At 42.4% G+C, this 119,812-nt stretch overlaps 1 protein-coding gene and 1 long non-coding RNA gene across 2 annotated transcripts; both read right to left on the bottom strand.

Annotated features, from left to right (window-relative positions):
* Nucleotides 1-16,710: 16,710 nt before the first annotated feature.
* LOC130345067 (uncharacterized) lies at nucleotides 16,711-18,339 on the bottom strand. Its single transcript, XR_008883843.1, has 3 exons — nucleotides 18,077-18,339; nucleotides 17,696-17,979; nucleotides 16,711-16,998 (listed from the first exon to the last, which is right to left on the bottom strand). It is a non-coding gene; the product is annotated as an uncharacterized LOC130345067 (long non-coding RNA).
* A 28-nt stretch (nucleotides 18,340-18,367) lies between these two features.
* LOC130345068 (IgGFc-binding protein-like) lies at nucleotides 18,368-64,477 on the bottom strand (the record flags this gene model as incomplete). The annotated part of the gene is made up of 18 exons (XM_056554477.1): nucleotides 18,368-18,448; nucleotides 19,802-20,001; nucleotides 20,114-20,687; nucleotides 20,762-21,357; nucleotides 21,440-22,007; nucleotides 23,109-23,710; nucleotides 25,245-25,821; nucleotides 33,910-34,238; nucleotides 42,119-42,260; nucleotides 42,924-43,123; nucleotides 44,894-45,473; nucleotides 45,559-46,154; nucleotides 46,253-46,820; nucleotides 48,897-49,495; nucleotides 49,858-50,431; nucleotides 50,519-50,859; nucleotides 50,980-52,209; nucleotides 64,424-64,477. Coding segments are annotated over 18 exons (8,411 nt in total), but the record flags the coding sequence as incomplete, so codon positions are not given.
* Nucleotides 64,478-119,812: the final 55,335 nt, after the last annotated feature.

Genomic DNA, 119,812 nt, shown 5'->3' with positions numbered 1-119,812 from the left:
AATACACCCCCCCCCGACATTTAATAATACATCCCCCCGACATTTAATAATACACCCCCCCGACATTTAATAATACACCCCCCCGACATTTAATAATACACATCCCCCGACATTTAATAATACACCCCCCCGACATTTAATAATACACATCCCCCGACATTTAATAATACACATCCCCCGACATTTAATAATACACATCCCCCGACATTTAATAATACACCCCCCCCCGACATTTAATAATACACATCCCCCCGACATTTAATAATACACCCCCCCGACATTTAATAATACACATCCCCCCGACATTTAATAATACACATCCCCCGACATTTAATAATACACCCCCCCCCACATTTAATAATACACCCCCCCCCGACATTTAATAATACACATCCCCCCGACATTTAATAATACACATCCCCCGACATTTAATAATACACATCCCCCCGACATTTAATAATACACACGCCCCGTGAACATTCAATACACAAACCTCTCAGACATTTAATATGCACACCCCCAGATACTATATTTGAGGAATACTATATAACGGTATGTAAGAAGCCCCCCCATTACAAAGGTTACTATTCTTTTCGAGTGACCACAGGTTCTGCCAAATATCCCTGACAAGACTTGACTTTCCAGGGACGTTGGTCAGTCCTGTTATCCAGCCTGGATTGTTATGGGATAAGAGTCAGCAATGGTAGTGGGGCCTTTCATCCCCCCTCATGGACCAGTTCAGCCTTTTCCAGTTCAGCACAAAAGACAGATCTTTAGGTAAAAGTCAGACTGCGAGTGAGAACCTCTGATGAGAGTTGTAGTCCTGAGATTTGAGTTACAGTAGCACATTTGGTAAGTGTTGGGTGGCTGGTAGTAAGCCACCTGTATAGACAGGGGGGAGATCTGTATAGTCAGTGCTGGATTTATTTAGTTAGTGGAAGGGATGGATTTGTTTTGTTCACGACAAATAAAGTCAGGATAAGACTTGCATGACTTCCGTGTCCCTGTCTCTGCTGTTTTTGCCGCTGTTTGCCTGGGGTTATAGAACTAATCTATAAATACACTGTATATAATAACATTACACTTTCTACAACCCCCACAGCTGCTCCGCGGGATCCTAAAAACCACCTTGGGATCCCCATATCTCTGGTGCCCCCATAATGGATGACGTCACCTAGACCCAATAATATGGTGTATGACGTACCGTGGGGTCCCCAGTCTGTCTGTCCAGCCGAAGGGTAAATCAGGAATATTGGGGCAGAAAGTGCGCAGCTTGTCAGAGGGTGAGAAGTCAGTGCTGACCCTTCATCTGGACCCTGTGACTGATTAACCAGCCGCTGCGCAGTGTCCGTCCTGACTCATCCAGGGTCGTGTCCCGTATGGAGACTTCAAAGAGACGCGTTGGGTTCCTCTGTGGGACGTGACATGTCGCTCTGATCAGTCACTCTAATATCTTCTACGGGAAACACTTCATCAGGTGACCTTGTCCATGTAGTCTATACAGTGGGAGATGATGGTTTTTATTACCATTCATCACCTGGGATTCTCTGCAGCGCCCCCACAGGAGAGATTAAGAATTACACAGATCCTATTGACCTCTATGGGTTGTGTGTGATGCCGGACGAAACGGGTCCTCCAGACAGAGAGACGCTCTTTATAACAATCAAATGCAGGGAACAGAATCCCCTTAAAGGGTGGAGGGGCAAGCTGTGCATAACTAGCTTGCCCCCTGACTGGTGAGCAGTTAAGGGGTTAAGAAATATACAGGCAAGGTTTTTAGCCCCCTCCCCCGCCTGTAAAAGCTTGTTGGTAATTATAGTGGTATGTCCCATGGGTGGGGGGGAAGGAGTGCACCAATCAGGGGTTTAATAGTTTCCCGGGCTTTCAGGGGTCCTCCCCTGGGTATTTATAGCTGTGGTGCCTCCCTTCCCCCCTCAATCTGCCCCGGACCCGGAGTTTTGACTGCTGGTTGGTAGGTGTCTTCCCCTTATCTGTGGCCTGGATGGAGCAGGAGGGTGAGGGCTCCCTTATGGCTGAGCTGGCCTCCCCTCCTGTTGCACCCGAGGCGGGTTCGGGAGGCTGGCGGACCTTTCACAGTCCCGCTCTCCTTTCCCACTATAGTCCCTGTCCCGCCCATTCCTTTTGCCCCCCTCCCTGCCCGTGGCCAAAGCCCTCTCCCCTGCCTGTGCCTGTATCCCTCCCCCAGGCGTGCTCCTTATGAGCATGCTCTGCTGTTTTCCTTGTCCCCCCCCCCTTGTCCCCCTCCTTGTCCCCTCCGTTTCTTTTTCCTCTTTGCGGTCCCCTCCTCCCCCCCCCCCCCTGTTCCCCTCCATCTCTTCCCCCCCCCCCCCTGTCCCCCCCCCCTGGCTTTGGAGGGCTGCTGCTGTTTTAACTCCCTATGCGCAAATGGACGCTTATTACGTCCATTTGCGCTCCTTCAGATATAATGCACAAGGTGAGCACGCATTATATCCGTGGGATCCCGGTTGCTCTTAGCAACCAGGACCTATGCTACGCCGGACATCGCCGATCGGGCAGATGTCCGGCATTACATCTTTAGACGCGGCGATGAAGGTGTGATTTCGAGCATCCCGGCTGCTTAGTCGGGCTGATCGGGACAATCGCGATCTAATCGCGTTGTCCCGGTCAGCTGGGACGCAGCAGGAGGGTCACTTACCTGCCTCCTGCGCGTCCGCTCGCTGATTGATTGCTCCAAGCCTGAAATTCAGCCTTGAGCAATCAATCGTTGATGGCACCGATCATTGCCATGTTAATACATGGCAAGTGATCAGTGTTAGGAGCAGTGTGTGCAGGGTTATGGCTCCTATGGAGCTATAACATTGCAAAAAAAATAAAAATTAAGTTAAGTCGATAAAGGTCATTTAACCCTTCAATATTAAGTTTGGTTTGCCCCCTTTTTCCCCATCCCAAAAAAAAAAAAAAAAAAAAATATATATATATATAGCAAACAAAATGTAGAGCAGCGCCCAAGTGGATAGTAGATGGTGCAGGCAGCGATGAAAAGGTCCTAGGTCAAGGTAGGTTACACATCCAAGAAGAGGCTGCAGCACTCAAGGTTATGAGTGTAAAAAAGGTGTTTATTCCATATCAATACAAAAAGTGCAACGTTTCTGCTGCCAATGCAGCCTTTTTCAAGCAACAAACAGTGATCACATGGGTGCTATATATATGTAAATGCACAAACAAATCAATAAAGAAACTAATCAAAAAATTAAGAGGTATATACCATGTAAAGTGCAATAAGATATAGGGTAAAAGCTACCACTATAATGATAAAGTGCATAGTGGACCATGTATGTTAAAAACACAATGAAACTTTACAAAGGCCACGTTATACAGACAAAAATGTCATAATACAGTAATTGCATCATTAAGTTCAAACATGTGTTACATAATTAATGACAATACGGGAGGCGGGATGGTTCAGTTGCACTCACCCTATATGTTATATTCGGATCATGCATCCAGTGTAACCAGCGATGCAGCATGGGCGTCCGCGCGCGCGGCCACGTGACACGCCAAGTCACATGATCATCCTCCACCGCGTCACGTGTCCGCGTGCACTTCCGGTCATGCGCACCGACATGTAAACAATGAACGGCTACATTGGAACAAATGCGCGTGTGCGCATGTCCAACAATGTGACTCTAGGTGCGGTTCGCAACGGCCGCAAAAAAGGTCAGAATAGAGTCTGAGAAGTAACAAGTATAAGAAAAATTGGAATAAGATAAATACAACAGAAAAAATGTGTGGAGTAATAGGGTAAAGTATAAGTGAAATAGAGAAAAATAAAGAAGTATAAATAAAATAAAATAAAATGAAAATAAAGAATAACTAGATGAATAAATAATACAAGTAGAATAAGGAAAATTAAATAAATATAAAGGTAGAATAAAAGAAAATAAAGCTAAATAAATATAGAAAAAAATAAAAATTAATAAAAATTGATAGAAAAATATATATAAAAAAATATATAAAAAAAAAAAATATATATATATATATAAAAATAATAATAAATAAAATAAAAATAATAATATAAAAATAAAATAAAATAAAAATATTATAAAATAAATAGAAATGGACAAAGATGCACATTGCTGTCTGTAACCCAGGCATGTATATCAATCACTCAGGGCCCAAATTTTTTTTATATATATAGTAGTACCTCTGTGCCTATTATAGGGCCACCCAGGAAGGTGGTGTATCCTCACCCAGGTGAGCCCTACCACAGGAGACGTGAAGGCGTAATTAAACGCCATCTCGCCAACTATGGAAGGCCAAATCATGAGGTTGGGTCACCCCCTTTAGTGGCCACTGCATCCATAAAGACATCCGTACTTTGTCAGACTAGTGCTCAATGTGTCCAAAAGAAAATGAATAAAATAAAATAAAAGAAAGTAAAATAAAATAAAATGAAAAAGAATAAATGAAAAAAATGAAAAAAATGAAAAAAAATTTTTTTTGAAAAAATGAAAAAAATGGAAAAAATGAAAAAAATATGAAAAAAAATAAGAATAAAGAATAAAAGATAATAATAAAAATAATAGAGGTAATGAAAAAAGGGGATAAGTAAAACAAAATGAGTCAGAGAGGAAGAATAAAATGAAAAGATCATTTATTGAAAGAAAGAGTCACCATAATAATAGCATAGTAGAGTTAAATATAGGTCACACTGAGCTAAATAATAATGTGTCAAGATAACAAAATTTATAGGGTGGCTGCCACATTCTCCTCTCGCCAACCTGAAAAACATAACAAAAAAATAAGATCAATACAAAGTATTGTAATGTTTGGTAAGTGATCACATTTCTTATACGTTCGTGATGCTTAGGTCCTCAGTGAAGTGGGGTTTATGCACTATATATTTGGGGTGTTAAAGTAAAATCCACATTGAGGCCCTTTGGGCGAAGTGACTGTAGTTCAAAGATCCATTTCAGTTCTAATTTTTTCAATTTGCTGATCCGATCACCTCCCCTCTTTTGTTGGGGTACGTGGTCGATCAGAGTGAAATGCAAACCCCGTTCGGTATGACCATGTTCAGTGTAATGTTTTGCCACTGGCAGGTCTAGCCGTTTTTTCCTAACCGTATACCGGTGGTGATTAAACCGAGTTTTAAAATCCCATGTGGTCTCACCTACATAGATGAGACCACATGGGCAAACCAAGGCATACACAACAAATGTGGAAGTACAGGTCAAGTAGTACTTGAGGTCATACACCTTGCCGCTAGTAGGGTGCGTAAACTGTGGACCCTTGACCATCTGGGAACAGTTAACGCACCGGCAGCAAGGGTATGAACCCTTGTTTTGTACTGTAAGGTAACGCTGAGTAGAGGTCTGGCGAGACACATCAGCTTTGATCAATCTATCCTTGAGGTTGCGAGGTCGCCGATAAGATTCCTCAACAGGCCAAACTACCATTCAAGAAGAAGTAGACACAAGAGCCACGGTAAATATTTCATCCGTTCCCTTGACATCTGATCAATTGAAATTATTGTCCAAAGGACTTAACTATTGCCCCTCCCATTATACTGACTGGTTCCAACTAGAGCTAGATTGTTTACAGTTTTTCAGGAAAATTAAGTTAAAAATTTGGTTTTCACAACATCCAGTTACTAATGATGTGTTTGTACCCTCTAATCAATCTCAGACACAAGGCTTTGCCTTTTCTGATTTTGATTTACATATTCCTAGTCGTTTTCAGCCTGCCATTGACTCTTGTGGATTTGAAACTTTTTGCCAATTTGTTAAACGTGATATTGAGAAACTAAGAATTGCACCTACAGAGCCATCACATTTCAATCTCACCAGAGTTGAAATGCAGTCCCTCAATGACTTGATCCATAACCACAATCTGGTAATGAAGCCTGCAGACAAGGGCGGAGCCATTGTGGTTATGGATCGAAGTAAGTACATTGAAGAGGGAAATCGACAATTAAGTGACCAAGATACATACCGCACTCTGTCCCGTGATCCTACTAAGGAAATCTCCACAAGAGTCATGGATTTGCTTGATACCGCTTTGGAGAAGGGCTTAATAGATAGGACATTGTATAATTTTTTGCATGTTGAACATCCTGTAACTCCTGTTTTATACCTGCTACCAAAAATACACAAGTCTCTGCAGAACCCCCCTGGAAGACCTATAGTCTCCGGGAGGGGTTCTATCACAAGTGGCTTGTCTATTTTTACAGATCAGATCTTGCGCCCATATGCCATGCGCGCAAGATCTTACCTGAGAGACACATCGGATTTTCTTAAAAAAATATCGGATATGTATATCCCTGACGATACCATTGTGGCTACTCTGGACGTGACTAGCCTGTACACCTCCATCCCACACGATGGGGGTGTGCAGGCTGTCAGGTCCATGATTGAACGTGATTACTCACCAGAACAAACCGAATTTGTGATTAATTTATTGTACACAATTTTACAAAACAATTATTTTCTCTTTAATGATGTTTTTTACCTCCAGACCACCGGCACCGCCATGGGCACGAACGTTGCGCCTACGTATGCCAACGTGTACATGGCGGTGCTGGAGGAGACATCTATCTATGTGTCCCACCACTCTGACAATCTGTTGGGGTGGTGGAGATACATAGACGATGTCTTCTTGGTCTGGAAGGGTACGTTAGATTCACTTTATGATTTTCATCACTTTTTGAATTCTATTAATACACACATTAAATTTACTTTAACAGCATCACATAAATCGGTTAATTTCCTGGATACTATTGTCTCTATTAATGAACATCGTTTAGTTACAAGTCTGTATACAAAACCTACAGACTGTAACTCTATGTTACATTATAGAAGTAACCATCCTCGCCCGATGGTCCGATCTTTGCCCACAAGTCAAATGATGAGGGCAAGACGGATCATCGAGAGAGAGGATGAATTGGAACCAGCCCTGGACAAAATGATTAGAAATTTTTCTCAACGTGGCTACCCCTCCAAACTTTTGGAGGAGAGCAAACAGCATGTCATGCAGATGGACAGAACAAAACTGATTCATGAATCTAGAACTAAGTCTTCTGTGCCCCGTGTCCCTTTTGTATCCACATTTGGTGATCACTCAGGATTAATTTCCAGAGTGGTCAACAAACATTGGAGATTACTGGGTGAATCTTTTCCGCAAATCCCTGAGTTTGCGAGTCCGCCCCTTATGTCTTATCGGCGACCTCGCAACCTCAAGGATAAATTGATCAAAGCTGATGTGTCTCGCCAGACCTCTACTCAGCGTTACCTTACAGTACAAAACAAGGGTTCATACCCTTGCTGCCGGTGCGTTAACTGTTCCCAGATGGTCAAGGGTCCACAGTTTACGCACCCTACTAGCGGCAAGGTGTATGACCTCAAGTACTACTTGACCTGTACTTCCACATTTGTTGTGTATGCCTTGGTTTGCCCATGTGGTCTCATCTATGTAGGTGAGACCACATGGGATTTTAAAACTCGGTTTAATCACCACCGGTATACGGTTAGGAAAAAACGGCTAGACCTGCCAGTGGCAAAACATTACACTGAACATGGTCATACCGAACGGGGTTTGCATTTCACTCTGATCGACCACGTACCCCAACAAAAGAGGGGAGGTGATCGGATCAGCAAATTGAAAAAATTAGAACTGAAATGGATCTTTGAACTACAGTCACTTCGCCCAAAGGGCCTCAATGTGGATTTTACTTTAACACCCCAAATATATAGTGCATAAACCCCACTTCACTGAGGACCTAAGCATCACGAACGTATAAGAAATGTGATCACTTACCAAACATTACAATACTTTGTATTGATCTTATTTTTTTGTTATGTTTTTCAGGTTGGCGAGAGGAGAATGTGGCAGCCACCCTATAAATTTTGTTATCTTGACACATTATTATTTAGCTCAGTGTGACCTATATTTAACTCTACTATGCTATTATTATGGTGACTCTTTCTTTCAATAAATGATCTTTTCATTTTATTCTTCCTCTCTGACTCATTTTGTTTTACATATCCCCTTTTTTCATTACCTCTATTATTTTTATTATTATCTTTTATTCTTTATTCTTATTTTTTTTCATATTTTTTTCATTTTTTTCATTTTTTTCATTTTTTTCATTTTTTTCATTTTATTTCATTTTATTTTATTTTACTTTATTTTATTTTATTTTATTCATTTTCTTTTGGACACATTGAGCACTAGTCTGACAAAGTACGGATGTCTTTATGGATGCAGTGGCCACTAAAGGGGGTGACCCAACCTCATGATTTGGCCTTCCATAGTTGGCGAGATGGCGTTTAATTACGCCTTCACGTCTCCTGTGGTAGGGCTCACCTGGGTGAGGATACACCACCTTCCTGGGTGGCCCTATAATAGGCACAGAGGTACTACTATATATATAAAAAAAATTTGGGCCCTGAGTGATTGATATACATGCCTGGTTTACAGACAGCAATGTGCATCTTTGTCCATTTCTATTTATTTTATAATATTTTTATTTTATTTTATTTTATTTTTATATTATTATTTTTATTTTATTTATTATTATTTTTTTTATATATATATATATATTTTTTTTTATATATTTTTTTATATATATTTTTCTATCAATTTTTATTAATTTTTATTTTTTTCTATATTTATTTAGCTTTATTTTCTTTTATTCTACCTTTATATTTATTTAATTTTCCTTATTCTACTTGTATTATTTATTCATCTAGTTATTCTTTATTTTCATTTTATTTTATTTATACTTCTTTATTTTTCTCTATTTCACTTATACTTTACCCTATTACTCCACACATTTTTTCTGTTGTATTTATCTTATTCCAATTTTTCTTATACTTGTTACTTCTCAGACTCTATTCTGACCTTTTTTGCGGCCGTTGCGAACCGCACCTAGAGTCACATTGTTGGACATGCGCACACGCGCATTTGTTCCAATGTAGCCGTTCATTGTTTACATGTCGGTGCGCATGACCGGAAGTGCACGCGGACACGTGACGCGGTGGAGGATGATCATGTGACTTGGCGTGTCACGTGGCCGCGCGCGCGGACGCCCATGCTGCATCGCTGGTTACACTGGATGCATGATCCGAATATAACATATAGGGTGAGTGCAACTGAACCATCCCGCCTCCCGTATTGTCATTAATTATGTAACACATGTTTGAACTTAATGATGCAATTACTGTATTATGACATTTTTGTCTGTAAAATGTGGCCTTTGTAAAGTTTCATTGTGTTTTTAACATACATCGGTCCACTATGCACTTTATCATTATAGTGGTAGCTTTTACCCTATATCTTATTGCACTTTACATGGTATATACCTCTTAATTTTTTGATTAGTTTCTTTATTGATTTGTTTGTGCATTTACATATATATAGCACCCATGTGATCACTGTTTGTTGCTTGAAAAAGGCTGCATTGGCAGCAGAAACGTTGCACTTTTTGTATTGATATGGAATAAACACCTTTTTTACACTCATAACCTTGAGTGCTGCAGCCTCTTCTTGGATATATATATAAATAAGCTGCCCGCTTCTCTCCCCCTGCCTTTCCTGGGGTCTAGAGTCCTGCTGCCGGCCCTTCTCACCCCCTGGCTATCGGCGCCGCTGCATGTTCTGTCCCCCTGACTATCGGTGCCGGCGTCCCATTGCCGGTGCCGATAGCCAGGGGGAGAGAAGCGGTGCCGACAGCTAGGGGGAGAGAAGGGGCAGCGGCACCCATTGCCGGCGCCGCTGCCCCGTTGCCTCCCCCCATCCCCGGTGGCATAATTACCTGTTGCCGGGGTCGGGTCCACGCTGCTGCAGGCCTCGTGCGTGCGTCCCCTGCGTCGTTGCTATGCGCTGCACGGCGCGGCGCATGACATCAGTGCACCGCTCTGTGCATAGAAACGACGCAGGGGATGCATGCCGGAGGCCTGCAGCAGCGCGGACCCGACCCCAGCAACAGGTAATTATGCCACCGGGGATGGGGGGAGGCAACGGGCCAGCGGCGCCGGCAATGGGTGCCGCTGCCCCTTCTCTCCCCCTGGCTGTCGGCGCCGCTTCTCTCCCCCTGGCTATCGGCGCTGGCAATGGGGCGCCGGCACGATAGTCAGGGGGACAGAACGGGCAGCGGCGCCGATAGCCAGGGGGTGAGAAGGGCCGGCAGCAGGGCTCTAGACCCCAGGAAAGGCAGGGGGAGAGAAGCGGGCAGCGACGGCCTCTCTCCCCCTGCCTTTCCTGGGGGTGTATCGGGGTATACACGCGCACACACGCACCTTCATTTTACCATGGATATTTGGGTAAAAAACTTTTTTTTACCCAAATATCCTTGGTAAAATGAGGGTGCGTGTTATAGGCCGGTGCGTGGTATACCCCGATAAATACGGTATATATAAATAAATGAATAAAAAAAAAATACATAAATAAATAAAAGTGTGTATATGTGTATGTATGTATATATATGTATAACTAAAAAAATATATATATAAAAAAAAATAAAAAAATTCTGTGTGTTGCAGACATGCCCGTATGTGGTATCTCCGCATGCGTGCATGTCTGGGGTATAACAATATGTCGTCGTTTGAAGTGTTCCGTCCATGGCGTGCAGGCAAATATAAATAAATGAATAAATCAAATAAAATAATTTGAAATCAAAAGAAATAAATAAATATTATATTTCATTATACACGTGAAATACATAATAAATAATATTGGTAATTCAATACACATATGACATTTCTGTTTAGCATATTCGATCAATTTTTCTACCGTATGTATTAATAAACGGCGTTCACAAAAAATAAAAATAAAAAAAAATAAAAACAATCCGAGAAAATGGCGAGGGTACTGCGGGCTCTTTCGGATTACGGCGCAAACTATTTGAGCTCTCATATCGTCCCCTCTCATTTACCCAGCTTCTCACCCCGCCCACGCTGGCACCTTTCCCCTTACCCCACCCCCCTGCCCACTGCGTCTGCCCCCCCCCCATCACCTCTCCGCCCCGTGTTCCCGAACCCCACCCCCCTGCTGCCGCTGCTGTCCTTCTTCCTCCTGCCTCTCCAATGTCCCCCGTGGAGGGGTAGTGAGTGTGGTGGCGGAGTGCCCGCGACCCGGTGGTCTCCGGCGTGCCTTGTCCCACGCCAGCGGCGGTGGTGAAGTGGTTCTTCCAGCTGTTGGCTTCTCCATCTTCTGGAATTGGTGAGTGTTCTGATGTGGGGCTTGGCCCCTTCCCCGGTTAGTGTACTTATGGCTGCATTCTGTGCAGTGTTCGTCCTTTTGTTTCTGTGTGTATGTTGAGTTTGGTCTCTGGTTGGGAGTTGGGTACGTCTCTTCTTGGCAGGGTGCTTTGGTAGGGTATCGTTTTTGGTGCGGTGCGTGCTTGGGTGAGTTCTCTTTTGGCCTTACGCTCTGGGTGGCCGGGTTTGGCGGACTTGGCTCCTGAGGCTTGTTCCTTCTCCTGATTCGGTGGGTGCCGCCCAGTTACGGTTTTGTTTCTTTTGGTTTTCTCCCCCTTTGTTTGGTTTATCTCTCCGTATTTTCCCAATCTCTGGTAGGCATGGGACTTCTGTATGTCGTTTTGGGTGCTTTAGCTGATGTGTTTGGTGGGTAGGTTTCGCTTGAGTCTCCTGGGGCAGGTTCGCTTGAGTCTCTGTTTGCCTTGCCTTGTGAGTTCTTCTGTTCGTGGTGGTATTCCGGAGGGTGATTCTCCTGTGCTCTGCGCTTGTGGGGGTGTGGTTTGTTGTTGCAAGGCTGACACGCAAATTGTGAAGCGTTCCATATTTGGTGCTCGCTTCGGCAGCACATATGTTAAAATTGGAACAATACTGAGTAGATTACCATGGGTTCCGCATGCCGCGTTGGCGTTGGTCTGCTGCTTTCCTGTGGTCAGGGTGTGATTGCGTTTTCTCTGTTTTGGTTTCTTCTGGGTTCGCTAGGTGCCCTGGTTACGGTCCTTGCTGGTTTCCTGATTGTTCCACGTGGAATATGGTTCCGGGCGGAGTTTTTTCCTCCAGGTTGTCTCTGGCCGCCGAGGGTGTGTGGTATCGGTGCCCCCGCATATGTGCCCCGGGTGCGCTAAGGGCTGCCGTTTCGGCTGGTTGGGGTTTTTCATGTGTCGTGCAGTGGACAGGCCTCCTTTCTGTCCCCCGTTGCAGCTCACAGGAATCTCGCTCTGTTTCCGGATGTGGCCGGTTTGGTTGGTTGTTGGTGTGGTTTGGTTTCCCAGTGGTGCTGCTGGGTGGTTTAGCCCTGGGTCTTGGGTTTTGTTTGCGCTTTTGCCTTGGTATTGGTTGTGGGACTTTGGGTGCTTGCTGCGGCAGCTCATGTTCTGGACTTGTAACGATACTGTGTGGGTTGGCTTGGCCCCTGCGCTTGGTAGCGCTCTAATTTGGTGTTACTTTTCTTCTTTTCTGGGGTGCTTTGAGTGATCGTGGCGTGTTGTCGGTCTGACATTCGGGGAGTTGTCACTGATATTACTCTTGCGGATTTCTTCCTGTGTTTGGCTTGTTGCGCCTAGTGCTTCGCTGTTTGGAGTTACGATTTATTTTGGGGCTGTGCTCCCTGGGGTCGGTATTGAGTGTTGACGCTTTGTCCCATTTTTCTCTGGCAGTGGTTCCGGAGGTTGCTCCCTCGGGCGGAAGGTTGGAAGGTTGGCCTGTGTGGCTGGCCCGTGGGTCATCGTGGAGTGTGGTGTGTATTTCTTGGTCCGCTTTGGTGGCTCCTGCGACTTGGTCACACTCACGGTAAGGCATTTGCGAGTGGTTGGTGGTGTGGAGGCCGGGATGTCTACAGTGGAGGGGGGTCCTGGAGGTTCCAAATGTGTCTGTGGATAGAGGATTTGTTTTTCGTACCTGGAATGCCCTTTGTAGTAACCTTCCGGGCTCTGATGTTTCTTCCTATTTCGTTTTCATAGGATGTGATGACGGAAGTTGACTGCTGTGTCACCTCTCCAAGGAGGTTCGAGATTTGGGCTGTGTTCTCTGGGCATCCATATAACATTCTTAGTACATGACGCAGGGTATCTTCACCTGTTCATGTTAATCACCTTCTATTCAAAAAAAAAAAAAAGGAGAAAACAGGTGGGTGGCTTTCCCACTGTGCGGCGATCCAGTGGGGTGCGGTTGGCGCATGGCGGGGGGGGTAATTTTTTCTTTTCTACTTTGCGGTTGGTGGGATGTTGGTGTGTACCTAGGGGCTGGGCCCACGAGTGGGTGGCCTTGCTGTCGGCGACCGGTTTTTCCTATCAGTTTTGGGTCACTTGGTGGCAGCTGCGGGTCGGATTTTTGGTTGTCGCTTTTGTGTCGTTTTGCTCATCCGAGGTTTGCGCTGGCTTTTTTTCGGGGCTATGTGGATGGGGCACTTCCTTTCTCCTCATCTGGGACTGGGGTGTCTGTTTTTTGGGTGCCTATTTTATGCAATTCGCGAAACAGTAAAAAAAAAAAAAAATTAAAAATTAAAGGCCCCCTTTTTTGTCCGAGACTGCTTCGGCGATCCAGGTAGCGCAGCTTGTGCTGCATGGGGGTCAGCGAATGACTGTTTTTTCGGGTTGCCGTCCTATTGCTTGACGGGGCGGCTGTGGGGCGCCCCCCCCCCCTTTTTTCTTTTTTGCTCCCCGCCCCTGATTATTCAGTTTCGAGTTTTTTGTCTGTTTTGGGTTTTGCTTTTCTTTGATAGGATGGGGTGTTGTGAGTTTGAGATTGGCCCTCTTTTGTATCGTGGCCGGTGGAGATGGCTTGGTTCCCGGAGAGGGTAGCGCAGCGCGTGGGGCGCTGGCGATCTGCATGTTGCGTTGCTATTTTCGCCCAGTTTGATGTTTCCCATATGTGTTATGTTTTGCGAGCGGTTTTCCGCAAGGTGGTGCGAGTGCTGCGGCTCTCTTCATTGTATGGGCGAGTCTGAGAGATGTGTTCGCACAAGAGTTATTAAAAAAAAAAAAGATTAATAAATAAAATGAATGAATACAAATTAATATAAGAAATAGGTCCTGGCAGCAGGTACCTCGGTTTTCCTGGTGGGCGGATTTCCTGGAGAGGAAAAGTGTTGAACGGATTTCCTGGAGAGGACATGTGTTGAGCGGATTTCCTGGAGAGGAAATGTGTTGGGCGGATTTCCTGGAGAGGACATGTGTTGAGCGGATTTCCTGGAGAGGAAATGTGTTGGGCGGATTTCCTGGAGAGGCAATGTGTTGAGCGGATTTCCTGGAGATGAAATGTGTTGGGCGGATTTCCTGGAGAGGCAATGTGTTGGGTGTGTCCGGGGGGCTGAGGTGGCCCCAGGTGTTGGCTATCCAGTATCTCTTGGGTGGGGGTCGGAGCCAAGTGTAGGGCTAATTGGCCTCCTCCGTGGCGGTAAGAAGACAGTGAAAGCGGGGTCAACCCGGGGTACACCTCCACACAGGACAGTGTGGCAGCACCTCTCGGGTTGGCAAGAAGCCAATCGGTGTCTTTGTTACAGTTAAATTGTTATTTATATAACTAATTTTATAAATAAAGCTGTGGCCGATCCCCCCCCCATAAAAAAGTTGAATTGTTGTTGTGTCAGTTATTATTTAGTTAATTATTGTAATAAGGGGGAGGGGTAGTTATAGACTGCTAGGAGCTAATTGGGTCTCAACAGTCTGGAGGGGCAAGCTGTGCATAACTAGCTTGCCCCCTGACTGGTGAGCAGTTAAGGGGTTAAGAAATATACCGGCAAGGTTTTTAGCCCCCTCCCCCGCCTGTAAAAACTTGTTGGTAACTATAGTGGTATGTCCCATGGGTGGGAAGGAAGGAGTGCACCAATCAGGGGTTTAATAGTTTCCCAGGCTTTCAGGGGCCCTCCCCTGGGTATTTATATCTGTGGTGCCTCCCTTCCCCCCTCAATCTGCCCAGGACCCGGAGTTTTGCCCTCCCTCCCTCCCTTTTTTGTATCTCTGTTTATTGTAAGTCACAGCTTGGCGGTAAGATGGTGAAAGCGGGGTCAACCCGGGGTAGACCTCCCCACAGGACAGTGTGGCAGCACCTCTCGGGTTGGCAAGAAGCCAATCGGTGTCTTTGTTACAGTTAAATTGTTATTTATATAAGTAATTTTATAAATAAAGCTGTGGCCGATCCCCACCCATAAAAAAGTTGAATTGTTGTTGTGTCAGTTATTATTTAATTAATTATTGTAATAAGGGGGAGGGGTAGTTATAGCCTGCTAGGAGCTATTTGGGTCTCAACAGTCTTCTACAGCAAGACAAAAAAAAAATGACACCACCCCTGTCCTCAGGCCGTGTGCGGCATTACAGCTCAGTTCCATTGCAGTGATCAGAGCCAAGTTGTAGTACCAGGGATACAGATGTGGAGGAAGCGAATCCTGGCAAGGGTTCCCTGATTCTTCCAGTAGAAAACCAACTTTTGCACTAAGAGCGCTACACCGGCGGCATGATGACACGGGAGTCGGGGGTAGCTTGATATCAAACTTTTTTTTGAGATCATAGAAAGTAGTAAATACATAAGGACTACGTGTTTCGGAGGGGCTCCCTCCTTCCTCAGGTCCAAGTCGAACTTTGATCTGAGGAAGGAGGGAGACCCTCCAAAACGCGTAGTCCTTATGTATTTACCACTTTTTATGATCTTAATAAAAAGTTTGATACAAAGCTACCCCCGACTCCCCTGTCATAACGCCGCCGGTGTAGTGCTCTTAGTGCCAAAGTCGGTTTTCTACAGAAAGAATCAGGGAACCCTTGCCAGGATTCGCTTCCTCCACATCTGTATCCCTGCATTATCCACCGTCCTCGACGGGACTGACTGCCAGCTGCTCCCTACGCACCAGCCCAAAGAACCTGCTCAAAACGCTTAACAGTGATGCGCCTGCTGCATTCAGCACAACCTGCAAAGGTGAGCATTCTTTCTACCTAATAACCTATACTCCCGCTAATCGCGGAGAATCGGCACTATATAGCGCCATCTCTGTCTCCCCCCTTTTTCTCCTTATATCCAAGTTGTAATACCACACATGGTAATATCACAGCCTGGGGGGGGGGGGGGGGGTGCAGGTTTTGATAGACATTAGCACTGTTTTGCTGTTCCTGAATTACCCCTTTAACCCCTTAATGTCTGGTCATATTAACCTTCATGATGCTGACTGACAGCCACGCTCCAGCGCTAATGGCCAGGACGGGAAGAACAATGACTGTTTAACCCTTTCTATACCGTGAGCAGTGCAGAATGAATGCAGGATGGGAGTGCATTGTGATGGTTTATTGTCAGTTGTGGGTCTGGTGTAAGCCCCTCAGATGAAGCCCCCACAGGCCACAGCTCTATATAGGAAGACATTATCTTACAGGTTATAGATGTAAAAATAATGACGTAATAATCACGGTAATCTATGTTATTAACGTCATCCGTGTCCTCCGTGTCACCCGTGTCCTCCGTGTCCTCTGTGTCATCCGTGTCCTCTGTGTCCTCTGTGTCGTCCGTATCCTCTGTGTCCTCTGTGTCGTCCGTATCCTCTGTGTCATCCGTGTCCTCTGTGTCCTCTGTGTCGTCCGTGTCCTCCATGTCATCCGTGTCCTCTGTGTCCTCCGTGTCATCGCTCCTGTCACTTCTTATGTTTTTATTACCCCTAAACCATGTGACCTCTGGATTGGTTGCTATGAGCCGCTGTACTTTTTTACTGGCTCATTCATTACTTCTATAAAAACTGTTATAAGAAACTAGGAAGGACAGCAGTATAAAGCATCACATAAAATTTTATTGACCCCATAAACCATTGGAATTGCATCTGTGTTAGAGTGGACAATTCAGAATATTCCACTAATTCACCAAATCTAAGCATCTCTATTCTGTGCGTCTTCTAGTCCTGATATATGGACGACGTTTTCTGCAGTTTTTCTTGTTGTGTCCTGTAATTCCATTGGACAGTCCTTAAGAAGTAATGCAGCAATTGTGGCTTTTATGAGGGGCGACGATCTATACAATCTTTAGGTCGGTTTCTGGAAACTTCTAGTTTTTTTCTGTTCTTTATGCATTACTAAAAAAAAGAGAAGGACAATAAGGTAAAATACCTGATTACTATGTAAAGATGACATAAAAATGTCTTGATATAAATGGATTTTGGGTCAGCTGGTTGACAACCTTTTTATACAGCAGCCATAGTGGCTGTCCCTTCCCACAAACTAATACCGTAGAACTTAGAAATGGATACAGGGATTTTCTCTTGACATTTTCTATTGCTAAGAGTCTTCTGCCCAATGCTTCAGGTCTCCTGGCGTTAGAAATCACAATCAATGGAGTTGGCCTTCTCTATCTCCAGCAGTGCCCTATGGTACCCCGAGTACCTTCAGTTTATACCCCTTGGCACCACAGTTATCTATTGAAGCCCTTTCTATAGTTGTTCTTAGTTCACACCAGGCTCCCTCTGTATGTGGTTTACATGGATTTTTTCTGTGCTTAAAAACATATTATACCGGATGGACAAACCTCCCCTTAGTAAAGACATCCCAGAGATGATCCGGTCACCAGCGCTACAACATCATGTGATCACTGACACTCTGGAAGGCCGTACATTTTCTAATATTACACACATCTTCTATATGACGGTGTACTGGAGCTGGGGCCATGCTCTACCCCACCCATGACATCGGAGTGTTAAGTACAGGAAGACTCTTATGTTATGTTCAGACATAGAATGAAGCCTCGCGGTGAATAATAACATTAAATCCACTCACCAGCTGGTTAGGTCTCGCGCTTTCCAAGATGTTATGAGCTGTAAAACATCGGTGACGGCCTTTCCTGTTGGAGCCTGGAGGTCATCAGAAGTGTCTCCATTAAAGTTTCCACATGCTCCACAAACCGCTTTGGACAATTTTTCGGAGATGCGGAGAACAAGATTCCCACTATTGTTCAACTCAATTCTCAAGTCAACGCCAAGCTGGATAATAACAGAGGTCTCCGCAACATTGGCCGACAAAATACCAGACCCAATGGGGAAACGGCCCAAACGCCCATTCACCTACACAAATCACATCATTGATTTCACATTATTAATCATTTTCCTTACTCAATTGGAAAAATATAGTTCCCATAATTTTCTCAGACAATTGACTTACCCATACTTCCTTGTCTTTAGAGATGGTCACCAGAGCGCCATCGAGGAAGACATGAACTCTTGCCACTGATGCTGCCGTCTTTCCACAACTCTGGATATCAGCGATGACTCTGAACCAACTGGTAGACTTGTCACTGCACAGAGACGCCACCTCTACTGGGCCATTTCCGATAGGTCCTCCGGTCAGACCATCAAATGTCACCAATTTCTGAGAATTCAGGGAACATTCGCCTTCTATCTTGTAGCAACCGCGGACTCCATTCACCAGACCGCACCGTTCCTTATCCCCACATCTTACAGCGGTGCAGGTTACTCCTCCAGCCTGGCATTTACATTGTCCGGTACAGTCTCCTGTGATGAAGGATTCACCCTCCTAAATTAAAGAAATAAAAAAATTACCAACTTGCAAGACATTTAAGCAAAAGTAGTAGTGCAGATGGTAGTAATGCAGATGGTAGTAGTGCAGATGGTAGTAGTGCGGAGGGTAGTAGTGCGGAGGGTAGTAGTGCAGATGGTAGTAGTGCGGATGTTAGTAGTGCAGATGGTAGCAGTGCGGATGGTAGTAGTGTGGATGGTAGTAGTGTGGATGGTAGTAGTGCAGATGGTAGTAGTGTGGAGGGTAGTAGTGCGGAGGGTAATAGTGCAGATGGTAGTAGTGCGGATGTTAGTAGTGCAGATGGTAGTAGTGCAGATGGTAGTAGTGCGGAGGGTAGTAGTGCAGATGGTAGTAGTGCGGAGGGTAGTAATGCAGATGGTAGTAGTGCGGAGGGTAGTAGTGCGGAGGGTAGTAGTGCGGAGAGTAGTAGTGCATAGGGTAGTAGTGCAGATGGTAGTAGTGCGGAGGGTAGTAGTGCGTAGGGTAGTAGTGGTGCGGATGGTAGTAGTTGTAGTACCATCCCAGGTGTGTAAGTATACATGGTACTGTGGAACAATTGCTGCTTGTCTCGTGGACAGCGGGTGAACAAGTAATTTCTTTGTTTTACTCATTTTGAACCTTTGTTACCTTTAATATTATAGATTTCGGAGAGTTCTCTCTTAAGGAACCAGCAAGGGCCCGGCTTCTCCAACCATCATCAATCCGCTCTTCTCCCTGAGGAGGCCATATCTATAACTCTGCCCCTAGACATCTTATCCCTAACTAAAGAATCTCCCTGCTGCACCCGGCGTTCGTTTAGAGTGTCAGGTGCAGCACCAGAGGCTCATGACCTCACAGCCGCGCTCCCCGTTCGTGACATCACGGTCACGTCCCCTCAATGCAAGTCTCCTGTAGACTTGCATTGAGGGGGCATGGCCGTAAGGTCACAAGCAGGATGTGACCGTGATGTAACGAACCTCCGCCCTGCATCGCCAGTCATCCGGCATGAAGCAAAGTTCCGCTCCATGCACTGAATGTCTAGGGTGCTGCAGCCGAGATTGCGGGGATAGGGGATAAGATGTCTAGGGGCGGAGTACCCCTTTAAGGTCAAATGAATAGTTGTCCCTCTAATGTATGGACTGTTTGGGTACTGTAAGAGCAGCTCTTAAGGGCAGCATGCCCAGAAGGGTTTAGGAAGGTGACCCTAATTTATGATGTCAAGAACTTGATAACACCCTTTTAGAGCTAAATTGTAACACAAAGATCTGTAGATATTCTAGAAAACCCCAAAGATGCCCCTTATGTCTAGAGATTGATGCCGGCTCCTGATCAAGGACCTTCCTGACACTTCCTTCACCATCTATGACTCACACTCAAGTACTTTCCACCGAATACACATCCACATTTGTCAAGTGTGACACATCGATCTCCATCCAGCACGTATCCCGCGTTACATTCACAGCCTTCGAAGCAGCGGTCTGTACATCTCATTGGTGCGGTGAGTCCAGAGCAGGTTTGCTCACAAGTTCTGGTGCACAGTTCATAGTGACTATTTGCCGGGCAGGACAAGGCTAGGAGGAAAAGAACATCGCTTAGGCCATAAATCACAGAAAATGAGAGAAAACTCCAAATGATGGACATGAAAACAGGACATAGTTCTCATATCTTTCATGTTCTACTTACGGCAGAATGTGGGTGTCCTCCAAGATCCAATAGTCACCCCGAGTGTATGACAGGCCGCGGCATAGGCCTGGAGGCTCTTGCACAGAATGTCGCCTTTTCCGTTGACAGCGCATGAGTCGTAGATGCAGTGGTTGAAATAATCGACTGGGTTGACCTTTGAGTGACACGACTTGAAAGGTCCGGATGGGTTTGTGATCATACCGCAAGAAGATGTAGCCTTGAATGGCTGAAGCTTGGCCTCCTCACATACCGGGCACTCTCCTGCATTACAACCATCGCTGCATTTAGCTCCGGCAATGTCCACCTTCCAGGAGAAACCAAAATCATTCACATTCTTGGTGACCTGCTTGTTGGGAAGCTGGAAGTCATCATTTTGGTCCCCATTGAAGTTGCCACAGAGTCCACCCATCTTACGGCGATAAGTACTTGGAATACTGAGGACCACATGGTAAATGGTGTCATAAAGAATCTTCAGCCCAAAGTCTGTCTGCAAGACAACATTGTTTCCTTCTTGGTTCACCACGATATCACCATCGCCAATCACCAGTGGTAGTTTGTTGAATTCTCCGTCAACCTAAAACGTAAAGGAAGAAGAATGTAAGAGAAGAACGAGAAGATGAAGAGATTTCTGTAGATGATGATACCTACCTTCACTCTCGATCTGGTGTCTCTCTCAATGGCGACAGTGTAACCGTATACAGACACCACCACAAGCCTTGTCACTGCAACGTTGCCATCTCCGTAGCTTTCATTTTCAACAGTGATAGAGAACTTCACCAAATTAGGATCCTCGTCCACAACCTTCGCGAAAGTGTAAGTGCAGGTACCCTGGAAGTCAAATCTGAGGCCATCGAAGGAGATGTAGTGTGGATCCCCAGAGGCAACACATTGGCCGTACTCTTTTGCCTGACATCCCCAAACTCCATTGACTAATTTGCATTCTTCTTCGGGGCCACATGCTTCGGATTTACACCTGACGATGCCGTCTACACCGCACTGGCACTTCTCACTGCACTGACCCTTGGGATAGAAGATTTCATTCTTCTGGTAATATTTATCTTGATATACACAACCGCAGTCGGCAATAGGGACACATTTGTGGCCGCTCAGGACGTATCCGTTGTCACAGTAACAGGCTTCATTACATGGCGAGTTACAACCCGTTGGTGAGGATAACCCATGGCAGGTGACAGGACAGGAGTTTCCACACAATTCATAGTGACTGTTCGGTGGGCAGGATAGGCCTAGAAGGAAGTGGAAGTCAATATGATCACAAAGTACAACAAAAAGAACAAAACCAATGACTGATAAGAGTGAAGAACTTACTGCAGAAAGATGGTGATCTCCACTCCATTACGGTGACTCCAGCTGCTTGGCAAGCTGCCACGTAGATACCAATGGCATTACAGAAGGATGATGGGTGCCCTTTGTATTGGCAGGCATCAAAAATACAATCATTAAAGTATGGGGTTGGGTCCACAATGGAGTAACACTCACTGAACGGCCCCTTGGGTTTATTGATCAACCCGCAGTACTTTTCTGTCTTGTACTCTTGTTTTTGGGCTTCAGAACATAGAGGGCAGGTTCCGGTACACTCTGGGGAACAGCCGGGGATGTCACCCACTTTCCAACTGTTACCAAACTGAACGGCGTTGGATGCGGGTTTCCCGTCCTTCATGTTAAAGTCATCATTGGGATTCTTGTTGTAATTGCCACACAAACCACCAACAGCATTTGCGTAGGTGCTGGGAATGGTGACCTCAACGTAACTGTTCCAGTCATAAGTGACGGTGATCTGAAAATCGGTCTTTATGATTCCAGTGCTGCCACTGATGTAGGCTACGAGCTTGTTAGATTGGTAGTAGAACGGTAAAGAGGTAACCACGCCATCAACCTGCAAAATAAAGTCATTTCAGTACTGATTGGACCATTCTATGAGAGATGTCTCTACCTGGTGGCCATTGTACGGGAGATGTCTCTACCTGGTGGCCATTGTACGGGAGATGTCTCTACCAGGTGGCCATTGTACGGGAGATGTCTCTACCTGGTGGCCTTTGTACGGGAGATGTCTCTACCTGGTGGCCAATGTACGGGAGATGTCTCTACCTAGTGGCCATTGTACGGGAGATGTCTCTACCTGGTGGCCATTGTACGGGAGATGTCTCTACCTGGTGGCCATTGTACGGGAGATGTCTCTACCAGGTGGCCAATGTAAGAGAGATGTCTCTACCTGGTGGCCATTGTACGGGAGATGTCTCTACCTGGTGGTCATTGTACGGGAGATGTCTCTACCTGGTGGTCATTGTACAGGAGATGTCTCTACCTGGTGGCCATTGTACGGAAGATGTCTCTACCTGGTGGCCATTGTACGGGAGATGTCTCTACCTGGTGGCCATTGTATGGGAGATGTCTCTACCTGTTGGCCATTGTACCGGAGATGTCTCTACCTGGTGGCCATTGTACGGGAGATGTCTCTACCTGGTTGCAATTGTACCGGAGATGTCTCTACCTGGTGGCCATTGTACGGGAGAGGTCTCTACCTGGTGGCCATTGTACGGTAGATGTCTCTTCCTGGTAGCCATTGTACGGGAGATGTCTCTACCTGGTGGCCATTGTACGGGAGTTGTCTCTACCTGGTGGCCATTGTACGGGAGATGTCTCTACCTGGTGGCCATTGTACGGGAGATGTCTCTACCTGTTGGCCATTGTACCGGAGATGTCTCTACCTGGTGGCCATTGTACGGGAGATGTCTCTACTTGGTTGCCATTGTACGGGAGATGTCTCTACCTGGTGGCCATTGTACGGGAGATGTCTCTACCTGTTGGCCATTGTACCGGAGATGTCTCTACCTGGTGGCCATTGCTCACATGACTAGCCTCCAATAAATCATGGCCCTACCCCTATCATATTCCAGTCTAGTTGACCATGTCTGGTTCAGAAAATGAAAATACTTGGTAAGATAATAAAGACTTAAAGCATTGCTCTCATACATACCAGAATACGGCGAGGATAGTCCATGCTGAGGGTCAAAGCTACATCATAAGCCTCCAGTGTGACCACTTTGGTGTATGATACGGCCTTGTTACCTCCACGGTTGTTATTCTGGACTGTGACACTAAAACGAGGAATTGATGGGCTGGTGGAGGTCCCGCCAACAAGTTGGTAGATGCAGGTGCCCATAAAGTCAAATCGTTTGCCATCAAAAGTGGAGTAATGTGGATCTCCAGAGCCGGAACATGTGGCGAAGCTGATGGGCTGGCAGGTCCTCGCTCCATTACTGATCATGCACCTCTCACTGGATTTACAGCTACTCTCCTTACAGATCACCATGCCAACGCTTGGGTCACATTTACAGAGTGTGCGGCAAATGTCATCGGCCCAGAACTCCTGGTTAGGTTGGTAGTAGGCACCATTGTAGGAGCAGCCGCAGCCTGATACAGGAACACATTTGTCACCACTAAGGACAAAGCCGTCATTACACTGACAGGTCTCCACACAGTCATCGGTACATCGTGAGGGTGCTGTGCGGTCAGTACAAGTAGCCGGGCAGGCATTTCCGCAGAACTCGTAGTGACTGTTTGGTGGACAAGGTAGAACTGTAGAGAAAATAACATTGGATGTAGATGAAGTTATCACCTCAACATGATGGCAAAGACAAGTATCCAGTTACAGTAGTCACTGACCAAGAGAAACCTGCAGCTGCATCCCCCTCTATCTCTACTACTGTTCCAGCTCCTCTTCTCTTACAGTAGAGTCACTGACCCAGAGAAAGGTAACCTGAAGCTGCATCCCCCTCTAGCTCTACTCCTGTTCCAGCTCCTCTTCTCTTACAGTAGAGTCACTGACCGAGAGAAAGGTAACCTGCAGCTGCATCCCCCCTATCTCTAATTCTGCTCCTCCTACTCTCTTACTGTCGGGTCACTGATCGAAAGAAACTTGCAGCTGCATCCCCCTCTATCTCTCCTCCTCCTCTCTTACATTAGAGTCACTGACCAAGAGAAACCTGCAGCTGAATCCCCCTCCATCTCTACTCCTGTTCCTCCTCCTCTCTCACAGTAGAGTCACTGACCCAGAGAAAGGTAACCTGCAGCTGCATCCCCCTCTCCCTCTTCTCCTGTTCCTCCTCCTCTTCTCTTACAGTAGAGTCACTGACCAAGAGAAACCTACAGCTGCATCCCCCCTCTATCTCTACTTCTCCTCCCCTTCTCTTACAGTAGAGTCACTGACCCAGAAATACCTGCAGCTGCATCCCCCTCTATCTCTACTTCTCCTCTTCTCTTACAGTAGAGTCACTGACCCAGAAATACCTGCAGCTGCATCCCCCTCTATCTCTACTTCTGCTCCTCCTCTCTTACAGTAGTATCACTGACCAAGAGAAACCTGCAGCTGAATCCCCCTCTATCTCTATTCCTGTTCCTCCTCCTCTCTCACAGTAGAGTCACTGACCCAGAGAAAGGTAACCTGCAGCTGCATCCCCCCTATCTCTACTTCTGCTCCTCCTCCTCTCTTACAGTAGTCACTAATCCAAAGAAACCGGCAGCTGCATCCCCCTCTATCTCTACTTCTGCTCCTCCTCTTTTACAGTAGTCACTGACCCAGAGAAAAGTAACCTGCAGCTGCATCCCCCTCTATCTCTACTTCTGCTCCTCCTCTTTTACAGTAGTCACTTACCCAGAGAAAGGTAACCTGCAGCTGCATCCCCCTCTATCTCTCCTCCTCCTTCTCTCTTACAATAGAGTCACTGACCCAGAAATACCTGCAGCTGCATCCCCATCTATCTCTCCTCCTCCTTCTCTCTTACAGTAGAGTCACTGACCCAGAAATACCTGCAGCTGCATCCCCCTCTATCTCTCCTCCTCCTTCTCTCTTACAATAGAGTCACTGACCCAGAAATACCTGCAGCTGCATCCCCCTCTATCTCTCCTCCTCCTTCTCTCTTACAGTAGAGTCACTGACCCAGAAATACCTGCAGCTGCATCCCCCTCTATCTCTTCTTCTGCTCCTCCTCTCCTACAGTGGAGTCACTGACCCAGAGAAACCTGCAGCTGCATCCCCCTCCTCCCCATTCCCTTTCTCTCCTCCGTGTAGCTTTGCTTCTATACAATATCCTTGTATGTGTTGCTCACTTACCACATCCTGATGGTGTTCTCCAATCATATATTTTAACCCCTTCCTTCCTGCAGGTCCTGGAATAGGCAGCGAGGGCTTGGCACAAGAACTGGTTAGCACCGCCATTAATGCAGACATCGTACAAGCAGTTATTAAAGAAGGTGTCTGGGTTAATTTTGGGGTGACACTCTCTGAAGGGACCATTTGACACTTTGCTAATAAGGCCACATTTGTTGTCCCCCCCGTACAGGCCCTTCTTGGCGTCATCACAGGTCGGACAGTTCAGACCGGGACAGGAGTCAAAGCAGAAGGAGTCTCTGTCGTTGACCTTCCAGCTCTTGGCCCAGTCTATAATGGAGGTGACGACTTTGTTGTCCGCAGTTATCAGCTCGTCGTTGGTCTTTTGGTTGAAGTTTCCGCAGAGTCCTTTTGTCAGGCCATAGTAGCTGCTGGTCAGGGTCACCACAACGTGCCAGTTATATTCATAGGTCACCTGGAGGCCAAAGTCTGTGCGGACCACGGCATTCAGACCACTGATACTGACCGAGATCTTTCCATCTAACAACGTCACCGGCAGATTGGTGAGGACATCATTGACCTGTTGGGGGCGGAATTGGGAAATGTTAAATGGGTTGTCCTATCCTCTACTACACCCTATTACCCTCTACTACACCCTACTATCCTCTACTACACCGTACTATTCTCTACTACACCGTACTACACCCTACTATCCTCTACTCCACCCTACTATCCTCTACTACACCGTACTATCCTCTACTACACCCTACTATCCTCTACTACACCCTACTATCCTCTACTACACCCTACTATCCTCTAATACACCCTATTTAACCCTACTATCCTCTACTACACCCTGCTATCCTCTACTACACCATATTATCCTCTACTAAACCCTACTATCCTCTACTACACCATACTATCCTCTACTACACCCTACTATCCTCTACTACACACTACTATCCTCTAATACACCCTATTTAACCCTACTATCCTCTACTACACCCTGCTATCCTCTACTACACCATATTATCCTCTACTAAACCCTACTATCCTCTACTACACCATACTACACCCGACTATCCTCTACTACACCCTATTTAACCCTTCTATCCTCTACTTCCCCCTACTATCCTCTACTACACCCTACTATCCTCTACTACACCCTACTATCCTCTACTACACCCTATTTCGCCCTTCTATCCTCTACTACCCCCTACTCTCCTCTACTACACCGTACTATCCTCTACTACACCCTACTATCCTCTACTACACCGTACTACACCCTACTATCCTCTACTATACCGTACTACACCCTACTATCCTCTACTACACCCTACTATCCTCTACTACACCGTACTACACCCTACTATCCTCTACTACACCCTACTATCCTCTACTACACCCTACTATCCTCTAATACACCCTATTTAACCCTTCTATCCTCTACTACCCCCTACTATCCTCTACTAAACCATACTACACCCTACTATCCTCTACTACACCATACTACACCCGACTATCCTCTACTACACCCTATTTAACCCTTCTATCCTCTACTACCCCCTACTATCCTCTACTACACCCTACTATCCTCTACTACACCATACTACACCCTACTATCCTCTACTACCCCCTATTTCACCCTTCTATCCTCTACTACCCCCTACTCTCCTCTACTACACCCTACTATCCTCTACTACACCCTACTATACTCTAATACACCCTACTATCCTCTACTACACCGTACTACACCCTTCTATCCCCTACAACACCCTATTTCTCCCTTATATCCTCTACTACACCCTACTATCCTTTACTACACTCTAAGTCACCCTACTATCCTCTACTACACCCTACTATCCTCTACTACACCGTACTACACCCTTCTATCCCCTACAACACCCAATTTCACCCTTATATCCTCTACCACACCCTACTATCCTTTACTACACTCTAAGTCACCCTACTATTCTCTATTACACCCTACTATCCTCTACTACACCCTACTATCCTCTACTACACCCTACTATCCTCTACTACACCGTACTACACCCTACTATCCTCTATTACACCCTACTATCCTTTACTACACCCTACTTCACCCTACTATCCTCTATTACAACCTACTATCCTCTACTACACCCTACTTAACCCCACTATCCTCTACTACACCCTACTATCCTCTATTACACCCTACTATCCTCTACTACACCCTACTATCTTCTACTACACCGTACTACACCCTACTATCCTCTATTACACCCTACTATCATTTACTACACCCTACTTCACCCTACTATCCTCTATTACACCCTACTTAACCCCACTATCCTCTACTACACCCTACTATACCCCACTATCCTCTACTACACCCTACTACACCCTACTATCCTCTACTTCACCCTACTATCCTCTACTACACCCTACTTAACCCCACTATCCTCTACTACACCCTACTATACCCCACTATCCTCTACTACACCCTACTACACCCTACTATCCTCTACTTCACCCTACTATCCTCTACTACACCGTACTATCCTCTAATACACCCTACTATCCTCTACTACACCCTACTATCCTCTACTACACCCTATTTCACCCTTCTATCCTCTACTACACCCTACTATTCTCTACTACACCCTACTATCCTCTACTACACCGTACTACACCCTACTATCCTCTACTATACCCTACTTCACCCTACTATCCTCCACTACACCCTACTATCCTCTACTACACTGTACTACATCCTACTATCCTCTACTACACCCTACTTCACCGTACTATCATCTACTACACCCTACTTCACCCCACTATACTCTACTATACCATACTTCACCCTACTATCCTCAACAACACCCTACTTCACCATACTATCCTCTACAACACCCTACTTCACCCTACTATCTTCTTCTACACCCTACTTCCCCCTAATATCCTCTTCTACACCCTACTTGACCCTACTATCCGCTACAACACCCTGCTGTACTCTACTGCACCCTACTTGATCCTGCTATCCTCTACTACACACTACTATCCTCTACTACATCCTACGTCACCCTACTATCCTCTACTACACCCTACTTCACCCTACTATTGTCTACTACACCCTACTTCACCCTACTATCCTCCACTACACCCTACTTAACCCTACTGTCCTCTACTACACAATACTATCCTCTACTACACCCTACTACACCCTGCTGTCCTCTACTACATCCTACTATTCTCTACTACACCCTACTTCACCCTACTATCCTCTACTACACCCTACTATCCTCTCCTACACCCTACTTCACCCTACTATCCTCTACTACACCCTATTCCACCCTACTATCCTCTACACCCTACTATCCTCTACTACACCGTCCTACACCCTACTATCCTCTACTACACCCTACTATCGTCTACTACACCCTACTTCACCCTACTATCATCTACTACACCCTACTTCCCCCCACTATACTCTACTACACCGTACTACACCCTACTATCCTCTACTACACCGTACTACACCCTACTATCCTCTACTTCCCCCTACTATCCTCTACAACACCCTATTTCACCCTGCTGTACTCTACTGCACCCTACTTCACCCTGCTGTCCTCTACTAAACCCTACTTCACCCTACTATCCTCTACTACACCCTACTATTCTCTACTACACCCTACTTCACCCTACTATCCTCTACTACACCCTACTATCCTCTCCTACACCCTACTTCACCCTACTATCCTCTACTACACCCTACGTCACCCTACTATCCTCTACACCCTACTATCCTCTACTACACCCTACGTCACCCTACTATCCTCTACACCCTACTATCCTCTACTATACCGTACTACACCCTACTATCCTCTACTACACCCTACTATCCTCTACTACACCCTACTTCACCCTACTATCATCTACTACACCCTACTTCACCCCACTATACTCTACTACACCATACTTCACCCTACTATCCTCTACATCACCCTACTTCACCCTAATATCCTCTACTACACCCTACTATCCTCTACAACACCCTATTTCACCCTGCTGTACTCTACTGCACCCTACTTCACCCTGCTGTCCTCTACTACACCCTACTATCCTCTACTACACCCTACTATCCTCTACTACACCCTACTTCACCCTACTATCGTCTACTACACCCTACTTCACTCTACTATCCTCCACTACACCCTATTTAACCCTACTGTCCTCTACTACACCTTACTTCACAATACTCTCCTCTACAACACCTTACTACACCCTGCTGTCCTCTACTACATCCTACTATCCTCTACTTACTACACCCTACTATCCTCTACTACACCCTACTATTCTCTACTACACCCTACTTCACCCTACTATCCTCTACTACACCCTACTTCACCCTACTATCCTCTACTACACCGTACTTCACCCTACTATCCTCTACTACACCGTACTTCACGCTACTATCCTCTACTACACCGTACTACACCCTACTATCCTCTACTACACCCTACTATCCTCTACTATACCCTGCTATCCTCTACTACACCCTACTTCACACTACTATCCTCCACTACACCCTACTTCACCCTACTATCCTCTACTACACCCTACTTCACCCTACTAACCTCTACTACACCCTACTTCACCCTACTATCCTCTACTACACCGTACTTCACCCTACTATCCTCTACTACACCCTACTTCACACTACTATCCTCTACTACACCCTACTTCACCCTACTATCCTCTACTACACCCTACTTCACCCTACTAACCTCTACTACACCCTACTATCCTCTACTACACTGTACTTCACCCTACTATCCTCTACTACACCCTACTATCCTCTACTACACCCTACTATCCTCTACTACACCGTACTACACCCTACTATTCTCTACTACACCCTACTATCCTCTACTACACCCTACTATCCTCTACTACACCGTACTACACCCTACTATCCTCTACTACACCCTACTATCCTCTACTACACCCCACTTCAACCTACTATCCTCTACTACACCCTACTATCCTCTACTACACCCTACTTCACCCGACTATCCTCTACTACACCCTACTATCCTCTACTACACCCTACTATCCTCTACTACACCGTACTACACCCTACTATCCTCTACTACACCCTACTATCCTCTACTACACCCAACTTCACCCTACTATCCTCTACTATACCCTACTATCCTCTACTACACCCTACTTCACCCTGCTGTCCTCTACTACACCCTACTATCCTCTACAACACCCTACGTCACCCTACTATCCTCTACTACACCCTACTATTGTCTACTACACCCTACCATCCTCTACTACACCCTACTATCCTCTACTACACCCTACATCAACCTACTATCCTCTACTACACCCTACTTCACCATGTTGTCCTCTACAACACCTTACTACACCCTGTTAGACCCTATTACACCCTATAACACCTTTCTAGACCCTATAACACCCTAGAACACCCTGTTACACCCTATTACACCCTAGAACACCCTATTACACCATACACTTGCCTACACCAAGCTATATCCTACAACCTACAACACCGTACTACACCATGCTAGACTTTATTAGACCCTACTACACCCTCCTACACCATACACCCCACTACTACACCTTACTGTACCCTCCAACACACTCCTACACCATACAACCCACTACTACACCTTACTATACCCTGCTATACCCTCCAACACCATACACCCCACTACTACACCTTACTATACCCTCCTACACCCTCCAACACCCTCCTACACCATACACCCCACTACTACACCTTACTATACCCTACTACACACTCCTACACCATACACCCCACTACTACAACTTACTATACCCTACTACACCCAACTTCACCATACACCACACTACTACACCCTTCTACACCATATACCCCACTACTACACCTTACTATACCCTACTACACCCTCCTACATCCTACTACACCAAACAAAACACTACTACACCTTACTATGCCGTACTATACCCTCCTACACCATACACCATAGTTCTACACAATACTACACCCTACTACACCCTCCTACACCATACACCACACAACCACGCCTTACTATACCCTACTTCACCCTCCTATAAGATACAACACAACACTACACAATACTACAGCCTACACCACACTACTACACAATACTACACCCTACTACACCCTACTACACAATACTACACCATACAACACACTACTACACAATATTACACCCTACCACACCATACTACACCCTCCTACACCATACAACACAATACTACACAATACTACACCCTACTACACAATACTACACCCTACTACACAATAATACATCCTCTACACAATAATACACCTTTTACATAATACTACACCCTCCTACACAATACTAAACCCTACTACACCCTACTACACAATAATACACCCTGTACACAATATTACACCCTCCTACACAATACTACAACCTCTATACCTTCCTGCACCCTACTACACAATACTACACCCTACTACACAATATTACACAATACCATACCCTACTACACAATAATACATCCTCTACACAATAATACACCTTTTACATAATACTACACTCTCCTACACAATACTAAACCCTACTACACCCTACTACACAATAATACACCCTGTACACAATATTACACCCTCTACACAATACTACAACCTCTATACCTTCCTGCACCCTACTACACAATACTACACCCTCTACACAATACTACACCCTACTACACAATGCTACACCCTAATACACAATACTACACCCTCTACACAATACTACACTCTACTACACAATACTACACCTTACTACACCCTCCTACACCATACACCACACTACTATACCATTCTATACCTTACTATAACCTACTACACCAATCAACACACTACTACACAATACTACACCCTCTACACAATACTACACCTTACTAAACAATACTACACCTTACTACACCCTCCTACACCATACACCACACTACTACACCTTACTATACCCTACTACACCCTACTACACCAATCAACACACTACTACACAATACTACACCCTCTACACCCTACTACACCATACACCACACTACTACACAATACTACACCCTACTACACCCTCCTACACTATACACCACACAACTACGCCTTACTATACCCTACTTCACCCTCCCACACCCTACTACACCATACAACACAACACTACACAATACTACACCCTACACCACACTACTACACAATACTTCACCATACAACACAATACAACACACTACTACACAATACTACACCCTACTAAACCCTCCTACACCCTACTACACCGTACGACACACTACTACACCTTACTATACCCTACTACACCATACAACACACTACTACACCAAACAACACCCTGCTACACCTTTCTATACCCTACTATACCCTCTTACACCATACACCACACTACTACACAATACTACACCCTACTACACAATACTACACAATGCTACACAATACTACTTCCTCTACATCTTCCTGCACCCCATAACTGGACCCTGACAATAAACACATAATGAATATTTGTAAATAGTCGTCTTTGTATTTCCGCTCGGATTCTTCTCTAATGTTCAAGATTCGGAACCTTCCAAAAATATGAACCTGTCTGTTCTAATGGTAGAATTCTGCTGGATTGTATCTATAAAGAGATCAGTGTGGAACGACCCCAACAGTGTGGACTGACCCCAACAGTGTGGACTGACCCCAACAGTGTGGACGGACCCCTACAGTGTGGACGGACCCCTACAGTGTGGACCGACCCTAACAGTGTGGACCGCCCCCAACAGTGTGGACCGACCCCAACAGTGTGGACTGACCCCAACAGTGTGGACCGACCCCAACAGTGTGGACGGACCCCTACAGTGTGGACCGACCCCAACAGTGTGGACGGACCCCTACAGTGTGGACCGACCCTAACAGTGTGGACCGACCCTAACAGTGTGGACGGACACCTACAGTGTGGACCGACCCCAGCAGTGTGGACCGACCCTAACAGTGTGGACCGACCCCAACAGTGTGGACCGACCCTAACAGTGTGGACCGACCCTAACAGTGTGGACCGACCCCAACAGTGTGGACCGACCCTAACAGTGTGCACCGACCTTAACAGTGTGGACTAACCCCAACAGTGTGGACCGACCCCAACAGTGTGGTCCGACCCCTACAGTGTGGTCCGACCCCTACAGTGTGGACCGACCCCAACAGTACTAACTCACCCTCATAACTCTATAATGAATGTGAGTGCCCAAGGCTATGGTCCATTAGCACACACTCACCTCATGGGTACGGTCCATTAGCACACACTCACCTCATGGTTACAGTCCATTAGCACACACTCACCTTATGGGTACGGTCCATTAGCACACACTCACCTCATGGGTACGGTCCATTAGCACACACTCACCTCATGGGTACGGTCCATTAGCACACACTCACCTCATGGCTACAGTCCATTAGCACACACTCACCTCATGGTTACAGTCCATTAGCACACACTCACACTCACCGTCCTCTAAGCTAATGGCTAATCTCCCATCATTCCCAGCTGGGTCATTGCCACCATAGAGCGTGGTGTGGTGATTAGCCTATACACCAGGTACCATACGGTACAATCCCCCGGTATTACTGGAGCTTCACACTTACCCGAACTTTGCCGAATTCTCCCTTCATGATGGCGATCTTGTGCCCGTACATGTAGACTGTGACCGTCCTGACGTAGGACACGGCCTGGCTGCCCCGGTTATCGTTCTTCTCCTCGATGGTGAATGGCACCAGCCCGGCATCTCCTCCGCCATATTTGGACAGGATATAAGTGCAGGTTCCCTGGAAGTCGTAGTTGTAGCCATCATACGTGTGATAATGGGGGTCGCCCCAAGCCCAGCAGGTGCCGACAAAATCGGGGACGCAGGACGCTCTACCGTCTTGTACCTTACAGGTCTCCTTCACCCTACAGGTCATCGACTTACACGGATCTGTAACAAGATGGAGGAATGTTATCACCAATTATATATGATCAGTATTGGCGCCATGTTATAGAGGGAATATTACCGCTGATTATATGTGATCAGTATTGGCGCCATGTTATAGAGGGAATATTACCGCTGATTATATGTGATCAGTATTGGCGCCATGTTATAGAGGGAATATTACCGCCATTTTTACGTGATCAGTATTGGCGCCATGTTATAAAGGGAATATTACCGCCATTTATACGTGATCAGTATTGGCCCCATGTTATAGTGGGAATATTACCGCCATTTATACGTGATCAGTATTGGCCCCATGTTATAGTGGGAATATTACCGCCATTTATACGTGATCAGTATTGGCCCCATGTTATAGAGGGAATATTACCGCCGATTATATGTGATCAGTATTGGCGCCATGTTATAGAGGGAATATTACCGCCGATTATATGTGATCAGTATTGGCGCCATGTTATAGAGGGAATATTACCGCCATTTATATGTGATCAGTATTGGCGCCATGTTATAGTGGGAATATTACCGCCATTTATATGTGATCATTATTGGCGCCATGTTATAGAGGGAATATTACCGCCATTTATATGTGATCAGTATTGGCGCCATGTTATAGTGGGAATATTACCGCCGATTAAATGTGATCAGTATTGGCGCCATGTTATAGTGGGAATATTACCGCCATTTATATGTGATCAGTATTGGCGCCATGTTATAGTGGGAATATTACCACCGATTATATGTGATCAGTATTGGCGCCATGTTATAGTGGGAATATTACGGCCGATTGTATGTGATCAGTATTGGCGCCATGTTATAGCGGGAATATTACCGCCATTCATATGTGATCAGTATTGGCGCCATGTTATAGAGGGAATATTACCGCCATTTATGTGTGATCAGTTTTGGCGCCATGTTATAGCGGGAATATTACCGCCATTTATAAGTGATCAGTATTGGCGACATGTTATAGGGGGAATATTACCGCCATTTATGTGTGATCCGTATTGGCCCCCTGTTGTAGTGGGAATATTACCACCATTTATATGTGATCAGTATTGGCGCCATGTTATAGAGGGAATATTACCGCCGATTATATGTGATCAGTATTGGCGCCATGTTATAGAGGGAATATTACCGCTGATTATATGAGATCAGTATTGGCGCCATGTTATAGAGGGAATATTATCGCCATTTATATGTGATCAGTATTGGCGCCATGTTATAGAGGGAATATTATCGCCATTTATATGTGATCAGTATTGGCGCCATGTTATAGAGGGAATATTACCGCTGATTATATGTGATCAGTATTGGCGCCATGTTATAGAGGGAATATTACCGCCGATTATATGTGATCAGTATTGGCGCCATGTTATAGAGGGAATATTACCGCCGATTATATGTGATCAGTATTGGCGCCATGTTATAGAGGGAATATTACCGCCGATTATATGTGATCAGTATTGGCGCCATGTTATAGAGGGAATATTACCGCTGATTATATGAGATCAGTATTGGCGCCATGTTATAGAGGGAATATTATCGCCATTTATATGTGATCAGTATTGGCGCCATGTTATAGAGGGAATATTACCACCATTTATATGTGATCAGTATTGGCGCCATGTTATAGAGGGAATATTACCGCCGATTATATGTGATCAGTATTGGCGCCATGTTATAGAGGGAATATTACCGCTGATTATATGAGATCAGTATTGGCGCCATGTTATAGAGGGAATATTATCGCCATTTATATGTGATCAGTATTGGCGCCATGTTATAGAGGGAATATTACCGCCATTTATATGTGATCAGTATTGGCGCCATGTTATAGAGGGAATATTATCGCCGATTATATGTGATCAGTATTGGTGCCATGTTATAGAGGGAATATTATCGCCATTTATATGTGATCAGTATTGGCGCCATGTTATAGAGGGAATATTATCGCCGATTATATGTGATCAGTATTGGTGCCATGTTATAGAGGGAATATTACCGCCATTTATATGTGATCAGTATTGGCGCCATGTTATAGAGGGAATATTACCGCTGATTATATGTGATCAGTATTGGCGCCATGTTATAGAGGGAATATTACCGCTGATTATATGTGATCAGTATTGGCGCCATGTTATAGAGGGAATATTACCGCCGATTATATGTGATCAGTATTGGCGCCATGTTATAGAGGGAATATTACCGCCGATTATATGTGATCAGTATTGGCGTCATGTTATAGTGGGAATATTACCGCCGATTATATGTGATCAGTATTGGCGCCATGTTATAGAGGGAATATTACCGCCATTTATATGTGATCAGTATTGGCGCCATGTTATAGAGGGAATATTACCGCTGATTATATGTGATCAGTATTGGCGCCATGTTATAGAGGGAATATTACCGCCGAATATATGTGATCAGTATTGGCGCCATGTTATAGAGGGAATATTACCGCCATTTATATGTGATCAGTATTGGCGCCATGTTATAGAGGGAATATTACCGCTGATTATATGTGATCAGTATTGGCGCCATGTTATAGAGGGAATATTACCGCCGAATATATGTGATCAGTATTGGCGCCATGTTATAGAGGGAATATTACCGCCGATTATATGTGATCAGTATTGGCGCCATGTTATAGAGGGAATATTACCGCCGAATATATGTGATCAGTATTGGCGCCATGTTATAGAGGGAATATTACCGCCATTTATATGTGATCAGTATTGGCGCCATGTTATAGGGGAAATATTACCGCCATTTATATGTGATCAGTCTTGGCCCCATGTTATAGAGGGAATATTAACGCCATTTATATGTGATCAGTATTGGCGACATGTTATAGAGGGAATATTATCGCCATATATATGTGATCAGTATTGGCGCCATCTTATAGAGGGAATATTATCGCCATTTATATGTGATAAGTATTGGCGCCATGTTATAGAGGGAATATTACCGCCGATTATATGTGATCAGTATTGGCGCCATGTTATAGAGGGAATATTACGGCTGATCACATGTGATCAGTATTGGCGCCATGTTATAGAGGGAATATTACCGCCATTTATATGTGATCAATATTGGCGCCATGTTATAGAGGGAATATAACCGCCATTTATACGTGATCAGTATTGGCGCCATGTTATAGAGGGAATATTTCCGCTGATTATATGTGATCAGTATTGGCGCCATGTTATAGAGGGAATATTATCGCCGATTATATGTGGTCAGTATTGGCGCCATGTTATAGAGGGAATATTACCGCCATTTATATGTGATCAGTATTGGCACCATGTTATAGAGGGAATATTTCCGCTGATTATATGTGATCAGTATTGGCGCCATGTTATAGAGGGAACATTACCGCCATTTATATGTGATCAGTATTGGCGCCATGTTATGGAGGGAATATTACCGCTATTTATATGTGATCAGTATTCGCGCCATGTTATAGTTGGAATATTACCGCCATTTATATTTGATCAGTATTGGCGCCATGTTATAGAGGGAATATTATCGCCATTTATATGTGATCAGTATTGGCGCCATGTTATAGTGGGAATATTACCGCCATTTATATGTGATCAGTATTGGCGCCATGTTATAGAGGGAATATTATCGCCATTTATATGTGATCAGTATTGGCCCCATGTTATAGAGGGAATATTATCGCCATTTATATGTGATCAGTATTGGCGCCATGTTATAGAGGGAATACTACCGCTATTTATATGTGATCAGTATTGGCGCAATGTTATAGAGGGAATATTACCGCCGATTATATGTGATCAGTATTGGCGCCATGTTATAGAGGGAATATTACCGCTGATTATATGTGATCAGTATTAGCGCCATGTTATAGAGGGAATATTAACGCCATTTATATGTGATCAGTATTGGCGCCATTTTACAGAGGGAATATTACTGCCATTTTTATGTGATCAGTATTGGCGCCATGTTATAGAGGGAATATTACCGCCATTTGTATGTGATCAGTATTGGCGCCATGTTATAGAGGGAAAATTACCGACATTTATATGTGATCAGTATTGGCGCCATGTTATAGAGGGAATATTACCGCCGATTATATGTGATCAGTATTGGCGCCATGTTATAGAGGAAATATTACCGCCATTTGTATGTGATCAGTATTGGCGCCATGTTATAGAGGGAAAATTACCGACATTTATATGTGATCAGTATTGGCGCCATGTTATAGTGGGAATATTACCGCTGATTATATGAGATCAGTATTGGCGCCATGTTATAGTGGGAATATTACCGCTGATTATATGTGATCAGTATTGGCGCCATGTTATAGAGGGAATATTACCGCCGATTATATGTGATCAGTATTGGCGCCATGTTATAGAGGGAATATTACCGCCGATTATATGTGATCAGTATTGGCGCCATGTTATAGAGGGAATATTACTGCCGATTATATGTGATCAGTATTGGCGCCATGTTATAGAGGGAATATTACCGCTGATTATATGTGATCAGTATTGGCGCCATGTTATAGAGGGAATATTAACGCCTTTTATATGTGATCAGTATTGGCGCCATGTTATAGAGGGAATATTACCGCCATTTGTATGTGATCAGTATTGGCCCCATGTTATAGAGGGAATATTACCGCCATTTGTATGTGATCAGTATTGGCGCCATTTTACAGAGGGAATATTACCGCCATTTATATGTGATCAGAATTGGCGCCATGTTTTAGAGGGAATATTAACGCCATTTGTATGTGATCAGTATTGGCGCCATGTTATAGAGGGAATATTACTGCCATTTATATGTGATCAGTATTGGCGCCATGTTATAGTGGGAATATTACCGCCATTTATATGTGATCAGTATTGGCGCCATGTTATAGTGGGAATATTACCGACATTTATATGTGATCAGTATTGGCGCCATGTTATAGAGGGAAAATTACCGACATTTATATGTGATCAGTATTGGCGCCATGTTATAGAGGGAATATTACCGCCGATTATATGTGATCAGTATTGGCCCCATGTTATAGAGGGAATATTACCGCCATTTGTATGTGATCAGTATTGGCGCCATGTTACAGAGGGAATATTACCGCCATTTATATGTGATCAGTATTGGCGCCATGTTATAGAGGGAATATTACCGCTGATTATATGTGATCAGTATTGGCGCCATGTTATAGAGGGAATATTACCGCCATTTATATGTGATCAGTATTGGCGCCATGTTATAGAGGGAATATTTCCGCTGATTATATGTGATCAGTATTGGCGCCATGTTATAGTGGGAATATTACCGCCATTTATATGTGATCAGTATTGGCGCCATGTTATAGTGGGAATATTACCGCCATTTGTATGTGATCAGTATTGGCGCCATGTTATAGAGGGAATATTACCGCCATTTATATGTGATCAGTATTGGAGCCATGTTATAGAGGGAATATTTCCGCTGATTATATGTGATCAGTATTGGCCCCATGTTATAGAGGGAATATTACCGCCATTTATATGTGATCAGTATTGGCGCCATGTTATAGTGGGAATATTACCGCTGATTATATGTGATCAGTATTGGCCCCATGTTATAGAGGGAATATTACCGCCATTTATATGTGATCAGTATTGGCGCCATGTTATAGAGGGAATATTACCGCCATTTATATGTGATCAGTATTGGCGCCATGTTATAGAGGGAATATTACCACCATTTATATGTGATCAGTATTGGCGCCATGTTATAGAGGGAATATTACCACCATTTATATGTGATCAGTATTGGCCCCATGTTATAGAGGGAATATTACCGCCATTTATATGTGATCAGTATTGGCGCCATGTTATAGTGGGAATATTACCGCCGATTATATGTGATCAGTATTGGCGCCATGTTATAGAGGGAATATTACCGCCATTTATATGTGATCAGTATTGGCGCCATGTTATAGAGGGAATATTTCCGCTGATTATATGTGATCAGTATTGGTGCCATGTTATAGAGGGAACATTACCGCCATTTATATGTGATCAGTATTGGCGCCATGTTATAGAGGGAACATTACCGCCATTTATATGTGATCAGTATTGGCGCCATGTTATAGAGGGAATATTACCGCCATTTATATGTGATCAGTTTTGGCGCCATGTTATAGAGGGAATATTTCCGCTGATTATATGTGATCAGTATTGGCGCCATGTTATAGAGGGAACATTACCGCCATTTATATGTGATCAGTATTGGCGCCATGTTATAGAGGGAATATTACCGCCATTTATATGTGATCAGTATTGGCGCCATCTTATAGAGGGAATATTTCCGCTGATTATATGTGATCAGTATTGGCGCCATGTTATAGAGGGAATATTACCGCTGATTATATGTGATCAGTATTGGCGCCATGTTATAGAGGGAATATTACCGCTGATTATATGTGATCAGTATTGGCCCCATGTTATAGAGGGAATATTACCGCTGATTATATGTGATCAGTATTGGCGCCATGTTATAGAGGGAAATATTTCCGCTGATTATATGTGATCAGTATTGGCGCCATGTTATAGAGGGAACATTACCGCCATTTATATGTGATCAGTATTGGCGCCATGTTATAGAGGGAATATTTCCGCTGATTATATGTGATCAGTATTGGCGCCATGTTATAGAGGGAACATTACCGCCATTTATATGTGATCAGTATTGGCGCCATGTTATAGAGGGAATATTACCGCTGATTATATGTGATCAGTATTGGCGCCATGTTATAGAGGGAATATTATCGCCATTTATATGTGATCAGTATTGGCGCCATGTTATAGAGGGAATATAACCGCCATTTATATGTGATCAGTATTGGCTCCATGTTATAGAGGGAATATTACCGCTGATTATATGTGATCAGTATTGGCTCCATGTTATAGAGGGAATATTTCCGCTGATTATATGTGATCAGTATTGGCGCCATGTTATAGAGGGAATATTACCGCCATTTATATGTGATCAGTATTGGCGCCATGTTATAGAGGGAATATTACCGCCATTTATATGTGATCAGTATTGGCCCCATGTTATAGAGGGAATATTACCGCCATTTATATGTGATCAGTATTGGCGCCATGTTATAGAGGGAATATTACCGCCATTTATATGTGATCAGTATTGGCCCCATGTTATAGAGGGAATATTTCCGCTGATTATATGTGATCAGTATTGGCGCCATCTTATAGAGGGAATATTACCGCCATTTATATGTGATCAGTATTGGCGCCATGTTATAGAGGGAATATTACCGCCATTTATATGTGATCAGTATTGGCGCCATGTTATAGAGGGAATATTACCGCTGATTATATGTGATCAGTATTGGCGCCATGTTATAGAGGGAATATTACCGCCATTTATATGTGATCAGTATTGGCCCCATGTTATAGAGGGAATATTTCCGCTGATTATATGTGATCAGTATTGGCGCCATCTTATAGAGGGAATATTACCGCTATTTATATGTGATCAGTATTGGCGCCATCTTATAGAGGGAATATTTCCGCTGATTATATGTGATCAGTATTGGCGCCATCTTATAGTGGGAATATTACCGCCATTTATATGTGATCAGTATTGGCGCCATGTTATAGAGGGAATATTTCCGCTGATTATATGTGATCAGTATTGGCGCCATGTTATAGAGGGAATATTACCGCTATTTATATGTGATCAGTATTGGCGCCATGTTATAGAGGGAATATTACCGCTGATTATATGTGATCAGTATTGGCGCCATGTTATAGTGGGAATATTACCGCCATTTATATGTGATCAGTATTGGCGCCATGTTATAGTGGGAATATTACCTTTATTTACACAGGCCACAACGCCATCTTTAATCTGGCACTTTTCGTCGGCCGCACACCCAGTGTCCTCACAGATGAGTCCACCCATCGGGCTACACGTGCAGGATTCTTTACAGTCACTGGATAAAACTTCTTCATTGGGCTGAAAAAACATCAAAGTAAATGGCAAAAAAATCAAAAATATCTGTTATTTTGTTATAGGGGGACAACAGCTATACACAGGTCCTTGTAACTAAGGGGCCCCTACCTAGGTCCTGGTAACTAAGGGGCCCCTACCCAGGTCCTGGTAACTAAAGGGCCCCAACAAAGGTCCTGGTAACTAAGGGGCCCCTACCCAGGCCCTGGTAACTAAGGGGCCCCAACCCAGGTCCTGGTAACTAAGTATCCATTGCCCAGGTCCTGGTAACTAAGGGGCCCCTGCCCAGGTCCTGGTAACTAAGGGGCCACTGCCCAGGTCCTGGTATCTAAGGGGCCACTGCCCAGATCCTGGTAACTAAGGGGCCCCTACCCAGGTCCTGGTAACTAAGGGGCCACTGCCCAGGTCCTGGTAACTAAGGGGCCACTGCCCAGCGGATTTACCTGGAGAGTAATAGGGTATGCAGGGCTGGCTGATGGTATCGGGCCCTGGACTCACTGCCATGACTAACCCATCACCGTTCCCCTTTTATTTTATCTTCATCTCCCAATTTTTATTTAATTTTTGATGGTGACATTTCACCTACACTTTTCTGATTTTCTGTGGCTGCACCACGGATCCACCATATTTGCCGTTGAACCAGTTTAGTGGACAATAAGCTCCACCCACCTGGTAGTATCTTCCATCTTCATAGCAGCCGCACTGATCCATGGACACACAGTCTTTCCCATCAAAGAAGAAGCCATCGTCGCACTCACAGCCCTCAGAACAGGTTTCGGGACACTTAGCGGGATCGGTGACACCGGCGCAGGTTACCGAGCAGACGTCGGCGCACACTTTGTATTTACTGTTGGCGGGACACTTCATGGCTGAGGGTAAAAGAAGAATAGTGACTGCACGGTCCAGCACACACAACGCAAACAACCCTGAAGAAATAGTACAACCCAATCATTGCTGGATCCCATGGAAGATGAGGGTGGCCATGTCTGGGCTCATAACTTAGTATACGGCGGCCATGTCTGGGCTCATACCTTAGTATACGGCGGCCATGTCTGGGCTCATACCTTAGAATAGGGCGGTCATGTCTGGGCTCATACCTTAGTATAGGGCAGCCATGTCTGGGCTCATACCTTAGTATAGGGCGGCCATGATTGGGCTCATACCTTAGTATAGGGCGGCCATGTCTGGGCTGATACCTTAGTATACGGCGGCCATGTCTGTGCTCATACCTTAGTATACGGCGGTCATGTCTGGGCTCATACCTTAGTATAGGGCAGCCATGTCTGGGCTCATACCTTAGTATAGGGCAGCCATGTCTGGGCTCATACCTTAGTATACGGCGGCCATGTCTGGGCTCATACCTTAGTATACGGCGGCCATGTCTGGGCTCATACCTTAGAATAGGGCGGTCATGTCTGGGCTCATACCTTAGTATAGGGCAGCCATGTCTGGGCTCATACCTTAGTATAGGGCGGCCATGATTGGGCTCATACCTTAGTATAGGGCGGCCATGTCTGGGCTGATACCTTAGTATACGGCGGCCATGTCTGTGCTCATACCTTAGTATACGGCGGTCATGTCTGGGTTCATACCTTAGTATAGGGCGGCCATGTCTGGGTTCATACCTTAGTATAGGGCGGCCATGTCTGGGTTCATACCTTAGCATACGGCGGCCATGTCTGGGCTCATATCTTAGTATAGGGCGGCCATGATTGGGCTCATACCTTAGTATAGGGCGGCCATGTCTGGGCTCATACCTTAGTATAGGGCGGCCATGATTGGGCTCATACCTTAGTATACAGCAGCCATGTCTGGGCTCATACCTTAGTATAGGGCGGTCATGTCTGGGCTCATACCTTAGTATAGGGCGGCCATGTCTGGGCTCATACCTTAGTATAGGGCGGCCATGTCTGGGCTCATACCTTAGTATAGGGAGGTCTTGTCTGGGCTCATACCTTAGTATAGGGCGGTCATGTCTGGGCTCAAACCTTAGTATAGGGCGGCCATGTCTGGGCTCATACCTTAGTATACGGCGGCCATGTCTGGGATCATACCTTAGTATAGGGTGGCCATGTCTGGGCTCATACCTTAGTATAGGGCGGCCATTTCTGGGCTCATACCTTAGTATAGGGCGGCCATGTCTGGGCTCATACCTTAGTATACGGCGGCCATGTCTGGGATCATACCTTAGTATAGGGTGGCCATGTCTGGGCTCATACCTTAGTATAGGGCGGCCATGTCTGGGCTCATACCTTAGTATAGGGTTGCCATGTCTGGGCTCATACCTTAGTATAGGGCGGCCATGTCTGGGCTCATACCTTAGTATAGGGCGGCCATGTCTGGGCTCATACCTTAGTATAGGGCGGCCATGTCTGGACTCATACCTTAGTATAGGGCGGCCATGTCTGGGCTCATACCTTAGTATACGGCGGCCATGTCTGGGCTCATACCTTAGTATAGGGCGGCCATGTCTGGGCTCATACCTTAGTATAGGGCTGCCATGTCTGGGCTCAGACCTTAGTATAGGGCGGCCGTGACTCGAATTTCGTAATTGTACATAATAATATTGGGCTTATGAAGGCTCTTGAGAATAGACAACATTTTTGGTCTTTACCAGTTGTATACACAAGTAGACTTACGGCAGAAGGCTTCGGTTCTCCATGGCTGGATGGTGACCTTTGCGGCTTGGCATGCAGCCACGTAGCTATGAATGCTGCTGCACAGGATGTTCCCATCGCCCTCGGCTGCACACAGGTCATAGACGCAGTTGTTAAAGTAGGAATCAGGGTTAATGGTGTCATAGCAGGCACTGAGGGGCCCCCCGGGCTTCTTCAGGAATCCACAATAGTTCTCAGTCTTGAAGATTTCTTTCTTCTTTTCATCACATGTCGGACAAGCGTTTCCGCTGCCACCACAACCATCATCACAAGATACACCAGGAATCTGGACTTTCCAGGAGGCTCCGAATTTGGTGGCATCTGTGGTGATTGTCTTGTCGGAGAGCTGGAAGTCATCTCTTCTGTCACCGTTATAGTTACCGCACAGGCCGCCCAGCTGCTCCTTGTAGTTCCCGGGGACAGTGACTATGACGTGGTAGACAAGATCGTAATTCACCTGAACTCCGAAGTCAGTGTCGATGAGGACTCTCGCTCCATGCTGATAAGCGCGGATCTTTCCTTCTTCCAGATTTAATGGGAGGTTAAAGTTCACGCCGTCAACCTGCGAGGGGTTAAGAACAATAACTTGTGAGAGCTGAAATGTAAACATCGGACATGTCAGGTAAAATGAGAAAACGAGCACTTACCATGATTCTACCGCGAACCTCATACTCCAGAATAAGGCTGTATCCGTAGACCTCGAAGGAGACCAGTTTCGTGACCGCCACCTTTCCGTTACCCCACTTCTCATTTTTAACGTTGATGGTAAATGGCACCAAATTGTCCTTCTTAGTGATGGTCTTGGTCAGGGTGTAGGTGCATGTGCCTTGGAAGTCAAAGGCCAGACCATCGAATGACATGTAATGAGGATCACCGGCCGCTGAGCACTGAGCAGAACCAACCGGTTGACATTTCTGGACCCCATCGATGACTTTACACTCTTCATTGGGGCCACAGCTGAACGCTTTACACTCCACCGCCCCGCTGGCCGTACACACACACTGCTGGCTGCAGAGACCACTGGGATAAAACACTTCATTCATCTTATAATATTTATCATTGTACCGGCAGCCACATTGGGAGATCGGAACACAATCTCCACTGCTCAGGATGAAGCCGTCATTACACTGGCATCCCTCGGAGCACCCCGGTTTACATCCCAATGGAGGAGAGAGGGACAGGCATGTGGGGGCGCAGCCCGAGGCGCACACTTCATAGTGACTGTTCTTTGGACAAACTGGACCTGTGGTATAAAGTATTGGAAAGGTTAACTTAATATATACAAAACCATATGAGGAAAACGTAGAGCGCGGTAATGCAAGAAGCCTCAATAAAACTTACTGCAGAACTTTGAGGTCCTCCATGGGTATATGGTAATGCCGGCCTCTTGGCACAAGGTGGCATAACCGGCTATAATTTTGCACAGTGCATCTTGTCTCCCTTCATAGAAACAAGCATCGTACACACAACTCTTAAAGTGCCCCGCTGGGTCTATCTTGGCGTGGCACTCACGGAACGGTCCACTCTTATCTTTAAGGATCCCACATCCTTCTTTGTTGTTGTTGTGTCGCAGTTCCAGCTCTGCTAATTTTGCGCAATCTCCTTTGTCGTCCTCATAACAACCAGGTACATTTTGCACCTTCCAGCTGTTGCCGAATACGGTCGGTTTTGTGGTCAACTGGTTATTTTTCATGAGGAAATCATTATTCTTGTCATTATCGAAGTTACCACAAAGTCCGCAGACTGCTCCGGCATAGGTGCTCGGAATGGTGACGGAAACATAACTGTCCCAGTTGTAGGACACGCGTAGGCCGAAGCTCGTCTGGAATATGGCAAAATAACCTTGTTTGTAGACGGAGAGTTTCCCATTGTCAACCACAAAGGGGAGGTTGGATAAGACTCCATTGATCTGGAAGAAAAGAACATGAATTACTATGGACCCAACAATAGACATGGACCAAGGGCGTCCGATTTATGACAAGAAAAACTCCCAGAAGTCTTCACTATTCTCTGCGAGTCTTGGGACGACACAGAATCTGTTCCCTTCTTGCTCATTTCTTATGCCCTCTGAATTGAGTCGTCTCTCTAGACCTCTCGCACACCCACAACTGGGGACACTTTATTAGATGGTCGGCTTTTATGGGCACTCCGCCTCTAGATATCTTATCCCCTATCCAAAATCATAGGTGATAAGATGTCTGATCGCTAGGGATCCCCACAATCTTGGCTGCAGCACTCAGACATCCGGGTGCACGGAGCAAACTTTGCATTTGCCACACCCCCTCCCATAGACTTGCATTGAGGGGGCGTGTCGGTGATGTCATGAGCTTCCAGAGCTGCACCCGATGCTCTAAACGAATGTCGGGTGCAGCAGGGAGTTACCCTCCCAATCAGACATTTTATAACTTTTCCTTTGGATAGAGGGATAAGATTTCTAGGGACGGAGTACCCCTTTTAACTCTCTAGATTCGTGACCTCAGGTTGTGTGTGCGACTCAGTGGAGCAGAGCTGCAATACCACATACAAACTGAGGACAGGTGTGGTGTTTCTAGAGGAAAGCAGCGCCGTTTTCTTTATCCCGGATGATCCCTTGCAAACCTCAATCCAATTTCTGCTCATTGTTGAGTCCATTTGGGCATTAGGGACCTTCCCACTATTACAAGGGACTGAGACGTCTTCTTCAAGTCCTAGAGATGTCAGAATGGGAGGAGCCAGACACATCTATCCAGGCTCCTTTTTATCTCTTCCCTCCAAATATCAGGAGACAAATTATAATATCCTGTCCTGGTGATCCAGGATACACAACTTGTTCACCAAATCTATCCCGAGGGACCAATCGGTGTTGGAGATGAATTTATAGCAGAGGCCCCATACTACGTAGATAATGGAGCGGCCCACATCCCAAAACCTGACAGAACAAGATGTTCAAAGGGGTACTCCGGTAAAAAACAATTTTCTTTTATATCAACTGGTGCCAGAAAGTTAAATAGATTTGTGAATTACTTCTATTTAAAAATCTTAATCCTTCCAGTACTTATCAGCTTCACACAGTTGTGTAGTTATTTCCAGTCTGACCACAGTGCTCTCTGCTGACACCTCTGTCCATTTTCGGAACTGTCCAGAGCAGGAAAGCTATTCTGTGGGGATTTGCTCCTACTCTGGACAGATCCTGACATGGACGACAGAGGTGGCAGCAGAGAGCACTGTGGTCAGACTGGAAAGAACTACACAACTTCCTGTGGAGCATACAGCAGCTGATAAGTACTGGAAGGGTTAAGATTTTTTTATATAGAAGTCATTTACAAATCTGTTTAACATTCTGGCACTAGATGATAAAAAAAAAATTCACCAGAGAACCCTGTTAACCAATATAACAAACTATGATTTACGTCCTGTATGAGTGAGAAGCTAGAGGGCGCTGGAGAGTGGCCCAAAGGTTGAAAAGACATTGACTACATTCGTACCAAAGTGATTCCAGGGGGAGAACGCTCAGAAGGGAACGGGTGATGACTGACGTGGTCTGTTCTGAGGGGACTGGCATCTAGTAGGGACTTGGGTGAACCACCTGGAGCCAGAGGGTAAAGGGTTATTTGCCCTGGAAGGTTAGCTAGGCTTCGAGAACAGAAGTGCCCTATGTGTGGCCTAGTTGCCATCTTCATTTCTACCATAATGTTAAAGCCATTTGGTTTGGATTGTCATTGGCTTCCATTCTACTTATTTGGCCCTCAGCACTTCTGAAGGGTTCAGTCACCTTTAATGTCACAGTCCATGAAGAACAGCCCAGAATCGGCTGAGACACTCCATGGTGTTACAAGAATGGTGGATTTTACAGCTTTGGCCACAATAGAGTTAATAATTAAAGAGTGGCTCATGTGGACTCCTCTCTTCTTCTCCTTGTGGATTGACTCAGACTAGTGGGGTCCATCATGAAAACAAGTTAAAGACCATCCCCATATGAGAGAACCCATTAATGGAATCTACTCACCAGGATCCTGTCCTTGTACCTCCTGTCGATCACGATGTCGTAGCTAAAGACCTTGACTTGGACGGCGGAGACGTAGGACACAACTTTGCTGCCTCTGTTTTCATTTTGTACATTGACCTGGAAGTCGACCAGATCCTCTGACTTCTTGCAAAGTCCTGCAAACTGGTAGATACATGTGCCCTGGAAGTCATATCTCACCCCATCAAAGGTGACGTAGTGGGGGTCTCCGGAGGCCGAGCAGGTGCCATAAGACACCGGGTAACAATTCTGGATTCCATTCACCACAGAACATTGCTCTGAGGACTTACACTTGGTGGCTTTACATTCAACCTTCCTGGTGGTTGGGTTACACACACACTGCTTCTCACACTTCTTATCATCCCAGAACTTCTCATTGGGGGCAAATAATTTGCCCTGGTAGACACAACCACAACTGGACTTGGGTATGCACTTTCCTTCGTCAAGGACATAGCCAGCCTTACATTGACACGACTCCACACATGAGTCAGAGCATATGGATGGTGCAGCATCATCATTGCAGGTGGCAGGACAGGCCCGGGCACAGAGCTGGTACTCGCTTGTCTCAGGACACTGCATCGCTACGGAGACAGAATTTAATAGTTATTGTTTTCCAGGTTATGTTGGTGAATTAAAATGGTAAATTCTGCATGTTATCTGTATGAGATTAGAATAATGAGTATGCTTTGCTTTTCTAGATAGTACCAGTCATGGCCAAGGGCGGCACCATCCCTGGAATACACTAGATGCAGCCTACGGGCAAGGTGGCACCAACACCTAATGCAGCTCATGGACAGAAGTGGAACTCTGTGGAATACCAACACCAGATTCAGGCTATGCACAAAGCTAAAGGTTTGACTACAAAAATCAGACCTATTTTTCAAATCTTACAGAACCATTCAGTCTTATTTCTATGCATGAATAATAAGACAGAAGAACTTACGACATCCAGCAAGTTTTCGCCATTCTCCAATTGAGACCTTGTTTTTCTGGCAGGCGTCGGCATAGGTCTTTAGGCTCTGGCACAGAACTTGTTTGGAGCCTCCATTCATGCACAGATCATATACACAGTTATCCAGATATGTCTTAGGATCTAGGACCGAGTGACACTGACGGAACGGACCGTCTACCAGCTTAGAGATCAGGCCGCAGCTTTGTTCACTTGAGTATGTTTGTTGAGTTTCCAGAGGACACGTCTTACATTCTCCATTACAGTTGTGCCAGCAGAATCTGTCTCCATCTTCAACTTTCCAACTTTTGCCAAAATTAACCAAATCAGGAGCTTGGGTGCCGGCTGGAGTCATCAGGTCATCTGAAGGGTTTCCATTATAGTTTCCACACAATCCACAAAGGCTTCCGAAGAAGCTGCTGGAGATGTAAACTTGTAGGTTGGAGTTCCAGTCATAGTAAACCTTTAAAGAGAAGTCGGTTTCAATGACGATAGAGCCACCAGATTGATATAGGCGGACCTGACCGTCATTCAGACTACTCGGGAGACGCTGGCGTTGGTTGTTCACCTGAAGACAAATAAAGGTAGGTTATGATATGTCAGGTCATTGTGAGAGGTCTTCATGATCTTTACTTACACCCCAAAAAACACTTACCCTCACAAATCCATACTCATATCTGACTAAGGAAATAGAGAGCTCGTAGACTTCTACGGTGACGTAGCTAACATAGGCCACGCGAGTATTTCCACGGTTTTCATTTTTAGCTTCAATGTTAAAAACTGGGAGACTACTATCTGTGCCACAGGTCTTGGCGATGGTGTAAGTGCAAGTTCCTTGGAAGTCATAAAAGCGACCATCAAAGGTGCGATAGTGGGGATCGCCGACGGCATGGCAATAGGCTTCAGATTCTGGCATGCATATTGGCTTCCCGTTGGTCATCTGACACTTCTCCTTAGCTCGGCATTTTACAGAGCTGCAGGACGGACCTGAGTTGACTGAAACAAAACAAATGAATGCATTGGAAATATAGTGAAGGTAAATGGATGGATGGGGTTGGTTATTGTCAGGGACACCCTCAATACCTTATCCCCCATCGGAAAGACCCATAAGCTCACCATTAACGCATGTGGCCGGAGATCCGTAGCTGTTTAGCTTCACAAATCCATAGGACAGCAGCATGAAGGGTGAAGACGGGTTCTCCAGAAGTTGGAAACTGAATCCTTTCCCAAGTCTCTGAGTCGTCCAGGAATAATCAGTCCCTGGAATCGCACTCCAGGTCAGGTCCGACACCGGGTTCTTATTGAAGCTCACTCTGGAGACGTCTGCGGTCTTCGCGACCAGGGTGCCATAGTTTTCGAATTCTTGCTGACCGTAGATGTAGTAAGAGGAACAGTAGCTGTTGACTGGAGGAATAGTCATGAGGATTGGGTCATACTGGGTCATAAGTCTGTCCTGCCAACCAGTACAATAGTAGAGAACTTGGATCCCAGCACTTGCAGTGAGATAGATGGGGGTCCGCACAGGTACTTCCAGCTGAATCACTTGACCTGCATTTAATTTCTGACTTGACTTCTTGGTTTCAACTTGATATTCAATTTTTGTATCTTCAGCAGCCGCCACAAATACGATATCAGACTTTAGCTGCAAGGATATTGGAGGAATGATGAAGCTGCTTCCCCAGCTGGTAACGGGCCGGAGCTGCTCGTAGACATGGTTACATTTGGTGTTCTTAGAAGTGCATGTGTGACCGCTCAGTACTGCCACAGGTTTCTGAGATACTACACGAGTACCACTCAAGTTATCACTACTGAGGAGCTGAAGAGCATTAAATGGTTCTAGGAGGACGGTCAGCTTACTACCAGCTGCATAGGTCTCCTCCTGGTAAGTGACCTCTCCGGTCAAGAGGATGTCAACATTGGTCGGTTCTTCATAACTGACCACAGAGAACTCCTTGAAGCCATCATTAGGACCATCTAAAGGTGTCACCACGTAGTATTCTGTCCCAAGGTCTTCAATGGGATACACAATGCTAGTATCAGCACTTTGCAACTTAAAATTGAGGGAAAGAACGGAGACTTCTTTGTCGGCTTTGATGCCGATCACATTACTTGACTTGGTAGTACCGGGTAACTCCGCACTGGCAGGAATCTGGACGGTGAGCGTTGAGCGCTCATTCACTGTCAAGACTTGTTTGTAGCTGGATTTGTTCATCCATATTGTAACAGTGGTGGACGGATTGTAGCCGGTGATGAAGAGCTGGAAGTTGGCCTTGCTGTAAGTCAACTGGTAGTTCTGCATGAAGACCGTAACAAATTCCTTGCCTAATGGACCGGCTGTACAGACTCCTATAGGAAGAGCAAAAAACATCACAATAAATGATATATAATAGTGACACCTTCCCTGACATGACGGGAGACGATATCTGCAGAAGATCTATTTCAGAAGTGCCTAAACTGTATGAGCTATTCCTAATATGAGCCGTGGGGTGGAGGCAGAATGTTAGGAGGCTCTGTGGCTCTTATCCCTGTGTTAGGGTGGTTTCACACCACGTTTTGTACTTATGGTTCCTGTATACGGCTAGGAGGAGGGGGGCAGGGCTTAATCGCAGCGCCCGCACTCAGCCGTATAGGGGAACCGTATTTAATGTATGTCTATGAGCCGACCGGAGTGAATCGCAGTCTCCGGTCAGCTGCATTATCGGCCGTATGCGGTTTCCCAACCGTAGGCAAAAACGCGGTCGACCACATTTTTGCCTGCGGTCGGGAAACCGCATACAGTCGAAAACGCAGCCGACCGGAGGCTGGAGTTCACTCCGGTCAGCTCATAGACATGCATTAAATATGGTTCGAATATACGGCTGAGCGCGGGCGTCACAATTAAGCCCCGCCCCCTCCTCCCAGCCGTATATGGGAACCGTAAGTACAAAATGTGGTGTGAACCCACCCTTAAAGGGGTTGTTTGGAGATCTCTCACTGCTGCCATCCTAACAGTCCCGGGTTCTGGAGATCAGCGCTTTCTGGACCAATCTCGACACCCAGGAAACTCTGGATCATCCGATCACGGGGTATAGTGGTGACCCGGCTCAGCAGGAATGACTGATCAGCGGAGACCTGGGCTCTGTCAGGACGGCACATGATGAGTGATCGTCTCCATCTCTATGTTCCTCCACAATGTTAGTCACAAGGCTACAGAATACATGGCCACCAAGGCAGACGTGGACTCCTGGGGCCTCGTGTTATTGTCTTTAAGGTTATGAGAAGAGTAAATACAAAGGAAACTCCGACTTTATGTGTCACATCGGAGGTGTCGGCTCTATACGGAGACTATGAAAATACTAGGAGGGGTAAAAGAAACGTCTTTATATAGAGAGGAATGAAGGGTGTGCGGCTTATACAAACACTGTGTCAGATAAGACAAATTCCTGCCATTTTACTGCGCAAATAACTCAAGAAATCGATTCCTCAAGATCTCAACGACTGAACAGGTGCAGATTGATGACTTCAGAGACTATTCAGGGTCTGGACTCACCTATCAGGATAGAATGGAGGGCGTACTCGTCTGTATTGTGACCGAGACCTTAAAGGGGTCCTCCGCCCCTAGACATCTTATCCACTATCTAACGGATGAGAGATAAGATGTCTGATCATGGGGGTCCCACCACTGGGGACCCCCGCGATCTCCCTGCTGCACCCGGCATTCGTTTAGAGCGTCGGGTGCAGCGCTGGAGGCTCGTGATGTCATGGCCACGCCCACTTGTGCCGTCCTGGCCACGCCCGATTGTCATGTCTTGGCCATGCCCCCTAAATGCAAGTCCATGGGAGGGGGCGTGACACAGCGCAGTTTACGTTTCTAATGACATTTTAGCGTGAATCTGAAGGGAAATCTAATCTAATAATATATAAAATCCTAAAATAAAACACTGTGATCCTAATCATCCCTCATTTTATTATTTTAGTTTTCTATATTTTACTTTAGGAGAAAGCGAATTTACGCCACGGTGCAATTTAGTGTCTGGAAAATTCTGAAAACGTACACGTGGACACATGGGGCAGTTTCCTATGGCGACTAATCAGATTGCCTCTTTGATTATTTCAAATTTGTTGCGATCTGCAAAAAAATGAAAAAGTGATGTGATTGGTCGCTATGGTCACCTGACCGCTCTTCCTCTACACAGTTTGTCATCCAGGACACTATTACTAATGACTGTGACTAAGGCCACGTTCTCACCACGGAATGTCCACATGGAGAATCTCTAAGCCACTGTGTCCGAACTAGGGGGCCTCCAGCTGTTGCAAAACTACAACTCCCAGCATGTACTGCCAGCTTTCTGTTGTCTGTGCATTTGTAAAGTCTTGTGAGAGCTGAGGAGGAAAAGGGAAAATATGGAGGCCGGGAGGGAAGAATATGGAGGCCGGGAGGGAAAAATATGGAGGCCGGGAGGGAAGAATATGGAGGCCGAGAGGGAAGAATATGGAGGCCGAGAGGGAAGAATATGGAGGCCGGGAGGGAAGAATATGGAGGCCGGGAGGGGAGAATATGGAGGACGGGAGGGGAGAATATGGAGGCCGGGAGGGAAAAATATGGAGGCCGAGAGGGAAGAATATGGAGGCCGGGAGGGAAAAATATGGAGGCCGGGAGGGAAGAATATGGAGGCCGAGAGGGAAGAATATGGAGGCCGAGAGGGAAGAATATGGAGGCCGGGAGGGAAGAATATGGAGGCCGGGAGGGGAGAATATGGAGGCCGGGAGGGAAAAATATGGAGGCCGGGAGGGAAAAATATGGAGGCCGAGAGGGAAGAATATGGAGGCCGGGAGGGAAGAGCATGGAGGCCGGGAGGGAAAAATATGGAGGCCGAGAGGGGAGAATATGGAGGCCGGGAGGGAAGAGTATGGAGGCCGGGAGGGAAAAATATGGAGGCCGAGAGGGGAGAATATGGAGGCCGGGAGGGGAGAATATGGAGGCCGGGAGGGGAGAATATGGAGGCCGGGAGGGAAAAATATGGAGGCCGAGATGGGAGAATATGGAGGCCGGGAGGGGAGAATATGGAGGCCGGGAGGGAAAAATATGGAGGCCGAGAGGGAAAAATATGGAGGCCGGGAGGGAAGAGCATGGAGGCCGGGAGGGAAAAATATGGAGGCCGAGAGGGGAGAATATGGAGGCCGGGAGGGAAGAGTATGGAGGCCGGGAGGGAAAAATATGGAGGCCGAGAGGGGAGAATATGGAGGCCGGGAGGGGAGAATATGGAGGCCGGGAGGGGAGAATATGGAGGCCGGGAGGGAAAAATATGGAGGCCGAGATGGGAGAATATGGAGGCCGGGAGGGGAGAATATGGAGGCCGGGAGGGAAAAATATGGAGGCCGAGAGGGAAAAATATGGAGGCCGGGAGGGGAGAATATGGAGGCCGGGAGGGGAGAATATGGAGGCCGGGAGGGAAAAATATGGAGGCCGAGAGGGGAGAATATTGAGGCCGGGAGGGAAGAATATGGTGGCCGGGAGGGAAGAGTATGGAGGCCGAGAGGGAAAAATATGGAGGCCGGGAGGGAAGAATATGGAGGCCGGGAGCGAAGAATATGGAGGCCGGGAGGGAAGAATATGAAGGCCTGGAGGGGAGAATATGGAGGCCGGGAGGGAAGAATATGGAGGCCGGGAGGGAAGAATATGGCGGACGGAAGGGAAGAATATGGAGGACGGGAGGGGAGAATATGGAGGCTGGGAGGGGAAAAATATGGAGGCCGGGAGGGGAGAATATGGAGGCCGGGAGGGAAGAATATGGAGGCCGAGAGGGAAGAATATGGAGGCCGAGAGGGAAGAATATGGAGGCCGGGAGGGAAGAATATGGAGGCCGAGAGGGAAGAATATGGAGGCCGAGAGGGAAGAATATGGAGGCCGGGAGGGGAGAATATGGAGGACGAGAGGGGAGAATATGGAGGCCGGGAGGGGAGAATATGGAGGCCGGGAGGGGAGAATATGGAGGCCGGGAGGGGAGAATATGGAGGCCGGGAGGAGAGAATATAGAGGCCGGGAGGGAAGAATATGGAGGCCGGGATGGAAGAATATGTAGGCCGGGAAGGAAGAATATGTAGGCCGGGAGGGAAGAATATGGAGGCCGGGAGGGAAAAATATGGAGGCCGAGAGGGAATAATATGTAGGCCGGGAGGGAAGAATATGGAGGACGGAAGGGAAGAATATGGAGGCCGGAAGGGAAGAATATGGAGGACGGGAAGGAAGAATATGGAGGCCGAGAGGGAAGAATATGGAGGCCGAGAGGGAAGAATATGGAGGCCGGGAGGGAAGAATATGGAGGCCGGGAGGGGAGAATATGGAGGCCGGGAGGGAAAAATATGGAGGCCGGGAGGGAAAAATATGGAGGTCGAGAGGGAAGAATATGGAGGCCGGGAGGGAAGAGCATGGAGGCCGGGAGGGAAAAATATGGAGGCCGAGAGGGGAGAATATGGAGGCCGGGAGGGAAGAGTATGGAGGCCGGGAGGGAAAAATATGGAAGCCGAGAGGGGAGAATATGGAGGCCGGGAGGGGAGAATATGGAGGCCGGGAGGGAAAAATATGGAGGCCGAGAGGGGAGAATATGGAGGCCGGGAGGGGAGAATATGGAGGCCGGGAGGGAAAAATATGGAGGCCGAGAGGGAAAAATATGGAGGCCGGGAGGGGAGAATATGGAGGCCGGGAGGGGAGAATATGGAGGCCGGGAGGGAAGAATATGAAGGCCTGGAGGGGAGAATATGGAGGCCGGGAGGGAAGAATATGGAGGCCGGGAGGGAAGAATATGGAGGACGGAAGGGAAGAATATGGAGGACGGGAGGGGAGAATATGGAGGCCGGGAGGGGAAAAATATGGAGGCCGGGAGGGGAGAATATGGAGGCCGGGAGGGAAGAATATGGAGGCCGAGAGGGAAGAATATGGAGGCCGAGAGGGAAGAATATGGAGGCCGAGAGGGAAGAATATGGAGGCCGAGAGGGAAGAATATGGAGGCCGAGAGGGAAGAATATGGAGGCCGGGAGGGAAAAATATGGAGGCCGAGAGGGGAGAATATTGAGGCCGGGAGGGAAGAATATGGTGGCCGGGAGGGAAGAGTATGGAGGCCGAGAGGGAAAAATATGGAGGCCGGGAGGGAAGAATATGGAGGCCGGGAGGGAAGAATATGGAGGCCGGGAGGGAAGAATATGAAGGCCTGGAGGGGAGAATATGGAGGCCGGGAGGGAAGAATATGGAGGCCGGGAGGGAAGAATATGGAGGACGGAAGGGAAGAATATGGAGGACGGGAGGGGAGAATATGGAGGCCGGGAGGGGAAAAATATGGAGGCCGGGAGGGGAGAATATGGAGGCCGGGAGGGAAGAATATGGAGGCCGAGAGGGAAGAATATGGAGGCCGAGAGGGAAGAATATGGAGGCCGGGAGGGAAGAATATGGAGGCCGAGAGGGAAGAATATGGAGGCCAAGAGGGAAGAATATGGAGGCCGGGAGGGGAGAATATGGAGGACGAGAGGGGAGAATATGGAGGCCGGGAGGGGAGAATATTGAGGCCGGGAGGGGAGAATATGGAGGCCGGGAGGGGAGAATATGGAGGCCGGGAGGAGAGAATATAGAGGCCGGGAGGGAAGAATATGGAGGCCGGGATGGAAGAATATGTAGGCCGGGAAGGAAGAATATGGAGGACGGAAGGGAAGAATATGGAGGCCGGAAGGGAAGAATATGGAGGACGGGAGGGAAGAATATGGAGGACGGGAGGGAAGAATATGGAGGCCGGGAGGGGAGAATATGGAGGCCGGGAGGGGAGAATATGGAGGCCGGGAGGGAAGAATATGGAGGCCGAGAGGGAAGAATATGGAGGCCGGGAGGGAAGAATATGGAGGCCGAGAGGGAAGAATATGGAGGCCGGGAGGGAAGAATATGGAGGCCGAGAGGGAAGAATATGGAGGCCGAGAGGGAAGAATATGGAGGCCGAGAGGGGAGAATATGGAGGCCGAGAGGGGAGAATATGGAGGCCGAGAGGGGAGAATATGGAGGCCGGGAGGGGAGAATATGGAGGCCGGGAGGGGAGAATATGGAGGCCGGGAGGGGAGAATATGGAGGCCGGGAGGGAAGAATATGGAGGACGCGAGGGAAGAATATGGAGGCCGGGAGGGGAGAATATGGAGGCCGGGAGGGAAGAATATGGAGGCCGGGAGGGGAGAATATGGAGGACGGGAGGGGAGAATATGGAGGACGCGAGGGAAGAATATGGAGGCCGGGAGGGAAGAATATGGAGGACGCGAGGGAAGAATATGGAGGCCGGGAGGGGAGAATATGGAGGCCGGGAGGGAAGAATATGGAGGCCGGGAGGGGAGAATATGGAGGACGAGAGGGGAGAATATGGAGGCCGGGAGGGAAGAAAATGGAGGTCGGGAGGGAAGAATATTGAGGCTGGGAGGCAGTGATATAGATGTAATATTATTTAGGTAGTGATATAGATGTAATATTATATAGGCAGTGATATAGATGGTAATATTATATAGGCAGTGATATAGATGGTAGTGTTATATAGGCAGTGATATAGATGGTAATATTATACAGATAGTGATATAGATGGTTATATTATATAGGCAGTGATATAGATGGTAATATTATACATGCAGTGATATAGATGTTATATTATATAGGCAGTGATATAGATGGTAATATTATATAGGCAATGATATAGATGGTAATATTATATAGGCAGTGATATAGATGGTAATGTTATATAGGCAGGGATATAGATGGTAATATTATATAGGCAGTGATATAGATGTAATATTATATAGGCAGTGATATAGATGGTAATATTATATAGGCAGTGATATAGATGGTAATATTATATAGGCAGTGATATAGATGGTAATATTATATAGGCAGTGATATAGATGGTAATATTATATAGGCAGTGATATAGATGGTAATATTATATAGGCAGTGATATAGATGGTAATATTATATAGGCAGTGATATAGATGGTAATATTATATAGGCAGTGATATAGATGGTAATATTATATAGGCAGTGATATAGATGGTAATATTATATAGGCAGTGATATAGATGGTAATATTATATAGGCAGTGATATAGATGTAATATTATAAAGGCAGTGATATAGATGGTAATATTATATAGGCAGTGATATAGATGGTAGTGTTATATAGGCAGTGATATAGATGGTAATATTATAAAGGCAGTGATATAGATGGTAATGTTATATAGGCAGGGATATAGATGATAATATTATATAGGCAGTGATATAGATGGTAATATTATATAGGCAGTGATATAGATGGTAATATTATAAAGGCAGTGATATAGATGGTAATGTTATATAGGCAGGGATATAGATGATAATATTATATAGGCAGTGATATAGATGATAATATTATATAGGCAGTGATATAGATGGTAATATTATAAAGGCAGTGATATAGATGGTAATGTTATATAGGCAGGGATATAGATGATAATATTATATAGGCAGGGATATAGATGGTAATATTATATAGGCAGTGATATAGATGGTAATATTATATAGGCAGTGATATAGATGTAATATTATAAAGGCAGTGATATAGATGGTAATATTATATAGGCAGTGATATAGATGGTAATATTATATAGGTAGTGATATAGATGGTAATATTATATAGGCAGTGATATAGATGTAATATTATAAAGGCAGTGATATAGATGGTAATATTATATAGGCAGTGATATAGATGGTAATATTATATAGGCAGTGATATAGATGATAATATTATATAGGCAGTGATATAGATGGTAATATTATACACGCAGTGATATAGATGTTATATTATATAGGCAGTGATATAGATGGTAATATTATATAGGCAGTGATATAGATGTAATATTATATAGGCAGTGATATAGATGGTAATATTATATAGGCAGTGATATAGATGGTAATATTATATAGGCAGTGATATAGATGGTAATATTATATAGGCAGTGATATAGATGGTAATATTATATAGGCAGTGATATAGATGGTAATATTATATAGGCAGTGATATAGATGGTAATATTATATAGGCAGTGATATAGATGGTAATATTATATAGGCAGTGATATAGATGGTAATATTATATAGGCAGTGATATAGATGTAATATTATAAAGGCAGTGATATAGATGGTAGTGTTATATAGGCAGTGATATAGATGGTACTATTATAAAGGCAGTGATATAGATGGTAATGTTATATAGGCAGGGATATAGATGATAATATTATATAGGCAGTGATATAGATGGTAATATTATATAGGTAGTGATATAGATGGTAATATTATATAGGCAGTGATATAGATGTAATATTATAAAGGCAGTGATATAGATGGTAATATTATATAGTCAGTGATATAGATGTAATATTATATAGGCAGTGATATAGATGGTAATATTATATAGGTAGTGATATAGATGTAATATTATATAGGCAGTGATATAGATGGTAGTGTTATAAAGGCAGTGATATAGATGGTAGTGTTATAAAGGCAGTGATATAGATGGTAATATTATATAGGCAGTGATATAGATGTAATATTATAAAGGCAGTGATATAGATGGTAATATTATATAGGCAGTGATATAGATGGTAATATTATATAGGCAGTGATATAGATGATAATATTATATAGGCAGTGATATAGATGGTAATATTATATAGGCAGTGATATAGATGTAATATTATATAGGCAGTGATATAGATGGTAATATTATATAGGCAGTGATATAGATGGTAATATTATATAGGCAGTGATATAGGTGTAATATTATATAGGCAGTGATATAGATGTAATATTATACAGGCAGTGATATAGATGGTAATATTATATAGGCAGTGATATAGAGGGTAATATTATATAGGCAGTGATATAGATGGTAATATTATATAGGCAGTGATATAGATGTAATATTATATAGGCAGTGATATAGGTGTAATATTATATAGGCAGTGATATAGATGTAATATTATACAGGCAGTGATATAGAGGGTAATATTATATAGGCAGTGATATAGAGGGTAATATTATATAGGCAGTGATATAGATGGTAATATTATATAGGCAGTGATATAGATGTAATATTATATAGGCAGCGATATAGATGGTAATATTATATAGGCAGTGATATAGATGTAATATTATTAAGGCAGTGATATAGATGATAATATTATATAGGCAGTGATATAGATGGTAATATTATATAGGCAGTGATATAGATGTAATATTATATAGGCAGTGATATAGATGGTAATATTATATAGGCAGTGATATAGATGGTAATATTATATAGGCAGTGATATAGGTGTAATATTATATAGGCAGTGATATAGATGTAATATTATACAGGCAGTGATATAGATGGTAATATTATATAGGCAGTGATATAGAGGGTAATATTATATAGGCAGTGATATAGATGGTAATATTATATAGGCAGTGATATAGATGTAATATTATATAGGCAGTGATATAGGTGTAATATTATATAGGCAGTGATATAGAGGGTAATATTATATAGGCAGTGATATAGAGGGTAATATTATATAGGCAGTGATATAGATGGTAATATTATATAGGCAGTGATATAGATGTAATATTATATAGGCAGCGATATAGATGGTAATATTATATAGGCAGTGATATAGATGGTTATATTTATATACGCAGTGATATAAATGGTTATATTATATACGCAGTGATATAGATGGTAATATTATATAGGCAGTGATATAGAGGGTAATGTTATATAGTCAGTGATATAGAGGGTAATATTATATAGGCAGTGATATAGATGGTAATATTATATAGGCAGTGATATAGATGTAATATTATATAGGCAGTGATATAAATGGTTATATTATATACGCAGTGATATAGATGGTTATATTATATAGGCAGTGATATAGATGATAATATTATATAGGCAGTGATATAGATGGTAATATTATATAGGCAGTGATATAGATGATAATATTATATAGGCAGTGATATAGATGTAATATTATACAGGCAGTGATATAGATGGTAATATTATATAGGCAGTGATATAGATGGTAATATTATATAGGCAGTGATATAGATGATAATATTATACAGGCAGTGATATAGATGGTAATATTATATAGGCAGTGATATAGATGGTAATATTATATAGGCAGTGATATAGATGTAATATTATATAGGCAGTGATATAGATGGTAATATTATATAGGCAGTGATATAGATGTAATATTATATAGGCAGTAATATAGATGGTAATATTATATAGGCAGTGATATAGATGGTAATACTATATAGGCAGTGATATAGATGGTAATATTATATAGGCAGTGATATAGATGGTAATATTATATAGGCAGTGATATAGATGGTAATATTATATAGGTAGCAATATAGATGATGTTATTCTATAGGCAGTGATATAAATGTAATATTATATAGGCAGTAATATCGATGGTAATATTGTATAGGCAGTGATATAGATGGTAATATTATATAGGCAGTGATATAGATGGTAATATTATATAGGCAGTGATATAGATGGTAATAATATATAGGCAGTGATATAGATGATAATATTATATAGGCAGTAATATAGATGATAATATTATACACGCAGTGATATAGATGGTAATATTATATAGGCAGTGATATAGATGGTAATATTGTATGGGCAGTGATATAGATGGTAATATTATATAGGCAGTGATATAGATGGTAATATTATATAGGCAGTGATATAGATGGTAATATTATATAGGCAGTGATATAGATGTAATATTATATAGGCAGTAATATAGATGGTAATATTATATAGGCAGTGATATAGATGGTAATATTATATAGGCAGTGATATAGATGGTAATATTATATAGGTAGTGATATAGATGGTAATATTATATAGGCAGTGATATAGATGGTAATATTATATACGCAGTGATATAGTTGGTAATATTATATACGCAGTGATATAGTTGGTAATATTATATAGAAACTGATATAGATTGTAGTATATTACAGCAAAGGGCTGACATGGTGTCTGTAGCTCCAGGACGTCCAAAGAATTGGGGACCCCATTTTATCTCATATATTATTGTATATTTTATATATTATTGTATATCTTATATATTATTATGTATCTTATATATAATTGTATATCTTATAAATTATTGTATATATTATTTTATATCTCATATATTATTGTATATATTATTGTATCTCATATATTATTGTATCTCTTATATTTTATTTTATCCCTTATATATTATTGTATCTCATATATTATTATATTCCTTATACATTATTGTATATCTTATATATTATTGTATCTTATATATTATTGTATATCTTATATGTTATTGTATCTCTTATATATTATTGTATATCTTATGTATTATTGTATCTCATATATTATTGTACCCTTATATATTATTGTATATCTTATATATTATTGCATTCCTGATATATTATTGTATATCTTATACATTTTTGTATCCCTCATATATTATTTTATATCTTATATATTATTGTATATCTTATATGTTATTGTATCTCTTATATATTATTGTATATCTTATGTATTATTGTATCTCATATATTATTGTTTTCCTTATATATTATTGTATATCCTATATGTTCTTGTATCTCTTATATATTATTGTATCTCATATATTATTGTATACCTCATATATTATTGTATATCTTATATGTTATTGTACCTCATATATTATTGTATTCCTTATGTATTATTGTATACCTTATATATTATTGTATATCTTATAGATTAGCCAGGGTCTCTGCTTCTCCACACTCATTCTAATGATTGGTTGGGGTCTCAGCTTTTTCACTCTTGTTCTAATGGTTGGTCGGGGTCTCAGTTTCTCCACTCTCGTTCTAATGGTTGGTCGGGGTCTCAGCTTCTCCACATTCGTTCTGATGATTGGTCGGGTTCTCAGCTACTCCACACTGGTTCTAATGGTTGGTCAGGGTCTCAGTTTCTCCACTCTCGTTCTAATGATTGGTCGGGGTCTCAGTTTTCCACTCTTGTTCTAATGGTTGGTTGTGGTCTCAGTTTCTCCACTCTCGTTCTAATGATAGGCCGGGGTCTCAGCTTTTCCACTCTCGTTCTAATCATTGGTCGGGGTCTCAGTTTCTCCATTCTCGTTCTAATGGTTGGTCGGCGTCTCAGTTTCTCCACTCTCATTCTAATGGTTGGTCGGGGTCTCCGATTTTCCACTCACATTCTAATCATTGGTCGGGGTCTCAGCTTTTCCACTCTCGTTCTAATGATTGCTCGGGGTTTCTGACATTTTAAATTAAGCTGTGGTCATTTATTTCACAGTTTGTCTTTATTGTACCCGATGTTGGTTTGAGGGAACATGCGGGTTCATCCCATGTCCAAGAGTCAGTGGGCTACATTGGGATGTATGTCACGTGTGTACTGACCACTGGGCGGGGCTCTTATCCATAAATACCATTGGGGGTGGGGGGGCTAGAGATTTGGGGTGTCAGTACTCACCGGATAGGATCACCAGGATGGCCCACAGCTGCAGGACTGTCACCCCACCCATGGCTGCGGAGAGAGGGAGAACAGGAATTATTACAGTGACTTACAGCCCTGATATAAGGTCCCAGTCAGGGACAGAGATGTCACTCACTTCCTCCATTCACACCCAGAGCTGCATTCACAATTCAGTCAGCAGTCTGGGCTCCACAACTATCGTTCTACCCGGAGATCGGAAAGGTATGAAAGCCGAGCTCTAAAGGGATCCCCAACCAGTCCTTTATACAGACTCCAGACCAGAGCCCCCATAAAATAAACCAGAGTCCCTCATATACAGACCAGAGCCCCCATACACAGACCAGAGCCTCCATATAATAAACCAGAGCCCCCCATATACAGACCAGAGCCCCCATATACAGACCAGAGCCTCCATATACAGACCAGAGCCCCCATATGCAGACCAGATCCCCCCATATACAGACCAGAGCCCCCATATACAGACCAGATCCCCCATATACAGACCAGATCCCCCGTATACAGACCAGAGCCCCCGTATACAGACCAGAGCCCCCCATATACAGAACAGAGCCCCCATATACAGACCAAAGCCCCCATATACAGACCAGAGCCCCCATATACAGACCAGAGCCTCCATATACAGACCAGAGCCCCCATATACAGACCAGAGCCCCCATATACAGACCAGAGCCTCCATATAATAAACCAGAGCCCCCCATATACAGACCAGAGCCCCCATATACAGACCAGAGCCTCCATATACAGACCAGAGCCCCCATATGCAGACCAGATCCCCCCATATACAGACCAGAGCCCCCCATATACAGACCAGATCCCCCATATACAGACCAGATCCCCCGTATACAGACCAGAGCCCCCGTATACAGACCAGAGCCCCCCATATACAGAACAGAGCCCCCATATACAGACCAAAGCCCCCATATACAGACCAGAGCCTCCATATACAGAGCAGAGCCTCCATATACAGAGCAGAGCCTCCATATACAGACCAGAGCCCCCATATACAGACCAGAGCCCCCATATACAGACCAGAGTCCCCATATACAGACCAGAGCCTCCATATAAAGACCAGAGCCTCCATATACAGACAAGAGCCCCCATATACAGACCACAGACCAAAGCCCCCATATACAGACCAGAGCCCCATATACAGACCAGAGACCAGAGCCCCCACATACAGACCAGAGCCCCCATATACAGACCAGAGCCCCCATATACAGAACAGAGCCCCCCATATACAGACCAGAGCCCCCATATACAGACCAGATCCCCCATATACAGACCAGAGCCCCCATATACAGACCAGAGCCCCCATATACAGACAAGAGCTCCATATACAGACCAGAGCCCCCATATACAGACCAGAGCCCCCATATACAGACACCAGACCAGAGCCCCCATATACAGACCAGAGCTCCATATACAGACCAGAGCCCCATATAAAGACCAGAGCCCCCATATACAGACCAGAGCCCCCATATACAGACCAGAGCCCCTATATACAGAGAAAGAGCCCCCATATACAGACCAGAGCCCCCCATATACAGATCAGAGCCCCATATACAGACCAGAGCCCCCATATACAGACCAGAGCCCCCATATACAGACCAGAGCCCCCATATACGGACCAGAGCCCCCATATACGGACCAGAACCCCATCTACAGACCAGAGCCCCATATACAGACCAGAGCCCCCATATACAGACCAGAGCCCCCCATATACAGACCAGATCCCCCATATACAGACCAGATCCCCCATATACAGACCAGAGCCCCCATATACAGATCAGATCCCCCATATACAGACCAGAGCCCCCATATACAGACCAGAGCCCCCATATACAGATCAGAGCTCCCATACACAGATCAGAGCCCCCATATACAGACCCGAGCCCCATATACAGACTCCAGACCAGAGCCCCCATATACAGATCAGAGCCCCCCATATACAGAACAGAGCCCCCCATATACAGACCAGAGCCCCCATATACAGAGAAAGAGCCCCCATATACAGACCAGAGCCAACATATACAGACCAGAGCCCCATATACAGACCAGAGCCCCATATACAGACCAGAGCCCCCCATATGCAGACCAGATCCCCCATATACAGACCAGATCCCCCATATACAGACCAGATCCCCCATATACAGGCCAGAGCCCCCATATACAGACCAGATCCCCCATATACAGACCAGATCCCCCATATACAGACCAGAGCCCCCATATACAGACCAGAGCCCCCATATACAGACCAGAGCACCCATATACAGACCAGAGCCCCCATATACAGACCAGAGCCCCCATATACAGACCAGAGCCCCCATATACAGACCAGAGCCCCCATATACAGACCAGAGAGCCCCATATACAGACCAGAGCCCCCATTTACAGACCAGAGCCCCATATACAGACCAGAGCCCCATATACAGACCAGAGCCCCCATATACAGACCAGAGCCCCCATTTACAGACCAGAGCCCCCATTTACAGACCAGAGCCCCATATACAGACCAGAGCCCCCATATACAGACCAGAGCCCCCATATACAGACCAGAGCCCCCATACACAGACCAGAGCCCCATATACAGACCAGAGCCCCATTTACAGACCAGAGCCCCCATACACAGACCAGAGCCCCCCATATACAGACCAGAGCCCTCATATACAGATCAGAGCCCCCATATACAGACCAGAGCCCCCATACACAGACCAGAGCCCCCATATACAGACCAGAGCCCCCATACACAGACCAGAGCCCCCCATATACAGATCAGATCCCCCATATACAGACCAGAGCCCCCATATACAGACCAGAGCCCCATATACAGACCAGAGCCCCATATACAGACCAGAGCCCCCCATATACAGACCAGAGCCCCATATACAGACCAGAGCCCCATATACAGACCAGAGCCCCCATATACAAACCAGAGCCCCATATACAGACCAGAGCCCCATATACAGACCAGAGCCCCATTTACAGACCAGAGCCCCCATTTACAGACCAGAGCCCCATATACAGACCAGAGCCCCATATACAGACCAGAGCCCCCATATACAGACCAGAGCCCCCATATACAGACCAGAGCCCCCCATATACAGACCAGAGACCAGAGCCCCCATATACAGACCAGAGCCCCCTTATACAGACCAGAGCCCCCATATACAGACCAGAGCCCCCATACACAGACCATATCCCCCATATACAGACCAGAGCCCCATATACAGACCAGAGCCCCCATATACAGACCAGAGCCCCATTTACAGACCAGAGCCCCCATTTACAGACCAGAGCCCCATATACAGACCAGAGCCCCCATATACAGACCAGAGCCCCATATACAGATCAGAGCCCCATATACAGAGCCCCGATTTCCAACAGGTAAGTGAATGTAAGACTATAACAATTTGCGCCCGATTCCTAACAGGTAAGTGACTATAAGACTATAACAATGAATACCAAAGTCCTAAAAAAATACACCATACACTCCCATGTGCCCCAATGGCACCCATAGGGGAGTGTGTACTAATCCTGTCAAGGACAGGGGAACTCCATAAATGAATATTGGGAATCGGACGCACATTGTTATAGTCTTGTATACAGAGAAATTGGAGTTATAACACCACCTTAAGTATAAACGTATAAATCTTTATTGAAAATGTTTTACATAAAAAACATATAAATGCAAAAAAGTGAAGTATTGCAATGGAAATCCAACACAAAAATATCTGGCGCAGAGTAAGAATAATACATAGAAATTGTCCACACCCTGTATATAGCAATCTATGGAATAATACAGTTTAGCCACTATGGGCTATCCATACAGATGCTGCATCATTATGCTGGATACGATGGTCCCTAATGGACTCAATGAGCAATTGAGCTTTTCCCCTTTTTTATAGCATAAGAATTATTATTATTATTCTTAGATTTTGAGACTCTATAGTAGCATCTCTCCCCCAGTGGTAGATGGTCTTGTTTGTACTCTCTTGGCTCCATATCTATTAGTCATAGTAAATTTATGGCCGATTCAGTTCCCTAGATAGGGTATACGGGGGGGGGTGAACTCTCTACTCTCTCATTTCTCTCCCTCCTCACGTGGTTTAAATCTTTTTGATTCAACCCCACACTCTGTATACCCCAGGATACTATTGGGGTGTTACGTATTATAGCACGGGATCTATTGTGCAGCGTCCCTTACTTTAAAAATATAGGCAAACTATATCCGTCTGTCTCCAATATTGTTTTTAATATATTTTTTACCATGTGTGTTCAATTTTAACAGTTTGTTTGTTAACAGAACATTCTTGAGTTTATTTTCTAGGACCCATCTCACATGGTTCTACATGGTGTCTTGGTTTGGTTTAGACGTTGGCAGTACTGTATTACCCATTTGGTCCATAAGGAACCATCAGTGGATATGAAAATATTATATTCCCTGCATTCACCCTCTTTTTCGCTTGCAGCTTGGTGTATTCACGGTACACATTTATTTCACCAATTATTATAATATATTTTTCACTAGTCAGCTACATATATTTTAGTGGCTGAGACACTTAGATTATTATATGATCACAGTTTGGATCCTCATGTGTATCACATTTTATATTCACCATCACACACTATAAAATACAACTTATATTAATATATTTTTTTCCCCCCTTTTTTCACATATTTTTTTTATATATATTTTTTGCACTTGATTGTTTATAACCAGTCTTTTTTGTACTCTGTATTTTTGATACACTAATATGATTTTGTGATTATGTTATTATATGTTCTTTTCTCACTTGTATATTTTTCTGATCCTCCAGGTATGTAAGCGAGTGCATGGTGAATGCAGTGATTACTTAGGACACTTTTCTCAGCGGTGCGATGTCCAGTGCGCCTGCGCCGTGTTCTTCGCCAGTGACGCGGCCCTCCGAAGCGACTGGAGTCCAGTGCGCATGCCCGGGAACACTGTTTCTCGGTCCTGCACAGATGGACGTAGACGCCGGAAGTGGGGCCAGCCTTTTGTTCCGGCGGGACATGGCGCAGGCGCCAATGGAATCTCCACACCGCTGTAGGTAATTTACATCATTACGGTAACACATATAAACCACCACACCACTCACATAGTCAGTACCTCTTGAAAAAGGGAAACCGAAACGATCGTAGGGGTCGATTGCAGAGTTCGTTATCCCACATAGGTAGGTTACATATTGATTCTCACTGAATACTCAGACATGTTGTCCCCAATATCATTGTATTTCACTATGCACTCTCAGACCTGGCTATATACCAGCTCTGGGTTATATTACTAGCTAATCCTGATATATTTTTATGCAGCATCTGTATGGATAGCCCATAGTGGCTAAACTGTATTATTCCATAGACTGCTATATACAGTGTGTGGACAATTTCTATGTATTATTCTTACTCTGCGCCAGATATTTTTGTGTTGGATTTCCATTGCAATACTTCACTTTCTTGCATCTATATGTTTTTTATGTAAAACATTTTCAATAAAGATTTATACGTTTATACTTAAGGTGGTGTTATAACTCCAATTTCTCTGTATACAAGACTATAACAATGTGCGTCCCATTCCCAACAGGTAAGTGACTATAAGACTATAACAATGTGCGTCCGATTCCCAACAGGTAAGTGACTGTAAGACTATAACAATGTGCGTCCGATTCCCAACAGGTAAGTGACTATAAGACTATAACAATGTGCGTCCGATTCCCAACAGGTAAGTGACTGTAAGACTATAACAATCTGCGCCCGATTCCCTACAGGTAAGTGACTATAAGACTATAACAATGTGCGTCCGATTCCCAACAGGTAAGTGACTGTAAGACTATAACAATGTGCGTCCGATTCCCTACAGGTAAGTGACTATAAGACTATAACAATGTGCGTCCGATTCCCAACAGGTAAGTGACTATAAGACTATAACAATGTGCGCCCGATTCCCTACAGGTAAGTGACTATAAGACTATAACAATGTGCGTCCGATTCCCAACAGGTAAGTGACTATAAGACTATAACAATGTGCGTCCGATTCCCAACAGGTAAGTGACTATAAGACTATAACAATGTGCACCGATTCCCAACAGGTAAGTGACTGTAAGACTATAACAATGTGCGTCCGATTCCCTACAGGTAAGTGACTATAAGACTATAACAATGTGCGTCCGATTCCCAACAGGTAAGTGACTGTAAGACTATAACAGTGTGCGTCCGATTCCCAACAGGTAAGTGACTATAAGACTATAACAATGTGCGTCCGATTCCCAACAGGTAAGTGACTATAAGACTATAACAATGTGCGTCCAATTCCCAACAGGTAAGTGACTGTAAGACTATAACAGTGTGCGTCCGATTCCCAACAGGTAAGTGACTATAAGACTATAACAATGTGCGTCCGATTCCCAACAGGTAAGTGACTGTAAGACTATAACAGTGTGCGTCCGATTCCCAACAGGTAAGTGACTATAAGACTATAACAATGTGCGTCCGATTCCCAACAGGTAAGTGACTGTAAGACTATAAAAATGTGCGTCCGATTCCCAACAGGTAAGTGACTATAAAACTATAACAATGTGCGTCCGATTCCCTACAGGTAAGTGACTATAAGACTATAACAATGTGCGTCCGATTCCCAACAGGTAAGTGACTATAAGACTATAACAATGTGCGCCCGATTCCCAACAGGTAAGTGACTATAAGACTATAACAATGTGCGTCCGATTCCCAACAGGTAAGTGACTATAAGACTATAACAATGTGGGTCCGATTCCCAACAGGTAAGTGACTGTAAGACTATAACAATGTGCGTCCGATTCCCTACAGGTAAGTGAATGTAAGACTATAACAATGTGCACCGATTCCCTACAGGTAAGTGACTATAAGACTATAACAATGTGCGTCCGATTCCCTACAGGTAAGTGACTGTAAGACTATAACAGTGTGCGTCCGATTCCCAACAGGTAAGTGACTATAAGACTATAACAATGTGCGTCCGATTCCCAACAGGTAAGTGACTGTAAGACTATAACAATGTGCGTCCGATTCCCAACAGGTAAGTGACTGTAAGACTATAACAATGTGCGTCCGATTCCCTACAGGTAAGTGACTATAAGACTATAACAATGTGCGTCCGATTCCCAACAGGTAAGTGACTGTAAGACTATAACAATGTGCATCCGATTCCCAACAGGTAAGTGACTGTAAGACTATAACAATGTGCGTCCGATTCCCTACAGGTAAGTGACTATAAGACTATAACAATGTGCGTCCGATTCCCAACAGGTAAGTGACTGTAAGACTTTAACAATGTGCGCCCGATTCCCAACAGGTAAGTGACTATAAGACTATAACAATGTGCGTCCGATTCCCAACAGGTAAGTGACTATAAGACTATAACAATGTGCGCCCGATTCCCAACAGGTAAGTGACTATAAGACTATAACAGTGTGCGTCCGATTCCCAACAGGTAAGTGACTATAACAATGTGCACCGATTCCCAACAGGTAAGTGACTATAAGACTATAACAATGTGCGTCCGATTCCCTACAGGTAAGTGACTGTAAGACTATAACAATGTGCACCGATTCCCTACAGGTAAGTGACTATAAGACTATAACAATGTGCGTCCGATTCCCTACAGGTAAGTGACTGTAAGACTATAACAGTGTGCGTCCGATTCCCAACAGGTAAGTGACTATAAGACTATAACAGTGTGCGTCCGATTCCCAACAGGTAAGTGACTATAAGACTATAACAATGTGCGTCCGATTCCCAACAGGTAAGTGACTGTAAGACTATAACAATGTGCGTCCGATTCCCAACAGGTAAGTGACTGTAAGACTATAACAGTGTGCGTCCGATTCCCAACAGGTAAGTGACTATAAGACTATAACAATGTGCGTCCGATTCCCTACAGGTAAGTGACTGTAAGACTATAACAGTGTGCGTCCGATTCCCAACAGGTAAGTGACTATAAGACTATAACAATGTGCGTCCGATTCCCAACAGGTAAGTGACTGTAAGACTATAACAATGTGCGTCCGATTCCCAACAGGTAAGTGACTATAAGACTATAACAATGTGCGTCCGATTCCCTACAGGTAAGTGACTATAAGACTATAACAATGTGCGTCCGATTCCCTACAGGTAAGTGACTATAAGACTATAACAATGTGCGTCCGATTCCCTACAGGTAAGTGACTATAAGACTATAACAATGTGCGTCCGATTCCCAACAGGTAAGTGACTGTAAGACTATAACAATGTGCGTCCGATTCCCTACAGGTAAGTGACTATAAGACTATAACAATGTGCGTCCGATTCCCAACAGGTAAGTGACTGTAAGACTATAACAATGTGCGTCCGATTCCCTACAGGTAAGTGACTATAAGACTATAACAATGTGCGTCCGATTCCCAACAGGTAAGTGACTATAAGACTATAACAATGTGCGTCCGATTCCCTACAGGTAAGTGACTATAAGACTATAACAATGTGCGTCCGATTCCCTACAGGTAAGTGACTGTAAGACTATAACAGTGTGCGTCCGATTCCCAACAGGTAAGTGACTATAAGACTATAACAATGTGCGTCCGATTCCCAACAGGTAAGTGACTATAAGACTATAACAATGTGCGTCCGATTCCCAACAGGTAAGTGACTGTAAAACTATAACAATGTGCGTCCGATTCCCAACAGGTAAGTGACTGTAAGACTATAACAATGTGCGTCCGATTCCCAACAGGTAAGTGACTATAAGACTATAACAATGTGCGTCCGATTCCCTACAGGTAAGTGACTGTAAGACTATAACAATGTGCGTCCGATTCCCAACAGGTAAGTGACTGTAAGACTATAACAATGTGCGTCAGATTCCCAACAGGTAAGTGACTGTAAGACTATAACAATGTGCGTCCGATTCCCAACAGGTAAGTGACTGTAAGACTATAACAATGTGCGTCCGATTCCCAACAGGTAAGTGACTGTAAGACTATAACAATGTGCGTCCGATTCCCTACAGGTAAGTGACTATAAGACTATAACAATGTGCGTCCGATTCCCAACAGGTAAGTGACTATAAGACTATAACAATGTGCGTCCGATTCCCAACAGGTAAGTGACTGTAAGACTATAACAATGTGCGTCCGATTCCCAACAGGTAAGTGACTGTAAGACTATAACAATGTGCGCCCGATTCCCAACAGGTAAGTGACTATAAGACTATAACAATGTGGGTCCGATTCCCAACAGGTAAGTGACTATAAGACTATAACAATGTGCGTCCGATTCCCAACAGGTAAGTGACTATAAGACTATAACAATGTGCGTCCGATTCCCAACAGGTAAGTGACTGTAAGACTATAACAATGTGCACCGATTCCCAACAGGTAAGTGACTATAAGACTATAACAATGTGCGTCCGATTCCCAACAGGTAAGTGACTGTAAGACTATAACAATGTGCGTCCGATTCCCTACAGGTAAGTGACTATAAGACTATAACAATGTGCGCCCGATTTCCTACAGGTAAGTGACTATAAGACTATAACAATCTGCGCCCGATTCCCTACAGGTAAGTGACTATAAGACTATAACAATCTGCGCCCGATTCCCTACAGGTAAGTGACTATAAGACTATAACAATGTGCGTCCGATTCCCAACAGGTAAGTGACTGTAAGACTATAACAATGTGCGTCCGATTCCCTACAGGTAAGTGACTATAAGACTATAACAATGTGCGTCCGATTCCCTACAGGTAAGTGACTGTAAGACTATAACAATGTGCGTCCGATTCCCAACAGGTAAGTGACTGTAAGACTATAACAATGTGCGTCCGATTCCCAACAGGTAAGTGACTGTAAGACTATAACAATGTGCGTCCGATTCCCAACAGGTAAGTGACTGTAAGACTATAACAATGTGCGTCCGATTCCCTACAGGTAAGTGACTGTAAGACTATAACAATGTGCACCGATTCCCTACAGGTAAGTGACTGTAAGACTATAACAATGTGCGTCCGATTCCCAACAGGTAAGTGACTGTAAGACTATAACAATGTGCGTCCGATTCCCAACAGGTAAGTGACTATAAGACTATAACAATGTGGGTCCGATTCCCAACAGGTAAGTGACTATAAGACTATAACAATGTGCGTCCGATTCCCAACAGGTAAGTGACTGTAAGACTATAACAATGTGCGTCCGATTCCCTACAGGTAAGTGACTGTAAGACTATAACAATGTGCGTCCGATTCCCTACAGGTAAGTGACTATAAGACTATAACAATGTGCACCGATTCCCAACAGGTAAGTGACTATAAGACTATAACAATGTGCGTCCGATTCCCTACAGGTAAGTGACTATAAGACTATAACAATGTGCGTCCGATTCCCTACAGGTAAGTGACTATAAGACTATAACAATGTGCGTCCGATTCCCTACAGGTAAGTGACTATAAGACTATAACAATGTGCGTCCGATTCCCAACAGGTAAGTGACTATAAGACTATAACAATGTGCGTCCGATTCCCAACAGGTAAGTGACTATAAGACTATAACAATGTGCGCCCGATTCCCAACAGGTAAGTGACTATAAGACTATAACAATGTGCGTCCGATTCCCTACAGGTAAGTGACTATAAGACTATAACAATGTGCGTCCGATTCCCTACAGGTAAGTGACTATAAGACTATAACAATGTGCGTCCGATTCCCAACAGGTAAGTGACTATAAGACTATAACAATGTGCGTCCGATTCCCTACAGGTAAGTGACTATAAGACTATAACAATGTGCGTCCGATTCCCTACAGGTAAGTGACTATAAGACTATAACAATGTGCGCCCGATTCCCTACAGGTAAGTGACTATAAGACTATAACAATCTGCGCCCGATTCCCTACAGGTAAGTGACTATAAGACTATAACAATGTGCGCCCGATTCCCAACAGGTAAGTGACTATAAGACTATAACAATGTGCGCCCGATTCCCTACAGGTAAGTGACTATAAGACTATAACAATGTGCGCCCGATTCCCAACAGGTAAGTGACTATAAGACTATAACAATGTGCGCCCGATTCCCTACAGGTAAGTGACTATAAGACTATAACAATCTGCGCCCGATTCCCTACAGGTAAGTGACTATAAGACTATAACAATGTGCGTCCGATTCCCTACAGGTAAGTGACTATAAGACTATAACAATGTGTGTCCGATTCCCTACAGGTAAGTGACTATAAGACTATAACAATGTGCGCCCGATTCCCAACAGGTAAGTGACTATAAGACTATAACAATGTGCGCCCGATTCCCTACAGGTAAGTGACTATAAGACTATAACAATGTGCGTCCGATTCCCTACAGGTAAGTGACTATAAGACTATAACAATGTGCGTCCGATTCCCTACAGGTAAGTGACTATAAGACTATAACAATGTGCGTCCGATTCCCAACAGGTAAGTGACTATAAGACTATAACAATGTGCGCCCGATTCCCTACAGGTAAGTGACTATAAGACTATAACAATGTGCGTCCGATTCCCAACAGGTAAGTGACTATAAGACTATAACAATGTGCGTCCGATTCCCAACAGGTAAGTGACTATAAGACTATAACAATGTGCGTCCGATTCCCTACAGGTAAGTGACTATAAGACTATAACAATCTGCGTCCGATTCCCTACAGGTAAGTGACTGTAAGACTATAACAATCTGCGTCCGATTCCCTACAGGTAAGTGACTATAAGACTATAACAATGTGCGTCCGATTCCCTACAGGTAAGTGACTATAAGACTATAACAATGTGCGTCCGATTCCCTACAGGTAAGTGACTATAAGACTATAACAATGTGCGTCCGATTCCCAACAGGTAAGTGACTATAAGACTATAACAATGTGCGTCCGATTCCCAACAGGTAAGTGACTATAAGACTATAACAATGTGCGTCCGATTCCCTACAGGTAAGTGACTGTAAGACTATAACAATGTGCGTCCGATTCCCAACAGGTAAGTGACTATAAGACTATAACAATGTGGGTCCGATTCCCAACAGGTAAGTGACTGTAAGACTATAACAATGTGCGTCCGATTCCCTACAGGTAAGTGACTATAAGACTATAACAATGTGGGTCCGATTCCCAACAGGTAAGTGACTGTAAGACTATAACAATGTGCGTCCGATTCCCAACAGGTAAGTGACTATAAGACTATAACAATGTGCGTCCGATTCCCTACAGGTAAGTGACTATAAGACTATAACAATGTGCGTCCGATTCCCTACAGGTAAGTGACTATAAGACTATAACAATGTGCGTCCGATTCCCAACAGGTAAGTGACTATAAGACTATAACAATGTGCGCCCGATTCCCTACAGGTAAGTGACTATAAGACTATAACAATGTGCGTCCGATTCCCAACAGGTAAGTGACTATAAGACTATAACAATGTGCGTCCGATTCCCAACAGGTAAGTGACTATAAGACTATAACAATGTGCGTCCGATTCCCTACAGGTAAGTGACTATAAGACTATAACAATCTGCGTCCGATTCCCTACAGGTAAGTGACTGTAAGACTATAACAATCTGCGTCCGATTCCCTACAGGTAAGTGACTATAAGACTATAACAATGTGCGTCCGATTCCCTACAGGTAAGTGACTATAAGACTATAACAATGTGCGTCCGATTCCCTACAGGTAAGTGACTATAAGACTATAACAATGTGCGTCCGATTCCCAACAGGTAAGTGACTATAAGACTATAACAATGTGCGTCCGATTCCCAACAGGTAAGTGACTATAAGACTATAACAATGTGCGTCCGATTCCCTACAGGTAAGTGACTGTAAGACTATAACAATGTGCGTCCGATTCCCAACAGGTAAGTGACTATAAGACTATAACAATGTGGGTCCGATTCCCAACAGGTAAGTGACTGTAAGACTATAACAATGTGCGTCCGATTCCCTACAGGTAAGTGACTATAAGACTATAACAATGTGGGTCCGATTCCCAACAGGTAAGTGACTGTAAGACTATAACAATGTGCGTCCGATTCCCAACAGGTAAGTGACTATAAGACTATAACAATGTGCGTCCGATTCCCTACAGGTAAGTGACTATAAGACTATAACAATGTGCGTCCGATTCCCTACAGGTAAGTGACTATAAGACTATAACAATCTGCGCCCGATTTACCGGACACAAGACAAATATTCACACAACATATAAAAACAGAAAATAACAATAAATGGGAAAAAAACTACAATTCTTACCTACAAAAAGTTCTATTCAATGGGATCTGGTAGGAAATGGGGTCTGGCATCCAAAACCAGATCTTGTCCCCCATACAGGTGCGTCCTAGCCCCCCAGGTGTGTAGTTTTATACCCGCTCTGGACAGGTGGTCCCTGTATGTTCAGCCCCTGGTGGGCGGGATTAGGCGGAGAGATAGATGTTGACACTTCTTTATGATACCTTAGGAAATGTCCCCTATCTCCTATCATGGGCCGAGCACCCCCATCCTCTTCTTATATTTGGGTTCTCCATCACATGCCCTTTCTAGGGGTACCTGACATGACCCCCTTATTGTGTATAATTTACCCAGTGCATAGAGTTCGGGCCGGGAACAATACACAAGGGTCATGTGAGGACTCATTATAAAGGTCTTACGATGGAGAATCCGACCGTATAAGAGAGGGGCTGCGGAGGGGCTTCCCTGACCCCCATATTTCATATTGGGAGACCTGATATTATCATGGAGGGGGGTTACTGCCCAAATCATCTATTGACATCAGGTCTGTGATCGGGTTCAGCTGGTGAAGGTCTCATCAATTAACACAGTTATCTTCATTCCACACTATACACAATAGACAGTAAACACAATAGACACTATACACAATAGACAGTAAACACAATAGACACTATACACAATAGACAGTAAACACAATAGACACTATACACAATAGACAGTAAACACAATAGACACTATACACAATAGACAGTAAACACAATGGCTCAGACTGTCGGCTCCGGGTAGATGACGGATTCTTAGTAAACGACCACAGATAAGGGGAATGTAGTGATCGGTTGTGTAAACCGACGGTCATTATCCCTTTAAGGATGAAGGGTTTTTCCATTTTGGCATTTTCATTTTTTACTCATCACTTTCTAAAAATCATAACGCTTTAAATGTTGCACCTGAAATTCCATATGACGCTTATTGTTTGCGCCACCAATCCTACTTTGCAGTGACATCAGTCATTTTACAAAAATATCTACAGCGAAATGGAAAAAAAAATATTTGTTCAACAAAATTTAAGAAAAAGACCCATTTTGTAAGTTTTGGGGGCTTCCGATTCTACGCAGTAGATTTTTCGGTACAAATGACCCCTTCTCTTTATTCTGTAGGTCCATACGATTATAATGATCCCCGACTTATATAGGTTGGATTTTGTCGTTTTTCAAAAAAAAATCCTAACTACATGCAGGAACATTTATACGTTTGAAATTCTCATCTTCTGACCCCTGTAACTTTTTATTTTTCGCGTACGGGGCCGGTATGAGGCTCATTTTTTGCCCCATGTTCTGAGGCTTTTATTGGTGCCATTTTTGCATTGATCAGACTTTTTTTATTTGATTTTTATTCATTTTTTCATGATACAAAAAGTAACCAAAAATTAGCAATTTTGGACTTGGGAATTTTTACGCACGTACGCCATTGACCGTGAGGTTTAATTAACAATATATATTTATAGTTCAGACATTTACCCACGCGGCGATACCTCATATGTTTATTTTTATTAACAGTTTTTTTTTTAATGGGAAAGACGGCGGTGATTCAAACTTTTAATAGGGAAGGAGTTAAATGATCCTTATTGACTCCCCCCCCTTTGCAGTATTATAAATAGGAGACTATAACACTGCACACACTGATCATTATTATCCCATAGGAGACTATAACACTGCACACACTGATCATTGTTATCCTATAGGAGACTATAACACTGCACACACTGATCATTATTATCCCATAGGAGACTATAACACTGCACACACTGATCATTATTATCCCATAGGAGACTATAACACTGCACACACTGATCATTATTATCCTATAGGAGACTATAACACTGCACACACTGATCATTGTTATCCTATAGGAGACTATAACACTGCACACACTGATCATTATTATCCCATAGGAGACTATAACACTGCACACACTGATCATTATTATCCCATAGGAGACTATAACACTGCACACACTGATCATTGTTATCCTATAGGAGACTATAACACTGCACACACTGATCATTATTATCCCATAGGAGACTATAACACTGCACACACTGATCATTATTACCCTATAGGAGACTATAACACTGCACACACTGATCATTATTATCCCATAGGAGACTATAACACTGCACACACTGATCATTATTATCCCATAGGAGACTATAACACTGCACACACTGATCATTATTATCCTATAGGAGACTATAACACTGCACACACTGATCATTATTATCCCATAGGAGACTATAACACTGCACACACTGATCATTATTACCCTATAGGAGACTATAACACTGCACACACTGATCATTGTTATCCTATAGGAGACTATAACACTGCACACACTGATCATTGTTATCCTATAGGAGACTATAACACTGCATACACTGATCATTATTATCCTATAGGAGACTATACAACTGCACACACTGATCATTGTTTTCCTATAGGAGACTATAACACTGCACACACTGATCATTATTATCCTATAGGAGACTATACAACTGCACACACTGATCATTGTTATCCCATAGGAGACTATAACACTGCACACACTGATCATTGTTATCCCATAGGAGACTATAACACTGCACACACTGATCATTGTTATCCTATAGGAGGCTATAACACTGCACACACTGATCATTGTTATCCTATAGGAGACTATAACACTGCACACACTGATCATTATTATCCTATAGGAGACTATAACACTGCACACACTGATCATTGTTATCCTATAGGAGACTATAACACTGCACACACTGATCATTATTATCCTATAGGAGACTATACAACTGCACACACTGATCGTTGTTATCCCATAGGAGACTATAACACTGCACACACTGATCATTATTATCCCATAGGAGACTATAACACTGCACACACTGATCATTGTTATCCCATAGGAGACTATAACACTGCACACACTGATCATTATTATCCCATAGGAGACTATAACACTGCACACACTGATCATTGTTATCCTATAGGAGACTATAACACTGCACACACTGATCATTATTATCCTATAGGAGACTATACAACTGCACACACTGATCATTGTTATCCCATAGGAGACTATAACACTGCACACACTGATCATTATTATCCCATAGGAGACTATAACACTGCACACACTGATCATTATTATCCCATAGGAGACTATAACACTGCACACACTGATCATTGTTTTCCTATAGGAGACTATAACACTGCACACACTGATCATTATTATCCTATAGGAGACTATACAACTGCACACACTGATCATTGTTATCCCATAGGAGACTATAACACTGTACACACTGATCATTATTATCCCATAGGAGACTATAACACTGCACACACTGATCATTGTTATCCTATAGGAGACTATAACACTGCACACACTGATCATTATTATCCTATAGGAGACTATAACACTGCACACACTGATCATTATTATCCTATAGGAGACTATAACACTGCACACACTGATCATTGTTATCCCATAGGAGACTATAACACTGCACACACTGATCATTATTATCCCATAGGAGACTATAACACTGCACACACTGATCATTGTTTTCCTATAGGAGACTATAACACTGCACACACTGATCATTATTATCCTATATGAGACTATACAACTGCACACACTGATCATTGTTATCCCATAGGAGACTATAACACTGCACACACTGATCATTGTTATCCTATAGGACACTATAACACTGCACACACTGATCATTATTATCCTATAGGAGACTATAACACTGCACACACTGATCATTATTATCCTATAGGAGACTATAACACTGCACACACTGATCATTGTTATCCCATAGGAGACTATAACACTGCACACACTGATCATTATTATCCCATAGAAGACTATAACACTGCGCAAACTGATCATTATTATCCCATAGGAGACTATAACACTGCACACACTGATCATTATTATCCTATAGGAGACTATAACACTGCACACACTGATCATTATTATCCCATAGGAGACTATAACACTGCGCATACTGATCATTATTATCCCATAGGACACTATAACACTGCACATACTGATCATTATTATCCTATAGGAGACTATAACACTGCACACACTGATCATTATTATCCTATAGGAGACTATAACACTGCACACACTGATCATTATTATCCTATAGGAGACTATACAACTGCACACACTGATCATTATTATCCTATAGGAGACTATACAACTGCACACACTGATCATTATTATCCTATAGGAGACTATACAACTGCACACACTGATCATTGTTATCCCATAGGAGACTATAACACTGCACACACTGATCATTGTTATCCCATAGGAGACTATAACACTGCACACACTGATCATTGTTATCCTATAGGAGACTATAACACTGCACACACTGATCATTGTTATCCTATAGGAGACTATAACACTGCAAACACTGATCATTATTATCCTATAGGAGACTATACAACTGCACACACTGATCATTGTTATCCCATAGGAGACTATAACACTGCACACACTGATCATTGTTATCCCATAGGAGACTATAACACTGCACACACTGATCATTGTTATCCCATAGGAGACTATAACACTGCACACACTGATCATTATTATCCCATAGGAGACTATAACACTGCACACACTGATCATTGTTATCCTATAGGAGACTATAACACTGCACACACTGATCATTATTATCCTATAGGAGACTATAACACTGCACACACTGATCATTATTATCCTATAGGAGACTATAACACTGCACACACTGATCATTGTTATCCCATAGGAGACTATAACACTGCACACACTGATCATTATTATCCCATAGGAGACTATAACACTGCACACACTGATCATTGTTTTCCTATAGGAGACTATAACACTGCACACACTGATCATTGTTATCCTATAGGACACTATATTACTGCACACACTGATCATTATTATCCTATAGGAGACTATACAACTGCACATACTGATCATTGTTATCCCATAGGAGACTATAACACTGCACACACTGATCATTGTTATCCTATAGGACACTATAACACTGCACACACTGATCATTATTATCCTATAGGAGACTATAACACTGCACACACTGATCATTATTATCCTATAGGAGACTATAACACTGCTCACACTGATCATTGTTATCCCATAGGAGACTATAACACTGCACACACTGATCATTATTATCCCATAGGAGACTATAACACTGCGCACACTGATCATTATTATCCCATAGGACACTATAACACTGCACATACTGATCATTATTATCCTATAGGAGACTATAACACTGCACACACTGATCATTATTATCCTATAGGAGACTATAACACTGCACACACTGATCATTATTATCCTATAGGAGACTATACAACTGCACACACTGATCATTATTATCCTATAGGAGACTATACAACTGCACACACTGATCATTATTATCCCATAGGAGACTATAACACTGCGCACACTGATCATTATTATCCCATAGGAGACTATAACACTGCGCACACTGATCATTATTATCCCATAGGAGACTATAGCACTGCACACACTGATCATTATTATCCTATAGGAGACTATACAACTGCACACACTGATCATTATTATCCCATATGAGACTATAACACTGCACACACTGATCATTATTATCCCATAGGAGACTATAACACTGCACACACTGATCATTATTATATCATAGGAGACTATAACACTGCACACACTGATCATTGTTATCCTATAGGAGACTATAACACTGCACACACTGATCATTATTATCCCATAGGAGACTATAACACTGCGCACACTGATCATTATTATCCCATAGGAGACTATAACACTGCACACACTGATCATTGTTATCCTATAGGAAACTATAACACTGCACACACTGATCATTATTATCCTATAGGAGACTATACAACTGCACACACTGATCATTATTATCCCATAGGAGACTATAACACTGCACACACTGATCATTATTATCCCATAGGAGACTATAACACTGCACATACTGATCATTATTATCCCATAGGAGACTATAACACTGCACACACTGATCATTGTTATCCTATAGGAGACTATAACACTGCACACACTGATCATTGTTATCCCATAGGAGACTATAACACTGCGCACACTGATCATTATTATCCCATAGGACACTATAACACTGCGCATACTGATCATTATTATCCCATAGGACACTATAACACTGCACACACTGATCAATGTTATCCCATAAGAGACCATAACACTGCACACACTGATCATTGTTATCCAATAGGAGACTATAACACTGCATACACTGATCAATGTTATCCCATAGGAGACTATAACACTGCACACACTGATCATTGTTATCCCATATATTATAACACTGCACACATTGATCATTGTCATCCCATAGGAGACCATAACACTGCACACTATGATCATTGTTATCCCATAGGGGGCTATAACACTGCACGCACTGATTATAATTATCCCATAGGGAACTATAACACTGCACACACTGATCATTGTTATTCCATAAGAGACTATAACACTGCACAGACTGATCATTGTTTTCTCATAGGAGATTATAACACAGCACACACTGATCATTGTTATCCCATAGGAGACTATTACACAGCACACACTGATCATTGTTATCCAATAGGAGACTATAACACTGAACACACTGATCATTGTTATCCCATAGGAGACTATAACACTGCACAAACTGATCATTGTTATCCCATATTAGACTATAACACTGCACACACTGATCTCTTATGCTGATCATTATTATCCCATAGGGACCTATAACACTGCACACACTGATCTCTTATACTGATCATTGTTATCCCATAGGAGACTATAACACTGCGCACACTGATCATTGTTAACCCATAGGAGACCATAACAATGCACACACTGAACATTGTTATCCCATAGGAGACTATAAAACAGAACATACTGTTCATTGTTATCCCATAAGAGACCATAACACTGCACACACTGATCATTGTTATTCCATAGGAGACGATAACAAATGGCACACATTGATCATTGTTATCCCATAGGAGACTATAACACTGCACACAATTATCATTGTTATCCCATAAGAGACAATAACACTGCACACACTGATCATTATTATCCCATAGGACATTATAACACTGCACACACTGATCATTATTATCCCATAGGGGACTATAACACTGTACAAACTGATCATTGTTATCTCATAGGAGACTATAACACTGCACACGTTGATCATTGTTATCCCAAAGAGACTATAACACTGCAAACACTGATCATTGTTATCCCATAGAAGACTATAACACAGCACAAATGATGATTGTTATCACATAGGAGACAATAACACTGCACACACTGATCAATGTTATCCCATAGGAGACTATAACACTGCACACATTGATCATTGTTATCCCATAGGAGACTATAACACTGCACACACTGATCATTGTTATCCCATAGGAGACTATAACACTGCACACACTGATCATTGTTATCCCATAGGAGACTATAACACTGCACACACTGATCATTATTATCCCATTGACTATAACACTGCACACACTGATCATTGTAATCCCAGAGGAGACTAAAACACTGCACACACTGATCATTGTTATCCCATGGGAGACTATAACACTGTTCACACTGATCATTGTTATCCCGTAGGAGACTATAGCACTGCACACACTGATCATTGTTATCCCATAGGAAACTATAACACTGCACAGACTGATTATTGTTATCGCATAGGAGAATATAACACTGCACACACTGATCTCTTATACTGATCATTGTTATCCCATAGGAGACTATAACACTGCACACACTGATCATTGTTATGCCATAGGATACTATAACACTGCGCACACTGATCATTGTTATCCCATAGGAGACTGTAGCACTGCACACACCGATCATTGTTATCCCATAGGAGACTGTAGCACTGCACACACCGATCATTGTTATCCCAAAGGGAACTATAACACTGCACACATTGATCATTGTTATCCCATAGGAGACTATAACACTGCACACACTGATCATTGCTATCCCATAGGAGACTATAACACAGCACACACTGATCATTGTTATCCCATAGAATATAACACTGCACACTGATCATTGTTATCGCATACACTATAACACTGCACACACTGATCATTGTTATCCCATAGGAGACTATAACACTGCACACACTGATCATTATTATCCCATAGGAGACTATAACACTGCACACACTGATCATTGTTATCCTATAGGAGACTATACAACTGCACACACTGATCATTATTATCCCATATGAGACTATAACACTGCACACACTGATCATTATTATCCCATAGGAGACTATAACACTGCGCACACTGATCATTATTATCCCATAGGAGACTATAACACTGCGCACACTGATCATTATTATCCCATAGGAGACTATAGCACTGCACACACTGATCATTATTATCCTATAGGAGACTATACAACTGCACACACTGATCATTATTATCCCATATGAGACTATAACACTGCACACACTGATCATTGTTATCCTATAGGACACTATAACACTGCACACACTGATCATTATTATCCTATAGGAGACTATAACACTGCACACACTGATCATTATTATCCTATAGGAGACTATAACACTGCACACACTGATCATTGTTATCCTATAGGAGACTATAACACTGCACACACTGATCATTATTATCCCATAGGAGACTATAACACTGCGCACACTGATCATTATTATCCCATAGGAGACTATAACACTGCACACACTGATCATTGTTATCCTATAGGAAACTATAACACTGCACACACTGATCATTATTATCCTATAGGAGACTATACAACTGCACACACTGATCATTATTATCCCATAGGAGACTATAACACTGCACACACTGATCATTATTATCCCATAGGAGACTATAACACTGCACATACTGATCATTATTATCCCATAGGAGACTATAACACTGCACACACTGATCATTGTTATCCTATAGGAGACTATAACACTGCACACACTGATCATTGTTATCCCATAGGAGACTATAACACTGCGCACACTGATCATTATTATCCCATAGGACACTATAACACTGCGCATACTGATCATTATTATCCCATAGGACACTATAACACTGCACACACTGATCAATGTTATCCCATAAGAGACCATAACACTGCACACACTGATCATTGTTATCCAATAGGAGACTATAACACTGCATACACTGATCAATGTTATCCCATAGGAGACTATAACACTGCACACACTGATCATTGTTATCCCATATATTATAACACTGCACACATTGATCATTGTCATCCCATAGGAGACCATAACACTGCACACTATGATCATTGTTATCCCATAGGGGGCTATAACACTGCACGCACTGATTATAATTATCCCATAGGGAACTATAACACTGCACACACTGATCATTGTTATTCCATAAGAGACTATAACACTGCACAGACTGATCATTGTTTTCTCATAGGAGATTATAACACAGCACACACTGATCATTGTTATCCCATAGGAGACTATTACACAGCACACACTGATCATTGTTATCCAATAGGAGACTATAACACTGAACACACTGATCATTGTTATCCCATAGGAGACTATAACACTGCACAAACTGATCATTGTTATCCCATATTAGACTATAACACTGCACACACTGATCTCTTATGCTGATCATTATTATCCCATAGGGACCTATAACACTGCACACACTGATCTCTTATACTGATCATTGTTATCCCATAGGAGACTATAACACTGCGCACACTGATCATTGTTAACCCATAGGAGACCATAACAATGCACACACTGAACATTGTTATCCCATAGGAGACTATAAAACAGAACATACTGTTCATTGTTATCCCATAAGAGACCATAACACTGCACACACTGATCATTGTTATTCCATAGGAGACGATAACAAATGGCACACATTGATCATTGTTATCCCATAGGAGACTATAACACTGCACACAATTATCATTGTTATCCCATAAGAGACAATAACACTGCACACACTGATCATTATTATCCCATAGGACATTATAACACTGCACACACTGATCATTATTATCCCATAGGGGACTATAACACTGTACAAACTGATCATTGTTATCTCATAGGAGACTATAACACTGCACACGTTGATCATTGTTATCCCAAAGAGACTATAACACTGCAAACACTGATCATTGTTATCCCATAGAAGACTATAACACAGCACAAATGATGATTGTTATCACATAGGAGACAATAACACTGCACACACTGATCAATGTTATCCCATAGGAGACTATAACACTGCACACATTGATCATTGTTATCCCATAGGAGACTATAACACTGCACACACTGATCATTGTTATCCCATAGGAGACTATAACACTGCACACACTGATCATTGTTATCCCATAGGAGACTATAACACTGCACACACTGATCATTATTATCCCATTGACTATAACACTGCACACACTGATCATTGTAATCCCAGAGGAGACTAAAACACTGCACACACTGATCATTGTTATCCCATGGGAGACTATAACACTGTTCACACTGATCATTGTTATCCCGTAGGAGACTATAGCACTGCACACACTGATCATTGTTATCCCATAGGAAACTATAACACTGCACAGACTGATTATTGTTATCGCATAGGAGAATATAACACTGCACACACTGATCTCTTATACTGATCATTGTTATCCCATAGGAGACTATAACACTGCACACACTGATCATTGTTATGCCATAGGAGACTATAACACTGCGCACACTGATCATTGTTATCCCATAGGAGACTGTAGCACTGCACACACCGATCATTGTTATCCCATAGGAGACTGTAGCACTGCACACACCGATCATTGTTATCCCAAAGGGAACTATAACACTGCACACATTGATCATTGTTATCCCATAGGAGACTATAACACTGCACACACTGATCATTGCTATCCCATAGGAGACTATAACACAGCACACACTGATCATTGTTATCCCATAGAATATAACACTGCACACTGATCATTGTTATCGCATACACTATAACACTGCACACACTGATCATTGTTATCCCATAGGAGACTATAACACTGCACACACTGATCATTATTATCCCATAGGAGACTATAACACTGCACACACTGATCATTGTTATCCTATAGGAGACTATAACACTGCACACACTGATCATTATTATCCCATAGGAGACTATAACACTGCACACACTGATCATTGTTTTCCTATAGGAGACTATAACACTGCACACACTGATCATTGTTATCCTATAGGACACTATATTACTGCACACACTGATCATTATTATCCTATAGGAGACTATACAACTGCACATACTGATCATTGTTATCCCATAGGAGACTATAACACTGCACACACTGATCATTGTTATCCTATAGGACACTATAACACTGCACACACTGATCATTATTATCCTATAGGAGACTATAACACTGCACACACTGATCATTATTATCCTATAGGAGACTATAACACTGCTCACACTGATCATTGTTATCCCATAGGAGACTATAACACTGCACACACTGATCATTATTATCCCATAGGAGACTATAACACTGCGCACACTGATCATTATTATCCCATAGGACACTATAACACTGCACATACTGATCATTATTATCCTATAGGAGACTATAACACTGCACACACTGATCATTATTATCCTATAGGAGACTATAACACTGCACACACTGATCATTATTATCCTATAGGAGACTATACAACTGCACACACTGATCATTATTATCCTATAGGAGACTATACAACTGCACACACTGATCATTATTATCCCATAGGAGACTATAACACTGCGCACACTGATCATTATTATCCCATAGGAGACTATAACACTGCGCACACTGATCATTATTATCCCATAGGAGACTATAGCACTGCACGCACTGATCATTATTATCCTATAGGAGACTATACAACTGCACACACTGATCTCTTATACTGATCATTATTATCCCATATGAGACTATAACACTGCATACACTGATCATTATTATCCCATAGGAGACTATAACACTGCACACACTGATCATTATTATATCATAGGAGACTATAACACTGCACACACTGATCATTGTTATCCTATAGGAGACTATAACACTGCACACACTGATCATTATTATCCCATAGGAGACTATAACACTGCGCACACTGATCATTATTATCCCATAGGAGACTATAACACTGCACACACTGATCATTGTTATCCTATAGGAAACTATAACACTGCACACACTGATCATTATTATCCTATAGGAGACTATACAACTGCACACACTGATCATTATTATCCCATAGGAGACTATAACACTGCACACACTGATCATTATTATCCCATAGGAGACTATAACACTGCACATACTGATCATTATTATCCCATAGGAGACTATAACACTGCACACACTGATCATTGTTATCGTATAGGAGACTATAACACTGCACACACTGATCATTGTTATCCCATAGGAGACTATAACACTGCGCACACTGATCATTATTATCCCATAGGACACTATAACACTGCGCATACTGATCATTATTATCCCATAGGACACTATAACACTGCACACACTGATCAATGTTATCCCATAAGAGACCATAACACTGCACACACTGATCATTGTTATCCAATAGGAGACTATAACACTGCATACACTGATCAATGTTATCCCATAGGAGACTATAACACTGCACACACTGATCATTGTTATCCCATATATTATAACACTGCACACATTGATCATTGTCATCCCATAGGAGACCATAACACTGCACACTATGATCATTGTTATCCCATAGGGGGCTATAACACTGCACGCACTGATTATAATTATCCCATAGGGAACTATAACACTGCACACACTGATCATTGTTATTCCATAAGAGACTATAACACTGCACAGACTGATCATTGTTTTCTCATAGGAGATTATAACACAGCACACACTGATCATTGTTATCCCATAGGAGACTATTACACAGCACACACTGATCATTGTTATCCAATAGGAGACTATAACACTGAACACACTGATCATTGTTATCCCATAGGAGACTATAACACTGCACAAACTGATCATTGTTATCCCATATTAGACTATAACACTGCACACACTGATCTCTTATGCTGATCATTATTATCCCATAGGGACCTATAACACTGCACACACTGATCTCTTATACTGATCATTGTTATCCCATAGGAGACTATAACACTGCGCACACTGATCATTGTTAACCCATAGGAGACCATAACAATGCACACACTGAACATTGTTATCCCATAGGAGACTATAAAACAGAACATACTGTTCATTGTTATCCCATAAGAGACCATAACACTGCACACACTGATCATTGTTATTCCATAGGAGACGATAACAAACGGCACACATTGATCATTGTTATCCCATAGGAGACTATAACACTGCACACAATTATCATTGTTATCCCATAAGAGACAATAACACTGCACACACTGATCATTATTATCCCATAGGAGATTATAACACTGCACACACTGATCATTATTATCCCATAGGGGACTATAACACTGTACAAACTGATCATTGTTATCTCATAGGAGACTATAACACTGCACACGTTGATCATTGTTATCCCAAAGAGACTATAACACTGCAAACACTGATCATTGTTATCCCATAGAAGACTATAACACAGCACAAATGATGATTGTTATCACATAGGAGACAATAACACTGCACACACTGATCAATGTTATCCCATAGGAGACTATAACACTGCACACATTGATCATTGTTATCCCATAGGAGACTATAACACTGCACACACTGATCATTGTTATCCCATAGGAGACTATAACACTGCACACACTGATCATTGTTATCCCATAGGAGACTATAACACTGCACACACTGATCATTATTATCCCATTGACTATAACACTGCACACACTGATCATTGTAATCCCAGAGGAGACTAAAACACTGCACACACTGATCATTGTTATCCCATGGGAGACTATAACACTGTTCACACTGATCATTGTTATCCCATAGGAGACTATAGCACTGCACACACTGATCATTGTTATCCCATAGGAAACTATAACACTGCACACACTGATCATTATTATCCCATAGGAGACTATAACACTGCACACACTGATCATTGTTATCCTATAGGAGACTATACAACTGCACACACTGATCATTATTATCCCATATGAGACTATAACACTGCACACACTGATCATTATTATCCCATAGGAGACTATAACACTGCGCACACTGATCATTATTATCCCATAGGAGACTATAACACTGCGCACACTGATCATTATTATCCCATAGGAGACTATAGCACTGCACACACTGATCATTATTATCCTATAGGAGACTATACAACTGCACACACTGATCATTATTATCCCATATGAGACTATAACACTGCACACACTGATCATTGTTATCCTATAGGACACTATAACACTGCACACACTGATCATTATTATCCTATAGGAGACTATAACACTGCACACACTGATCATTATTATCCTATAGGAGACTATAACACTGCACACACTGATCATTGTTATCCTATAGGAGACTATAACACTGCACACACTGATCATTATTATCCCATAGGAGACTATAACACTGCGCACACTGATCATTATTATCCCATAGGAGACTATAACACTGCACACACTGATCATTGTTATCCTATAGGAAACTATAACACTGCACACACTGATCATTATTATCCTATAGGAGACTATACAACTGCACACACTGATCATTATTATCCCATAGGAGACTATAACACTGCACACACTGATCATTATTATCCCATAGGAGACTATAACACTGCACATACTGATCATTATTATCCCATAGGAGACTATAACACTGCACACACTGATCATTGTTATCCTATAGGAGACTATAACACTGCACACACTGATCATTGTTATCCCATAGGAGACTATAACACTGCGCACACTGATCATTATTATCCCATAGGACACTATAACACTGCGCATACTGATCATTATTATCCCATAGGACACTATAACACTGCACACACTGATCAATGTTATCCCATAAGAGACCATAACACTGCACACACTGATCATTGTTATCCAATAGGAGACTATAACACTGCATACACTGATCAATGTTATCCCATAGGAGACTATAACACTGCACACACTGATCATTGTTATCCCATATATTATAACACTGCACACATTGATCATTGTCATCCCATAGGAGACCATAACACTGCACACTATGATCATTGTTATCCCATAGGGGGCTATAACACTGCACGCACTGATTATAATTATCCCATAGGGAACTATAACACTGCACACACTGATCATTGTTATTCCATAAGAGACTATAACACTGCACAGACTGATCATTGTTTTCTCATAGGAGATTATAACACAGCACACACTGATCATTGTTATCCCATAGGAGACTATTACACAGCACACACTGATCATTGTTATCCAATAGGAGACTATAACACTGAACACACTGATCATTGTTATCCCATAGGAGACTATAACACTGCACAAACTGATCATTGTTATCCCATATTAGACTATAACACTGCACACACTGATCTCTTATGCTGATCATTATTATCCCATAGGGACCTATAACACTGCACACACTGATCTCTTATACTGATCATTGTTATCCCATAGGAGACTATAACACTGCGCACACTGATCATTGTTAACCCATAGGAGACCATAACAATGCACACACTGAACATTGTTATCCCATAGGAGACTATAAAACAGAACATACTGTTCATTGTTATCCCATAAGAGACCATAACACTGCACACACTGATCATTGTTATTCCATAGGAGACGATAACAAATGGCACACATTGATCATTGTTATCCCATAGGAGACTATAACACTGCACACAATTATCATTGTTATCCCATAAGAGACAATAACACTGCACACACTGATCATTATTATCCCATAGGACATTATAACACTGCACACACTGATCATTATTATCCCATAGGGGACTATAACACTGTACAAACTGATCATTGTTATCTCATAGGAGACTATAACACTGCACACGTTGATCATTGTTATCCCAAAGAGACTATAACACTGCAAACACTGATCATTGTTATCCCATAGAAGACTATAACACAGCACAAATGATGATTGTTATCACATAGGAGACAATAACACTGCACACACTGATCAATGTTATCCCATAGGAGACTATAACACTGCACACATTGATCATTGTTATCCCATAGGAGACTATAACACTGCACACACTGATCATTGTTATCCCATAGGAGACTATAACACTGCACACACTGATCATTGTTATCCCATAGGAGACTATAACACTGCACACACTGATCATTATTATCCCATTGACTATAACACTGCACACACTGATCATTGTAATCCCAGAGGAGACTAAAACACTGCACACACTGATCATTGTTATCCCATGGGAGACTATAACACTGTTCACACTGATCATTGTTATCCCGTAGGAGACTATAGCACTGCACACACTGATCATTGTTATCCCATAGGAAACTATAACACTGCACAGACTGATTATTGTTATCGCATAGGAGAATATAACACTGCACACACTGATCTCTTATACTGATCATTGTTATCCCATAGGAGACTATAACACTGCACACACTGATCATTGTTATGCCATAGGAGACTATAACACTGCGCACACTGATCATTGTTATCCCATAGGAGACTGTAGCACTGCACACACCGATCATTGTTATCCCATAGGAGACTGTAGCACTGCACACACCGATCATTGTTATCCCAAAGGGAACTATAACACTGCACACATTGATCATTGTTATCCCATAGGAGACTATAACACTGCACACACTGATCATTGCTATCCCATAGGAGACTATAACACAGCACACACTGATCATTGTTATCCCATAGAATATAACACTGCACACTGATCATTGTTATCGCATACACTATAACACTGCACACACTGATCATTGTTATCCCATAGGAGACTATAACACTGCACACACTGATCATTATTATCCCATAGGAGACTATAACACTGCACACACTGATCATTGTTATCCTATAGGAGACTATAACACTGCACACACTGATCATTATTATCCCATAGGAGACTATAACACTGCACACACTGATCATTGTTTTCCTATAGGAGACTATAACACTGCACACACTGATCATTGTTATCCTATAGGACACTATATTACTGCACACACTGATCATTATTATCCTATAGGAGACTATACAACTGCACATACTGATCATTGTTATCCCATAGGAGACTATAACACTGCACACACTGATCATTGTTATCCTATAGGACACTATAACACTGCACACACTGATCATTATTATCCTATAGGAGACTATAACACTGCACACACTGATCATTATTATCCTATAGGAGACTATAACACTGCTCACACTGATCATTGTTATCCCATAGGAGACTATAACACTGCACACACTGATCATTATTATCCCATAGGAGACTATAACACTGCGCACACTGATCATTATTATCCCATAGGACACTATAACACTGCACATACTGATCATTATTATCCTATAGGAGACTATAACACTGCACACACTGATCATTATTATCCTATAGGAGACTATAACACTGCACACACTGATCATTATTATCCTATAGGAGACTATACAACTGCACACACTGATCATTATTATCCTATAGGAGACTATACAACTGCACACACTGATCATTATTATCCCATAGGAGACTATAACACTGCGCACACTGATCATTATTATCCCATAGGAGACTATAACACTGCGCACACTGATCATTATTATCCCATAGGAGACTATAGCACTGCACGCACTGATCATTATTATCCTATAGGAGACTATACAACTGCACACACTGATCTCTTATACTGATCATTATTATCCCATATGAGACTATAACACTGCATACACTGATCATTATTATCCCATAGGAGACTATAACACTGCACACACTGATCATTATTATATCATAGGAGACTATAACACTGCACACACTGATCATTGTTATCCTATAGGAGACTATAACACTGCACACACTGATCATTATTATCCCATAGGAGACTATAACACTGCGCACACTGATCATTATTATCCCATAGGAGACTATAACACTGCACACACTGATCATTGTTATCCTATAGGAAACTATAACACTGCACACACTGATCATTATTATCCTATAGGAGACTATACAACTGCACACACTGATCATTATTATCCCATAGGAGACTATAACACTGCACACACTGATCATTATTATCCCATAGGAGACTATAACACTGCACATACTGATCATTATTATCCCATAGGAGACTATAACACTGCACACACTGATCATTGTTATCGTATAGGAGACTATAACACTGCACACACTGATCATTGTTATCCCATAGGAGACTATAACACTGCGCACACTGATCATTATTATCCCATAGGACACTATAACACTGCGCATACTGATCATTATTATCCCATAGGACACTATAACACTGCACACACTGATCAATGTTATCCCATAAGAGACCATAACACTGCACACACTGATCATTGTTATCCAATAGGAGACTATAACACTGCATACACTGATCAATGTTATCCCATAGGAGACTATAACACTGCACACACTGATCATTGTTATCCCATATATTATAACACTGCACACATTGATCATTGTCATCCCATAGGAGACCATAACACTGCACACTATGATCATTGTTATCCCATAGGGGGCTATAACACTGCACGCACTGATTATAATTATCCCATAGGGAACTATAACACTGCACACACTGATCATTGTTATTCCATAAGAGACTATAACACTGCACAGACTGATCATTGTTTTCTCATAGGAGATTATAACACAGCACACACTGATCATTGTTATCCCATAGGAGACTATTACACAGCACACACTGATCATTGTTATCCAATAGGAGACTATAACACTGAACACACTGATCATTGTTATCCCATAGGAGACTATAACACTGCACAAACTGATCATTGTTATCCCATATTAGACTATAACACTGCACACACTGATCTCTTATGCTGATCATTATTATCCCATAGGGACCTATAACACTGCACACACTGATCTCTTATACTGATCATTGTTATCCCATAGGAGACTATAACACTGCGCACACTGATCATTGTTAACCCATAGGAGACCATAACAATGCACACACTGAACATTGTTATCCCATAGGAGACTATAAAACAGAACATACTGTTCATTGTTATCCCATAAGAGACCATAACACTGCACACACTGATCATTGTTATTCCATAGGAGACGATAACAAACGGCACACATTGATCATTGTTATCCCATAGGAGACTATAACACTGCACACAATTATCATTGTTATCCCATAAGAGACAATAACACTGCACACACTGATCATTATTATCCCATAGGAGATTATAACACTGCACACACTGATCATTATTATCCCATAGGGGACTATAACACTGTACAAACTGATCATTGTTATCTCATAGGAGACTATAACACTGCACACGTTGATCATTGTTATCCCAAAGAGACTATAACACTGCAAACACTGATCATTGTTATCCCATAGAAGACTATAACACAGCACAAATGATGATTGTTATCACATAGGAGACAATAACACTGCACACACTGATCAATGTTATCCCATAGGAGACTATAACACTGCACACATTGATCATTGTTATCCCATAGGAGACTATAACACTGCACACACTGATCATTGTTATCCCATAGGAGACTATAACACTGCACACACTGATCATTGTTATCCCATAGGAGACTATAACACTGCACACACTGATCATTATTATCCCATTGACTATAACACTGCACACACTGATCATTGTAATCCCAGAGGAGACTAAAACACTGCACACACTGATCATTGTTATCCCATGGGAGACTATAACACTGTTCACACTGATCATTGTTATCCCATAGGAGACTATAGCACTGCACACACTGATCATTGTTATCCCATAGGAAACTATAACACTGCACACACTGATTATTGTTATCGCATAGGAGAATATAACACTGCACACACTGATCTCTTATACTGATCATTGTTATCCCATAGGAGACTATAACACTGCACACACTGATCATTGTTATCCCATAGGAGACTATAACACTGCGCACACTGATCATTGTTATCCCATAGGAGACTGTAGCACTGCACACACCGATCATTGTTATCCCATAGGAGACTGTAGCACTGCACACACCGATCATTGTTATCCCAAAGGGAACTATAACACTGCACACATTGATCATTGTTATCCCATAGGAGACTATAACACTGCACACACTGATCATTGCTATCCCATAGGAGACTATAACACAGCACACACTGATCATTGTTATCCCATAGAATATAACACTGCACACTGATCATTGTTATCGCATACACTATAACACTGCACACACTGATCATTGTTATCCCATAGGAGACTATAACACTGCACACACTGATCATTGTTATCCCATAGGAGACTATAACACTGCACACACTGATCATTGTTATCCCATAGGGGACTATAACACTGCACACACTGATCATTGTTATCCCAAAGAGATTATAACACTGCACACACTGATCATTGTTATCCCATAGGAGACTATAACACTGCTCACACTGATCATTGTTATCCCATAGGAGACTATAACACTGCACACACTGATCATTATTATCCCATAGGAGACTATAACACTGCGCTCACTGATCATTATTATCCCATAGGACACTATAACACTGCACATACTGATCATTATTATCCTATAGGAGACTATAACACTGCACACACTGATCATTATTATCCTATAGGAGACTATAACACTGCACACACTGATCATTATTATCCTATAGGAGACTATACAACTGCACACACTGATCATTATTATCCTATAGGAGACTATACAACTGCACACACTGATCATTATTATCCCATAGGAGACTATAACACTGCGCACACTGATCATTATTATCCCATAGGAGACTATAACACTGCGCACACTGATCATTATTATCCCATAGGAGACTATAGCACTGCACACACTGATCATTATTATCCTATAGGAGACTATACAACTGCACACACTGATCATTATTATCCCATATGAGACTATAACACTGCACACACTGATCATTATTATCCCATAGGAGACTATAACACTGCACACACTGATCATTATTATATCATAGGAGACTATAACACTGCACACACTGATCATTGTTATCCTATAGGAGACTATAACACTGCACACACTGATCATTATTATCCCATAGGAGACTATAACACTGCGCACACTGATCATTATTATCCCATAGGAGACTATAACACTGCACACACTGATCATTGTTATCCTATAGGAAACTATAACACTGCACACACTGATCATTATTATCCTATAGGAGACTATACAACTGCACACACTGATCATTATTATCCCATAGGAGACTATAACACTGCACACACTGATCATTATTATCCCATAGGAGACTATAACACTGCACATACTGATCATTATTATCCCATAGGAGACTATAACACTGCACACACTGATCATTGTTATCCTATAGGAGACTATAACACTGCACACACTGATCATTGTTATCCCATAGGAGACTATAACACTGCGCACACTGATCATTATTATCCCATAGGACACTATAACACTGCGCATACTGATCATTATTATCCCATAGGACACTATAACACTGCGCACACTGATCAATGTTATCCCATAAGAGACCATAACACTGCACACACTGATCATTGTTATCCAATAGGAGACTATAACACTGCATACACTGATCAATGTTATCCCATAGGAGACTATAACACTGCACACACTGATCATTGTTATCCCATATATTATAACACTGCACACATTGATCATTGTCATCCCATAGGAGACCATAACACTGCACACTATGATCATTGTTATCCCATAGGGGGCTATAACACTGCACGCACTGATTATAATTATCCCATAGGGAACTATAACACTGCACACACTGATCATTGTTATTCCATAAGAGACTATAACACTGCACAGACTGATCATTGTTTTCTCATAGGAGATTATAACACAGCACACACTGATCATTGTTATCCCATAGGAGACTATTACACAGCACACACTGATCATTGTTATCCAATAGGAGACTATAACACTGAACACACTGATCATTGTTATCCCATAGGAGACTATAACACTGCACAAACTGATCATTGTTATCCCATATTAGACTATAACACTGCACACACTGATCTCTTATGCTGATCATTATTATCCCATAGGGACCTATAACACTGCACACACTGATCTCTTATACTGATCATTGTTATCCCATAGGAGACTATAACACTGCGCACACTGATCATTGTTAACCCATAGGAGACCATAACAATGCACACACTGAACATTGTTATCCCATAGGAGACTATAAAACAGAACATACTGTTCATTGTTATCCCATAAGAGACCATAACACTGCACACACTGATCATTGTTATTCCATAGGAGACGATAACAAACGGCACACATTGATCATTGTTATCCCATAGGAGACTATAACACTGCACACAATTATCATTGTTATCCCATAAGAGACAATAACACTGCACACACTGATCATTATTATCCCATAGGACATTATAACACTGCACACACTGATCATTATTATCCCATAGGGGACTATAACACTGTACAAACTGATCATTGTTATCTCATAGGAGACTAAAACACTGCACACGTTGATCATTGTTATCCCAAAGAGACTATAACACTGCAAACACTGATCATTGTTATCCCATAGAAGACTATAACACAGCACAAATGATGATTGTTATCACATAGGAGACAATAACACTGCACACACTGATCAATGTTATCCCATAGGAGACTATAACACTGCACACATTGATCATTGTTATCCCATAGGAGACTATAACACTGCACACACTGATCATTGTTATCCCATAGGAGACTATAACACTGCACACACTGATCATTGTTATCCCATAGGAGACTATAACACTGCACACACTGATCATTATTATCCCATTGACTATAACACTGCACACACTGATCATTGTAATCCCAGAGGAGACTAAAACACTGCACACACTGATCATTGTTATCCCATGGGAGACTATAACACTGTTCACACTGATCATTGTTATCCCGTAGGAGACTATAGCACTGCACACACTGATCATTGTTATCCCATAGGAAACTATAACACTGCACAGACTGATTATTGTTATCGCATAGGAGAATATAACACTGCACACACTGATCTCTTATACTGATCATTGTTATCCCATAGGAGACTATAACACTGCACACACTGATCATTGTTATGCCATAGGAGACTATAACACTGCGCACACTGATCATTGTTATCCCATAGGAGACTGTAGCACTGCACACACCGATCATTGTTATCCCATAGGAGACTGTAGCACTGCACACACCGATCATTGTTATCCCAAAGGGAACTATAACACTGCACACATTGATCATTGTTATCCCATAGGAGACTATAACACTGCACACACTGATCATTGCTATCCCATAGGAGACTATAACACAGCACACACTGATCATTGTTATCCCATAGAATATAACACTGCACACTGATCATTGTTATCGCATACACTATAACACTGCACACACTGATCATTGTTATCCCATAGGAGACTATAACACTGCACACACTGATCATTATTATCCCATAGGAGACTATAACACTGCACACACTGATCATTGTTATCCTATAGGAGACTATAACACTGCACACACTGATCATTATTATCCCATAGGAGACTATAACACTGCACACACTGATCATTGTTTTCCTATAGGAGACTATAACACTGCACACACTGATCATTGTTATCCTATAGGACACTATATTACTGCACACACTGATCATTATTATCCTATAGGAGACTATACAACTGCACATACTGATCATTGTTATCCCATAGGAGACCATAACACTGCACACACTGATCATTGTTATCCTATAGGACACTATAACACTGCACACACTGATCATTATTATCCTATAGGAGACTATAACACTGCACACACTGATCATTATTATCCTATAGGAGACTATAACACTGCTCACACTGATCATTGTTATCCCATAGGAGACTATAACACTGCACACACTGATCATTATTATCCCATAGGAGACTATAACACTGCGCACACTGATCATTATTATCCTATAGGAGACTATAACACTGCACACACTGATCATTATTATCCTATAGGAGACTATAACACTGCACACACTGATCATTATTATCCTATAGGAGACTATACAACTGCACACACTGATCATTATTATCCTATAGGAGACTATACAACTGCACACACTGATCATTATTATCCCATAGGAGACTATAACACTGCGCACACTGATCATTATTATCCCATAGGAGACTATAACACTGCGCACACTGATCATTATTATCCCATAGGAGACTATAGCACTGCACACACTGATCATTATTATCCTATAGGAGACTATACAACTGCACACACTGATCTCTTATACTGATCATTATTATCCCATATGAGACTATAACACTGCATACACTGATCATTATTATCCCATAGGAGACTATAACACTGCACACACTGATCATTATTATATCATAGGAGACTATAACACTGCACACACTGATCATTGTTATCCTATAGGAGACTATAACACTGCACACACTGATCATTATTATCCCATAGGAGACTATAACACTGCGCACACTGATCATTATTATCCCATAGGAGACTATAACACTGCACACACTGATCATTGTTATCCTATAGGAAACTATAACACTGCACACACTGATCATTATTATCCTATAGGAGACTATACAACTGCACACACTGATCATTATTATCCCATAGGAGACTATAACACTGCACACACTGATCATTATTATCCCATAGGAGACTATAACACTGCACATACTGATCATTATTATCCCATAGGAGACTATAACACTGCACACACTGATCATTGTTATCCTATAGGAGACTATAACACTGCACACACTGATCATTGTTATCCCATAGGAGACTATAACACTGCGCACACTGATCATTATTATCCCATAGGACACTATAACACTGCGCATACTGATCATTATTATCCCATAGGACACTATAACACTGCACACACTGATCAATGTTATCCCATAAGAGACCATAACACTGCACACACTGATCATTGTTATCCAATAGGAGACTATAACACTGCATACACTGATCAATGTTATCCCATAGGAGACTATAACACTGCACACACTGATCATTGTTATCCCATATATTATAACACTGCACACATTGATCATTGTCATCCCATAGGAGACCATAACACTGCACACTATGATCATTGTTATCCCATAGGGGGCTATAACACTGCACGCACTGATTATAATTATCCCATAGGGAACTATAACACTGCACACACTGATCATTGTTATTCCATAAGAGACTATAACACTGCACAGACTGATCATTGTTTTCTCATAGGAGATTATAACACAGCACACACTGATCATTGTTATCCCATAGGAGACTATTACACAGCACACACTGATCATTGTTATCCAATAGGAGACTATAACACTGAACACACTGATCATTGTTATCCCATAGGAGACTATAACACTGCACAAACTGATCATTGTTATCCCATATTAGACTATAACACTGCACACACTGATCTCTTATGCTGATCATTATTATCCCATAGGGACCTATAACACTGCACACACTGATCTCTTATACTGATCATTGTTATCCCATAGGAGACTATAACACTGCGCACACTGATCATTGTTAACCCATAGGAGACCATAACAATGCACACACTGAACATTGTTATCCCATAGGAGACTATAAAACAGAACATACTGTTCATTGTTATCCCATAAGAGACCATAACACTGCACACACTGATCATTGTTATTCCATAGGAGACGATAACAAACGGCACACATTGATCATTGTTATCCCATAGGAGACTATAACACTGCACACAATTATCATTGTTATCCCATAAGAGACAATAACACTGCACACACTGATCATTATTATCCCATAGGAGATTATAACACTGCACACACTGATCATTATTATCCCATAGGGGACTATAACACTGTACAAACTGATCATTGTTATCTCATAGGAGACTATAACACTGCACACGTTGATCATTGTTATCCCAAAGAGACTATAACACTGCAAACACTGATCATTGTTATCCCATAGAAGACTATAACACAGCACAAATGATGATTGTTATCACATAGGAGACAATAACACTGCACACACTGATCAATGTTATCCCATAGGAGACTATAACACTGCACACATTGATCATTGTTATCCCATAGGAGACTATAACACTGCACACACTGATCATTGTTATCCCATAGGAGACTATAACACTGCACACACTGATCATTGTTATCCCATAGGAGACTATAACACTGCACACACTGATCATTATTATCCCATTGACTATAACACTGCACACACTGATCATTGTAATCCCAGAGGAGACTAAAACACTGCACACACTGATCATTGTTATCCCATGGGAGACTATAACACTGTTCACACTGATCATTGTTATCCCATAGGAGACTATAGCACTGCACACACTGATCATTGTTATCCCATAGGAAACTATAACACTGCACACACTGATTATTGTTATCGCATAGGAGAATATAACACTGCACACACTGATCTCTTATACTGATCATTGTTATCCCATAGGAGACTATAACACTGCACACACTGATCATTGTTATCCCATAGGAGACTATAACACTGCGCACACTGATCATTGTTATCCCATAGGAGACTGTAGCACTGCACACACCGATCATTGTTATCCCATAGGAGACTGTAGCACTGCACACACCGATCATTGTTATCCCAAAGGGAACTATAACACTGCACACATTGATAATTGTTATCCCATAGGAGACTATAACACTGCACACACTGATCATTGCTATCCCATAGGAGACTATAACACAGCACACACTGATCATTGTTATCCCATAGAATATAACACTGCACACTGATCATTGTTATCGCATACACTATAACACTGCACACACTGATCATTGTTATCCCATAGGAGACTATAACACTGCACACACTGATCATTGTTATCCCATAGGAGACTATAACACTGCACACACTGATCATTGTTATCCCATAGGGGACTATAACACTGCACACACTGATCATTGTTATCCCAAAGAGATTATAACACTGCACACACTGATCATTGTTATCCCATAGGAGACTATAACACTGCTCACACTGATCATTGTTATCCCATAGGAGACTATAACACTGCACACACTGATCATTATTATCCCATAGGAGACTATAACACTGCGCACACTGATCATTATTATCCCATAGGACACTATAACACTGCACATACTGATCATTATTATCCTATAGGAGACTATAACACTGCACACACTGATCATTATTATCCTATAGGAGACTATAACACTGCACACACTGATCATTATTATCCTATAGGAGACTATACAACTGCACACACTGATCATTATTATCCTATAGGAGACTATACAACTGCACACACTGATCATTATTATCCCATAGGAGACTATAACACTGCGCACACTGATCATTATTATCCCATAGGAGACTATAACACTGCGCACACTGATCATTATTATCCCATAGGAGACTATAGCACTGCACACACTGATCATTATTATCCTATAGGAGACTATACAACTGCACACACTGATCATTATTATCCCATATGAGACTATAACACTGCACACACTGATCATTATTATCCCATAGGAGACTATAACACTGCACACACTGATCATTATTATATCATAGGAGACTATAACACTGCACACACTGATCATTGTTATCCTATAGGAGACTATAACACTGCACACACTGATCATTATTATCCCATAGGAGACTATAACACTGCGCACACTGATCATTATTATCCCATAGGAGACTATAACACTGCACACACTGATCATTGTTATCCTATAGGAAACTATAACACTGCACACACTGATCATTATTATCCTATAGGAGACTATACAACTGCACACACTGATCATTATTATCCCATAGGAGACTATAACACTGCACACACTGATCATTATTATCCCATAGGAGACTATAACACTGCACATACTGATCATTATTATCCCATAGGAGACTATAACACTGCACACACTGATCATTGTTATCCTATAGGAGACTATAACACTGCACACACTGATCATTGTTATCCCATAGGAGACTATAACACTGCGCACACTGATCATTATTATCCCATAGGACACTATAACACTGCGCATACTGATCATTATTATCCCATAGGACACTATAACACTGCACACACTGATCAATGTTATCCCATAAGAGACCATAACACTGCACACACTGATCATTGTTATCCAATAGGAGACTATAACACTGCATACACTGATCAATGTTATCCCATAGGAGACTATAACACTGCACACACTGATCATTGTTATCCCATATATTATAACACTGCACACATTGATCATTGTCATCCCATAGGAGACCATAACACTGCACACTATGATCATTGTTATCCCATAGGGGGCTATAACACTGCACGCACTGATTATAATTATCCCATAGGGAACTATAACACTGCACACACTGATCATTGTTATTCCATAAGAGACTATAACACTGCACAGACTGATCATTGTTTTCTCATAGGAGATTATAACACAGCACACACTGATCATTGTTATCCCATAGGAGACTATAACACTGCGCACACTGATCATTGTTAACCCATAGGAGACCATAACAATGCACACACTGAACATTGTTATCCCATAGGAGACTATAAAACAGAACATACTGTTCATTGTTATCCCATAAGAGACCATAACACTGCACACACTGATCATTGTTATTCCATAGGAGACGATAACAAACGGCACACATTGATCATTGTTATCCCATAGGAGACTTTAACACTGCACACAATTATCATTGTTATCCCATAAGAGACAATAACACTGCACACACTGATCATTATTATCCCATAGGAGATTATAACACTGCACACACTGATCATTATTATCCCATAGGGGACTATAACACTGTACAAACTGATCATTGTTATCTCATAGGAGACTATAACACTGCACACGTTGATCATTGTTATCCCAAAGAGACTATAACACTGCAAACACTGATCATTGTTATCCCATAGAAGACTATAACACAGCACAAATGATGATTGTTATCACATAGGAGACAATAACACTGCACACACTGATCAATGTTATCCCATAGGAGACTATAACACTGCACACATTGATCATTGTTATCCCATAGGAGACTATAACACTGCACACACTGATCATTGTTATCCCATAGGAGACTATAACACTGCACACACTGATCATTGTTATCCCATAGGAGACTATAACACTGCACACACTGATCATTATTATCCCATTGACTATAACACTGCACACACTGATCATTGTAATCCCAGAGGAGACTAAAACACTGCACACACTGATCATTGTTATCCCATGGGAGACTATAACACTGTTCACACTGATCATTGTTATCCCATAGGAGACTATAGCACTGCACACACTGATCATTGTTATCCCATAGGAAACTATAACACTGCACACACTGATTATTGTTATCGCATAGGAGAATATAACACTGCACACACTGATCTCTTATACTGATCATTGTTATCCCATAGGAGACTATAACACTGCACACACTGATCATTGTTATCCCATAGGAGACTATAACACTGCGCACACTGATCATTGTTATCCTATAGGAGACTATAACACTGCACACACTGATCATTATTATCCTATAGGAGACTATAACACTGCACACACTGATCATTGTTATCCTATAGGAGACTATAACACTGCACACACTGATCATTATTATCCTATAGGAGACTATACAACTGCACACACTGATCGTTGTTATCCCATAGGAGACTATAACACTGCACACACTGATCATTATTATCCCATAGGAGACTATAACACTGCACACACTGATCATTGTTATCCCATAGGAGACTATAACACTGCACACACTGATCATTATTATCCCATAGGAGACTATAACACTGCACACACTGATCATTGTTATCCTATAGGAGACTATAACACTGCACACACTGATCATTATTATCCTATAGGAGACTATACAACTGCACACACTGATCATTGTTATCCCATAGGAGACTATAACACTGCACACACTGATCATTATTATCCCATAGGAGACTATAACACTGCACACACTGATCATTATTATCCCATAGGAGACTATAACACTGCACACACTGATCATTGTTTTCCTATAGGAGACTATAACACTGCACACACTGATCATTATTATCCTATAGGAGACTATACAACTGCACACACTGATCATTGTTATCCCATAGGAGACTATAACACTGTACACACTGATCATTATTATCCCATAGGAGACTATAACACTGCACACACTGATCATTGTTATCCTATAGGAGACTATAACACTGCACACACTGATCATTATTATCCTATAGGAGACTATAACACTGCACACACTGATCATTATTATCCTATAGGAGACTATAACACTGCACACACTGATCATTGTTATCCCATAGGAGACTATAACACTGCACACACTGATCATTATTATCCCATAGGAGACTATAACACTGCACACACTGATCATTGTTTTCCTATAGGAGACTATAACACTGCACACACTGATCATTATTATCCTATATGAGACTATACAACTGCACACACTGATCATTGTTATCCCATAGGAGACTATAACACTGCACACACTGATCATTGTTATCCTATAGGACACTATAACACTGCACACACTGATCATTATTATCCTATAGGAGACTATAACACTGCACACACTGATCATTATTATCCTATAGGAGACTATAACACTGCACACACTGATCATTGTTATCCCATAGGAGACTATAACACTGCACACACTGATCATTATTATCCCATAGAAGACTATAACACTGCGCAAACTGATCATTATTATCCCATAGGAGACTATAACACTGCACACACTGATCATTATTATCCTATAGGAGACTATAACACTGCACACACTGATCATTATTATCCCATAGGAGACTATAACACTGCGCATACTGATCATTATTATCCCATAGGACACTATAACACTGCACATACTGATCATTATTATCCTATAGGAGACTATAACACTGCACACACTGATCATTATTATCCTATAGGAGACTATAACACTGCACACACTGATCATTATTATCCTATAGGAGACTATACAACTGCACACACTGATCATTATTATCCTATAGGAGACTATACAACTGCACACACTGATCATTATTATCCTATAGGAGACTATACAACTGCACACACTGATCATTGTTATCCCATAGGAGACTATAACACTGCACACACTGATCATTGTTATCCCATAGGAGACTATAACACTGCACACACTGATCATTGTTATCCTATAGGAGACTATAACACTGCACACACTGATCATTGTTATCCTATAGGAGACTATAACACTGCAAACACTGATCATTATTATCCTATAGGAGACTATACAACTGCACACACTGATCATTGTTATCCCATAGGAGACTATAACACTGCACACACTGATCATTGTTATCCCATAGGAGACTATAACACTGCACACACTGATCATTGTTATCCCATAGGAGACTATAACACTGCACACACTGATCATTATTATCCCATAGGAGACTATAACACTGCACACACTGATCATTGTTATCCTATAGGAGACTATAACACTGCACACACTGATCATTATTATCCTATAGGAGACTATAACACTGCACACACTGATCATTATTATCCTATAGGAGACTATAACACTGCACACACTGATCATTGTTATCCCATAGGAGACTATAACACTGCACACACTGATCATTATTATCCCATAGGAGACTATAACACTGCACACACTGATCATTGTTTTCCTATAGGAGACTATAACACTGCACACACTGATCATTGTTATCCTATAGGACACTATAACACTGCACACACTGATCATTATTATCCTATAGGAGACTATACAACTGCACATACTGATCATTGTTATCCCATAGGAGACTATAACACTGCACACACTGATCATTGTTATCCTATAGGACACTATAACACTGCACACACTGATCATTATTATCCTATAGGAGACTATAACACTGCACACACTGATCATTATTATCCTATAGGAGACTATAACACTGCTCACACTGATCATTGTTATCCCATAGGAGACTATAACACTGCACACACTGATCATTATTATCCCATAGGAGACTATAACACTGCGCACACTGATCATTATTATCCCATAGGACACTATAACACTGCACATACTGATCATTATTATCCTATAGGAGACTATAACACTGCACACACTGATCATTATTATCCTATAGGAGACTATAACACTGCACACACTGATCATTATTATCCTATAGGAGACTATACAACTGCACACACTGATCATTATTATCCTATAGGAGACTATACAACTGCACACACTGATCATTATTATCCCATAGGAGACTATAACACTGCGCACACTGATCATTATTATCCCATAGGAGACTATAACACTGCGCACACTGATCATTATTATCCCATAGGAGACTATAGCACTGCACACACTGATCATTATTATCCTATAGGAGACTATACAACTGCACACACTGATCATTATTATCCCATATGAGACTATAACACTGCACACACTGATCATTATTATCCCATAGGAGACTATAACACTGCACACACTGATCATTATTATATCATAGGAGACTATAACACTGCACACACTGATCATTGTTATCCTATAGGAGACTATAACACTGCACACACTGATCATTATTATCCCATAGGAGACTATAACACTGCGCACACTGATCATTATTATCCCATAGGAGACTATAACACTGCACACACTGATCATTGTTATCCTATAGGAAACTATAACACTGCACACACTGATCATTATTATCCTATAGGAGACTATACAACTGCACACACTGATCATTATTATCCCATAGGAGACTATAACACTGCACACACTGATCATTATTATCCCATAGGAGACTATAACACTGCACATACTGATCATTATTATCCCATAGGAGACTATAACACTGCACACACTGATCATTGTTATCCTATAGGAGACTATAACACTGCACACACTGATCATTGTTATCCCATAGGAGACTATAACACTGCGCACACTGATCATTATTATCCCATAGGACACTATAACACTGCGCATACTGATCATTATTATCCCATAGGACACTATAACACTGCACACACTGATCAATGTTATCCCATAAGAGACCATAACACTGCACACACTGATCATTGTTATCCAATAGGAGACTATAACACTGCATACACTGATCAATGTTATCCCATAGGAGACTATAACACTGCACACACTGATCATTGTTATCCCATATATTATAACACTGCACACATTGATCATTGTCATCCCATAGGAGACCATAACACTGCACACTATGATCATTGTTATCCCATAGGGGGCTATAACACTGCACGCACTGATTATAATTATCCCATAGGGAACTATAACACTGCACACACTGATCATTGTTATTCCATAAGAGACTATAAGACTGCACAGACTGATCATTGTTTTCTCATAGGAGATTATAACACAGCACACACTGATCATTGTTATCCCATAGGAGACTATTACACAGCACACACTGATCATTGTTATCCAATAGGAGACTATAACACTGAACACACTGATCATTGTTATCCCATAGGAGACTATAACACTGCACAAACTGATCATTGTTATCCCATATTAGACTATAACACTGCACACACTGATCTCTTATGCTGATCATTATTATCCCATAGGGACCTATAACACTGCACACACTGATCTCTTATACTGATCATTGTTATCCCATAGGAGACTATAACACTGCGCACACTGATCATTGTTAACCCATAGGAGACCATAACAATGCACACACTGAACATTGTTATCCCATAGGAGACTATAAAACAGAACATACTGTTCATTGTTATCCCATAAGAGACCATAACACTGCACACACTGATCATTGTTATTCCATAGGAGACGATAACAAACGGCACACATTGATCATTGTTATCCCATAGGAGACTATAACACTGCACACAATTATCATTGTTATCCCATAAGAGACAATAACACTGCACACACTGATCATTATTATCCCATAGGACATTATAACACTGCACACACTGATCATTATTATCCCATAGGGGACTATAACACTGTACAAACTGATCATTGTTATCTCATAGGAGACTATAACACTGCACACGTTGATCATTGTTATCCCAAAGAGACTATAACACTGCACACACTGATCATTGTTATCCCATAGAAGACTATAACACAGCACAAATGATGATTGTTATCACATAGGAGACAATAACACTGCACACACTGATCAATGTTATCCCATAGGAGACTATAACACTGCACACATTGATCATTGTTATCCCATAGGAGACTATAACACTGCACACACTGATCATTGTTATCCCATAGGAGACTATAACACTGCACACACTGATCATTGTTATCCCATAGGAGACTATAACACTGCACACACTGATCATTATTATCCCATTGACTATAACACTGCACACACTGATCATTGTAATCCCAGAGGAGACTAAAACACTGCACACACTGATCATTGTTATCCCATGGGAGACTATAACACTGTTCACACTGATCATTGTTATCCCGTAGGAGACTATAGCCCTGCACACACTGATCATTGTTATCCCATAGGAAACTATAACACTGCACAGACTGATTATTGTTATCGCATAGGAGAATATAACACTGCACACACTGATCTCTTATACTGATCATTGTTATCCCATAGGAGACTATAACACTGCACACACTGATCATTGTTATGCCATAGGAGACTATAACACTGCGCACACTGATCATTGTTATCCCATAGGAGACTGTAGCACTGCACACACCGATCATTGTTATCCCATAGGAGACTGTAGCACTGCACACACCGATCATTGTTATCCCAAAGGGAACTATAACACTGCACACATTGATCATTGTTATCCCATAGGAGACTATAACACTGCACACACTGATCATTGCTATCCCATAGGAGACTATAACACAGCACACACTGATCATTGTTATCCCATAGAATATAACACTGCACACTGATCATTGTTATCGCATACACTATAACACTGCACACACTGATCATTGTTATCCCATAGGAGACTATAACACTGCACACACTGATCATTATTATCCCATAGGAGACTATAACACTGCACACACTGATCATTGTTATCCTATAGGAGACTATAACACTGCACACACTGATCATTATTATCCCATAGGAGACTATAACACTGCACACACTGATCATTGTTTTCCTATAGGAGACTATAACACTGCACACACTGATCATTGTTATCCTATAGGACACTATATTACTGCACACACTGATCATTATTATCCTATAGGAGACTATACAACTGCACATACTGATCATTGTTATCCCATAGGAGACTATAACACTGCACACACTGATCATTGTTATCCTATAGGACACTATAACACTGCACACACTGATCATTATTATCCTATAGGAGACTATAACACTGCACACACTGATCATTATTATCCTATAGGAGACTATAACACTGCTCACACTGATCATTGTTATCCCATAGGAGACTATAACACTGCACACACTGATCATTATTATCCCATAGGAGACTATAACACTGCGCACACTGATCATTATTATCCCATAGGACACTATAACACTGCACATACTGATCATTATTATCCTATAGGAGACTATAACACTGCACACACTGATCATTATTATCCTATAGGAGACTATAACACTGCACACACTGATCATTATTATCCTATAGGAGACTATACAACTGCACACACTGATCATTATTATCCTATAGGAGACTATACAACTGCACACACTGATCATTATTATCCCATAGGAGACTATAACACTGCGCACACTGATCATTATTATCCCATAGGAGACTATAACACTGCGCACACTGATCATTATTATCCCATAGGAGACTATAGCACTGCACACACTGATCATTATTATCCTATAGGAGACTATACAACTGCACACACTGATCATTATTATCCCATATGAGACTATAACACTGCACACACTGATCATTATTATCCCATAGGAGACTATAACACTGCACACACTGATCATTATTATATCATAGGAGACTATAACACTGCACACACTGATCATTGTTATCCTATAGGAGACTATAACACTGCACACACTGATCATTATTATCCCATAGGAGACTATAACACTGCGCACACTGATCATTATTATCCCATAGGAGACTATAACACTGCACACACTGATCATTGTTATCCTATAGGAAACTATAACACTGCACACACTGATCATTATTATCCTATAGGAGACTATACAACTGCACACACTGATCATTATTATCCCATAGGAGACTATAACACTGCACACACTGATCATTATTATCCCATAGGAGACTATAACACTGCACATACTGATCATTATTATCCCATAGGAGACTATAACACTGCACACACTGATCATTGTTATCCTATAGGAGACTATAACACTGCACACACTGATCATTGTTATCCCATAGGAGACTATAACACTGCGCACACTGATCATTATTATCCCATAGGACACTATAACACTGCGCATACTGATCATTATTATCCCATAGGACACTATAACACTGCACACACTGATCAATGTTATCCCATAAGAGACCATAACACTGCACACACTGATCATTGTTATCCAATAGGAGACTATAACACTGCATACACTGATCAATGTTATCCCATAGGAGACTATAACACTGCACACACTGATCATTGTTATCCCATATATTATAACACTGCACACATTGATCATTGTCATCCCATAGGAGACCATAACACTGCACACTATGATCATTGTTATCCCATAGGGGGCTATAACACTGCACGCACTGATTATAATTATCCCATAGGGAACTATAACACTGCACACACTGATCATTGTTATTCCATAAGAGACTATAACACTGCACAGACTGATCATTGTTTTCTCATAGGAGATTATAACACAGCACACACTGATCATTGTTATCCCATAGGAGACTATTACACAGCACACACTGATCATTGTTATCCAATAGGAGACTATAACACTGAACACACTGATCATTGTTATCCCATAGGAGACTATAACACTGCACAAACTGATCATTGTTATCCCATATTAGACTATAACACTGCACACACTGATCTCTTATGCTGATCATTATTATCCCATAGGGACCTATAACACTGCACACACTGATCTCTTATACTGATCATTGTTATCCCATAGGAGACTATAACACTGCGCACACTGATCATTGTTAACCCATAGGAGACCATAACAATGCACACACTGAACATTGTTATCCCATAGGAGACTATAAAACAGAACATACTGTTCATTGTTATCCCATAAGAGACCATAACACTGCACACACTGATCATTGTTATTCCATAGGAGACGATAACAAATGGCACACATTGATCATTGTTATCCCATAGGAGACTATAACACTGCACACAATTATCATTGTTATCCCATAAGAGACAATAACACTGCACACACTGATCATTATTATCCCATAGGACATTATAACACTGCACACACTGATCATTATTATCCCATAGGGGACTATAACACTGTACAAACTGATCATTGTTATCTCATAGGAGACTATAACACTGCACACGTTGATCATTGTTATCCCAAAGAGACTATAACACTGCAAACACTGATCATTGTTATCCCATAGAAGACTATAACACAGCACAAATGATGATTGTTATCACATAGGAGACAATAACACTGCACACACTGATCAATGTTATCCCATAGGAGACTATAACACTGCACACATTGATCATTGTTATCCCATAGGAGACTATAACACTGCACACACTGATCATTGTTATCCCATAGGAGACTATAACACTGCACACACTGATCATTGTTATCCCATAGGAGACTATAACACTGCACACACTGATCATTATTATCCCATTGACTATAACACTGCACACACTGATCATTGTAATCCCAGAGGAGACTAAAACACTGCACACACTGATCATTGTTATCCCATGGGAGACTATAACACTGTTCACACTGATCATTGTTATCCCGTAGGAGACTATAGCACTGCACACACTGATCATTGTTATCCCCATAGGAAACTATAACACTGCACAGACTGATTATTGTTATCGCATAGGAGAATATAACACTGCACACACTGATCTCTTATACTGATCATTGTTATCCCATAGGAGACTATAACACTGCACACACTGATCATTGTTATGCCATAGGAGACTATAACACTGCGCACACTGATCATTGTTATCCCATAGGAGACTGTAGCACTGCACACACCGATCATTGTTATCCCATAGGAGACTGTAGCACTGCACACACCGATCATTGTTATCCCAAAGGGAACTATAACACTGCACACATTGATCATTGTTATCCCATAGGAGACTATAACACTCGCACACACTGATCATTGCTATCCCATAGGAGACTATAACACAGCACACACTGATCATTGTTATCCCATAGAATATAACACTGCACACTGATCATTGTTATCGCATACACTATAACACTGCACACACTGATCATTGTTATCCCATAGGAGACTATAACACTGCACACACTGATCATTATTATCCCATAGGAGACTATAACACTGCACACACTGATCATTGTTATCCTATAGGAGCCTATAACACTGCACACACTGATCATTATTATCCCATAGGAGACTATAACACTGCACACACTGATCATTGTTTTCCTATAGGAGACTATAACACTGCACACACTGATCATTGTTATCCTATAGGACACTATATTACTGCACACACTGATCATTATTATCCTATAGGAGACTATACAACTGCACATACTGATCATTGTTATCCCATAGGAGACTATAACACTGCACACACTGATCATTGTTATCCTATAGGACACTATAACACTGCACACACTGATCATTATTATCCTATAGGAGACTATAACACTGCACACACTGATCATTATTATCCTATAGGAGACTATAACACTGCTCACACTGATCATTGTTATCCCATAGGAGACTATAACACTGCACACACTGATCATTATTATCCCATAGGAGACTATAACACTGCGCACACTGATCATTATTATCCCATAGGACACTATAACACTGCACATACTGATCATTATTATCCTATAGGAGACTATAACACTGCACACACTGATCATTATTATCCTATAGGAGACTATAACACTGCACACACTGATCATTATTATCCTATAGGAGACTATACAACTGCACACACTGATCATTATTATCCTATAGGAGACTATACAACTGCACACACTGATCATTATTATCCCATAGGAGACTATAACACTGCGCACACTGATCATTATTATCCCATAGGAGACTATAACACTGCGCACACTGATCATTATTATCCCATAGGAGACTATAGCACTGCACACACTGATCATTATTATCCTATAGGAGACTATACAACTGCACACACTGATCTCTTATACTGATCATTATTATCCCATATGAGACTATAACACTGCATACACTGATCATTATTATCCCATAGGAGACTATAACACTGCACACACTGATCATTATTATATCATAGGAGACTATAACACTGCACACACTGATCATTGTTATCCTATAGGAGACTATAACACTGCACACACTGATCATTATTATCCCATAGGAGACTATAACACTGCGCACACTGATCATTATTATCCCATAGGAGACTATAACACTGCACACACTGATCATTGTTATCCTATAGGAAACTATAACACTGCACACACTGATCATTATTATCCTATAGGAGACTATACAACTGCACACACTGATCATTATTATCCCATAGGAGACTATAACACTGCACACACTGATCATTATTATCCATAGGAGACTATAACACTGCACATACTGATCATTATTATCCCATAGGAGACTATAACACTGCACACACTGATCATTGTTATCGTATAGGAGACTATAACACTGCACACACTGATCATTGTTATCCCATAGGAGACTATAACACTGCGCACACTGATCATTATTATCCCATAGGACACTATAACACTGCGCATACTGATCATTATTATCCCATAGGACACTATAACACTGTACACACTGATCAATGTTATCCCATAAGAGACCATAACACTGCACACACTGATCATTGTTATCCAATAGGAGACTATAACACTGCATACACTGATCAATGTTATCCCATAGGAGACTATAACACTGCACACACTGATCATTGTTATCCCATATATTATAACACTGCACACATTGATCATTGTCATCCCATAGGAGACCATAACACTGCACACTATGATCATTGTTATCCCATAGGGGGCTATAACACTGCACGCACTGATTATAATTATCCCATAGGGAACTATAACACTGCACACACTGATCATTGTTATTCCATAAGAGACTATAACACTGCACAGACTGATCATTGTTTTCTCATAGGAGATTATAACACAGCACACACTGATCATTGTTATCCCATAGGAGACTATTACACAGCACACACTGATCATTGTTATCCAATAGGAGACTATAACACTGAACACACTGATCATTGTTATCCCATAGGAGACTATAACACTGCACAAACTGATCATTGTTATCCCATATTAGACTATAACACTGCACACACTGATCTCTTATGCTGATCATTATTATCCCATAGGGACCTATAACACTGCACACACTGATCTCTTATACTGATCATTGTTATCCCATAGGAGACTATAACACTGCGCACACTGATCATTGTTAACCCATAGGAGACCATAACAATGCACACACTGAACATTGTTATCCCATAGGAGACTATAAAACAGAACATACTGTTCATTGTTATCCCATAAGAGACCATAACACTGCACACACTGATCATTGTTATTCCATAGGAGACGATAACAAACGGCACACATTGATCATTGTTATCCCATAGGAGGACTATAACACTGCACACAATTATCATTGTTATCCCATAAGAGACAATAACACTGCACACAACTGATCATTATTATCCCATAGGAGATTATAACACTGCACACACTGATCATTATTATCCCATAGGGGACTATAACACTGTACAAACTGATCATTGTTATCTCATAGGAGACTATAACACTGCACACGTTGATCATTGTTATCCCAAAGAGACTATAACACTGCAAACACTGATCATTGTTATCCCATAGAAGACTATAACACAGCACAAATGATGATTGTTATCACATAGGAGACAATAACACTGCACACACTGATCAATGTTATCCCATAGGAGACTTATAACACTGCACACATTGAT

This window comes from Hyla sarda, unplaced genomic scaffold (genome assembly GCF_029499605.1).
Source record: "Hyla sarda isolate aHylSar1 unplaced genomic scaffold, aHylSar1.hap1 scaffold_744, whole genome shotgun sequence".
NCBI classification, from domain to species: domain Eukaryota; kingdom Metazoa; phylum Chordata; class Amphibia; order Anura; family Hylidae; genus Hyla; species Hyla sarda.
Note: the sequence above shows the minus strand (reverse complement) of the source record. Positions and strands in the feature narration are given on the sequence as shown.